The following is a 144179-nucleotide window of genomic DNA, read 5'->3' on the forward strand; positions in this document are numbered from 1 at the left end:
CAATGTTTTGGATTTAGGCTAGCTATACAATAGATGCAAGAAAGGGTCCTTACAAATAACATAAAAGTGACAAGGCATAAACTGTCTTCTTTAGCTGGTGATAAGAGTGGCAACAAATATACTTACAGTTTTACATCCTGAATTTCCTCAAAATATACTTTCTTAGTTCTGCAAATCCAAATACATCAGCCATATCATAGGTTCTCAATCTTGATTACACATTTCAAAATTGTACTGTAATTTCAAATATAAGTGCAATTACATCCTCCTTACTGCACTCAAAATAAAAAAGCATTAAATTCCATAGCATCTTTTTGATAATTGCAATTGAAAGACTTCATATTTTTCCCACATTATGATTTCAAACATTCAATGACAGAAACAGAAACACATCTGCAGATGTCAATACGCTTCTCCCTCTCTTCTTCAATCCAATGTACTTCATGTTGAATTGTCACAAAAAAATCCAGTCCATAATCATGAAATTTCATAGAATTGAAAAGAAGTACCAAAATCTATTCATTCCAGATCAAATGGAAAACTTGTTGTAATGCACATTCATTCACAATATGATTCCAAATTCCAATTTTAACTAGACACGCCATTTTCTTTCAAAAGTTACGTTGAGCGCGTGACTAAGTTCAAATTTATCTGGGCTGAGTTATGTGCACAGTAATAATGTTGTTGTTGTGTAATGATGAATCTGCGCTTGTGTATTTAGTTTGGTATACGGTATACATTCAGTTATTTTATTTCTTGTTGTTTATTTTATTAATATAATTAAGCACTAGGTAGAATATAAAAATGAGCATATAATTAAAAGGTTACTGCATTTGTATGGGAAAATATGAACTTGTTTTGTCGGATGGATATACTGCACTCTCATGGTCGTGCAGTATTTACATCCAAAGAACTTGTTCATATTTTCCCATACAAATGCAGTAACCTATAAATCCAACATGGCTGTCACAAGTATGATTTTAAAATTTATTATTGCTATTCTTCCTGAATGGATGGTCATAAGATCAGAGGATTTATATTAAATTTTTATTTTAAAATCTACATAGTCGTATACAGTGGAATTGGTGCTAATCTGATCTCCAACATGACCATCATGACGACCATCTTGAGCATGTTTTTGGGGGCACATTACAGTTTCTTATTTGAATAGGGTTCGATAGGTAAAGAATAATAACTTCTCAGGCTAATTCCTCACATGCTGTACTGAACGTTCAAAAAAAACCTTCTATATCATAGGTATTGTTAAAAAATCTTTTAGGTCCCTTTCTTTGGGAATATGATTGAAGGATTTAATTTGGGTTTTATACAGTATACAGTTTGGCCTCAGTTCAGATATGCAATTATCAAAATCTGCTTGGTCATTTTCACTTCCTGTTCTTAAGAGGTAAACTGTAAAACTAATGGAGCCAATAACTTTGTTTTTCTATTTTGCATACATGTATTGTGTAACTCATTTATGACAGTTTCAGAAGCTGGTATTGTTTTTGAGCACACATGACCAGTAATTTTGGTTATATCTCTGCTTAGATCATTTACAATTAATTTCCATAAGTATAATGTCCAAAGAAATTTCAGCCACAGTATATGAGAGTAGTGCTGAGCTATGTCAACATTTTCTCCACTGTGCATGCTGCAAATGCAAACAACTTCACTGTAAACCTGTCATTCTCTCAGAAATTCATAATATATGTAGACTGCCCCTCATTGTTATTTCTTTAGAAAGGAAAGTCATATCAACATCCGCTTTTCACTAGAAAACTTCTTATGATGTTGTGTTTGTCCTAATTGATCTTTGTTTGCTCCAAAAGAAAATAGTGCAGATCCAAGACAGCTAATTTAAAAATTTCGTTACTGCTGAAGAATATCAAAGATGGTTTAAACACTTAGCCACTGAAACAAAAAAATGATCTTATCTTGTCCTGGCAGTTCTTTGGGGCCAGAAGAACACTGAGTTTCTTCAAGACACTCTTGTTTGCTGGTTGCATTCGTTTGTCATACATGATATGTTGTAACTTAAAACATAAAAAAGTCAACATAATGGAGGTATTTAGTCATATAATAATAACAATAATAATAATAATACAGTAGTCAAATTTTAAAGAGTCCCTTCTCATAATAGGTCATCACCACAATAGTATAGTTTTACTACTTTTCCCTGAAGAGAGACCGTCCCTTTTATAGAGTCTATTTTACAGTGGAGAAGGGCTGGCTTTTAAGAGGGAAACCAACGTAATAAAGTAACAGTGACTTCGTTTACAAATTGTGATGAACTTAGTTTCACAAAACCATTCTGCCCTAAAAAGTTATGGATACTTGCAAAAACTAGTGCAGCTTAGGCCATACCAAGTGATATAAATGATGAAAATGTGAGGATATGTACATGGTTGTCCAATCCTTTATTTTCTTCTTGTTACCTTGATAAGTATGCTTTGCAAAAATACTTTTTTGAATGTATTTTCCTTTTCTACAGGTGAAATGTTTTACATTTTATGAAATGGTCTTAGACTTTATGATACTGGATGGATTTGAATTTCTGGGCAATCTTACTGCAGCAGTGGCAAGTACGGTACTTCGCAAAACAGATTTGTTCCAAATCAGATTAAAGAAGCTGTGAGTAATAGATTTTTGTGTTACTACAATATACATGAAAAGACAAAAACATTTATGGTAGCTATTGTCATTTTTCAAATGTAGCTTTTATTACTAATAATGATAACAAACTGAATGATCTTACTAAATTTAGTAACAAACTACATATTGATTGGCCCTTCTGGTCAATTTTATACATCCATGGATGCAACTCAAAGTTAGATAAATCATAAGACCCTATTGTAGTTATCTCCCAAGGATATTGTTGCACTGATGGTAAATACACGAAACTATAGTAGAAAATGTTTTTTGAAGGAAATCACCACAATAATTCCTCCATTAATGTTTCAAATATGAACTCTTTAGTGACATACACATACAAGTAAGGAGAAAATTTCACAAATTGCTTAGAGCTGTCTCTTTAGGACAAAAAGGGACATACATATTAATACTTTGAGTTATACTCATCCATACTGACATAAATTAGTATTACTTCATCCCTCCATACCATCTTCCTAACTTATTCCTTCATCACTAACTACAATACTCTCAACCTGGAAGCATTACAAATTTTCATTAGTTTTTCTCATGTTTTTCAGAGTCTCTCCACATCTGTCTTAGCAGGGTTGTTTGCCAAGAAAGCAATTCTGAGGGTAAGATTTAAATTCTTAAACTTTATTCTATAGTATTCCTCTAGGTGGAACAATTTTAGACTCTTGAATTATAAAACATTATTTGACAAGTCTTTTTCCTCAGTTGTTCTTACACAAGCTCAACAGAGTGATCCACCTGATATCCATATACAGGTCTGTACATCACTTCATACCCAGACTCATGTCAGTATTACATCTTTTAGATTCTGTTATTGGTCAGCATCTCCTTTCAGCATGATAGGAAAATGACATATGCCAAGCTAGTCAGGCATAGCAAACAAGAAGTTCACCCACACACTTTTAGAACTACCAATTGGATGTGACTCTTTTCTTTGAAATAATTTTTTAAGATTGGGGGGGGGGGGAATATGTTGGATTGGTTAATCATGATTGGTTAGTAAGAGAGAATTATAATTAATACATCCTGGTTATTTTTGGCATTGACTGGATATACTTTGATGTTTTCTCGACCTAAGTTGTTGGCATTATTGTGGAGGAATAAGATTAGTAGCTTGAACACCATTATGTCTTGATATATGTACATATATTAATGGAATAGCCACTGACAGAAAAAAAAACAAGTATGTACACATATTAATGGAATAGCCACTGACAGAAAAAGACAGGTATGTACACATATTAATGGAATAGCCACTGACAGAAAAAGACAGGTATGTACATGTATTAATGGAACAGCCACTGAAGAAAAAGACAGGTATGTACATGTATTAATAGAATAGCCACTGACAGAAAAAGACAGGTACATTGATATCTGACAGACTTAATGGATGACTGTTAATATATAGTAGGAAGGAATGTATATTATAATGTCTGAGAACAGAAGTTAGATGGTGTCATTTGAGGACACTTTTGATCATCTGACACCTTAAAGTTAGTTGTATCATTTTGTTTCTAAAATTAAATATGTTCACAAGAATTATATTCCTTTTCAGTATGCTGATGGCCTTATATCCCAGTTCTACTCTATTTCTGACACAGTCAGTCCACTAATGGCCTGGGGCCAATAGGACCTGACTCAGAACTGAAAGAGTTGTATGTTTATTTCAAGGTAATTAGTACTAGATACAAGTGATCAGCAACAGAAACACCAACTGTCACAATCATGATCAGAAAAAAGATGAGTTTATTGGGGATTATAATAATCTAGCTCCAGTACAGTGCACCATCATTATGATATAATTATAGTTTTATTCTAGGTTAAATGTGGAAGTGGTTAAATTAATTTTGACTGACAAGAATGATGTAGCCAAACAAAGAATGTCATAACTTGGGACATTACATTTAATGCAATTTTAAATTATGTCTCAAGTACTGTTTTAACAATACAGGTTGTGTGCATTGATATTGGGAGAATTGATATTTTAAAGTATATCAGTAATATTTATTTATTATCTTATATTATTAGCATTTTAAGATTTAATTTAAAACGTCACTGCAACATAAGACACAGAAGTGTTACATAGTTATATCAAAGAGTGATGCAAAATTGTTACAGCCATGTAGTCATTAAAATCAAACTCATGCTCATCTGAAGTACAATTTATTAAACTGATTGAATAATATCTTATATTACTCATTGCATGAAGCCTGTGGTCTATATTATTCAATTATTTTTGTATATTGCAAGCTTGATTACCACCCATCTAAAAATCATATATTACCACCCATCTATGAGTTATCTATTACCACTCATTTAAAAGTTATCTATTACCACTCATCTAAGAGTTATCTATTACCACCCATTTACAAATTGTTTGCTCACTGAATCCTTTAGACAATTTGTATATGATGGAACTCTGGGCCCCGAGTGGTCTAAAGTGCTCTCCATTACGGATCATTGCCATCTCACCTCTGTCTGCATGGGTTTGAGTCTCGGATTCAGCCAATGTGGGAATGTGAGAAAGCTTGCCTGTAGCTTATCATGGGTCGGTGGTTCTTTCTGGGGTTTTCCCGGGTTCTTCCTCCACCATTAATACTGGCCGCCATGCATAGCCTATCGTGTGCTGAAAAATCGCCTTAAACCCTACAACAACAACAACAACATGATGGAACTCAGAAAAATCTAATTTCTGATGGCTCAGATTTTTTTTTGTAGCTTTCAATTTAAGGATTTAAATTCAAGATTGCACAGAAGGGAAAGTTTTACCCCTTAGCTGAGTAAGTCATTTTAGCAAGGCTTGGTATTCAATTGATTGATGTTTCACTTATCAAAACCTTGCAGTATTTATACCTACCAGCCTTAGTAACATTGATGCATAATGTAATTTTGCCACTAATTCTCATTAAGGACATGATACTGGGTTTTGTCTGTGACATTTTCAGCTTTACGAGCTCCAGATGCACCACAGTGGAGGCATTGGGTGAAGACTTAGTTACCTGGTGAAGCAGTGAATTGAACGCAGCTGAAGATTTAAGTAGTATCTCATCAACCTCATAAATGAGAGTATGTACACTGAGAATATTTATGGTTTATAGTATGATGTATATCTTTCATGGATTAAGAAATTTTCTCATAGTAATATTTAGAGATTTATGATGAATTATAAGTGTCATTTGATTTAAATTTATTGCAAGCACAAAATACACAGGTTTTTAAATGCATACTTTAAAGTTGCATTTCTGGACCACTATTCTTATCCTAAAGTACAAAATATTTTTTTTCCATCAATTCTAACCACTGGTCATGCTGTTGGCATCGAAAGCATCACATCAAACATGGATCAGTAATTGATAGAGTTATAGCTAAAAAAAAATTAAATCAGTCAGAACAGCTTTTCATTTCAGTGAGGAAAAATACTCTGACATTTATGTGTATGGTTTTGAATTTGAACATATTGAGGCCATGGTAGAATTTCTCAAATGAAAGCGTGCATTCAACTGGTGTCGGATAGGAAATCCCACTCAAGGATCAGAATGTATGGGTAGAAACAATTAGGCATTGCTAAGCTCCCATCCACCAATTCTGATTCAAAAAGTTGTATTACCCTATCCACCAGCAACACATATGATGGATTATTTTGCTCACATTTCTCACTAGGACTTAATGCTGGGGAAGAAAGATGTTATCATCCTAATGGATATAGCCATGGAAATTCAGAGAATTTTTTAAAAGTGTATATGTCCTTAGAAATAAAAAGTTAAGTTAACAGTAAAAGAGTTTTTAAAAACAAGAAGTATTTTTTTATAGGCTGGCATAACTGTCTTTCAGTAATAATAACACAAGAAAATGTGCAGATGTTCATGACCTAAAAAGCATAATGTCATCAGCAATGCTCCTGAGTGGACTCATGTGAGATTGATGCATCCCTTATGTCTTTTTCACATGGGCAGACTGTGTCTCACATATATGGGAATGAAAAAAACTGCAAATATCTAATACGATGATACATGTGTTGCAGTTGCATACATTGCCATGAAACCAGGTTATGCACACCATAATGATCACTTATAGGTCGAGTCAGATTGCAAACAACAAAGGTATTTGAGATCTGCCATAGAATAATGCACTTGCAGATTAGGGTCTATATTGTTTGTTCTGCTGATTACTCCTAGCAAACTGCACAGACAGATTTGGATATATAGTAATTCTCACATCCATCTGACATCTGTCTGGCACTCATATTAATGAACTTTTCATCTTGTAGCTTAATGCAGTGTATGAAACAATCTCATTAGTAAACTTGTCCAACAGTTTTTTAATCGATTGCCACGAAACTTGGTCAATATTATGTTCATTGCCAGAATATGCAAATATAAAAAGAATTGATCCTACATTTTTGTTAGAGTTATTGCCCTTTTTGCCTTGTACTTCAGTGCAGTCAATGGTGCAATCTCATTGGCACAGTAAGTAACAGTGAGTCACACAGGTTTTGATGGATTGCCCTGAAAATTTCGAAATAGTATGATCATCTTCTGAAGATGTACATGTAAGCAAATCACCTGAAGATGTACATGTAAGCAAATTAACTAAAAATGTACAGGTAAGCAAATCACATAAGATGTACATGTAAGCAATGAGTCACATGAAGATGTACATGTAAGTAAGTCACATGAAGATGTATATCTAAGCAAATCACAGAAAGATGTACATGTAAGTCACATGAAGATGTATATCTAAGCATTTCACAGAAAGATGTACATGTAAGCAAATCACAGGAAGATGTACATGAAAGCAAATCACATAAGATGTACAAGCAATCAAATCACATGAAGATGTACATGCAAGCAGATCACTCAAAGATGTAAATGTAAGCAATTCACACAAAGATGTACATGTAAGCCAATCACACAAAGATGTACATGTAAGCAAATCACAGGAAGATATATGTGTAAGCAAATCACAGAAAGGTGTACATGCAAGCAAATCACATGAAGATGTACATGCAAGCAAATCACACAAAGATGTACATGTAATCAAATCACATGAAGATATAACTATAAGCAAATGACATGAACAAGTATATCTAAGCTAACCACACAAAGATGTACATGTAAGCAAATTACATAAAGATGTACATGTAAGCAAATCACAAAATGGTGTACATGTAGGCAAATCACACAAAGACATACATGTAAGCAAATCACACAAAGATGTACATGAAAGCAAATCACACAAAGATGTACATGTAAGCAAATCACACAAAGATGTACATGAAAGCAAAGCACAAAACGATGTATATGGAAGCAAATCACATGAAGATGTACATGCAAGCAAATCACATGAAGATGTACATGCAAGCAAAGCACAAAAAGATGTACATGTAAGCAAATCACATGTAGATGTACATGCAAGCAAATCACACAAAGATGTACATGTAAGCAATTCACATGAAGATGTACATGTAAGCAAATCACATGAAGATGTACATGTGAGCAAATCACACAAAGATGTACATGCAAGCAAATCACATGAATATGTACATGCAAGCACATCACATGAAGATGTACATGTAAGCAAATCACATGAAGATGTACATGTAAGCAAATCACATGAAGATGTACATGCAAGCAAATCACACAAAGATGTACATGTAAGCATATCACACAAAGATGTACACGTAACCAAATCACATGAAGATGTACATGCAAGCAAATCACATGAAGATGTACATGTAAGCAAATCACATGAAGATGTACATGCAAGCAAATCACACAAAGATGTACATGTAAGCAATTCACATGAAGATGTACATGTAAGCAAATCACATGAAGATGTACATGTGAGCAAATCACACAAAGATGTACATGCAAGCAAATCACATGAATATGTACATGCAAGCACATCACATGAAGATGTACATGTAAGCAAATCACATGAAGATGTACATGTAACCAAATCACATGAAGATGTACATGCAAGCAAATCACACAAAGATGTACATGCAAGCAAATCACACAAAGATGTACATGTAAGCATATCACACAAAGATGTACATGTAACCAAATCACATGAAGATGTACATGTAAGCAAATCACATGAAGATGTACATGTGAGCAAATCACACAAAGATGTACATGCAAGCAAATCACATGAATATGTACATGCAAGCACATCACATGAAGATGTACATGTAACCAAATCACATGAAGATGTACATGCAAGCAAATCACACAAAGATGTACATGTAAGCATATCACACAAAGATGTACATGTAACCAAATCACATGAAGATGTACATGCAAGCAAATCACACAAAAATGTACATGCAACCAAATCTCACAAAGATGTACATGTTAGCAAATCACATCAAGATGTACATGCAAGCAAATCACACAAAGATGTACATGAAAGCAAATCACACAAAGATGACATGAAAGCAAATCACATGAAGATGTACATGTGAGCAAAGCACAAAAAGATGTATATGTAAGCAAATCACATGAAGATGTACATGCAAGCAAATCACACAAAGATGTACATGTAAGCAATTCACATGAAGATGTACATGTAAGCAAATCACATGAAGATGTACATGTGAGCAAATCACACAAAGATGTACATGCAAGCAAATCACATGAAGATGTACATGTAAGCAAATCACATGAAGATGTACATGTACGCAAATCAGATGAAGATATACGTCAAAGCAAATCACACAAAGATGTACATGTGAACAAAGCACAAAAAGATGTATATGGAAGCAAATCACATGAAGATGTACATGCAAGCAAATCACATGAAGATGTACATGCAAGCAAATCATAAAAAGATGTATATGTAAGCAAATCACATGAAGATGTACATGCAAGCAAATCACATGAAGATGTACATGCAAGCAAATCACACAAAGATGTACATGTAAGCAATTCACATGAAGATGTACATGTAAGCAAATCACATGAAGATGTACATGTGAGCAAATCACACAAAGATGTACATGCAAGCAAATCACATGAAGATGTACATGTAAGCAAATCACATGAAGATGTACATGTAAGCAAATCACACAAAGATGTACATGTAAGCAATTCACATGAAGATGTACATGTAAGAAAATCACATGAAGATGTACATGTGAGCAAATCACACAAAGATGTACATGCAAGCAAATCACATGAATATGTACATGCAAGCAAATCACATGAAGATGTAAATGTAAGCAAATCAGATGAAGATATACGTGTAAGCAAATCACATGAAGATGTACACGCAAGCGAATCACATGAAGATGTACATGTAAGCAAATCACACAAAGATGTAACTGTAAGCAATTCACACAAAGATGTACATGTAAGCAAGTCACATGAAGATGTATATCTAAGCAAATCACACAAAGATGTACATGTAAGCAAATCACATGAAGATGTACATGTAAGCAAATCTGATGAAGATATACGTGAAAGCATATCACAAAAAGATGTACATGTAAGCAAATCACATACAGATGTACATGTAAGCAAATCACACAAAGATGTACATGAAAGCAAATCACACAAAGATGTACATGTAAGCAAATCACACAAAGATGTACATGCAAGCAAATCACACAAAGATGTACATGAAAGCAAACCACATGAAGATGTACATGTAAACAAATCACATGAAGATGTATGATGATACAAGGAAATCACACAAAGATGTACATGTAAGCAAATCATATGAAGATGTACATGCAAGCAAATCACACAAAGATGTACATGTAAGCAAATCACACAAAGATGTACATGAAAGCAAATCACATGAAGATGTACATGTAAGCAAATCACATGAAGATGTACATGCAAGCAAATCACACAGAGATGTACATGTAATCAAATCACATGAAGATATAACTATAAGCAAATGACATGAACAAGTATATCTAAGCTAACCACACAAAGATGTACATGTAAGCAAATTACATAAAGATGTACATGTAAGCAAATCACAAAATGATGTACATGTAGGCAAATCACACAAAGACATACATGTAAGCAAATCACACAAAGATGTACATGAAAGCAAATCACACAAAGATGTACATGTAAGCAAATCACACAAAGATGTACATGCAAGCAAATCACACAAAGATGTACATGAAAGCAAACCACATGAAGATGTACATGTAAACAAATCACATGAAGATGTATGATGATACAAGGAAATCACACAAAGATGTACATGTAAGCAAATCACATGAATATGTACATGCAAGCAAATCACACAAAGATGTACATGTAAGCAAATCACACAAAGATGTACATGAAAGCAAATCACATGAAGATGTACATGTAAGCAAATCACATGAAGATGTATATGCAAGCAAATCACACAAAGATGTACATGTAATCAAATCACATGAAGATATAACTATAAGCAAATGACATGAACAAGTATATCTAAGCTAACCACACAAAGATGTACATGTAAGCAAATTACATAAAGATGTACATGTAAGCAAATCACAAAATGATGTACATGTAGGCAAATCACACAAAGACATACATGTAAGCAAATCCCAGAATGATGTACATGAAAGCAAATTACATGAAGATGTACATGCAAGCAAGTCACATGAAGATGTACTTGTAAACAAATCACACCAAGATATTCATGTAGGCAAATCACATGACATACATGTAAGCAAATCACAGGAAGATGTACATGTAAGCAAATCACACAAAGATGTACATGTAGGCAAATCACACAACTACATACATGTAAGTAAATCATAGGATGATGTACATGAAAGGAAATTACATGAAGATCTATATGTAAGCAAATCACACAAAGATGTACATGTAAGCAAAGCACAGATAGATGTACATGAAAGCTCTTTAAATCTTGCTTTTTGTTGTATTGGTAATGTAGTATATGATGCAATTTTTTTACCACAACTAGTTATGAAGCTCCTACTGGATTGTCATGAAATTTGGCATATATTAAGGTCATCACCTGAAGATACAAACACTGACAAATAACTTTACTAGCAAAATTTATATTTGTGCTTGCGCTTTAATGCTGCATATGTTAATTCAACTCGTCCTGCCATTTGATTTGCACATGTTTATGGATCACTGTAAAAGCTGATGCTTCTAATAGGTCTATAAAGATGCAGATAATTGTAAGTCTTTGTTCTCCCTTGAATTTTTATAAGAGTTATTGCCCATTTTAACTTACAGCTGGATGCAAAGTAAGACAGAAATTTGTGAACTGGTGGAAACTATTTTGGATTGCTTTAAAGTATATTACATATTATGGTCATGATTGATAGGTTTCCATTTCACTATTCAATGTACTAGCACTAATTCCAGAAAAGTTATGTACTTTTGACTATAAACTCATATCCCATCATTTGGCTGGGGTAGCTGTGATTGTGTGTGATTTAAATTTTTAATGTAGCTTTTAACAAATTTCCAGTCATATTGCTATGATGTCTGTAGTGTGGCAGTGTCAGTTTAAAGTGATGTCTAGCACTGGGGCATTATGCCGCAGACATTTAGCATGATGTCCCACCCAGTCACATTATCCTGACACCAGGCCAACCAGTCCTAACCTCTTAATGCTGAGCACCTAGCTGGGATAGGAATATTCTTCTGAGCATATTCCTTGCAATTTCTTTAATTCATATTGCTTACAAGTTTTAGATTCATTAATAATTCTTAAGCTGACATGCCATATATAGGAAGGATTCTGAACCTGATGTTTTAACAGCAGGAATAATGAAGTTGCATGACTTACTGTAAAACTTGTAAAATTAACTACTTTTTCCAACAAAATTCAAATTTTAGGATCATTATGAAGTCTTTTGCAGAAATGTCTTCCAAAGATGTTGTGTATTTATAAAAACAATTGTCTCAAGGCTTCAACAGCTGTTTTATCTTCATCTACATTTAATGGCCCATCAGCATCCTTTTTCCCGTACTGAAAAATCTCTGTGCAAGGTTGTTTTCTGTCAAGATCAGTCAAATTTTATTGAGCAATATTTCTTAGGCAATTTGTGTGACTTGTTTCTCTTTTTAGTAATGGTGGCCATATTTGAAAGTGGATCATCATTATTTCAACAAATGTGAAAGGCTTTCAAGCTAGGACACTTTTTGTAATATATGGTTAAATTCTGTTAAACTGCTACTTAGAAGAAGTTTTTATAAGTTCTTTTTTTTGTTGATATTTTTTTGGTGAGACATTTTAACATTTGTTATTATGGCAACCATATTTGAAGGCTGATTAGAATCATGTATATAAACTTTGAGTTCATTCATGCCAAGATGCTTTCAAATTTGGTCATGTTCTGTTGAGTGGCTTATCAGATGTCATTTTAAGGGAATGATCTACTTATAGCCATAATAAACATATGTAATGACAAATCATTTGCAAAAATATGTATAATTTCAGATCAAAAACTGTCTGACTAATTTAAAGACTATTTTGCGGAAATCACTCTAACATGATGGCCCATCAAATTTGTTTAGTGGATGCCAATCAGTTTTTAAATATGTCCTCAATGGCTAAAACCATACAAGCCATTAAACAGCTTCTTCTTAAAAACCTCTTCACAATTTGACTAAATAAGCAAAAGTATCATGACAGGAAAACATTTTAATTTGTTCAAAACATGCCAATTCACCCTCAAATATGGCTGCAGCTAACAGATGTACAAAAAATATTTAAACTTATAACTTATCCTCAGAATCTGCTCAACAAAACTGAACCAAATTTGATACACATTATCTTGACTGCTTTAAATTTTATACAAATGACACTGATCTATCATATGACATAAACTATGACCACTGTTGCTTAAATAGAAAACATTTCAAATTATAAGCACAAAAACTGCTCAATAGAATTTTGCCACATTTTGCAGAAAGCATACAGGAATAAAGGATTTTTAAGTTTGTATAAATGGTGCTGATCCACTATTATTTAAGGCTTTCAGTAGTAAAATTTAAAAATAAAGACACAATTGCAAATGGACAACACGTGATGGAAGCCTGATGAAGGGAAAAGGTCATGCGAGCTGAAAATGGGAATAACGTTTAAAATGCTGATCAGAAAGACTTCTTTTTTTTACAGGATACAAAGTCATTCCCAGATATAAAAAAATGCCTTATGTTTAAGAGGTCAACTCCAAGAATTTTGGAGACAGTAAACAAACATATGCTGGACATATGAACAGACAAGCTGACTCCAGTATACAACCAAAATTTAATTTGCAGGAGGTATAAAAAAAACCTGCCTAATTGAGGTCTATAAAATAAAAGTTTTATAGTACATGTACATACAAAGAAGCTTTACATGGGTGCTTTACATAAAACAAAAATGCTGATGATCTTGAACTTATTGCTGTACATTGGACATGGTGTCTAAACCCACTCATCAGATGAAACCAAACACACAAACTTGTCACAGTCTATTTAAACAATAAGAAGAAAAATAACTTTGCATTTAAGGTCATTTTCTGAATGGTTGGCAGCATATGACTTATACTGATTTCTAAAGTAATTCTTATAAAAGAGAGAGAGAGAGCTTGTACATATTTCAATCTCACTCATCAAGTACATCCAAGTCCAGCTTCAACCTGCAGAATTACACGTTTATGATTTTAGGATTACTTGTAAAAGACAATAGAGAAACAAGATTTAAAAGTTCCTTTATTTCTTGTCTTTATGTTATAATTACATATGTAGTCATAAGATTCATATTTATTACAAATACACTGGTCCCTCATTACAAAGTGCCTCAAAATAGCATGTTCCCTCATACAACATGCCTTTATAGAAACAAATGGTTCACAGTAAGCAAAACAAATCAGCTTGCTGGAAGTTTGTGCCCGAATTGCACAGAATCATGCCGTTAGTGGCCCACTTGTTGTACACTGTTATTTCGAGCAGTAAATGTTTGCCAAAAGTGTGGCTAGAAAATCTTCTATTCCTTTTGACACATGTTATTTGCCAACAGTGTGCTACAACCAAACGTTAACTTGAGCAGTGAAAAAAGTAAATACCGCCACCATCCAAATGAAATTACACCAAAATGTGTTCCAAAAATATGTCACAAACTTAATTTAGCTTCATTTGTGTTTATCTCATTCAAAAGCTTGTCTCTGAATTTTCTTTTCATAGCTCATTTAGCATGGTCCAAGAGAAATAATAAAATATAAAAAAGCAAGGATTGTATATTAAAAGTTTTCACATTGATGAGATAACTTATTCCTTAAAAGGGTTGAAAGGTTTATGATGATAAATGTTTTGTAATCTTGTCCATGATTTCCTTCCTATCAGAAACTTATGTGACACAATGTAATTTCAATAACCTTATCAGTCTTCAGTGATTTTAATGATTTTGTTCATTGAAAAAAACAGCCTGGAAATGCATGACATAATTTTCTTCCAAGAAACAAATATAATTATGCATAATAAATTTTCACCATCATCTTCAGTTTATTGTTCAAGATTTTTGTTAACATCAACAATATGTACATCAAGAAATATTTTTAAAACATCAAATCAATGAAGTACACTAAAGTTAGAATAACTGTACAAAATAAACCTCTGCTGGAAAAATTTATGTTGCAATATATATTATTTAGAACCTCTTAACTGTTGGCAGAATTATTGCTTCATTGAATTTTGAATCGATTTAAAAATATTTTGATGTTATTCAATACTGCCCCAATACATATATTCTTGAAATTATTGTTGTACAAATTATATAAAATCACATTCATTAGACTCATCTTATGGCAACTTAAAGTAGACTTTCTTTCTGTCATTCAATTGTCCCAATCTGCAGTATGAAGTGTGCCAAAGAATTCATTAGGTTAGGCCCAGCCCCATATTTATTTTCTGTTGGCAATTTTGCCAAAATTTAACAAAGGAGAATGACTTGATTGAGGCTCATATAGCACAAATGATGGTGGAGCCAATTTGACCAAATGATTGATATGCAAGTGACCATTACAAAAGGGTATGAATGCCATGAGATGATGCTAGGTAAGTTGCCTTGATTCCAGACTGAACATCACAGTTATGCTTTGTACTGCAACAAAAAGCCCAGATCTCAATCAAATGCACAGGTATATTTTTTATATGATGACATAATAAATATGCATACACCGAATGGCTGTTAGAGTAATGATCATTTATTTTTGTAGTTGTTTGTTTTTGCTACTCATCAATGATATCAGTGGCAAACTGGTAGTCATGGATCTTAATTTTGGGATGACTGTGTTTTTGGTTTTGAACCTACCCCCATAACATAATTTATATGGCCCCACCTATCTTAAAGTGTAATAATGAGATACCCTGAACTGTGTATATGAGGGATCATTGTACTGGACTTCATAAGTAAGCATCATTTATAAGGTGTCCAAAAGTGTGGTTTTGACTGCATATGAAAAGTACCAAGTTAACAAATACTGAATTGGTTTTGTATAATTATCTAACAATTATGTGAAGAAATTGTCCATAAATTTGACTTGGACAAAACAACATTAAAGGACAAAAAAAGAGAGTTCATTATATGCATGTATTCAGATTAAGATATTTTTGCAAATTGGGCCAGGATGTATTTCACGATACTTGAAGTACGTAACTTTCAAATAATATTCCCCACTACCCCACTATAATGCCATGTGTTATTACATTAGGCAGAATACTGATGGAATGCTAACAAAAATCTCCTTAAACCTACTAATAAAAATGTCACAAATATACTTAAATCATAAGTGTTCATACTAAAATATGTATTTCATGGAATGAAAATGTTCATAATATTTATGATACAAACATGCTTGTAAACAAAAATAAAATGCAATCAAAATGTACAATAAATTTTGAAAGAACATACATTTTACAAAACAATGATATATACAAAAATATTTTACAAAACTATGTACGATTCATTTTACGTCTTATCAAATAACTGGCATTGTTATTTTGACAAAAATATTATTTCAACAAAATTCTGCCTGTAAGATATAGATGGTTATATCTTAGATCATTAGTGTGATACATACGCACACACTGTAATTGCAATTGCTGCTACTCATCTTTGTGATTTCCATATTTTTTTACACCAATTAAATTTTGTTTATTTGTTAATATTTTTTTTAGAACAGGATTCACAGCTATTTAATCTTGCAGATTAATTCCGCTAGCAAATTCTTAAAAAGAGGATGTAACCAAAAATAAGGTAGGATCGACAACTGCACATTGTATTTATATGTCTATGCTGAACTGCAAAATCTGTGTAACGTATGTAGTTTGCCCCTTTTCATGACAAAATTTGATCCCTGAACTGAACACTGAACTGAACTAGTGTAAGTTTAGCAATGCAATAGAAACTTATTCATTTGTACACAGAAATGTAGGGCTTTTTACAAGTTCATAAAACTTTGACTTTGCACATATCATTATAGAAATGCAAGAGATACACAACATCTAAATACTAATATAAGCAATAATGTTTCCATGAGAACAAAATATAAAACCCTAAATTTAAATGAAACAATTTCTTTTTGTTTCCTGATTTTAAGGTCTTGAGCATTTAAAATAAATGACTAAAGGAATCTGCTGAGCAATTCAAATTCAGGTTATAGAAACAAATGAACCAATTCCCAGAAGCTTCTGGGCCTATATTTCACATTGACCTTGCATCTTTTTTAAAACTCCTGTTCATTTCTCTGGTTCAATTTTATGTTGTAAAAGTTCCAGGGCTTTTTCACATGGTCCCATTATTTGCTGTAAAGAAAATATAATTGACTATTAGAACTCAATAATTTCAACCAAATTATGAAACTGCATCTGTGTTTACTTGTTTTAACAAGTGCCAATCATAATATTCCTTTTCAGGTTTTAAGAATGAACAAAAAATAGTAGTCTGAGTACCTGGAAATGCATGTACATTTAGTTCAGCTAAACATTTCAACACCTGAGATTTTACTCAAGCTATATTGGACAGTTGTTACTGATAGAATCATGATAAAAATTAGATGGAAATCTATGTACAGTCCAGTATGTGTGTGTGTGTGTGTGTGTGTGTGTGATTAGGATTTATAATGTAGCTTTTAACAATTTTCAGTCATATCGCTATAATGTGTGCATTGTGGCAGTTTATAGTGATGTCTAGCACTGGGGCATCCATACACCACTTATATATTTAACTCGATCTTAAGTTATCCAAAGGTTTGCAAGCTAATCAATTAGTTCATCCTACCATAATCTATTAATCTGGGTATCAAAAATATGATTAAATTATACTACATACATTACTTATTATATTCATAATTAATAGCTAATCATTCAGCATAATTATGTGGTAATAACCTCTGCATAAGATATCTGTATGTTTCAGGCAATACAAGTCAATTAGGTACATTCTTTGGTATGTTGTCCAACACAATTGTTCAGGAATGAGTATGGACTTGTACTACGTTTCTGACCTTGACCTTAAAGATATGACAAACTGTGATACCCGACATATCTTAGAATGACAGGTATGTTTTATTTTCATCCCTCTATTTTGAAAAGCTGTCGAGTTACAGGGAAGAAATTAAAAAATTAAAAAATGTGTAACTTTGACCTTGACCTTGAAGACACACAAATATGGTATGCAAGTCACTTTTCAGTGACGACATATAAGTGTACTACACATGATCAGTTTATCTCAAACAATATAAAAATTACGGTTTGGATAAGAAACTGAAAGCTGGACATATGGATATAAAAAACAAATGGATAGGTGGAGTGGGGACAAAATAGGTACCCCAATTTTATAAAATGGACAGGCTTCTCTATCAAAAAACTGTACCAATAATTTTGACAATAAATGTTACTCAAGACAGGGGAAACATACTTAAAATTAAAGTAAAAAAACTGAATCTATGACCATAACAATCTTATGATATACCAATAAATACCCTAGACTTGGAAAGTTATATTTAAAAATAATTCTCTGATCAACCAAAAGCCTATAATTTAAAGCAAGGAAAACAAATACAAACACAAATTTAAGAATATAAAACATTAGCTCCTCTTGCCAAACTTGGCATTATGGTACCATATATATACTACATAAGTTTGTATAAATGGTGCCATCTGCAAACAACATAGATTCTGGTCTGCCATCGTAATAGAACTAGCCAGACTGGGTCAATGTTATTTGTTCTACTGATTATTCCTAACATAATGCATAGACCCACATCTGCTGGGACATTATGCTATGACATTTATGAGTCTATAGAGTTCGTCTTTGGGTCAGTTTAATAAGTCAGTATATATGGTAACTAAATATGGTACGACTGTGATAGGGAAATTTCAGAATTGAGTAATCAAAGAACATGTTTTTACATTATTTTTAATACTACTACTACTACTACTACTAATACTTTATTTAGTAATTTAGGCCACCAACCCATATTACAAAGTATAATACAGGTATGTGCGCCATGGTTTAAAGAAATTAAATATGGTGTTCATCATGAGTATAGATACATAATTTCCAATAATCAGTGCATTATTTTATAAAAAATGTTACTACCTCCAAGTATATTATTCACCATTCGTTTGAGTGATCAAAGATTGTCTAAGATGAAAAACTGAATTGATGTAGCAAGAAAGATTCCTTATATTCATTAATATATTGCTATAACTCATTAGGGATACAAATTTTCCTACTGACGGAAAGAGATAATAAACTTCATTGAAGTATTTCTGTCTTATATGGTCATAATCTGGGCAAGCACAAACAAAATGGAATTCATCTTCTGCCAAATAAACATCATTTTTCTGGCATAGTTCACAATACCTATTATTTCTCTCAATCCTGCTATGCCTACCTGTCTCTATTTTCAGTGTATGTGCTGAGCACCTAAATTTAGCAAGTAATTTCCTAAGAAAATACAATAATCCACATGAGAGGTATTTTTCCTGTCCTAATTCGGTTTTATACATTCTATAATACTTGGGTTCCAAGGGTTGTCATCGCCTGGGGCGGATGTGGGAGATAAGCATCCACTTCCCTTGGAAATCCTCCAGTGGCTTGCGTCTGATAGAGCCTCTGACAACCATATCCAACTCCAGGCCTTCACAAGTGGCGGAACCTGTTTAAACTGACTGGATAAGGAATGACAGCCGAGTTTCTGGCGCCTCAAAACCAGACACTTCAGGCAGATGGGGCTCGTTAACCTTGGGTGGTCACCTATCTAAGAGAATGAAAACTCCGATTTCAAACCTTCGCTGCCTTGCAACTATACCCTCTCATCGGAAAGGCCAAGGGAGTAAACCCCAACATTAATTCCGGAGACGGAGTCCCTAAGGCAACTTGGCATTGGTTTCAGTGTCATCTTGGCAACTCCTGCGATGCAGCTGGTGCCATGATGTATCAGCTTGTCCTTTCCCTTGGATCCATCAGCTGCATGGAGAGGGGAGGGTCACCTGCATGGGCAACAGGTGATTCCCCATATCACCCTGCCCAGGCTTGTGCCCTGGAGAGGACACTCCAGCTTCATTCCACAGTGTTGACACAACACGGGAAGCAGCAGTTTACCGGTTATAAGTTACCGCTCGATTGGCGTAGAGCCAGACACCAGGGGTGGCTTCTGACGGTGGGAGAGACCAACATGTTTCACTGGACAGCTACCGCCTGCCTCAAACTGGGCAGCCCCCAGCCAATAAGGTGCCATCCCGCCAGTTCGCCTGCCTTGCTGGGTGCGTAAGGCTTAAGGTATGCGAGTACCTGACAAGCGGACTACAACTACTGCACCAAGAAATAACAAAATAAAAATAAAAAACAAGACTTCAATCCTCAAGCTAGGTACCTGGAATGTCCAGACCATGCTGACTGGGCTTTCAGATGATCTCCAGACAATCGGTGATGTTCGAAAGACTTTAGTCATCAACGACGAACTTGCAAGGCTCCAAGTCGACATCGCCTCACTACAGGAGACACGACTACCAGATTCCAGGTCCCTCAGAGAAAAGAACTACACGTTCTTCTGGCAAGGAAAGAGCGCTGATGAAGCCACAGAGTTTGGTGTTGGATTCGCTGTCAGGAACACTCTGCTGGGGATGATAGAACCCTGCCAACAAGGAAATGGAAGACTGCTATCCCTCTGCCTCCACACCACAAACGGGCCTGTCAACCTGATCAGCATCTATGCTTCCACACTAAGATCCTCCACAGATACCAAGGATGAGTTTTACGATGAGTTAAACTCGTTCATCGACAAAATTATCAAGGAAGATAACTTGATTTTGGTGGGCGACTTCAATGCTAGGGTGGGTGCCGACTATGACTCTTGGCCCTCCTGTCTTGGCAAGTTTGGCATTGGGAAGATGAATGAGAATGGGCAGCACCTTCTAGAGATGTGCTCGTACCATGACCTCAGCATCACCAATTCATTCTTTCAGACAAAGCCACAGCACAAAGTGTCTTGGAGGTATCCCCGGTCTAAACACTGGCACCAGCTGGACTTGATCATTACAAGACGGGCAGCCATGAAGGGTCTGCTTCTTACCCGTACCTTCCAAAGTGCTGACTGTGACACCGACCACTGCAAAATGAAGCTTCAGCCGAAGAAGATCCACTGCTCTAGGCAAGAGGGTCAACCATGCATTGATGTGAGCATGACATCATATCCAGACAAGGCTGAGGAATTCACCTAGGCTCTTTCCAAGACGTTTGATTCAGAACCCCCCAACGGCAATGCCAAAGAAAGATGGGATCACATCAGAGAGACTGTATACAGCACAGACACACAGATCTTTGGTAAGAAGCAATCAAAGAACAATGACTGGTTTGAGGCTAACTCATACTCATGCCAGCCATAGAAGAGCATCACAGTGCTCACCTGCAATACAAGTGATCCCCCTGCCAGAAGAGACTACAGGCATACAGGTCTACTAGAAGCAAAGTGCAGAAATTAGCATGGCAGTGTGCCAATGAATACTGGCTTCAGCTCTGTCAGAGTATCCAGTTGGCAGCATAAATTGGAAACATCAGAGGCATGTACGATGGCATAAAGAAAGCAATGGGTCCCATGAAGAAACTGACAGCACCACTGAAGTCTGCCACAGGTGATACCATCCACAACAAGGGCAAGCAGATGGAGCGTTGGGTGGAATACTACTCTGAACTGTACTCCAAAGAGAACCACGTGACCAATGATGTCCTCAATGCCATTGAAAACCTCCCTCTTATGGTCGAACTGGACAAGAAACCTACTGTAGATGAACTAAAGAAGGCCTTAGAGAAACTGTCGCTAGGTATAGCCCCAGGGAAGGATGGCATCACAGCAGAACTCATCAAGTGTGGATGTAGCGTGCTTCTCACACACCTGCACGACCTCCTCTGCCAGTGCTGGGATGAGGGTGCAGGACATGAGAAACGCCAACATCATAATCCTGTACAAGAACAAGGGCAACAGAAGTGACTGCAACAACTACAGGGGCATATCACTTCTCAGCATCGTGGGTAAAGTTTTCGCACGTGTCATCCTGAACAGACTGCAGACGCTTGCTGACAGAGTTTACCCATAGTCGCAGTGTGGGTTCCATGCAGACAAGTCCACAATCGACATGATCTTCTCTGTCAGGCAACTGCAGGAAAAATGCAGAGAACAACACAGACCCCTCTTCCTGGCCTTTATAGACCTCACCAAGGCATTCGATCTGGTCAGCAGATGGACTCTTCACAATCTTGGCGAACATTGGTTGCCCTCCAAAGCTGCTAAGCATGATCTAGTCCTTCCACGATGACATGAAAGGCACAGTGTAGTACGATGGCTCAACATCTGACCCCTTTGACATCTGCAGTGGAGTTAAACAGGGCTGTGTCCTTGCCCCCATGCTCTTCGACATCTTCTTCACAGTCCTGCTCAAGCATGCCTTTGGGATGTCCACAGAAGGGATTTACCTGCACACACGATCAGACAGCAGACTGTTCAACCTGGCACGACTGAGGGCAAAGAGCAAAGTGCGTGAAGTAACCATCAGGGACATGCTCTTCACAGACGATGCTGCTATAGCCACCCACACAGAAGCTGAGCTTCAGCACCTGATGGCCCGCTTTGCAAAAGCATGCGATGAGTTTGGGTTAACCATAAGCCTAAAGAAAACAAATGTGATGGTTCAGGACACGGACCCTTCAAGCATCATCATCAACAACTACGAACTTGAGGTGGTGAGTCAGTTCATGCACCTCGGCTCTACCATCAAAAACAACCTCTCGCTCGATGCTGAGCTCAACAAGTGGATCGGAAAGGCATCAACAACTCTCTCCAGGTTGTCGCAGAGAGTATGGAACAACAGCATGCTGACCATGAACACTAAGATCACCGTGTACCGTGCATGCATGCTAAGCACTCTCATGTACACCAGTGAAATCTAGACTCTGTACGCCTCACAAGAGAAAAGACTGAGCGCCTTTCACATGCGATGCCTCCGACGCATACTCGGGATCACCTGGAGTGATCGAGTAACAAACCACAAGGTGCTCGAGCATGCCAAGATTCTTAGCATGGTCACACTCCTCCACCAATGTCGCATCAGATGGCTGGGCCATGTACGTCAGATGGATGACGGACGGATCCCCAAAGACATTCTTTATTCAGAACTCACCTCTGGCAAAAGGTCGATCAGACAGCCACATCTCCGCTTCAAGAATATCTGTAAGCATGATATGAAAGCCCTTGATATCGATGTCAACACCTGGGAAGAGCTCGCTCTAGACAGATCAAGCTGGCAACATGCTCTGATCACTGGTCTGAAAGCCGGAGAGGACAAGCAACGCTTGCTAGCTGATGAAAGACGATCACAGAGAAAGAAGAAGCAGTCCAACCAACACCAGACGCAACCTTCAAGTGCAGCAGGGACTGCCACTCCCGCATTGGACTACTTAGCCAAAGTAGATGCTGCACAACCACCAACCGGGACATATCTTATGGGCGCAGTTCCATTGTCTCTCGAGACTAACGGATGCCAACAACAATAATACCCCCATTTATGTGAGTTGTTAATATCACTTTGCCAGTTTTGTAGTGATGAATCCTAATTTTTTGAAAAAATAATGTGAAAAATTGTTTTTCATCTCTAACATCTTGATTTAGCCAAACATACCCAAAACCAAAATGAAATAACATGTCTCTAACATTGGTAGCCCAGGTGACATGGTTAGTTTCATGTAATCAAATAAACATTAAGTAACATTGGTGTGGATATCGAGTTGAAGGCATTCTTATGACCTTCAACCAGTATTTAATGCAATGTAAAAATTACAAAGTGGGTATCTTCCACAGTCCCTTAACACAATCACATTATTGGTAGGTTTAGGAACACCTAAATACTGTTTGCAAAAATTGTATTGCACAATTTCAATATCTCTACTAAATCCATATCCCCAAATATTTTACCCATAGCAAGGAATTGATTTTATTACCAAATCAAACATTTTTTAATGTAACCTCTACACTAAAGCAGCCGGATCATTTTTGATAATTCAAAATCTTTTAAGTTGCTTTCTGTGTCTGAGCTGCTAGTATCTGCTTTGCTTTCATCCAAACCAATTTTGGGGTTAAAAATAAACCCATGTATTTATAATAAGGCACACATTTAATATGACTTTCTTTGAAAAACAATATCTCCTTTTGTTTGTGATATCCCCCATTTCTGAAAACAAATGATTTTACTTTTATTGAGTTGACCATCATACCAGTTTTATCATGGAAATGTTCAATAACATTATTTGGTTCTGAAGTAGCTTTACTGTACCAGTGCAATTAGCGACATCATCAGTGTAAAGTATTGCAAAAATATCTATACCACCCAAATCAAGATTAAAATTTGGTGTAAAATATTCATACCCCAATTGTTAGTATTCTGTCTGTAACCATCACCAATTTCATGAAAAATTAGAACACATTTTTATTTAATAAAATATGGAAAAGAGGAACTGATATTTTTTACAAGATATGAAATGTTAAAGTATTGTAGAATATTTGTACCAAATCATGACAGATCCAAAATATTTAAACTTTTTACCAACTGCTACTGAAGAAATTCACCTTTTAGTATGAAGTTTATCAAATATCCTTGTAGCCCGCTAGAATTTTTCATTAAGGAAGAAAATTCTCTACAGTTACAAATTTTACTTACCGCTTGTAGGTAATAATTTCTTCATCTAAAAGTAGTTGTAACCAAACAATAATTTGTCACATATAATAAAAGTAATGATGGATATATTGTGCAATATCAAGGTTACTGTAGCTCAGTGCTAACTAAAGACATATCATATAACTGTTGCTTTACATGCTGATCATTTTTAACATTACTTTTTGTCAAATGTTCTGTGAAAAATAATTTAAAAACATAACTACTTTCCGTAACTAGTATCTTTAAAAGTGATCAATTAACTATCGAAAATAGGTCACTATGCCCTTTAATGTATGACATAGCCCAACCCAAAGCTGCACTTACAATGCATGTTTAATGGCAATAGGTTAAAAGATATTAAAGTTTGACATTGTCTTTTTTCAGTAATGGTCAAAATTATGTGCAAGATATAACAGTGATTCAGTTCTGAGTATGAAATATTTTCATTTTCATAATGGAAATTTGCTAACAATAGGGAAAAGTTGCTGGATATAGTGATAAATACAATTTTTAAAATCCTGAATGTCACAGTAACTTAGATTTCAATCATGACATTTACCTCCCAAACATTGCAAGCTTGATGTCAACTAGTGCAGTAGTATTGGAGATACAACATGGACAAAAATAATTGCTAGGAAAGTTGGGAACACTCCAGTTTTGGCATCAAACTCATGTTCATTCTAAGATGTACCTTCAGTGGAATTATGGTGCCATATTGATATGTTAAAAGCTTAGATATACTTTCTACCAACTTTTAAACATTATAGAAAATAGAGAACAGCAATCCAGTTTTGGTGCATTACATAAGTTCAACTAAAGATGACATAAAGAGTTTTATATCACTTTGATACAGCTTGGTCTGTAAGGATGGACACAACTTTAAGAAATTTAATAAATACTGGAAGGTAGGTAACATGAGCCTAGTTTGGGTGCTTAACATATGACAATTCTAAGATGCACATATGGTGTAAATTTGGTAACAAAAGAAATCTATTGAAATCACAGCCTAGAAACGATTTTCAATAAGTTTCTAATTAATCCTGAAAGCAGGTCTCAGTGACCCATTTATGGTGTTCAATACATGTGTATCCCAAGATGTACCAACATTGTAAGTTTTATGACAATAGTTATAATATTATAGGAATCACAGACCTGAGAGAAAGGATGGACACAATCTTGTGAAATTTTGAATAAATCCTGGATAGAAGATAACACTTTTTAAGTGTTTTAACATGTTACCTGCTGATCCTACGAAGCAACTTCATGTAAATGGGGTGGCAATAATGTAAAAACATATCAGAACTAAGGACTGGACAAAATAGTTACCATATTTTAAATAATTCAAAGAAAGTAGATCACAGTAATCCATTTTGGTGCATGACACTTACTCATCTGAAGATCCACTCACAGTGAAAGTTAGATATCAATAGTTAGGAAATATAAATAATATAGTCTGGACAAGGAAGATGGATGGTTGTACACACAATGATGCACAAAGTGAATCTTGTACATTGCCTGCTTCTTGAAGCAGGACAATAAATAACAAAATAAACATGCAAAATATCAAATTAAATGTTTTGATTCTGATTCAGTAATATAAGTTATCATAAATCACCACTTTTAAATTTGAAGAATTTACTGGAAGAATCAGAAACACAGTCAAAGATTATGTTTTCATTTTGACCAGATCATGGTATGTCTCAAGTGTGTTAAGTGTTGAAGAAAGATCCTCAAGCAATATGATCCAAAAATTTTATAGCAGAAATAAATTTATGAAAACTTTATAGCAGAAATAAAATTTATGAAAACTTTATAGCAGAAATAAATTTATGAAAACTTTATAGCAGAAATAAAATTTATGAAAATATAAGGATTGACGCTTTCATTCTGTATATCATTATTCATGGCTGAAATTAAATTTGCAGAATGCAACCATTTAACAAACCTTGTTCTAAAAATTGGTAACATATAAAACATAAAGTAAAACAAAATGCCTCTTACAGTATATTGTTTTACATTCTCAAATTATAAAAAGAGTGTAATTCTGATAGGAAATAAGGAAATATTACTGGAAGAATCAGAAACATAGTCAAAGATTATGTTTATGAGAAGAGTTTAAAAGAAATTGGATGAACTGAGTCAAGTAAATTTAATAAATATTCCATGAACATAATCAGATTATTAACTTAAGTCATTTACACCACTGAAGGACATATCAGGGGTTCATACACAATGTATAATGATGGAGATAATGGTCTAACAAATTAAGTAGTGATTAAGGAAAGCTTTCCTTTCAATTGCAAGCAATGGGCTAACTTTTCTCATTTTTGTCAATTTGTCTACATTATCTAGCCAGAATTAGGATCCTATTGCCACATCAATGGTTACTGACCTTTGTTGACACAAGAAGGGAAAATCCTAACTTACTTCTATTTACTAATTTGTAGAAAAATTAAAGTTCAAAAACAAATATTTCCAAGTTATGAGATATCGTTTTAAGAAAGCACTAAAATATTGACATGTTTAAATTTTGAACCTATTAAAATCTGAATGCATACATTATGACCAGCTTGTTCTGTAGACAGTAGAAGTCTTCTTGTCCATATTCTTTTTACATGTTTCTTTTTGTGATGGACAACTTTTTTGGTGGTGGACAACTTTTTAGCAATTTTGTTGCCTCAGAGTGAGATAGAAAAAATAAAATGCAATAAAAATGTATGACCTTACATAATTATAACTTATCCAGACTTAAGTAACCAGATTTAAAATCCAGTACTGCAAAACAAAATTGCCAAATGTTATATCTGAGGAAAAAAATACCATTTTAAAAGGCATTGGTCATCAGCACTGTACTGCTGGATTAACTACTGGAAGAACATAGCTTACCTCATTTCTTCAAGTCCCTAGCTATACTGATGGTGAGGACTTCAAAGTCAATGTAAAATAATACAATGTCAGACATTTTCATGAATTGCTCAATCTCCATGGTATAGCATTGGGGCTAGTTCTATGAGATAAAGCATTGGGGCTAGTTCTGTGGGATATAGCACTGGGGCTAGTTCTATGGGATATTGCATTGGGGCTAGTTCTATGAGATATAGCATTGGGGCTAGTTCTATGAGATATAGCATTGGGGCTAGTTCTGTGAGATATAGCACTGGGGCTAGTTCTGTGAGATATAGCATTGGGGCTAGTTCTATGGGATATAGCATTGAAGCTAGTTCAATGGCAGCTCTTCATCAGTATGAACTAACTAAATAAATAATACTTTATTCTACAACCAAGTTTCTACTCGATTCAAGCATTTTCAGATGTAACAGAGCTAGGAACCAAACATCCTAATGCTTTTTAAAAAATTACCATGCATTGTACATTAAGATGATATTATTCGAAAATTGGGACTTAACTATTGCACAATAAAGTGTGTACCTGGGTAAAGTTTCATCAACATATTTTAAAAAGTGACAGCCTAGATAAGGAATCAAGCAAACAATTTACACTATCCACTGGGTGACCTTCACCTTGAGCCTGGGTGACAGTGTGACTAAATATACAAATGCAGTTAAGATAAACAAATATCTAAAGTTTCATTAGAATATCTCCAATGGTTTAAAGTTATACTTGTATCAATTATGAACAGAATTCATAGGTTTATATTTTCCCTTTCTATGACCTTGATCTTCAGATAGGGCATTGCTACATGGTGGCGCTCTACAGTTTCGTATTTTGCATAGGGTTAGGGTTTTAAAGAAAAAGAATTTCCCCGGCTTTCCTCACTGGTTATACTGGCTATTTAAAAAAGACCTTGTATATCTTAGGTATAATTCAAAGAACCTTTAATTCCCTTTATTTTGGTATATGATTGATGAGTGTAATATGGGTTATAGAGTATACAGCTTGGCCTTACTCCAGATGTGCACCTTTCAAAAAAGTGCTAGCTCCACTTGGTCATTTTCACTTTCTGAACTTCAGAGGTAAATTGTACAAAAAAAGATCTGATAACTTTTTTTACATTTTATATATTTGGTAATTCATTCATTGCACTTTCAGAAGCTGGTATTGTCTAGTCTGGCAAAATTCATTTTCCCTATTTTAATAGCTGCTATGGATAGTGTATTTTAGACTAATTCAGGCTGATTTTTTTTAGCACAAGGGAGCATTCATTTTAGTTAGCAGTGTGTATAAATCATGTACAATTTCCAAAACTACAATATCTAAAGAAATATCAACCACATTTCATTAATGTAGCATAGAGGTATGCCACCATTCTCTCCATTGTGCATGTTTTAAATGCAAACAACTTCACCTTACATACGTCACTCTCTCAAAAGTACATAATAACTGGTGAGTGCCCCCTATGTGACATGCTGTCTAGTTATGACATAACTAAAGGTATTAAAACCTAGTCCCCACCATCAGTACAGCTAGGAACTTTTAGAAATAGGAACTTGTATAGCTAGGGACTTGAAGAGCTGAGGAAACCTCAGCTACTACTGAAATTAAAAAAAAACATACAAATTTAAAAACTGAAGTTTACAAGTAATATATTTTCCAGAATTTCTCAAAACAGTGTCAGGTTTTATTGAAGTCTGTTAGAATGTCAGAAGTGGGAACTCAGTTAGGACCAAGTATGGTATAAGTCTAAACAGAAATTTTTTCCATAGATTACATAATGTGAATTCATGTACCTATTTTCATTGGAATCAGCTTTTGCAGTTTTATGAAAGTGACTTTATGGAGAAGGATCAGTACTTTATCTTTAAATTCAGTGAATGCAGAAACCCCAAGATCCACAAAATGGTCTCCATAAATATGTGGATTCCATGCAAATTTGTGAATTCACAGTAATGATTACATTTCTTTTCATTGCTCCCTTATGCCATATGAAGTCACTTATATGTTAAGTTCAAATGCAAACTACACAGATCCAGATCTGCTGATGCTTAACGTACCTGCAGATCTTGATGTACACAGTTTGTTAGGAGTAACCAGTAGAACAAACAATACCGACCCTAATCTACTGGTGCATTATGGAATTGCATATAGGGTTCATGTTGTTTACAGTTGGATATAACTTAGAATTGAGTAAATACAGTGTATGTCAGTAGCTTTTATAATAATGGCTGATTTTCTTCTTTATATTTCTGACTTTAATTAATAAAGCTTGCAGCAATAAATATCTGAATGGTGCTATCAGTTTCAAATAAGGTCAACCAAAATTCATGAAAGCAGATTTCACTCAAAAACAAGCTGATTTTTGTAAACTGGTTGCACCAATGTGACCATAATAGTTAACTCAAGATTCAATACAACAATTATGATATGCATTCAATTTGTTTGGGAAATATGGTGCACTAATTGCATAAATATGCACTATAATGTGTGAATATTATACACATTGATAATTTATATAGACAGTAAAGTTAGGAAATGATTAATTAACATATTTAATAAATATGCAAATGCTCATTATCTGCTGCTAGGACTACATCTATATTTGGAGGGAAAGATTAAAGTCTGATGGAAGTAAAATGGAAAGAAGAATGACATCAATATATGCAACATGTATAGCATAAGCGCATATAACAAATGTAAATATATATATCAGAGAAGAAAAAAGTAATGGAATAAATCAATCCAGTAGATTTTTTTCTAAGGAGTTTAAACTATGTAGCCAGTACAATATGTTGGAAATAAAAGAAAGAAATTGACTGGTCAAGTTTTATTGCAATACTTGATAATACAGTATTATTAAAATAACTCTAATGACTTAGCGGCCTGTTTTTTGGCAATTAAGGCAATTACAGTGTTTGTTAGTCTATTTTCTATATCTTTGATTGGCTATAGTTTAAAAGTTAACTAAGTTATGGTCAAACATATTTTAGTATAATTAGTTTGGCATGTAGAATTAGCATGTTTATAATATAATATTAATAGAAATTCTAATTTCTAATGCATACATTAAAAGCATCCAAAATTGGTTTAAATACCTTCAGTGGCTCTGACTAACATTTTTGCATACTATTTTCCTTTTTAAACTTATACAAAATGTATGCTTACAACTAAATTTGTCCTTGTTAAAATGAATGCCTCTATTGTCCAAGGCAGCCCATGAAATAAAAGAATTCACTTAACAATTTGCTTTACCCAAGTCAAAAATGTTCCAGAATCAAAATTAAAAAACAGTGGCATAAGAAACACTAATCATGTCATTGACTTTATTCATACAAATATTTCCACCAAATTTACTTTCTCAATGTTAGCTGTTTAGTGCTTTCTGCACAAAAATTGTGCTATGTGGATCTTAACCACAATGTTTTTCAGTAAAAAACTTTTTAATACTTTTATTTAAAAAATCAATGGAAAAGCTGTTTAAGTAGCATGGAAATCTATCCAGGTTGTCAATTTCATGTGTCTGTCAAGTGCTTCTAAGCAATCATACCAATTAGGTTTTCACAAAAATTGTAAAAACAGCAAATTTAAAACTGTATATTAACAAGTTCAAGAAATTGATGCAATTTCATCAAATCAAATCATGTTTTTTCCATAACAACAAAACCTACCACACTAAATTTGTCTATCTTATTAAGAAGCTTACCAAGCAAGGCAGACAGGATCAACTCAAAATGACGTCACAGCAAGGACATGGGTGGGGGCTGAGGTCATGGTATTGACAAAAAGACCCAAATGTGACTGACAGTGTATTTAACTATTTTGTGAATCAACTTGGTTGTATTGTTCAATATTCCTTCATTACTATTTCATAAATCATAATGCTTAAACTTACACGGCTTGGAAACTTTAAACAGTTTCTGTTGAGATTATACAGATTTTACCTGTTTCTTTTTTGGCAAATGCATGCAAGTTTATTTTATTCAAATATCAAGTTGCCACATTGTCCAAGAAAATTCTGGCAACTATTTTGAGCCATTAAATGATGCTGGATGCAAATCTGTCACAAATTTTCTTTCATTATCCCTAAGGATTGAAATGTTCCTTGACCACATACATGACTTCCAAAGGCAATATATCCAGTAACTTGTTATAATATTAAACAGCAAGGAAATAAATGTAGAAAATGGTAAATAAAGTTATATAATTTAATAAGTAATGACAACAGTTCAATATTATAGCAAAATATCCCTGTATGTGTGAAAAAAAACTCAAAATATTAATTTATTAACTTCCCCCAAGTAAAAAATATGTCAGGTCTTTCACAACAATGTAAATAATGACACTTCAAAAACAATACTACTCTTAAATTCAAACTGAATGTGGTTTTGTTTAAATTTATTTTCTGGATAATTTATATAAATTGTATTGTCTAAGAGTAATAAAAACAGATTGCTGAAGATGAAAATTAATGCAAATATTTTAAACCAAAACAAAATGTGAATAATTCTTCTTGTTATACTTTATGATTAAATTTTTGACATGGATATCCAACAGCAGTATATCAGTAACATGGATACAGAATAAACTTGCCTATGGGACTGATCCAGTGCAACCCCGCTATAACGCGATCTGCTATAACGCAAATTCGGATATAACACGGTCTTGGCATGGCTCCCAAAATTTCGTATATTCATTCACACATGAAAAAATATTTTTGGTTCAAAGTACATGAAATAGTGTATATAAAATTTATTATCATTATGGGGAGGAGAACACATATGAATTCCAATTTAATTTTATGATCGTGGCATGGTTCCTGAAATTTGAAATACATTTATGTGTATTTTTCTTGTACTGGGAAAGATTTTTTTTGTAAGTACAAGAAATAGTGTGTAAAACATTTATCATTTTGGGGAAGAGTTCGCATATGAATTTTAATATAATATGATCGTGGCATAGCTTCTGAAATTTAACAATATCAGCAGGTTCTTGAAGTGTTTTGCCAAGATAAACATTATCGGAAATGTTACTTATTACTGGTCCATGAGTAAAGTCAGTAAGTCATCTTTGTGATTGTCGTGAATTAATTCTGTATACAATCATTGCTCAAACAATAGCCAACATGTGTTTCTTCTTTAACTGCGTACACAACCAAGCAGCAGACAATGCGGTGGTTGATAAAAGATTCTCACAATTTAATAAACATAAAAAAATGGAGCCTCCAACATCTTTGCTGGGCTTGGTGGTGTTATTAGACGCAATCAGTTGACCAGTAAATAATGTCCACTTTATTAGCTGGAAATTGAAAGGGTATGAAATTGACCATTGCAGGCCTACTTTACTCAGTTCTTGGGTTTTACATGGATATGGTGTTTGTTTATGAACTCGTCATTAATTTCCTATTTTTTATTCTAAAAAAACTACTGTTATGGAAAAGCAAGTTCACAAATGCAAGTAGCCCTCTGCACTTCATGCAATGATTAGTATAGTAGTTTTCACACGTTTCTTTTGATATTCACAAAATCTGAAGTAAAAGTTATATGCAAGTTGAAAGCATGTATTGACTGTTAATTATTCTTGATGTAGTCGTTCAAACGAATAGGCATACAAGCGTTAATTATTTGAAATTTGTAATAAATGTACACGGAAATGCATATGAGAAATTTTAGCAGTATGAAATTTGTACAGACACCATTCATAGACCTAGGAACGTGATGGACCATACACATGCTTCGTCTTTCTTAACCTAATTTTGCTGTTAATTTTTCCCATTGAATTCAGACACATAATGATGTGTGACAAAATTATTGAATACTTTAAATATGTAGGCAATTTTGGCAATGGAATTACATATATTATTGATTAATTGCAAGCCCAGATGGTACAATATCAGACGCCAAGTAAATGGTGTTGATACTCTGTTCAAGCTGTATATATTAGATGCTGAATTCAGACAAAATGATCTGGGAAAAAATTATTGAATATTGTAAATCTGTGTGCAATTTTTCAGTGGAATTACATGCATTATAGACGAACTGCATGCCACGACAGCACAATAGTAAACGGTGTTGATACCCTATTCATCATGCACAGCAGACATGAATACACGTATATGTGCCAATGAGTTGTTCTCTGAAAAAAGTAAAATACTGTAAAACCCTGCATTAATTTTTTTTACTCCAATTATCATGTTATAGCGGGTTTCCACTGTATAATATCCTGAATATAGTAGAGATATGAGAGTAAAGGTGGGGTGTGAATCAGACATCTTACCAAATTATCTCTGAAGAGTTTGAATATTTCAGAAAGTAGCTCTGGTCCAATGTTTAGATGAATCATTTCTGCTCGTGCATCATCTGTATATAATTTACATAGAATTTATTTTTGATCAATATTACGTTAGAAGAAAGTAAGTTTCTTGTTGATGAGTGTAAATGAGAAAGTTACCTGAAGCTGTAATTTTTTCTGTTGACTACATGTTATTCTTCATCTCTGTTATGCAACTACACCTTAACCTGTTTACACACAAGCAATGACAAAATGTTTACTATTTACAGCCGGGTTTAATTTATATAAAACATTAAATATAAAACATTGGTTCCTTTATATAAAGGCAGTGTTGCATCCTGTGTTTTGTAAAAGATGAGAGCATCCTTCCTTCTCCATTTCCAAAAATAATGATGTTGTAAGCTTTTAGAGTTAATCAGAAATCCTTTTCTCTGCTTGTGTTTAAATTATTGCTGCACTCTCTGGTTTTGGAAAAAGAGTTCCATAATTCACCTCATGTCTAGTCATAAATACACATTGATCTGAAGTGGATAATAACTTCTTAATTAACTATGCCAATACTGAATTGTAGAACCCTTCTAGGCAAAAGCTACAGCCTGTATGTACAAAACTTCTATGGTATTACATTTACTTTTCACAGAATAATAATTATTATCACTAAATTTGGCTTTGATTTAACATTAATTTGTTTAAAGGATTTGCAAATACATAATAAAATGAGCTAGTTTTGTGCAATCATGTGCACTAGATGCTGGATGCAACAATACAGAAGTTGAATACAAATTTAAAGTGAAATTTAGAATTAGGATTAATAAATTATCTATTATCAGCAGGTGTCCTTTATATGGAGGCATTTGCTTTGACAGGTCTCACTGTAGTTGCATATTCTCTCAAGTACTTGACTAAGAAAGCCTCGTTAATTAAATGATATGACAATATTTGACCAAAATATTGTCAAACATTATCATAGGGCTGCAAATAAAATTGAACAGCAAAATCTATGATCACTGAAAAACAAAAAGGCAAAACTAGTATCTCATTAACACAACAATAAAACAAATGCAATACAGTAAGCATTAAATTCAATGACTGCAATGCAATTACCATAGTATCTCATGAACTTGAACATGAAAGCCTAAAATACCCAGCATTCCAAAAACATATTTTAAACCAATAAAATTATAATTCTGTTAAACATTTCTCACTTGAAATACAGATCTTTCACGCCATTTTGGCAAGTCTGTTAGTGTTCAAGCTATCAAGATTCTACTGTAGTTGCAAAAATCAAAAACAGCATAATAAAAAAAATACTATACACTGGGTCAATTTCAACACACAAAAAATGCAAATAGGCATATGTACTGCTTCCAAAAGACAGTTCTAGATTTACATATTTAATAAGGAACCAAATTCAACTAAACAAAGTAATCTTCATTTTATATAAATATGAAAAATACAAAAGACAAAATTGAATGAAGAGAATCAAAAGTTTCTGAAAGAGATAACAAGAATTCTAAGTTATAAATATAGTTATGTTAATTTAATGAGTTTCTCGCTAATTTGTATAAATTTAAATTTATAAAGTTTTCTGTCTGCTGATGCTTCCTGGAGGGAAAGCAGTACACATGCTAATTATGCAAGTGAGACTTTGTTTATTTCACTGTTCAACAGAGTACCCGCTGTCACTCCTAAGCTCACCTTGTTCATATTGAATTTCCTTATGATCTCATTCAAATGCATCTCAACATGATAATAGGACAGATCCTGAATTAAATCATCTAGAAAAAAGAGGAGAGAATGAAAGAAACAGAAGCAAGAGGAAGAGAAAGAACAGCACAAATTTTATGCTTTCCACCCCTATTTTTAAAAAAATGTCCTATTTTAAAAAAAATGTATCCATAAAAGAATCAACCAATTTCATTCATAAATTTATAGTGGTATTAAAGGTTTATATATTTGATTTTTACAGGTAAAATCTTTGACACTTTCATTTGGAAGTTTCTTTTCTAGAAATAATGGACTACTAGATTTGAAATACACACCTACTGATAGGGTACACCATGTATATATATGGGAAAATTTCTACAGCAAAATTATTTAAATTTGTAATTTTAAAACAAACAAGATGGTTAATTTTTGCAACTGTCGATTTTCAGGTACATTAATGTATTCCACTGCAGCTCTTTCATAACAATAATATTTATAACCTAGTTTCAAATGTTGAAAAATTACACCATGTCATAGAATGATACAATATCTAAATCAGTAAAGATCAATTGTTGCATGTTTTAGCTAAAATCCATCTCATTTATAAGACAATTAATACTCGTAGTTCTGTTACTTGTTGTTTGGAGATGGGATCAGGTACATGTATATATTTGGAACTCCTGGTCAATACTCTGAAAATTCGTTAATACCTTTTTAATTATTCTTTTAACTACTCTTTGACAATTGGTTGATACACTCTTAACTACTGGATCATAATGTGTGAACTAATGGCTGATACCATTCGGCAATTAGTACATAGTACAGTCAATTTTTTCATGACAGCAAATAAGTCCACTTCCAGCCATTTTTATGTTGTAATGAATCTATTGCTATAAATCTAATGCCTCCCATTTAGAAGAGTTGCCTTGTGGTCGATTTTATCCATGTACATGAGAAGAATCAGAAATCAGAAGGAAAAAAAACAACTGATGCTTTGTGTTTACCTGATTTATAGTCCTCGAGCATATCTAGTACAGATGATTATCTGAGCTATAACGCAACTGTCAGTAAGTTCAAACATATATAAAGACAGTAATGTTTAATACAGGGAAATTGCTGAATATTTTGTTCTTAAGGTCTAATTTCATCTTGCCAGTGCAGTGGGATATGAAAATAGCATTTTTCCCATTTGTTCATGTGCCTGTGTGATCATTTGTTAATTAATTTTTTTATCCATTTCCTTTATCACATGCATAATATCTTTCAGTGTTTCATCTACTATCATATAAATTGGTATGTGGATGCATCTAAAAAGGCATAGCATGTCCATATCAGAGACAGGTCAAGGTAATCTAATTTTTATCACTTTGTGACTCCTGTTTTTTAAGGTATCTGTTCACTACATGCTGTATATTTTGGACTCTTTCTCACTTCTTTAATGAGCTTGTGATAAGAAGGATGTTGGTTTGATTCCTGCCATCTTATCAGGCAGGATTGACTATGGTGGTGTAAACCTGTAAACTACATTTCCAGCCCAGTTAACACTTGTAAAAATTAGCATGTATATGCATCTCAAGGTGATTAACATAAAGCCAGGTCACTGTATTTTCTTTGTTAATTTTCAGCTATTTGTACATTAAATTTGATAATTGTGACCACATTTTACTTACACTTGAGTTGTAATTCTAGCACTTATGTGACTTTGGTATGTTCAGCTGTTCTTTTTAACACCTTTAATATTTTGGACCCTATCTCACCCTACATGAAAACTAGTTATCTTAATAAATGGATGCATCTCCAGACCTGCCAACCCTAACATTACCTATTCAGTACAATATTAACAATAACAGTAACTATTCAGTAAAGCAATCAACACTCAGAAAAGATGCATTTATTAAATTCTGAAGTGGGATCTGATACTGATGCAGTGAAGTCAAACACAATGTTCAACTATAAGATTTGTAAAGTATGCTAACACCTTAATTACAGTTTCAGAAATAGTAGCTCACACAAAAACCTCACTCACCATGATGGTCAAATTAATACCTACAAATCACCACAGCAAATTCGCAGACAATTGCCAATGGTTCCTTTAGTGTGGAAGGGCTTATCATCATTACTGATTGACATCTGAACAGCCAATAATGAAAGCCACCCATGGAAAGACTTGAGACATCAAGAGTAATTTACAACCAGATACCATTTTGAAGAATCAGTCATCTTTATTACGATTATTTATTTGGATAATAAAAAATTATTTAAATTTTTTTTATATTCAGTACATGTTATATTTAGACAAGGTTGATTGACTTATTTTGCAGTAATTTTATATTTGCTTTAAAACATGAAACTACTCACTGACCGTAATGGAACTAAAATTCTCAAGTGTGATGTGGAGTAAAACTTTAAGAAATAATAAAAAGAATTATCACAATACTGCATACTGTACCATAATTTGCTAGCTCCATGAAGAGGGTGACAATGCTTTCTACTACTTCCACATTGTCCCTGTGCAGCTCATAGGTTTTCTTGATGACTGGTATACCTGGTATGTGGGTTCCTTTTGGTCCTTCATTTGTCAAAACACGATAGGCACTCTCCTCTAAAACAGATTTATTATATGCCTTGTACTTTTTAACTATCTTAAAAGTATGCTCTTTATCAAAATCAATTAAAAGAAAATTAAATTTATTTTTAATTGCATGAAGGTGAACGAATCCAAATTGAGCCTAATGATGATGCATGATGCATATCAAGACTTCTGACAAGATCAACCAATCAAATGCAAGATTACTTCATTATTTCATATGGCTCTTGCTCAGTCACAATCATTTAAGATTTTACCAAGTTTTATCAAATCCATTAAAACATACAGTCTCTAGTGTGATACATGTAAGAAATTCAACCAAACAGATGCATGACAACCTCATTTGCATGCATTGGTCTCACTAATAATAAAACCTATTAAATACCTTGATGGCATTTACTTTGAAATCATCATCAGCTAAATTAAATAAGCCAGGTGATTTCAAAGAACAGGCTTATGTAATATGGTATGATCACAACCTATGCAAACTATTTGCAAACCATTAAATCATGTTTAGGGCTGTTCCAATAAAATATACATCAAACCTAGGGAAGGCACTATTAGTGTGAAATAGTCACCCATATATTCAATTTAGAATTTTGTATTGTTTTCATATGAACACTCTGGGTAATCTGAGAACACTGGCATATATTTTTTTTAAAGTACCTTCCCTGGGTACCATGTATGTTTACATGGAATAGCTCTTATCTACTTTGTATTATAATAAAAATAAAACTAATTTCAACAGACACAGGCATAACTGAAATGCAGTCTTTTGCTCATAATCAGGTGCATCCATCATCTTGATGATATAAACCCATTTACCCATTCTGGTAGAAATTGGATGAGAAATATAGTATCAAGATCTATCAAGATATCAGTTAAACAGGTGCAAGGTATCTCATGAATATGCACAGATCACACTAATTATAGAACCTGTTTACAACAATGATAATATATATATATATATATATATATATATATATATATATATATATATATATATATATATATATATATATAAGAATAGTTTCTAATTTTGACTAAAAATGGATCAGAAATTTGTCCTCCAGAGTGGTGAAAATGTCAGCCTATTAGATGCAAGATTACTAATTAATATTTGTGTGTCACCATTATCATTGTGTCCAAGATTGTGATAATATAAGCATATGTTCCAAGTTTTATCATATTCAGAAGGGTAGCAAGGTCAGTCAATCACCTTTATGTAATCAATATACTTGTATCTCACTCATTATAGAACTATTCCAATATTTTTTATGATATAGGCCTATATTTCAGAGATAATCAAAACTGGACCAGAAATATGCCTTTCAGAGTGGTAACAGCTCAGTTGTTCAGATGCAAAATCATATTATTAATATGTGTGTATCTCACTCTTTTTCTTGACCCTATCCAAGATCTTGATGATATAAACATATAGTTCAAGCTTGATTAAAACTAGACCAGAAATATGGCCTGTACAGTGGTAACAAATTCAGCCAATCAAACAAAAGATCACTTTCATTTCTGTATGCATCTATCAGAAATACAGAACTATGGCCTTCTGAATAGTGCTATGGAGAGCCAATCAGATGCAAGCTCACATAATCAATATGCAAGGATCTCACTTATTACTGAATTCATCAGAGCTTTGATAATTTAAGCCCAATTCAGATACATAGACTCCAGAGTGATCAACAGTTGAAGGACAGAAGATGGATGCAGAGTCACATCCTAAATTTGCTTGACCTCATGGCCTTTTGAGTTGAAAACTGAAAACATCTTTAGATTGCATGCACAAAATCTTGGCATCAATAAAATGATTTACCAGTATTGTAAAATATCACAAAATAAATTTCCTTCTCAGAATATATCTTCACTGGAAATTTATATTAGGTATTTAAATTTACACTGGTACATGTAAGCAAATTTAGAACCTATAACATCTGCAGGAAATAAAGCTGAACCTTGTCAACAAACATTAAGGGTACAATGTATTTTGTCTCTAAAGATCCTACCATCAGCATCTACCAGGCTGGCAAGGGCTAAGCAAGAATTCTTCACTACTTTAGCATTCTTGGAATGGTTCTTTACAGCTTCTATCAAAAGACCAACACAGTCAAGATCACCTATTACTTGCAGGTTCTCATCTGAAAAAGACAAAAGTATCTACTTGTATCTAAAGCATACTCCATTCAATAAATGGAAAAAGATCAGGCATGGAGATCATAATCACAAAACTTTTCAGACTAAATTTGAGCTTTAGAATTTCTGTTAACCAATCACAAAAGACATTACATTTAAAACATCCTTTTTGACTTGCTGTTGCTGCAAACTCCTGTTCAAGAGTTCTGTGAACTTCAGACATGATCTAGGTCTATACTGATCACTTAAAATTAGAAAAATGTTGGACAAAATTTATAGACCCTGGTCTACCATAGTCATCACATTCTGCATACGGTGGCAGCATTTCAAGGGTATATGCTGCTGAGTTGCTGTTACCTTATGTGCTAATACACATGTAAATATCAAAGCTATACAATAATCCATCACTATAATACTGTTCAAGGAAGACATACAAGATGATGCTTTATACTGGGTTACACTTTGACATTGGACTTGAAGGATTTTACAAATGTTTGCTGTTTGCTTTGTTTTGTGAGCCTTTTATGAGAGCTGGTCCACCTGTACTGCACAGACCCAAATCTGCTATTGCATAATGCACTTTTGCAGATCCGGGCTTTAGCATGTGCTAGAAGTAGTCAGTAAAACAAACAGCATACACCCTGATCTGCTGACACATGTGATAAACTATTAAGGTCTATTGTGGTTGCAGTTGGACCCTCATTTATCAATGACTATACTAGGTGATATACATTACTTACAACACCTATGTGGATTACAGTATAACAGACAATGTAATGTACAATCATTGCTTAAATTGCATATGTGTTCAGAAACATTATGTATTTATGTCAAAATTCATTGAACTTATTTAATTTATATTAACAATATCATTACATCAAACTTGCAATCAATCATCATTTCGTATGATGATAGATTAATTATGACAATATCTGGAAAAGGGGGGAGGGGCAAAAACATAGTGAAAAATAGGGCTAATACTTTTAATTATCAATAATGCTGTTGAAAAATTTCCAATAATTAATTTCACTCATGTCTTGGCTTTTGAGAACACCATTGTAAAGATTCATGTGTGTATGTGCATATGCAATGCATTACGCTACATATTTGGCTCACATGTGTGCATATCTGGGTCAAACTTGGGTACATTTGGGCAGTATTGGGGAATAATTGGCTGTAATTAAATACATTTGAGCATATTTGGGTAAATTGTCCACTCCATCTTTCCTAAGTATTCTACATCCTGCTATCATAAACTGACAAATAGAAGACAGCATATCCATGCTTATACTAACACATTTACAACTCTAAATCTTTTACTTACAGACTTTGACATACAATGAGGCAAATTTTGAAATAGCTCCCCATTAATTTAAAATTTTTTGGCAAAAGTTGCCAGATATTAAATGAAAATGCTAACCTTCCTATTATTTTCCAACAAATTACTGATTATCCTGCTTCATCTGAGAGACTATAAGAACTTCCTTGCTGTGCTGGATTTCAATTGGGTCACTAGTAAGTGGGTGATCTAAGGCACACACCTTTGCAGATTACTCACACATCTCACCTCTGTCTGCATGAGTTTGAGTTTAAACTCACCTCTGTCTGCATGAGTTTGAATCTAAGCTCACCTCTCTCTGCATGTGTTTGAGTCTAAGCTCACCTCTGTCTGCAAGAGTTTGAATCTAAGCTCACCTCTGTCTATATGAGTTTTAATCTAAGCCCACCTCTCTTAGTATGAGTTTCAGTCTAAGCTCACCTCTGGCTGCATGAGTTCAGTCTAAGCTCGACCAACAAGCATATGTCAGAAAGCTTGGCAATAGCTTCCCATTGGTCAGTGTTTTCTACTTGGGGATTTTCTGGGTTCTTTCTTGACCCAATATGCTGCTATGTAGAGCCTATCATGTGCTGAAAAACATTGTTTAACGACACAAAACACAAAATTTAATATGTGCATATAGTTCAGTAAAAAGTAATACAGCTGCAGTTCTCTTCTTTTCAGACACCACCTTTTCAATGAAAAGATGACCTTATAAAAGGATGGCATCTCATAAAGGGACAAAATGGTAAAATATTTACTACTCTTTCTTTTGGGGGTGGAGGCATGTTATAGCACATCAATAATTTCTAGGTGATATCATGCCAAATCAAGTAAAGTGTCTCATTAAAGGACCCATGATGGCAGCCAGTCAAAGCTGATCCAATGGTGGGAATCAAACCTCCATCTTTCTGAACAAAAGTTCAATGCCTTATTCATTGAGCCAACATGGCTCCATATCAGAAGCTGATAATCTGCTTGTGTTGCAGTGTCATGAAGTACCAAACCAAACTTCTGTGAAATTAATAATTTTTATATGCAATAATATTCAAAAAGTAACATATTCATCCACTTTTTTCTCTGACCGTTCTGATAGCCTACAGGTTAAAGCATCCACCTCAGATGTAAGAATGTTGTGGGTTTGAACCTGGCTGAGTCATAACAAGGACTAATAAATATGTTACTAGCTGCTGCCTTGCTAGGTGCACTGCATTAAGAAGTTAGTGTTAGGACTGGTCAGCCTGGTGTCAGGATAATGTGACTGGGTGGGACATGATGCTACATGTCTGCAGACATGATACTCCAGTCCAACACATCACTATAAAACTGTCACACTGCAGACATTGTAGCGATATGACTGAAAAATTGTTAAAGCTAATTTTAAAACATCCAACATGCATGCATGCAAGCACACACACATACACACACACTTCTACTGCAGTGTCACGAAACACCAAACCAGACTAACGTGAAATAAATAATTTTATATGCAATAATTTTTGTAGTCTTGTGAAAAGTCACACATTCATCCACTCTTATCTTTGCAAAAAGAACTCTGGTTTGTAAGACTCTTCATAGATGGTTTATGGTTCTTGTGATGTGAAATTTGTGATCTATTAAAATTAGTATTCCACGAATAAAAGTGAATTATCTGTACCATATCAACTCATTTATTAGAAAGATCCAACACCAAAATGTATAGACCCAGATTTCCTATAATGGGCCAGCAGATCTGGGTCTATGCAGTGTGTTAGGAGTAATCAGTAGAACAAACAAAAAGATCCTGATCTACTGGCACATTATGCAATGGCAGATCAAGGTCTATGTTGTTTACACTTGGTCTTGATTTATAACAATAACAATAATAATAATAATATTATTAATGAGGACTTTGTATAGCGCCTAATCTTTAGAAGCTCTAAGAGCTTTACACCATTAGACAACACCTATAAAATAAAAAACATATATAATGATATGATTACAAAAACAAACACCCTGAAATTAGAAAACATAAAAAACATGCTGAAAATATTTAAGGTAGGAAACATTATTAGGTCTTTAAATTATAAGAGAGTATATATACTGTGTGACCCAGCTATAGCATGCTCTGTTATAACATGAATTCGGATATAACATGGTTGTGGTGTGGCTCCTGAAATTTCATATACATGTATTTTTCTTGTACATGAAAAAATCTTTCTTAAAAGTATGAAAAAATTGTAAAAAGTTTATTATCATTTTGGGGTAGAGATCGCATATGAATAATACAAGACAATTGTTGTGGGGTTCCTGAAATTTTATATGCATTTTCTCATACATGAAAAGTTGTTTCTTCTTCTTAAAAGTACAAAAAATAACACAAAAAATTTATTCTGGGATCGCGTATGTCTTCGCCAATGTCGCAAACTTGGATTTTTTTCCTTATTGGCAGAAAAATATACTATCTGGCGATTTTTTAAAATTGCCGATATTGTTGGCTCTTTGAACTTGTATATACAACCATTAGTTTGGAGTGGAGAAATTCAGAGGCCCCATGAAAGGAAGCCTCAAACTGGATATAAAATGCACTGAAATTTATCTATTATTACATAAACAAACTTTTTGTCCATGTTGACAAACCATCTAAACAATGCATTGTTATATCATAATCTGCTTAACTTGACATCTAGCATGAGTACTGTATGTTGTGAGATATCCGTTTTTTTGTCGCTGTCATTTCTGGCAATGGAGATCAACCGGATGAAGCATTCTCTCGTAATCTATTTTTTGTCGGATTTTTGGTCACTCACTAGTAATAAATATATTTACAAAGACTGACATTTGTATGTGGATGGTAAGTAAAATTCCTCTTCGTTTCACTCAGAATTAAAATCTATCAGAACACTCACATTTCTGTAATAATCCCTGTCATCAGACCAGAACACCTGCGAATATCATCCGTTGACCCTTTGTTAAATTTCTGATGCATGCATGGAAGGCAGCATCATGCTGCTACCATAAATCTATAAAAATAATAATAAAAAAAACCCCCAAAACACACATCTTACTTATTGGTTTATTCAATACGCAGGGAGGAACAGTAACTAGAATAGTCCAAACAATGGCCAATTCCTTTTTAAAAATGTACCCAGATAAAATAATTGGCTGAAATTTCAAAGGAAACAGATTACCTTTGAAGCACCGATTGTTATGACAATGTACTCAGCAAATGGAAAGAAAACAGTCTCAATCATGCATTACAATTATTTAATGTTGCTGCCACAATAAGAAATGAGCATTTGTTTGGTTCTCTAAAGCTGTCCTTTAATGATGACTTCAAAAATGCAAGCACCCTTCATCAAAGAAAGTCAACTAGTCTTCAATAAAAACATAGAACTTTTCTTCAAAGGAAGTCAGTACCAAGCTTAAATAAAAGTAATGGAATCTGATTGATTTTTGCATTTTCCAACATGACTGGAACATGTTAACTGTGCCGTGAAAGTTTCCTTTTTGCAGGGAAAAAGTTTATGCTTATGAACACTACAAATGGTGGCTTAAAATGCAAACTAACTTTTACCGACTTGGGACGTTACTGAAAAGTAAATGTGCTTCATCATTCATTATATGATTGTGCTATGTTTTTCCACTGACTTCAGACCAATATGACCTGTGACAAAATTATTGAATATTTTAAATCTGTGTGTGCATATTTTCGATGGAATCACTTGTATTGTGGATTCAATGTATTTGATGAGATTTGCGGGTAAGTACACCGTGCTGATACTCTATTCATGCTATACATTAGACATGTATATATAAACAGTATTCACATATATGTACCAATTCTTGATTCTCTAAATAAAGTAAACTATTACATAACTATGCCTTCTCTGTTTTCACTACGTGTGAATTTCTCACTTAATATGTATCGATTCAAGATGGTAAATGTGCTGATGAAGCACGTATTTTACTGCCCACATTTATTACCTAACACCCCCTGCAATTTTTTGTGGGTACATGCATCATTTTCTTCAGCTGGCTGACCTGGTTGCTTATAAAATAGTTCAGTCTATAACATGGTGGGGGTTCTATGGCTCCCAACTACTGTGTTACAGCGGGGTCACACTGTACAGTCTTTTATTGTTGGGCAAGGTGGTCTCTGATCAAAGGAATGGCCTTGGGCTGTCTTGCTAAAGCTAGATTATATTTTTATTATATATCCACATGATCGTAAGATGCGATGTATATTAATGCTTAACTATGCTGGTACATTCGGCTGCTAACATCAGCTTAGGAGATCAAAATTCTTGAATTGTGATTCATTTTCATAAAGCAATATTAATTGGCTATATAAAAGTTTGGGGCTTGTGTTGTTGTGTAAAGATATTTATCCTGAAGTTGCTGACATCCACTATTATAACATACTTTTCATGATGTAGAAATGATGTAAGGGAGTAACATTTCTCAACAAAGAATATTTCAGCAACAAGTCAAATTTTTACAAGGGCTGTTTGAGTACAACTTACCTGGGACCTGAAGAAGGCACTTTCAATGTGGATTAGTCACCAATAGATGGAATTTAATATTTAAAAAAATTTCATATGAAGTCTTTGAGTAATCAGAGTATCCTGATATATTTAAAGGAAAGAAGACTATAACAAAAAATTTGGGTACCATGTATGTTTAAATGGAACAGCCCTTAAGATAAAGATAAAATTCAGGCAAAGAGGAGAAGTATGAAAGACTATTCTAGTTAAAAACATTGGTAATGTCTACACCTGAATGCAAGTCATATCTGGAAGGGAAAATTTAATAGTGCTGTCCATTTATGGTATACTAGATAATTCAATATGTTCTCAAGGCAAGATCTGGCAAATGCTTCTAATTCTTGAACCAAAATAGCCATGAAGATCCTTACCATACAGTGAGAGTGCAAGCAGTGCTGCACAAGCTGCCTCCACAACCTCAGGAGACTGCATGTGGACTTTTAGTACTGTACATACATCTATCACCCCCTTCTCCACGGTCGCAATCCTTGCATTATTTTCTGAAGAAAAAAAACACATTACTTCCAGCATGGATAATGCCAATCAAAAATGAAAATTCAGATTATTTATTTATAGTCTTGCTTGTAACACATAGGTGAGTAGATTCTTACATGTGAATCATCGCAAGTACAAACTCAACTGTGAAGCAAAAGTAAGTACAGTCTTGTCTGTGAAGCAAAGGTGAGTACAGTCTCATATGAGTACATTCTTACCTGTGAATCATCAGCAAGTACAAACTCAACTATGAGGCAAAAGTAAGTACAGCCTTGTCTGTGAAGCATAGGTGAGTACAGTCTCACCTGTGAAGTACAGTCTCTCTTGATAAGCACAGGCAAATACAGTTACGCCTATAAAGCACAAGCAAGTACTCATTTGCATGTGAAGCACTGTTGAATACAGTCTTGCTTGTGAAGTATACGTGAGTACAGTCTTACATGTGATGCATAAACAAGTAGAGTCTAAACTGTGAAGCATAGGCAAGTTGAGTGTTGACTGTGAAGCACAAATTAGTACAATCTTGATTGTGAAGCACAAGCAAGTACAGTTTTGATTGTGAAGCATAGGTGAGACACAAGTACCACTTTTCTGATGGCATTGTCATTAATTGATGTTGGAATATATATCAGTATTAAGAATTTGCATTAAGCTCAGTTACTATGACACTGTCACATACAAATTAATGAAACTTGATGGATGTATTCTTTGTGGAGAGTAGTGCTCATCACACTCGAGGTAAGTTCAAATTGAGCTCCTTTTCATGCTCCAGTGAATTTGCTAGGTATCAGGAATACGCAAAAGGGCATAAAATGGGTATCTGGAATGTGCCTTGGTGGAGCTGGTGAAACAGGGCATAAAGGGGGTATCTGGAATGTGCTTTGGTGGAGCTGGTGAGACAGGGCATAGAGGTCACATGAACATATTACACATGAACCATTATATATTTACAGCATTTAATGTTAGCTGAAAGTCCTGGTGCTTCAAAATTCAAACTTTTATGAAAAATATGTTTCCAATAACAATTGCATTATGCCTCCTACCAAAAAATGAAACAATAAAAAGGAGCCATCCAAAACACTTCACTGACTGTTAGTCTCCACAGAGCATGCTGACATGTGCATCCAAAACATACCATTGACTGTGAGTCTCCACAGAGCATTCAGACATGTGCATCCAAAACATACCATTGACTGTGAGTCCCCACAGAGCATTCAGACATGTGCATCCAAAACATACCATTGACTGTGAGTCCCCACAGAGCATTCAGACATATGTATCCAAAACATACCATTCACTAACTGTGAGTCCCCACTGAGCATTCAGACATGTGTATCCAAAACATACTGTTACAAATTTTACATGAATACAAATATACTAGTTTCATGTCCAGATGGGTAGTTTGAGACTATGTCAAGTATGATGTTTTGCCAAAGAATATTTTGTATCTTTTTATTGTAAAAGAAATGGTCACCCATTTGGCCTGTTAATTCTATTTATTTGAATCGGTTTGTATTGGGATATTAATGTTACCCCTATGAATATTTTAAAATTATTATAGTAAGTTCAATTTGATCAATATTATTATTTAATACAAATTGTTGAGACTGTTGGTTATAATTATATGTACATTCTGTTATATTAATTTATTTATTGACAAGGAAGAGAATATGTGAAGTCTATTATATTGATTTGTTTATTGACATGTTAAGACTAAAATAAATCCTCTACTTTTCTCATTCAGATTTTATGTTGTTTATATACTTAGATAAATAATTTCCTCACATATAGGGGCCCCGAGTGGCCGAGTGGTCTAAAGCGCTCACCATTCCAGATCACTGCCATCTCACCTCTGTCTGCGTGGGTTCGAGTCCAAGGCTCGGCTAGCGCGGGTACGTGGGAAAGCTGCCAGTAGCTTCTCGTGGATCGGTGGTTCTTCCCTGGGTTTTCCAGGGCTCTTCCTCCACTATTAATACTGGCCGCCATGTATAGCCTATCTTGTGCTGAAAAATGGCGTTAAACCCTAGAACAACAAAAAAAAAATCCTCACATATAAGTAGCTAGTATAAGAAGCCATTATTTCTACAGGGATTTCGTCTGTTATCAGATGACTTTCTTTGTACTACCAGCACATTATACTATTGCAACCAAATCAAGGTCTCAGTTTAAGGATTGCCGAAGTTTCAAAACAGGAAGAAATTCTCTAACTATAAGTGAGCTTGCACTGGGAAATTAAACCGGGGGTAAGCACGTTACAATACCATTGACTGTGAGTCCCCACAGAACATTCAGATATATGCATCCAAAATATACCATTGACTATGAGTCCCCACAGAACATGCAGACTTGTGCATCCAAAACATACCATTGACTGTGAGTCCCCATAAAATATGCAGACATGTGCATCCAAAACATACCATTGACTGTGAGTCCCCACAGAGCATGCAGACATGTGCAACAGAGTTGTGCATTGTTCTGATGTGTCCTTATTGCTGCCAGTAAATCTTGTACACCTTTCATCACACCTATGATAGCTGCTGCTGAACCTGAAATTTGAAAGTGAAAATACAGTGTGACCCCACTATAGCACACTCCATTATAACGCAAATTCGGATATAACGTGGTCGTGGCATGGCTCCCAAAATTTCATATACATGTATTTTCTTGTGCACAAAAAATTCTTAAAAAGTACGAGAAACATAAGAAGTTGCTTATCATTTTGGGGAAGAGATCGCGTATGAATAATACAAGACGATCGTGCCTTGGCTCCTGAAATTTTGTATGTATTTTTCTCGTACACGAAAAAGAATTTTTCTTATACACAAAAAAGTATTTTTTATTCTTCTTAAAAGTAAGAAGAAGAAAAAATGCATAAAACGTTTATTCTGGGATTGCGTAGGTCTTCGCCAATGTCGCAGACTTGGATTGTTTTTTCTTATTGGCTGCAAAACATACCATGTGGTGTTTTTTATTTGCTGGCGACATTGTTGGCTGTTTAAACTTTTATATACAACCATTGGTTTGGAATGCAGAAATTCAGATGCCCCATGAAAGGAAGCTGCAAACTGGATATAAAATGCACTGAAATTTATCTATTGTTACATAAACAAATTCTTTGTCCATACTGACAAACCATCTAAACAGTGCATTGTTATATCATAATCTTGCATGAGTTCTGTATGTTGTGAAATATCCACTTTTTTGTTGTTGATATTTCTGGTAATGGAGATCAACCAGACGAGGCATTTTCTATATCTATCTTTCATCGGAAATTCAGCCACTGGCTAGTAATTAATATATTTACAAAGATTGACATTTGTATGTGGATGGTAATTAAAATTCCTCTTTGTTTCACTCTGAATTAAATCCTTCAGAATGCTCACGTTTTCTGTAATAATCCCTGTCATCAGAACACCTGCATCTCTATCGTCTGTTGACCCTTTGTTAATTTTCAGATGCATGCGTGGAAGGCATCACGCTGCTACCACAAATGTAAAAAAAAAAAAAGTACATCTTACTTATTGGTTTATTCAGTAGGCATGGAGGGACAGTAACTAGAAAAGTCTAAATGATGGCCAATTCCTTTTTAAAAATGTACCCAGATTAAATAGTTTGCTGAAATTTCAAAGGAAACAGATTACCTTTGAAGCACTGACTGTTATGAAAATGTACTCAGCAAATGGAAAAAGTACCAGTCTCAATCATGCAATACAATTATTTGATGTTGCCGCCACAATAAGAAATGAGCATTCGTTTGGGTCTCTAAAGCTGTCCTTTAGCGGTGACTTCAATAGCACATGCACCCTTTATCAAAGAAAGCCAACTACAATCTTTCAATAACAGCAAAGAACTTTTCTTCAAAGGAAGTCAGTACCAAACTTAAATAAATGTAATGGAATCTGATCGATGTTTGCATTGTTCAACGTGACTGGAACACGTTAACTGTGCTGTGAAAGTTTCCTTTTTGTAGAGAAAAAGTAACGGCGGCTTAAAACGCAAACTAACTTTTACCGACTTGGAACGTACTTTAAAGTAAATGTGCTTCATCATTCGTTACATGATTGTGCTATGTTTTACCACTGAATTCAGACCAATATGACCTGTTACAAAATTAATGAATATTTTAAAGCTGTGTGTGCATATTTTCGATGGAATCACTTGTATTGTGGATTCAATGTATATGATGAGGTTCGCAGGTGAGTACACTGTGTTGATACTCTATTCATGCTATACATTAGACATTTATCTATAAACAGGATTCACATATATGTACTAATTCATGGTTCTCTAAATAAAGTAAACTGTTATATTATGTCTTCTCTGTTTTCACTACAGGTGTATTTCTCATTTAATATGCATCTATTCAAAATGGTAACTGTGACGACGAAGCACATATTTTACCGCCCGCATTTATTACCCACACACACACCCACAATTATTTTTTTTAGGGGGGATACATTTTCTTCAGCTAACTTACTTGGTTGCATATAACACGGTTTGGTATATAATGTGGTCAGGTTTTATGGCTCCCAACTACCGTGTTATAGCGGGGTGACACTATATCTAAAATATAAAGGATTCTTCTGCTTATGTTGTTTTGGTAGCAAATTTGTTAAATACAGTAATTCATGTAATATGGAAAGCCTTTTGGTAGCAAATTCAATATTTCACTTATTTACTGCCTGAAATTTTTATGCTTAATTATTAATTATAATTTAAAAACAGTGTTAAGAAAAACAACCTAGTTTAAACAGAACATACAGTCAAAATCTGCCCTAATGGTTAACCGGTATCAATGATCTATTACGAGTCCCACATAAATTTTCTTTATAAAAGTCATGTATTCAGTGGTCATCTGCTTTTCACAGACAATGGCCACATGCATCCAGATTTAAAACTGGTTTCTTATTATTTGCTGCAATCACTTCAGAACACTGACCATGCAAATTTAGCTATTGTATTTCCAAGAAATGCATTGTTGCAGTAAAGATATGCTATGTGAATTGATGCATGAACATAGTCATTATCTCATTTCTCCTTATATGCACTGTATAGTGAAATGTAGCACTCTATGTGCACTCACTGTACAGTGAAAGGTAACACTCTATATGCACACGATGTACAGTGAAATGCAGCACTCTATATGCACTGTACAGTGAAATATAGCAAAACATGTACAAATTAGTCATATACAGTCAACATCAGTCCTTACTGTTTGAGGCCATTGCCATTAAAAGAGTTGCTGCTATCTGTTGTACTTCAATACTTTGTCTGTGTGTCTGTAAAGAAGAAAGAAAACTGTGCTTAAAACAATGTACGAATCCGCAGAATAAGTATATTATGCTCCCATTGTATCAATAAATGATGTTAAAATTATGGAGTTAATATATTCACCACAACTGTGAACATCAACTTAGAATTAAGTGTATGTTGTTTGTTTTGGATTTTTAATGTAGCTTTAAAAAAAATTCAGTCATATTGCTATGATGTCTGCAGTGCAGCTGTTTATAGTGATGTCTAGCACTGGGGCAACATGCCACAGACATGTAGCATCGTGTCCCACCCAGTCAAATTATCCTGACACAAGGCCAACCAGTCCTAACACTAACCTCTTAATACTGAATGCCTAGTGAGGCAGCTGTTAGTACCATTTTCATAAGTCTTTGGTATGACTTGGCTGGGGTTTCAAACCTGAGACCTTCTGCATCTGAGGCAGACACTCTAACCACTAAGCCAATGGAGCAGGTTAGAATTAAGTAACATAGGCTTGAAATAAACTTGGGACTCTACTTAATGTTGCTTCAGGAGAAATGGAGCTGATTTTCAAACTATCAAATGCTGTGTTATTCAAGCATTTAAGCTGGCAGGGTGGTGTCTTAATTCTATGATGTTATCAATCTCAACATCCCACACCACACCACAAAGATGTAATGGACATGGTTGACAATGTTATTAAATCCAATAACAAAACATGCATCAATGTACCTCATAAAAATCCAACATTTACAAGAATATTTTTATATTTGCTGCAGAACTAGTTTTGTTAGGAAAAAGATTAATTATTTACAATAACAACACATAAGATCCATGACTGGTTTCACTTTATTGCCTCTTCAGACCACAGAAGTAAGATTTATCCAGCTGTTTCAGAATACATGTACATGTGATTTTCTGAGGGAAAAAATGTTACAAACCATAAGATAGCACAAATATAATGCAACATATCTGCACTGGCAACTATCAAAAGTAACTGGTACACTTCCTGCCAATAATTAACTTAGTTTGCCCCTACCCTTGGATCTATTATTATAAAAATAGGAAACCTATTAGTCACAAAAACATTAAAGATATCTCATTTTTTGGCACAACATTTGATCAGTATTTTTCATACTTTTTAAGTCTTCTGTGAAGTTGGATTGTTAATTTCTATTCAAAATTTAAAAGAGCTAAGAATTCACTGCTTTCTATTGATTTTGACACCATATTTAAGGGAACCAACAAATGGAGAGTTCTCCTTATACGATACATAGTTTCCATGCGACAAAAATATGCAGTGAAAATGAAATATATGCAATGCTTGTTTGCAGGAAGCTCAATTAATAATGTGAAAATGAAATAGGTCTGATTGTGTTAATTTATGTTTCTGTAAAAGTAATATCTATAAAAAATAATATCCAGCTCATATAGCTATGAAATTCCTATCTGTTGAATACTGAAAATATCGGTCTTGTATGGCTACAATAAAAAAATCTTTCAAACTCACTTCATGGAGTACTTTGATGTAGAACTAAGACAGAAAGATGTATAGCTGGAGTTGATTGTATCATGAAATTTTAATTACAAAATCTAAATGTATCCATATGATGCGTGTATACACAAAAAACAAAAAATTGCATGACAGCTCTTGATATATAGATCCCTCCAAATAAATGTAACCAATAAACATAATAAGTTAAAAGATAAAAATGCTGTTAAAATTTTGTAAAATGTATATTATATAGAAAGCAAAGGTAAGAAATATAAAATCCTTAACATATAGTGTACATTTTTCCTTTAATATAAACTGCATTAAAAAATATGGTCAAAGGTTGACTCTGGTGGTACAAAAACATACAGTTTCTTAACCAAATTCATTTAAGAAAAAAATTAATGGTAAAGTTTTAAGTCCAACAGAAGCAATAATTTGTTTAAATTTATTTCGAAAAAGAAAAAAAAATCAATGTGACCTAGGATTTATTAATATAATGTTGCAAACCAATTTAGTTTAAATCCATGAGGTCCTTCACAAGTTGTGAAAGGAAGTGAAATTTTCTATAGAATGGACATGACTGGACACAGCATGATTGGAGGCATAGTATTGTAACAAAATAGGCATATTTCACAGTGTCACAAAAATGGAAATAAAATAAGACTGTTCATAGAAAGACAGACTGATAATACTGTTTAATGTTCTTTGTTACATAATTAGCTACAACTGTCAGTTAGAACCAAAGGTTATAAAAGACAGTTATAGGGAAGCTAATTTGATCCATTTTGGATGGTAATCAAAGGAGAACTGCAGATTCTGACCAAATCATGCCATGTCAAATCCACTGGAAAGTATACAGACCCTGATCTGCCATCATATAATGCATGGCAGATCTAGCTCTATGGCTCTATATTGTTTATTCCACAGATTACACCTAACAAAATGCACAGACCATGATTTGTCAGCACATCATGCCATGGCTGATCTGGATCTATGTTGTTTCTTCCACAGATTACACCTAACAAACTGCAGAGACCTAGATTTGCCAGCACATCATGCCATGGCATATCTGGGTCTATGTTGTTTCTTCCACAGATTACACCTAACAAACTGGACAGACCTAGATTTGCCAGCATAATATGCCATGCAGATACATTATGCAGATATGTGGCTATAAAGTTTGCAGTTTGATGTGACTTAGAGTATATGCCGGGACAGATGGTACACTGCATTAAAAATCCAAATAAAATTTCTGGCCAAGCCTGACTTGGAATTTTAGGTTTATACACTTTACACACTCAAGAAATTTTGTCAAAGGGTAAATAATACTATCAAGTACTTGTTCCTCATGCAAAATGATTAAACAGCCATGTCACAGCATGGTTTCAATGCATGCAATGTTATTCATTTGCATAATGAAATAGATGATTCACATCAGGCAAAATATTTGCTCAGAAATGAGACTTAGAAATTGCTTAAATAAAATTGGCCTCATATTTTAAACTTCATTAAATTGGCAATTTCGTAAGAAAACAAGGCACACTTTAAAAAGAGGTTTAGAGTAAGACAAGTACTTTCCCAAGTCACTTGTCTATGGGACAGATATTTTCAAATATTAAAATGGGATTCTGCATTCAAATGCGATCGGAGGCTCAGTCTGAAACACAGCCTTACCTCCATGGCATCTGTTACTGCCAATATAACATCAGAGCCAAATAACACATCATCCGGTTCCGCTTAAATAAAAAATGATAAATTTACATTAAACAGTATTAAAAAGATGTCTATGATAAATCATGTTTCTCTAAGAATACATATCAAATCACAATATGATTAAGACTGACTTCCACAACTTAATCCTAAACTCCATATCTTCCAAATATTAATTTTTTTTTTGGTTTTCCTTGTCTTTATATGATAAATGACAAGTACTCTCCCATGATATTATTACAATTACCTCCCTTTATCAGTGAAAGTTGTCAATCATATACTGGATGCTCTGTAGTTTAAGCCAGAGTGAAATATTAGTGAGAATGCTCATATTGTAGAGAGGTGAGGGAGGGCTTAAGTGTAATATCAGTGGGTAAGCATATTCTCCAAAAAATGTAACTTATGAAAAACATTTCATTTCTCTGCTGAATGCATCACCTGATCATGATATGAGAATAGATAAAATGAAGAAGAAATATATAAGCATCCAACCCCTATACATGTCACCCTGAGATTACATTATGGTACAGGTCCTAAAATGATGGAATGAACTGCATTCCTAATGAGAGGAAGCACTGCCAAAGAATAACTATTGTCAAATGATTTCCATGAAGTCTTGGATAAAGAGAAATCATCTCCAACCATGGCTGTGAAGGTGGTTCTAAATTGCCATATGGCTCTCTCCCTGATTCTGCCAAAATACCAGGGACTAATATTCAGCCTGAATGGGGAGTCCTGAGCTGGTAAAACATATCCTTGAATGTGAACCACAGGAATTTATGGTAAGACCTGTGAATGGCAATGAGAAGACACATATCTTGCATGTCTAGCTTGACTATGACGCATCCCTTCAGAACAGTGCTGAGAATCAATCTTGATGTTTCCATTCTAAACAAAGGTGCTCAAATGAATCAGTAGAGAGAAGCTCAGATCCATGTCTGGACAAAACTTGCCAATGAACTAAGTAAATTCTGTAGTAAAATCTCACTGAGTTTGCATCGTGAACAAACACCACTCTTTTTGTTAAGGGAATATCTTTTTCTTGCTGCAGGACATTGGCTTTGTGTGAGTCTCTTGGTCATCTATAGGTGGCTTTTAACTATGGGCAGGGGTACTGAATGTAATGTAGGGGCTATCCATGATGATTATAAAACACATGTTGTCAGGAGCAGAGTCTCTTAGATTCTGTGGCAAACTGTTGGTGTCTGTATATTTCTTCAGGCACATATGCATTTTTATTATTATTATTATTATTATTATTATTATTATAGAGGCAAGGTGAAGGTGAAATCAGTGCAGCTTTAAAAATATGTAAGCTAATTTATTTTGTGTGCAGTGATTGCACCTCTTAAAAGTGAAGCAATAACTTCAGAATCATAATTCTGAAATCTTTTTATTTATGTAGTTTGTTTTGCCTTATTTCTTACACAGAAATAATGCTTGCATGCATTTATAATGTAGATTTTATTGATGACTGATCAGCAGAGGGTTAAACACTGGACTGAGAAACTATTAATTAGGCAGTTCACCTGAAATGCACATAAAATTGTAGAGGTAATACATGTATGGCTGGATTTTCATGGACATGTATCATATAGACAAAAATATAGGTAAGTAATGCCTGTTTTACTCTTTCTCCTACCTGTAAAGTTAGATAAAATATTTCTTTTGCTTCATTGCAGTACATCATCATATGAGCTACCATGAACCTCGTTACTGGGGAAAGCATTGTATTCTTCTCCAGATTAATGAATTTAATATGCATTATGATACAAAATTATTATTTACTTTCTCAAAATATGTTGTAAATATGGCAGCTTCCATATCTGATGCTGGAATGGCATCATCTGTTTAAATGGAACAGAGACTAACACCAGGATGCCACCTGTTAAATTTGGTTAAATTATGTTTAACAGTTTAGGAGAAGATAAAAGTGTTGACACATTATGGATAAAGGACCATACCATGCAGTCTCAGTGGACCTTATGGCCAGATAAAGTAAAACAAAGCATCAGTTTAAATGTACACCACAATGAAAACTGTAAAAGGACAGATGGTCTCATGCTTAAGGAAACTAAGAAAACTGTTTCATCAAAGTATTGTCTCAACTGTTAAAACATTATGAACATGTATGTGTGATTTGGATTTTTAATGTAGCTTTAATAATTTTTTGGTCATATTGCAATGATGTGTGAAGTGTGGCAGTATACAGTGATGTCTAGCACTGGGGCATCATGCTTGAGACATGTTGCATGATGACCCACCCAGTCACATTATCCTGACACCAGACCCACCAGTCCTAAAACTAACCTCTTAACGCTCAGCACCTAGCAAGGCAACTGTCAGTATCATTTTTATAAGTGTTTGGTATGATTTGGTTGGGGTTCGAACCCATGACCTCATGCATCAGAGGCTATAGTGGTCATTAAAACATTATGACATATTCCATAATACTGCAGACTCATTTACTTTTGTCAGTATAAATTTTTTTGTTGTGCAGAAAATGACACTGTATTTGGTACTGAAATGTAATAGTCTGTCGCGATAGCCTCAAAAAGAGAAAGGAGTCCTTTATTTTCTTAGTGGATTATTTATTTGATTATATGGTTTGTAGTAACCACAAAAATTCAACAAGCCAGACAATCCTTTATAATCCAAGAACACTGGTAACACATAAATAAATCTTGAAATCTTTATGTACTGTAACATTTTCTCTTTTTGTGAATATTTCTTTGGGGCATAATCAACAATGAATCAGCCTGAATTACTTACCATAATATATTAAGTTGTTCAAAACAGTGCATCCTGCAACCTGGATTTCCTTGCTGGTCAGGTTATTTTTCATTGCCATGGCAATGAGTCTCTTGCCCTTGGGGTAAATGTGTAATCCTTCCTCTTGTTTAGAGAGCTCTACAAGATAATCCAGAGCCTCCTGTACACAGGATTCAAAATCCACCATTGATGCCAGATATTCAACTACCTTCAAAATACCCTGGTCCCGTGGCATGGTAGCTGAAATATTACAAGAAAACAGGTTGCTTTAATCTCATAAAATAATTTATACTCTACCATATATACTTGCTTGTAAGTCATGTCCAACAGCAAACAATATAGAACCTGATGTCATTACATAGTGCACCTGTATATTGGGGTCTATGTTATTTATTGTACTATTTATTTATTATGTGATTGTAGATCTGTGTCTCTGAAGTTTGTAACTTGATATGACTATTAAGTGAGTATAGATGGTAAGATCTTCACTATCCAATATGACATTTCTTTCACTAATTATTATTATTTGTTACTATATCATCTTGATCAAAATAGTAACGTTCCCTTTACATTTAAACATTTTTATTCAGTCATCAAGGAAGCATTAGCTATTCTCTACTTTAAAACATTTAATTCCTGTTGACTATTATGAAATTTTTAGCATCTAGTAACTATAAAACTAATGACCTAAAATAATGGCATTCTGATCATATAACAACATTAAAAAATAACATTACTGCCACAAAAGTGACATGAGATATACAAAGATTAATTATGAAAATCTGAATTTTGTATCTTTTACAACCTGATTAAGTTGTATCTGTTAAGAGTTTAATTATTTCTAGTCTTCCAGCTATCAGATATTTAAAAAAAAAATGTATAATGAACAATTTACTCTTGAAAAATATAATAAAAATACAGTCCAACTTGTTTCTTTGATTTATAAAATGTAAAAGATCTGATTAATTGATTATTCTTAAATAAACTTTACTTTATTTTAGTTAAGGACATGAATATTAATGAATTCTCAGAAGTCAATTATAAGTAAACATGAATATCATCAAGTGAGGTGTAAATGATCTTGCTTGGAAAAAAGACTTGAGAGCAGTGAACATATCATTACAATATTATATATATATATATATATATATATATATATATATATATATATATATATATATATATATATATATAAGGTATATATATATATATATAAGGTTCTTCTTAATTCAGTTTGATTTTCACCTTTCATATGTGATTGGGTATCTTAGCTGAATTAAAAATATGCACATGTGATTTGGTGTCTTAGTTCAACTAAAAATATGGGAATGTGACTGGGAAACTTAGCTAAATAGGAATAAATAGATGCCTTCAGCAAATTACACACATCAGAAACAAATTTTATTATATATAATACCATAAAAATTTTGTATCACATTAATATCCATGACCAGATGATTAGTACCGTATGTACTCATTCATAAGTCAAACTGCAGACAGCACAGACCCAGATCTATTGTCACATAGAGCGCTTGCAGATCTGGGTCTATGAAGTTGTTTGTTAGAGATAATAAAGAAAACAAACAATGCAGACCCTGATCCACTGGTGTATTATGTGATGGCATTATGTTGCTTGCAGTTGGATTTGACTTACAAGTGAGTATATATGATTTGAGAAATTACTGCATTTTTTCCCTTTACTTTAAAGGAAAATAAACTTAAATTTGTATTTGTGACTAGAACGAATATACCAAGTTAATTCATATATATATAAATATATATATATATATATCTCACAAGAGTGAAAAATATGCAACATTGATTGGTCTCAATGTCCTTTCATTTATAAAAAAAATACTTTTTCACAAAATTACTGAACCTACGCATATGAGGGCCTTTTGTGGATGCCAGCTGGATTCTCTTTCTCTTTTCAAGCTGTGTATAGTCACTCAGCTCCACACAGGACTTGATGTATGGAACCCTCAACAAATCTCTGAGAAAAAAAATTATGGTAAGTAAAAGAGACCAATAAATAGAGCCAATAAAGTGCTTAAAGGTACAAAGTATAAGTAGCAGTGAATCCAACCTCATTAAAGTATTTCCTTACTCTTCCATTTGTTTCTACCCCTCTATTAATTTTAAAAATGAAAAACATCAATGATATAAAAATACACAGAAAACTTTCATTCATCAATTTACTGATTTGGACCTGTCACCAGGGGGTCTCTAATACTGTCATCTTGATGTCATATTCAGGTGTTATGGTAGCTAAACTGGTAGCATGTCAGACCCATAATTTAAATGACATGTCCAGCTTCTGTATCCTCGAATGATATAGCTAATAAAGTTTAGAAAGTGTCATTAAAAACATGCAAACTCTAATTACACTGCATGCCGTCATTTTCTTCTTTAAAGAAAAATTGCATACAAATATACATACTGTGCTGATGGTCGTGTGTCATGGTTCTTTTTCAACATTGACCTCAGTAAAGATATAATATCATCAGAGTAGTCCTGAAAAATATGAAGGAATCACAATTTTATGCATTTTCCTCATTTTATGAAGAACAGACAACATGTTTTAGCCCTGCATAAAAATATTATACTCAACTAGAATGCACCCTCAGTATTAAAAAAATATTATATGTTCTAGAAGTAACAGTATCAAGGACTGGCACAAAGAATGTCACATATCAGGGAACACAACATCATGTCTACCTTATGTTATTGTGTCTTCTTCATACTATTGTACCTCATGGAATTGTATCTCACCCTAACATGATAGTGTTTTATTTGATCTGACATAATAAATAATTTGTCTGTGTATGGAGGAGATATGAAGAAAAATAATTTGTCCATAGCATGTCACTTTCCACTTTACTACATACTCATTACTGCATATTCAATAATAAACAATATTTGCACGAGTCATTACACTTAAAATTAATCTAGTTTCAACATATTTCTAGATATAGTCATTAAATGTTTGATAATGATATGATTATCATGAAACAGTGTACTAATGAAAAAATATTTGAATATGTGTGTGTCATCAACTTGAGTGTAATGTCACAATGTGTATAACAATATTTGTTATGTAATGTAGATTTATTTGTTAATAGTCATAGTCATTTACAGACCTATTCCAAAAATCCATAAATTTGTTCGTGAGGTACTAACTGCATTCATTATCAAAATGAATGCTCAATCCAATAATCCAATAATCCTTACATTTACTTTTTGTCCTCTGTTCAATACTGATGGTATTTTTATATCTTGCATAATTAATTTTTTGCAGCAAAACTACTGATTGCAGCATGCAGATATAATTTAGTAACCTAACTCATATTTGACTTTAATGATGTGAGCATGTATAGTCTAGTGACCAAATTTGTATTTGACTCTATTGATGTCAGTATGTGGATATAGTCTAGTCACCAAATTTGTATTTGACTACTGATGTCAGTACATATATGTGGATACAGTCTAGTGACCTAACTCATATTTGACTCTATTGATGTGACTATGTCGATATAGTCTAGTGACCAAATTTATATTTGACTCTAATAATGTCAGCATGTGGATATAGTTTAGTGACCTAACTTGTATTTGACTCCATTGATGTCAGTATGTGGATATAGTCTAGTGACCAAATTTATATTTGACTCTACTGATGTCAGTATGTGGATATAGTCTAGTGACCTAATTTGTATTTGGTTCTATTGATGTCAGTATGTGGATGTAGTCTAGTGACCTAACTTGTATTTGGCTCTATTGATGTCAGTATGTGGATGTAGTCTAGTGACCTAATTTGTATTTGACTCTAATGATGTTAGCATACATAGTGTAGTGACCAAATTTGTATTTGACTCTATTGATGTCAGTATGTGGATAGAGTCTAGTGACCAAATTTGTATTTGACTCTATTGATGTCAGTATGTGGATATAGTCTAGTGACTTAATTTGTAATTGACTCTATTTATGTCAGTATGTCCATATAGTCTAGTGACCAAACTTGTATTTGACTCTATTTATGTGAATATGTGGATATAGTCTAGTGACCTAACTTGTAATTGACTCTACTGATGTCAGCATGTACTTATTATACCAAGTTCAGTGACACAATCTATGTTATGCTTGAACATAAATCTCAGCAAAATAAATGCAGTGTTTTCAGAGCTACACTAAAAGTTAATCAATGAGTTCAAATGTATATTAAATTAAGTTTTATTTTCTACATTATCTGAGAAATATATGGTATACATTACCTGAGAAATATAATTTATAGTGTATGTAATATTTGAAAAATTATTGTATTCACAAACTTCATAAAAAATAACTGGATAAAATTGGAATATATAATTCAGTCATATGTACATAACTAAAGAATCCAGCAAACAAGCTTTTAAAAAGAGCTAATTTATTTCTAATCTTATCAGCTAGAAATAAGTTAAATGTAAAACACTTTGCTCCATTTTGTAATGAACAAACTCCCACAGTTCTGTTAGTAGACTTGTTGACTTCCAATTCTTAACTCACACTGGCAAGTCAAACTATTCCTTAAGAGAAATTCTACTGAACCACTGACCATTCAAATGTGCAGCTTGTGTGTATCAAAATGAAAATGCTTACTGACCAATCAAATATCCAGCTGGTGTGTATCAAAATGAATTTTTTTTGTCGACCAAGCATAATTTTGTTTGTTCCTTCTTGTGACACAGTAAACACTGTAAGGTTAAATTGCTCAGAGGCAAATAAAATGTCCTGTCCTAGGATGCACCAAATTAGATAATATGGGCTGGTCCATCTGTGAAAATTGAAAATGCACCCTACTGGTCATGAACCAAATCAAAGGCATTAACAACTGAGACACTGGAATTCATGTATATATATAAGTTACAGCATTTGTATGGGAAAATACGAACAATTTTTTTTGTAGTAATAATGCACAACCTTGAGAGTGCAGTTTTAATCCTCCCAAAAATGAGTGCATAATTACAAATGCACTAACCTTTTTATTATATACTCATTTTGTTATTCTACCTATGGTTTAACTATAAAAAATATACTACAAGAAACAAAATAATTGAATTTATGATGTATTCCCCAAAAAATACACACCCATAGATTCATCGATAAACAACAACATTAATGAACACACAGCACTGCCCAGCAACCTTTGAACTTTGTTGACCACTTGACTTTAGTTTAAAAAAGAACTGTCATTTTGGTCTACTTAAAATTGAAATTTAGAGTCATACTATGAATGAATGCACATTGCAACAAGTTTTGCAGCTGGTCTGGAATGGATGGATTTTGGTTTTATTTTTGTGTTGATCCTACTCATTTCTTCTGGTTATGGACTGGATTTGTTGGCTGCATCAATTCTGCACAAAGTACATGTTATTTGAGCAGGGACAGATGCGTCTTGACTCAGCAGCATGTATTATTCTCTTCTGTCACTGAATATTTAATCATAATGTGGGAACAAATATTAACTCTTTCAATTTAAACTATCAGAAAGACACTATGGAATATCACTTTCATTTCATTTTGAGTGCAGTAAGAAGAATGTGATTTAAGTTGGAAATGTAATCAAAATTACAGTAGAATTTCATGGTGTATAATCAAGTTTTAGAATGTGAAATCAAGTTTTAGAACCCATGACATAGCTCATGTAATTTGGATTTGCAGAACAAAGAAATTACATTTTGTGGAAATTCAAGATGCAAAATTGAAAGTATATTTTTTGCCATTCATATTACCAGCATATTACTCCTAAGACATATTTATGTAGGGATCTCAGCAATGTTATGACCTGTATGGCATCTATCACTAGCCTAAACCCAAAATAATGTATCAAAAAAGTTAATGTGGAAAATTGGAAAGCAGCTTGTGTAAGACAGTCCACTCAGCCAGTGAAAATGAAAATTCTTTTTCACCTTGGCTTATTGACTCTACAGCCCTTACTTTTAGACCAAATCTGTCAGATGCATTTTTTTCTCTCAGATTTAGTACTTTGGCTTATTATATGCTCATTTCTTTTCTCTGTTAACTTTACATTATCAGAATCATTCAATATTTTACAATATTGCACACCTTCATATTGCACCCATGCGCAGGACATGTGTGCCCAATAATGTATTAGGAACTACTTTGTAAACAAATCATGTACATTCACATATTAGGTGCAATACATTTTGGTTGATTAAATTTGTTTCTGAATGAACTAAAGCAGATGTTTCGTGGACTGCAATACACCAAATGCTTTGCTACATTTTCCATGTTAACTTTTTGATACACTGTTTAAGATTTTGCAATAGACACCAGATTTCATAAAATTGCTTCGTACCTACAAATAACATGCAAGCTATAAAGGCATAAACTGTCTCCTTTAGCTGGTAATAAGAATGGCAAAAAAAAAATACTTACAGTTTTACATCCAGAATTTCCACAAAATGTACTTTCTTAGTTCTGCAAATCCAAATTACATGAGCCATGTCAGGAGTTCTCAAGCTTGATTACACATTTCGAAATTGTACTGTAATTTCGACTATATTCCAAGTGCAATTACATCTTCCTTACTGCATTCAAAATGAAATAAACATTACATCCAATAGCATCTTTTTGATAATTGCAATCAAAACACTTCATATTTTTACCACATTATGATTTCAAATAGTCAATGACAGAACAAACACTTGGAGATGTAAACACATTTCTCTCCTCGCTGCTTCAATCCGATGTATCCAGTCCAAAATCACGAACTTTCATAGAATCGAAATAAAATACCAAAATCTATTCATTCCAGATCAAATGGAAAAGTTGTTGCAATGTGCATTCATTCACAATTGGCTGCAAATTTCAATTTTAACTAGACATGCCATTTTCTTTTGAAAGTTACGTCGAGCTCGCGCCTAAGTTCAAATTTATCTGGGCGGAGTTATGTGCACATTAATAATGTTGTTGTTGTGTAATGATGAATCTGCACTTGTGTATTTAGTTTGGAATATGGCATACATTCATTTACGTTGTTTCTTGGAGTGTATTTTGTTTATATAATTAAGCCTTAGGTAGAATAAGAAAATGAGCATATAATAAAAGGGTTACTGCATTTGTATGGGAAAATATGAATTCGTTTTGTCAGATGGATATACTGCACTCCCAAGGTCATGCAGTATTCCATCCAGAACACTCATTCATATTTTCCCATAATGCAGTAACCTACAATTAAAAAATGGTACATCTCTGGTATATATGCAATAGCCCTTGGCCTTAATATGCCTATCTATGCTATTTCTTATGTACCCCAGAGAGCACTGGTCATAGTCTGGATCATTCCATTTACAAATAGTTATTCCTAAATAACTTTTTAAATGATCAGAATGTTATTTTCAATATTGCATCTCTCATGTTTGCTGTAGACATTGTGATTATCATGTTTATTCATTTCCTTGTTTGAAACTCATCCACATCATTCACTTTATCATCTCAACTTTAAATCGACAAAACAACTTCTTTAGTTCATCCACAAACAAATCTAATAAAACTAGAACCTAAAGTGTCTACTACATGAATATACATCTTTAGTTTACCAAGTATTTCCTAATACTCTATACTCTTCTTAGACATGTGTCGTGCTGTATTAAGGTGTTTTCAGCATTGCAAAATACTGAACGATTCTGAGAATGTAAAGCTAATGGAGACAAATATGAGCTTATAATGAACATAAATATTTAAGAATCCTATGTTAATAAGAAGGAATCTTTTTCAGTTACCTTACTGAAAAGTTTTGAAGCTTCTCAGGTAGAGTCAAATGCACTATATATGTATGTATGTATGTATGTACGTATATATGTATGTATGTATGTATGCATGCATGCATGCATGCATGTATATGTGTGTGTGTGTGTGTGTGTCTCTTTGTGTGTTGGCTTTTCTCCATGATTATATCTTATGTACATCTGTGTTGTGTAGTTGACCTTGATCAGTAACAGAGTTTAGGGCTTACCTGATTAATGTCTTGTTATTTTGTAAACAAAATATTACATAGGTAATATTTGTCTATGATTTTAGATTAAGAGCATTGTTAATTGGAGGTTAAAATATTACCAAAAGAAGAGTTCAATATAATGTTTTTTTCCAGAAATTAAGAATATGCTAGAACCAAGCTGTTTATAAATTTGATGCGAAAATGACCCTCATCCTGGCTCTGTTATTGTGTCTTAGCATTTTACATAAATGCTGTTTACTTCCAAATTAATCATTCCTATTTTAACATCCAAAGCTGAATAAGTCTCATTGTTCTGTTCAGTTTGTTTTAGAGGATGTATTATAAATCACTATTTTTGGATTATTGTGAATTTGATCAAGGATAATTTGGACTATATCATTGGATTCCTCAAGACTGTTGGCACATTAGATCATTCAATGATACTGGCACATAAGCACCACTTGAATTCATTCAGAATACTTTATACTTTTGGACTTGTGATACAAGTTTTAGACTATTTGAATTTAATTCACAATACTGGAAGTTCCTTTTAAATGTTCACTTTTTATTATAGGGAAATAAATTATTTGTTGAACTTTACAAAAGTTGTTTTTTTAAAGCTCTTTTCTGGTACAAAAATATAGTTTACAAACACTGTGGGTGTGGTTGTCTTTGCATGTGTTTTTGTGTGTGTGTATGTGTGTGTGTGTATGTGTGTTAAAGAAAATGCCAGGTCACAAACTCAATAAGCATTGTAGCTGTAACACTTGCCAACAGATAAAAAAAGCTGATTTTAGATGCCTTCATTGTGTAAATCTACCTGAATTCATTATTTGTCATGACAAATTAGAGTAAAAGATCAGATTTTTTCCAAAACCACACTGACTGTCTACCTGTATTGCAAGTTAATCACAGCATTATCTGTACTTCAAAGGAGAATTCAAACCACCTGCTAATCATTTCAACCACACTATGAACTTCTGAATTGCTTTAGAATTGTTTAATCTTTAATCTCAATTCATAACTCCAATAAAATTCTTGCTGAAAGTCTCCATGATGTTTGGTTATCATGATCTAATCCCCTCAATATAGTGCTGCTGTACGGTGCAGGGTTGTAAAAGAGTAGACTGCAACACTGAAACAACCTCATTCACTTTTAGCAATTTCTTGACTAGTGATGAGTGATTTCTTTGTCCCTAGCTCTTTTGCTTGATTTGCCATCACATCTACAAGTCTGATTACACTGGTCAACAGTGAAATCATTACTGACTTGAAAAGGCCCTAATCTGTAGTATTTTGGTGTGCCGAACACGAATATAACCGTGAAAAATTTGTATTGGCTCTCGTTTTGAAGATATTCATATACCTCATTTTCTATGTTTCACTGTGTAAATTTCTCCAGTAGGACTGCAGCAACATCCGGAATAATGATGTAACATTGCATAATGCCATCATGCTCACATCATCCACAGTTGATTGCATCATTTTCTGATGCAATGCAATACTAATGCCATGCGGCTGCTGAAGTAAGTTGACGTCAGCAGTGTACTATACATGTGTAGGCCTATTATACTAATGCCAGGCGGCTGCTGAAGCTGACGTAAGCAGTGTACTATATAAAGCCCAATCAGATAGGTTCAGCATTTAAAATATTTTAGACATTGTGCAAGACAGTTCAAGCTACTGTTACATAAAACTTATTATTTTATCCATTTACGTACAATAAAGAACAGTAATGCCTCGAAAGTGTGTTAATACCGCGGACAATTTTTGCTATATTTGTGGGGAAGTGACATTTGCCAACCAGAAGAAAAGTATCAATTCTCAAGTAAAGAAGGCATATCATCTTTACTTCGGATGCAAGGTTGGTGACCAAGACAAGCCTTGGGCTCCGCATATATGCTGTGCTACATGTACAACACAGCTTTCACAGTGGTTGAATTGCAAAAGGTCATCAATGCCGTTTGCAGTCCCAATGGTGTGGAGAGAGCCAAGCAACCACCTAAATGACTGTTACTTCTGCTTGGTTCCTCCTCTTTCCGGCGGAATAACGAAGCGAAAGAAGTCGAGAATAGTCTACCCAAACATTCCGTCTGCATTGAGACCAGTTCCACATGGTGAGGGACTTCCTATTCCAGAACCTCCAGCAGAATATTCTCTTGATTCATCTGACGAAGACAAAGGTGAGTCGACCTGTTCTTCTCCTGGTCCATCAGCATGCAGTGATCCAGATTTTCACTGTGGTGCATCATCAACCCCACACAGAATAACACAGGAAGAACTAAATGACCTGATTCGTGATTTGGACTTATCAAAGAACAAGGCAGAATTGCTAGGATCAAGACTCCAACAATGGAATCTTCTAGGAGAAGATGTCACAATTACTGCATATCGAAAGCGCCACCAGCAATTGGAGCCTTTCTTCAGAAAGGAAAGTAATCTGATATTCTGTTCCGATATTGAGTGCCTCATGAATGCTTTAAAAATTACTCATGACCCACAAGAATGGAGACTATTTGTGGACTCTTCGAAACTGAGTCTCAAGGCTGTGCTTTTGCACAATGGAAACATTCTTCCATCTATTCCAGTAGCGTATGCTGTCCACATGAAAGAGACATACGATAACTTAAGGCAGCTACTGAATTCCATTGAGTATAACAAGTACAGCTGGCACCTCTGTGGTGATTTGAAGGTAGTTGCCCTTTTAATGGGACTGCAGCAAGGATATACAAAATACATGTGTTTCTTATGCGAGTGGGATAGCCGAGCAAGGGAAATGCACTACATGAGGAAGGAATGGACTCACAGGCAGAATGTAGCCATTGGAGAGAAGAATATCCAACACCCAGCTCTGGTTGAGGCTCAGAAAATCTTGCTACCACCCCTTCACATCAAACTAGGTTTGATGAAGAACTTCGTGAAAGCCATTGACCGGACATTGCCAGCATTCCGATACCTGCATGAAAAATTCCCTCGACTCAGCGAAGCAAAGATTAAAGAGGGAGTTTTTGTGGGTCCTCAGATTCGAGAGCTTTTCAAAGATGACCGGTTCAACAACTTGCTGGAAGGTGACGCGAAACAAGCATGGAATGCTTTTCGCCTAGTTTCTACAAACTTCCTCGGAAATGTTAGGGCAGAAAACTATAAGGAACTAGTAGAAGACATGTTGATGAAGTATAAGAAACTTGGCTGCAATATGTCTCTAAAGATTCACTTCCTTCATTCCCATTTGGATTTCTTTCCTAGCAACTGTGGTATTGTTAGTGATGAACACGGCGAACGTTTTCATCAAGATATCGCAACAATGGAACAAAGATACCAGGGAAAATGGTCCACTACAATGCTGGCTGACTACTGCTGGACACTCCTCAGAGATGCTCCTGAACAGCTGTACAAGAGACAGGCGAAGAAATCTAAGATGTAGTCAATGACTTGATTTTTTATAGGTAGGCTATTACAGTTGACCTTTTACTATTGGAATGCATTTCGTTATGTAAACATTAATTTCTTGCAGATTACAAAAAAACTAGAGCCAATTTTGCAATTTGACTGTCATATTCGTGTTCAGCACATAAAAATTGATAAGAATTGACTAATTTTATTTCAGTAATATGACTTTTGTAAAAATTTGTTGTCCAGTGTTATTTTCAGTATTTAGCATTTTGACAAAACAAATTACAGCATGTATTCTGTCATTTTTTATTTTATAATGCCTTTTATAAATATTTAAAAAAATCCTATAAAATTAACAAACAAAATCTATTCATGAAATTTAAATTACCAATAGTACCAGCATAATTAGATCAGTGTATACAAAAATGGTGTAAATCTGTGCTCCAATTTATTTTACCTGTAACTCTTTGCAAGATTTCCAAAAAAGCCTTTAAACAGTGAGGTTGGGCTTTTTCTTTTGTTTTTGAGAGGTATAATTAGTGCACATAAACAATTAAAAGTAAAAACCTTTTCAATGTCTTCAAAGACTTCCTCAAGCACCAATGGTTCTTCTTTTATTTCCTGAAGTTTAGATATTGCCAGGTTACTGTCATAGCATCTGGTGGTGACAAGCTCAAAGAGAACACACCCCAAGGACCAAATATCACCCTTCTCATTGTAACATGTCTTTTCATCATGACATTCAGGTGGCATGTAATTCAAAGAACCTAAAGTAGAAAGATTTTATCACTTAAACAAATAAATATGTGTGTCAGTATGTATATTTTCAGAGGTTACATTCAAACAGCTGTTACATGTAAGTAATATGTTCAAATACATAAAATGAACTTCTCCAGACTGTTAGATAGTGATAGGTCAATTCTTTGATAATAACTTCTCTAGAGAGTTTCTAGACAACTCTTGCACAGCCTCTGATCAACTCTTCTATACTAAACTTATGCTGACTGTTAGATAGCCTCTGATAAGTTCTTGTACCAATTTTACAGCAAAAGTAGAAAGGTTCTCTTTTAAAATGTCAAAATGGGAATTTTTTTTTTCAGTGTATGTATGTATGTATGTATGTATTTCTATATGCATTTATGTATGGATACATGCATGTATGCATGGGTGGGTTAATAAATGAATACATAAATTATCAGATATGTTCATGAATGGATTGGTATGGCAAATGACAACTGTATAATTTGTTTCATTGTAAACATTAAGTAGTAACTCACTGATTGAAGCTCTGGTACATGTCAAGGCATCTCCTACAACAGTGGCCACACTGAAATCTCCCAGACAAAGTGTCCCATCATCCTTCAGAAAAATGTTGGAAGGGCGAATATCCCTGTAGACAGAAACAAAATTGTAATATGTTAAAAAAATTTATCAATGAAATATTTTAATGGTGAAGATAAGTCCAATAAATATTACCGACAATTCATAATCTGCAGGACTGACCACTCACTTTTTATTCACAGCAGCGTATGATGAATTATAGATTAAGTCTATGTAAAACAGTGAAATTAATGAAACCAGTACTGAGGCAGAATGCTGAAACTGTTATTTCAGTATACTGGTACAATGTCTGACCCAAAAATAAAAAAGTTTTCAATGATACGGACTATGGTAGGTTTACAAAAGTATTTAACTATGTTCAAAATAGTTAGGATGCTATAAAATGTAAAGATGTCATCAATTAAACTTCAGTCTTACACATTATGTTTTCATCATATGTGATAATGTGATAAACAGAGTCATTTTTACTTGCTCATTTAATATAAAATTTATAATAATTGTTACATAATTGGAACATAAAGTTTGCATTTTGCATACCAAATATTGTAAAACAGATAAACCATTCACTATGAATTCATATATATATATATATATGAATTCATATATATATATATATATATATATATATATATATATATATATATATATATATATATATATATATATTTCTGAGAATCAATTTTCCACTTTTACCAGATATATTTTAGCAGAAACATAAATTCATGGATGGGAAAGGGAGTCTTTGTCTTTACTGTAATGATCCTACCATGTATCGGAATCACGATGATTTGTTGTCAGATTTGGAATGATGATGATATAAAAAACTGAAGGTCAGCAATGCAGTACAAACTGGAGATATCCTTCAAGTTAAGCAAGTGCATTTTTTAATTAACTGTGAAATACAATATTAATACAGAGTACGGTGTTTTATAGTATCTGTTCTATATAAACAGGTTTAAATAATAATAATCCAGGAATTGTTTTAAGATGGGCAGCTGCCACATTCATGCCAATTTCAAAGAACCTAGTTTACTTAATAAAAATGCGGATCATATTTTCATGCCCTACCTTCAGTTCTTAATTAAGCACTCCTATATTCAAATTATGATTCCCTTTTAAAAAATGAACAGAGAAGCACAACCGATTTTCATTTCTAGAAAAGACCCTGACAATCACTAACATGCATATTAGATATAAATAGAAATGGTGTATAGGCAATGCTGAATAGAGAAAAACAACTGAAGACTTTGTGATACTTGGCTAAGCATATGTCTTCATAGTCGTTTGCATAAAAGTAGTACATGCATAACAATAAAAAAATCATGATTACAATAACATTATTACTTTACCAATGTATAATATCTTGCCGAGTCACTAAAAGCAAGAAATCTATTAAAACTGGCAGGATGTGAATAAATATTAAGTAACCTGCATCATGCATTTGTTATGAAAATAGAAATCACGGAGGTTTTTCTCATTAACTTACCGATGTATGATGTTCTTTTTGTGTACAAAAATTAATGCCTCAAGTATTTCTCCAAGCCATTTTTTAATTTTCTGAAAGATATGATCAAAAATTAGTTTGGTAAGCATGTTCAAAAGGACCACACATTATTGGTATCTTTAAATATGACATTTACATCTGACATAATGATTCAAACCTCTCTGTTGTAATTCTCTTAGTATAATTTAAACCAGTAAACAGATTTGTTGATTTACTTTAGAGTACTACTAATGGTTTATTATGGCAAGCAATTCACATATCTTTCTGAAAAGTTAATGATTTATTTTATTAGATGGATGATTAATTACTGTGACAAATATATACAACTCTCCCTTGTTATAACATGGTAAATGGGATCCAAACATGTGCCAATTGCATTATGTACAGAAATGCTGCATAACACAAATTATATCCCAAAATCTGATTGCATTTATGTTTTTGCAAAGGGGTTGTGGTCATGGAAAAAGAAAGCACCAAACCAACATGATAATAATAAATAAAATATTTATTTACCACATAAAAGTAATTTTGATCTCAAACTAATCAAACATTTCATGTATATATAGGTAATAATATTATACTGAAGCATGGAGTTGTGTTTTTAAATCTATAGTCATGTATTTCAAAGGTCAATCTCTCATGGTAATTATTAAACATGAGTCCCAAGTGGGCTTTAGATCATCCCCTGTCTCGTTTGTTGGTTGACCATCAGGCTCAATGAAGTCAATCCTGCGCTGCTCTTTAATTACTGATGGGTCCTCATGTGGCTGATGAGTCTGATACGAGATGCGCATATCCTGGAGCAGTGTGTACACTGGAGGCATGGGTTGGTTCTTGATGTTAAGGACTTCCTGTGGCCCCTGGAATCAGCAACTTTCGTTCTGCAGACATCCTCGAAGATTTTGCTCCCATTACTAACAGCTGCATGCCAGCCAGGTCTATCCTTGGCACAGGACTTGAGGTTTGTCACAGATATCGAGCAGCATCTCAGGCTGTCTTTGATGGAGTCTTTGAATCTTTTCTTTGGGCTACCAATTTTTCTGTGTCCAATAAATAGAGCTCCATACAAAATCTGACGTGGCATTCGAGACTCCTCCAAACGGATGATATGACCCATCCACCGTTGTTGGGCTCTCATGATCATTGCTTTGATACTGGTCAAGCCTGCTCTATCCAGCATGTCTAGGTTTGTCACTCTATCTTGCCATATGATGCCCATAATCTAATGCAGGACTCTCATGTGGAAGCACTCAAGTTGCTTGATGTGCTTCTTGTATGTTGTCCAGGTTTCACATCCATATAGGAGACTTATTAACACAACTGCTTTATATACCTTTATCTTGGTGGACAGTTCGATATTACTGTGACTCAACATGTGAGAGTGGAGACATCCTAATGATTGACTGGTGCTGCTGATGCATGCTGTTATCTATTGTATTCAATAAAAATTACCTAAATACTATTGTTGTTTTTGGTTGTTTTTGCTCGTGTGAGCAAGATGCCACTCACGTGAGAAAAATCTTCCTCACCTGAGCAAGATGTTGCTCACGTGAGCAGATCTTGCTCATAAGCATGCCATTTTCACATGAGCAGACTTGCTCAAGTGAGCAAGATCTTGCTCTTGTTAACAATCCCTGCACATGTGAGTTTCTTATTAGAATCTATTTGCTCACATGACTTATATCTAATTTGCATGTTAAATTGCACATGAGACTAACATGAGTTAGATCTCACGTGAGAATCTCATGTGCAGAAGGGTAGGCAGTTTTGGTGTGGGTTGTCAAGCAATCCATCGGAAGATATGATGCTTCCAAGGTACTTGAAGTGGTCAATAGCTTTCAGATTGGTGTCTTCGATAGACAAAATAGGGGGGCGATCTATGGTGCCTGGGACAGGTTGGTGAAGTACCTGTCTTGATAGTGTCTAATATGTGCTTAAAAGCCAAGAGTAATCTCTCTGTAGAAGTTTTTAACATATTTCACTGAACATGTGGTTAAAATAACTGTTACAGTTTCTGTTTTAAAATAATTTCATCCGTATGTGATGACAGTTCAGCATTCATTTGTCCGATATTAAAAACATTTTATGTCAGGTTGGTTTTCATTAAAGTTGTTCAAATTATGTTCTGCAATTTTTAAATAAAGTTGTATAAATGTTTCTCTGATGGACGATTGAAATAATGTACACAATTTAAAATACCTTCAAGACAGAATACTTTCTTTTATATTTGGTAAAATTCTGTTTAGTAATGTTTGAGTGAATATGTGTGTGTGATTTGGATTTTTAATGTAGCTTTAACAATTTTTCAGTCATATCGTTATGATGTCTGTGGTGTGGCAGTTTATTATTTAAGTGAAGTCTAGCACTGAGGCATTATGCTGCTAACATGTAGCATGAAGTCCCATCCAGTCACATTATCCTGACACCAGGCCAAACAGTCCTAACACTAACCTCAATGCTGAAAACCCAGCGAGGCAATTGTTAGTACCATTTTTATAAGTCTTTGGCATGACTCGGCCAGGGTTCTAACCAGTAATGTTCGAGAAAGAAGTTAAAAGTTTTGTCTATTTTTAGTAACAGCAACCATATCTGTAGATATTCTGTTGATATGCAAATTTGAAAACCCTTTATTGAGTAGAATTTTGTGATGATGTTGTTTAAAGGTTTTTCTCTTCTTTGGAATAGTAGCCAATTTTGATGTAGGATCTGCATACCAACCCTATATCTGGTAAGAATGATTTTCAAATTTGGAAGAATTATGCTTGGTACTTTCTTGAGAAAATTTTGTTGAAAATTTTAATATTTTTTAGTGGTGGTGGCTTTTGGTGGCACATCAAGCTCGTTGGACAAATCTGAAACTTTTCATGCCAAAGTGCGTTTTGTTAACTCTGATGAAACAAGCAGTTCTTGAGAAGATGTTGTTTAAAGTTTTTTTTTTATAAATATAGTAACAGTGACCATATTAAATGGTTGGTTTACATACTTGAACAAATATCTTTATCAGGTTATACTTAGTGGTTTCTGAGAAGAAGTCATTTAAAAGTTAGTCTAATTTTAGTAACAGTGGCCATCTTTTATAGCAGATCATGAACATCTGCATACATATGAAATCTCTACATGACAGAATATAAATTTGTCCAGTAGCGTGGAGAAAAAGATTAAAGCAAGTTGAGGGATGATGCACAATGCATGCCAGATGCAGGACTGTACCATATGATCATTTAGCTTAATAGCCAGGTGAACTAGAAATGGAGCACCAGTTTTCATATAATAACATTAACAGCTGAAAATAGTGCATAAAGTTTTCATATATATTTCATACAGCTAGGAATGCAGTACTACATTGTTTTCATATAAATATGATACAGCTAGAAATGAAGCAAACTATTTTCATATGCACCTGATACAGTTAGCAATGAAGTATACTGTTTTCCTTTATACCTCATACAGCTTGAAATGGAGTATATTGTTTTCATATAAATATGTCAGTGCACATTTCTACTCGAGTTCTGACAAAGGACAGTGAAATCCATCTTGTTTTGAAAATAACACAGAACAACGTCATTATTTCTATCTGTTTATCCCGTACAGAAAAATCTCACCAGTTCACATGAGCTGCTCATAAGCTGCACATGAGAACCTTGTTAGAAATGTATGCAAATTGGGTAGATTTTGCAGGCTCATGTGTGCAGTTTGGTAGATCTTGTGAGCCAAGGAAAAACTAACCTGATTCTCACGTGAGCAGATTTTGCTCACGTGAGAATCTAAATTTTCACATGAGAAAGTAGAACTTAGAAAACATTCTTTTCCATTACATACAACCATGTTTGAAAATAAGGCAGAGTTCTAATTTCTCACATGAGTTATCACATGAGAAACTTGAACTTTGATTCTGATTAAACACTTATTTCAAATTTATTCAAGGTTGGATTTTCTCATGTGAGTTATCACATGAGCAATTTGGACTTAAATATTTTGTGTAAATGTTGAATGTCAAGCATCCCCATTATTGTCAAATAGACATCATTTCTATTTTGCACTTGTTCATGTTGCTTTGTTGTATTTTTTAAATTTTAAAACATCTTCAACTTATTTTCTCACAGTGAGTTTTAATCTTATTTTGACCCAACAGGCTCCTTGTATTTGAACATATTAAGGTTCATTTCACTGTTCATAAAACGAAACAATTCAGAATTAAGGTCTCGTATAACCAGACTACCCATTAAACTTTAACAGCTGTCAAAGAATAGAGTTAATAACTTGCATACTGATCGTGGTTAATGTTTAATAAAGTAATCCGTAAAAAGGTGAAATGTTTCTCTCCCCAAAATACACAGTTTACAAATATAAAAAGGAAATAAAACTTTTGCCCTAAAATGAATCCTATGTTCCATAAACATATGATGCAACTCCTTTATTCACAAACTTCTTAAACCCCACTATAAAATTGTAAAACAAATACATAGCCACATATCTGGGAAAAAAATAAACACTGATGCACAGTCCTTTTGGCCTAATAAACTCTCAAGTCATTTTCCAGAAAAATTGGAGAATTACATAAACTACGTCATTTTCTTGCATGCCTAACATTCGCACAAAAAGTTAATACAATCTTATACTTACTGAATTGTGTAATTCGGCTTAGGGGTCATCCATTTAGTACGTACGCAAAAATCTGGCAAAGCTTGACCCCCCCCACGCATGTATACTTTTTTTACGCCCCCCCCCCCCGCATACATACGCTTGACTTCCCCCTCCCCATATTCTATAAAACGGCCTATATGTTTAATCCACACAGAAACCATAAAGGATTAATAATATTAACGTGTTTAATAAAATATTGTCCACCAACGTTGAATGTCTGGCATCAAAGAAATATGCGGGGTAACATTAAACATTTGTCTAGTGTCCGCCAAAATTCAAACTCCAACTGAACAGTCGAACAGGTTACGTATTAGACAAATTATTATGGAGGTTTCACCCCAACCCCGTTTCCTATGCATATGTACATTATCAGGAAAAGAAAAAAACATGTACTGTACATAAAATTTAATAAATCTGTAAGAAACTGCCTAATCCAGTCGTGTTTGGTTGTGTAGCTGTTTCGCACTGTTTTACACGTGTATATTCTTGGCAATGGAAAATTTTGCTTATTTGCAGCAATTTAAATGTTCTGATCATGTCATTTCAAAGTTTATAAAAGAAATTTCCTATTGAAATAATCACAAAACAAATCACTGACGTTTCCGTTAACTTTTCTGTGACCCAGGTTATCAGAGTACACGGTGGAAGAATTGGCTTGTTAGAACCATTAGAGTGTCCTATGGGGCATGGCTCGGCACAAGCTACTGTAAAAACATCAAAATTAACTTGGTCTATATTAAATAACTTATTAATGATATGAAATCACTTATAGCTCAGTTTTTATGAAACATCAGATAATAAAACAGCATTTATTTGATATATAAAATATAACATTAAGAAATACCCGAGTACATGTGTACAAAGGAGTGTAAAACCAGAAGGGGTCGCATCCTTGCTTACAATTTAAATGTCAGTCATACAGTAGTATAAAATAATAAAAGTATTATTTTTATACTAAATGTATGACTGACTTTTATACTGTAATCAACGATACAAGCCCCTATGCGTACAACGTGTTTGCTAATAATTTACCCTTTATGGCGTCTCAGATAAACTCAACAGATGCTGGATGTTGACCTACAGTGTACATGTAGAATAGCACTTTTAAACCGAACAGACAGAAATTTACGCGTGGGCCATGTTCTCTTAGCAAGGGCCACGCTGTTTATGAAGAAAGTTATTTAATATTCTCCTGCAACACGTTTGCTCTTAAAACATTCTGACAGCAAGAGTGTAGACATTATTAAAATATAGAAATTTCCAACACCAACATCTAAAGATGTTAATTGCCAGTACGAAACAGAAGACGTCGACGTGCTGTTAGGGAAGATTCAAGGATTATGAAAGACCGGTTCTTTGCTGAGAAAGAGGTAAGTTACTTTTTCTCATTTCTTTTTACAATTTTCGCATATAGAACGATCAAAGTGGATAGCCTGAATCATCGACATTATAAGCATAAGCATAAATTCGCATGGTCGTTTAAAACTGAGCCAAGGGTTTGTTTCAGATTTTACTTAAAGATCAACCTCCCTGTTTCTAAAAATGATATCTACACCACACTATCATCGAATATTTAAGACTTCCACAATTCAACTGTGCAACCATGTCTGGCTCTTACCCCCACCCCCAATAATAATGCGGGCGCCTCAGTGAGGAGCACTTGCGTTACCGATTGAAACAATATGTAGAAACATAAATGTTCTTCGTATTATTTTATTGCTGATTGGGTGGATCAAGATAAGCATACACGATTGAGAACCAAATGCAGTAGCTTAATTCATGATTTTATTCCTAAAAGACATTTGCCCTGTCTGTCAAATATTTTGATTGGTAAATTTAAAATAGAGATTTAATTGGATAAGGATTACAGCTTTTCTTAATGCTTATATACACTTATAGACTAGGACTCTTTTGCCAACCAAATCATTTTCTCATTTCAGTGCATTCTTTCTGTTCTGCATTGATTAAAAAAAAGATCAATTATACTAATTTTTATGTTTTTACAGATTAAATTTCATGAAGGTCACAAAATTTAATGAACACAACAAAGTTAGCAATCATTTGAAAGAAGTGCAAAACACTGACAGCAACAGGAAGAAGTCAGACAAAACTGCATTGCCATGCTAGAGGAAATTCCAACTCCAGTAAAGGGTATGTATAAGACGCTTCAAATCTTTTGATGTAATACACATGACAACATATGCATTTCAGACTCTAAAATTTGACCCCCAATACATTTTTTTTTTAAAATATAAAAATTGGAAACCAGATTTTGAATTTCTTTATATATTGCAAATGTACATATTTTGGAAAAATGTATCCTAAAAGTTTTGGAGAAATCTTCCAGAGCACTGTTCCAGAAGTAGAGATGTCAATTTTTTGGAAATTTCTAATGTGTACCCATCATTCCTAACGACTGGTAACCAGAGTATACAATCAAAAGGAAATTGTATTAAATGTGAAGCTGAACTGCTTTGTTGTAGGTTCACATGTTCCAACCCCAAAAAGAGCTGTAAGCATAATTATTACTAATATAAGTGGCAAAAATCATAATCTGAGAACAACAAGTATAAATTACATGCCATTATTACAGAAAACTGTATGAAAAATGTATATGCAGTTATAATTTTTGCCACAAATCAGCTGAACTCGTGTGGATTAGTAGTATGGATGAGAATAGACACAAAAGAAATTGATAAATTATTTGTGCATAACAGTCATTTCGACTAGTGTACATGTCTACAGTAACTTTCGCGAATCGTCATAAAGTCCATAAATGTTGATTGTTGTATTATCCTCAACCTGCCATGGTTCATCCCATAACGACGATCCAGTGCAACATGATTTTAAGTTTAACAAAATCTCTTTTCTCTAACATTTTTCAGTTACATAACATCCACCAGTTGCATTGATACATCCCGGGTTATTTTTGTTGTTGTTTTTTCTTCTTTTTCTAAAAATGATATCTGGTGCCATTTATTTTCTATTTAAGCTGGACTGCTATGTGTGTAGTATCATAATAGAATGAATCTAGGGCAAATGGTTTCACATTCAAGAACCTGTCTGTTTTCTTGGAACTGTTTGATGTAAAATTCATGCAGAAGTTATAAATGCATTAATTTTTATTTGATTTTTTCAAAACTGTTATTAAGTAGCAAACTTTTTTTATCTTTATATTTCAGTCTGTATTGTTGTCCATTACATTCATTTTTTGTCCTAACATGGTGGTATAAGAAGTGCATGTTACAACAGCCATGTTAAACCAGACATTCATATTGTGCTTAATTTTATTTGACCCAGATAATGTGACCAGGATCTGAAAACAAGAGTGTTTTAAGTCATGAGAAAAATGGCACATGAACCATGGACAGGCATGAAGTTAGGATGGTCAGGCTTGAAATATCAGCGTTGATTCTTAAATAGGTCACTTAGAAAGGATTGTATTATTATACAGACCACGTATGACAACTAAATTGTAAGCAACCATATGAGCCCCTGTGAACACTTTTTTTTAACAGGTACCCAATTGTTCGTTTTATTACCCAGGTTATTATCTATGGGAGAATACCCAGGTACACATTGGCATCTTTATCCTGAAGTAGTCAAATCTGGAATATGCAACATGACTTGCAGGTATCTCATCAACAGTGCAGTTTATATGTTTGCTACTGAACTATGGTAATTCTGTTGGTAGAGCTATTTGACTCATAGTCCAAAGGATGAATTTTCAGACTGGGTTGGCTGCATAAGTGTGTCCTTGGGAAAACAGTTGGCTCCTACTTTCACAGTGTGATAAAGTGCCATCTAATCCAAACTACAATTATGTATTTTGTCTTTACCTTGTAAAACGAATCTTTAAAAATCAACCTTACATAATGTCTCAAATGCTGTGATCAGAAGAAAAAAAACTTCTACCAACTTTTTCATCTCCATTTCAGGTTTCATTTTTCAGCAGTTCAAAACTCAGCCTGCTAACTTAAATTCAGTGGTCAACAGAAAGTGCATTGATTCAAAGAGAACAATCTCCAAGTGAAAATATTGTTGCAGACTGGCAAATAATGAAAATCAGAAGCAGGAATGTCAATTACACATTTTGTTTGCTTCGAATTTTCTGGAACAGTGAAGAATGGTCTTCATGTGAAGCAAATTTCCAGCAGTATCTTTCCATATGACCTTAAAGTGTTTAGAATAAATGTGATGTATTAATATAATAGGTACATACATACATACATACATACATACTCTAGTTGTCTTACCTTATTAAAAGATCACTAATCGAACTCAAATTATATGCTTATGATTACTAGATTTGAATATTGATCTTACTCTGTTTAATTCTTGTATTCAATAAAAACTAAATACTATAGTTGTTTTTTGTTGTTTTTGCTCATGTGAGCAGATGCTGCTCACGTGAGCAAAATCTTGCTCACATGAGTGAGGTGTGGCTCACGTGAGTAGATCTTGCTCACGTGAGCGAGGTGTGGCTCATGTGAGCAAGGTGTGGCTCACGTGAGCAAGATATTGCTCTTGTTAACAATTCCTGCACATGTGATTTTCTTATTAGAATCTATTTGCTCACGTGAGTTCTACCTAATTTGCATGTTAAATTGCACATGAGACTAACCTGAGTTAGATCTCACGTGAGAATCTCATGTGCAGAAGGGTAGGCAGTTTTGGTGTTGGATGTTCTTCAAAGATAATGCAAATCCCACAGTGGACATATGCAACAAAGACATTTACATCTCGTATCATCTGCATGATGTAACTGGGATTTTTCAGAAAGTTACATCAACAGACAATGTCATTCAATGAGATGCTAAACTGGATTGACATCAATGGTTGGCTTGCCCCCAGTGGCAAAATGGAGCATACACTAATGTAGGATGTGTCCTGTGTGTCACATGTACTAATGTGTAGGTAAATATATTTTGGCTGTGTACTATTTGTTTTATTAATAGTCCTTACCATAACCTAGTTCTCTTGGATGTTATTTTCTTGGGCACATTATACAAACAAACAAAATTAAAATACTGTTGTTTTCTGTATGGTGATGGAATAAAGCAAGCTGATTTGTAATCCGTAATCTTCATGGACAAATTGGAAAGTTTCGACCTGCTTATTCTTTTGGCAAATGTTTACTGTGACTAAAGATATTAACTAATGCAAGTTCCAAAATACTGATTTATGATCTGTATGTTATGGATGCCCATCTCAGTGGGATGATCTCCTACATTGGCTTGGCTCTGAGCACAAATTCAGGTTTTTTAGAGCTTGCTAATTGTATTCATTAATGAATACAATATGGCTTATAGTGGTTGAATCAGAAACAAAATATAGAATGTAGGAATGAGTTTTGATGATGCTCAACTTGATAAAATTGCTGCCTGAAACTTCCAGTCAAATGAATACTGGATAATAGTCATCCAATATTTAAGATGGAGTCCAATGGCACAACCATGGCATATCTGAAAATGACTTATAATGGAGGGTGAAATATTGAAGAAGAGTTGTAATAATAGGATAATGACTTTATAGGTTAAGATAACCTGACTAATTTGCATTCTCTGACGGATATGTACTATTACCATAAGGACATGTCTTGGCATTAAAGTGAGAGACTTGTGAAGAAATAAGTTCTGACCAGACTTTTTTTTTTACCTAGGGGCATTCATGTATAAATTTGGAAATGTCAAAAGCAAAAGCAATTGAGCAATTTAAAAGAATTCAGTTATTAGTTTCTATGGAAACAGAAATATAGACAAGCATTTAATGATCTTCACCTGAACTAATTTTTATAGTGGTGGACATTATGTAACTTAGTTAAATCTGGATTCAAATGATCATGAATTGCTTGAATCAATCAATTTCATGTCAAATTCAAATCTGGACTGTGCACAATCTTTTGGTGATGAATTGAATCTCTCGTACAGAAATTTCTCACGGATTCCATATGGAATACTTCAGGAATCCGTATGGAAGAGATATGGACTGAAAAACTTATGGAATCAGACAATTTATTCCATATCAATTCCATAAGTACTTCACAGCAAGTGAAAATTCCATGCAGAATAAAGTTGCAACTTTAATCCATATTAAACACCTTTTTCCATATGGAAAGCAGGCTCATGTATTATAGCATCATGGAAAATACCCTCTGAAGAATTAATAACCTAAACTATCTGATTCAAATAGAAATATTGTGGGAGTTAGAGTACATGTACAGGTCAGTGTAGCTGATGTGGAGGGATGAATATAAACTCATATAAATTTGAAAAAACACAAGCATGTCAGTTTTCTGTAATTTATTTCCACAGATTTTTAAAAACAGACAAAGACATGACCCAAAAAGTAGAGAAAATGTAAACATCATCAGAAAATTAAAATCTGGTAGTACAAGCATAGATGAATCTTTGGACTTAGAAAATGTTGTGCAAGGTGGATTTTGGGCTTGATCTGATGTTTACTCTAAAAAATAATTTGTTTGGCTTCCTATTAAAATATGCTCTACAAAAGTCATACCCTAGTGAAAATGTGACTGAAATTTCAGCAAAATCACAGTGAACATTTTTTGACATTCACTCAAATGTCCTTTTTCACTACAATTATGGTATCTGAGGAGACTTTACCAAAATTTCTGAAAATATTACTGAAAGTTTGTCATTGAAATTTCACTGACTCTGCCAACATTTCTGAAAATATCAGTAGGAATTTGTGATTGAAATTTCACTAAGAGTTTGTCAAAAGTTCTAAAAATATAGTGATATTTTGTGATTGTAATATCAGTGACATTTCAATAAAAAATATCAATAAGATATAAAATTTATTTTTTGCTTCTTGTACAATTTGACTGATTTTCAGCAGCATTTATATATCCTTTTTCTGATAGCTGTTATTTTATTGTTTATTTTGGGCACAATAACTTCTTTCCACATCTTTCCTTGTTATATTTCTTTTTGGGGGCCCCGAGTGGCCAAGTGGTCTAAAGCGCTCTTCGTTACGGATCACTGCCATCTCACCTCTGTCTGCGGCGGTTCGAGTCTAGGATTCAGCCAATGTGGGTATGTGAGAAAGCTTGCCAGTAGCTTCTCGTGGGTCGGTGGTTCTTTCCGGGGTTTTCTCGGGTTCTTCCTCCACCATTAATACTGGCCGCCATGTATAGCCTATCGTGTGCTGAAAAATGGTGTTAAACCCCACAACAACAACAACAACAACAATATTTCTTTTTGAAATTTTGCTGTTGTTATTGTTGTATTTTCATTTAACTTAAGCTGGATTTAACTGCCCTCAAACAAGTTTTCTGGTTTTCCATTTTAAATCAGAATTTTGCTTTTCTCCTGACCTGAATCTGATTTTCCTCAATACGGACCCTTTGTTTTAAATATTGTCTCAGAAACTTTTTTTTTTAAAAATGCTCTATCTGGTCCCATTTCACAACAAGCTTTCGAATAAGTATTTGTTCCATTTATTATTTAAAAGAAGATCACTGTAAAGAGCTTTCTGATTGGTCAAAATTTTGTACTTGCCCAATGAATCGTTGCATAATGGAAACTGATGGGAATGAGCATGCTTGCTAACCATGGCGATTCGAATTTTCGAGTGGGATACGAGATTGAATAACCATTTGAAACATGTGTGGCAATGAGAATAGCTTGAATGCAAAGTCGATGGGAATGTAATTGGTCAATCTGTACGAAAACCGAATGCCATGACTAGCATTTTGCTTTTTGTGCCATAAAGAGCTTTACAGTAGCAGCTAACATGCTAAATAGGACAAGGAATTGAACCAGGATGATTTTGAGGTTATTTAACTCAAAACTGATTAACTTCCAGAATGAATTTAAGGAGGGACAACGCATAGGTCACTGGTGGGAATTGTTACCAAATACCCATGTCTATCAAAGATAGTGATATCTTTGCGTAATGTTCTTGGCCCACACGTATAATCATCTCTGAATATCATGAGGCATTATTGTGTATATTATCAAAATATTCTAGGTGTGTTAGAATTCAGTGTAAAATAAAAGTAAATATATCATGATAACGTTTGCCACGGCTGCTTATGGAACAAGGACTAATTCAAGAGACCACAGCAGCATCATAGTTTGTACATTATTCAAAAATCAAGTATGCAGTACAAGTGACATAAGGCAAGTTCCTAGCATTTCTTCTTTTTATAATCAAATGGATGCTTTTATGTAATTTTGCATTATTTTCACAGATGAATTTTTCAATGCAGATTAATATTTGATATTTTATATATGTTTATGTGTTCACAGTTGCCTGTGCATATGTTCCACTGGCTTGATACTTTGATTTGTAAAATCATTTATTTAGTGTCAAGCCAGATTCTTCACATCATGTATATATTGTACATAACAGATAGAATGCCTCAAGGTAGATTAGTTCTGTAACTATCTCAGTTACCTTCTCTAAATAAAGTCATTATTATTATTATTATTATTAACTCCCATATCTCTTGCCTTGGATGTCATATAATTACAACATCTGTATATTTGTTTTCATGCACACTTAATATCACCTTGGTTAATAAAGTCATGTTTAATTCATATCCATTATTAATTTGAAACCTTCTAAAATGTCTGAAAAACTACTGAAACTTCAGTAAAATACTATATAATGATCAAAAGTTTAGTGAAGTCTAACAAATATTTCAGTGAAATTTTAGTGAGATCTCACCATATTTTCAGTGAAAGTTTTGGTCAAAATATTTGTGAAATCTCACCAAACTTTTTAGTAAAATGAAAAAGACTTAAGTGATGCCATCATGGATTAGGTTTTGTATGCAATGAAAGAAAATGAGGACAAGAAAAACCCAAGTCTTACTTGATAATGTCTGTCAAAATAATCCATTTTATAAAAAAATTGTGAATATTTATCATTGATTGCAAATAATGTCTAAGAATCATTAGGCAGTTTAATAGAAATCTGAAGCAGATTTTTTTATGGTTTAGGCAGAAGCACTTAAAAAACCCGTCTGAAATCTGCTTTAAGTATGCTTGGAAAATTTTGTACAGGATGGACTAATACCAAATGCCATATGAAATATTTACAAATTCCTATGGACTATTCACAAATTCCATATGGACTATTGCCAAATTCCACATGGATTAATCAGTAATTCCATATGGATTATTGCCAAATTCCATATGGAATTTTAATTTTGTTCCATATGGACAACCTACAGATCTCATGGACTAATTTGCATATTTCGTGGGATTTTCCATAAGGAGTATGTACAGAATCCATAACATTTCCATATGGATACACTAAAATCCATAAGAGTGGTTCAGCTATAGAATAAAAATGTCCATATGGATATTTCTGTAAAAGTACGTATGGATTCCATATCAAATCCATGTGGAAAATTTTGTACGGGATACCAAATCTTTGATATAGAGGTTGACTAGAATTGTATTTCTGGTATATTAATACATGGAGTGCTCTACCAGCTGCAAAGTTGTAGATTGGATTTTTCACCAAGCAACTGTACATACCTTTGCCCTGATAAAATAATAAATATAGTTGTCCTATCTCTCTCTCTCTCTCCATAAGTTTGTTTGTCAATATCTTTAAATCCCTTCCTGAGTATGGTACATTTAAAAAAAAACACCAAACCTCTTCAGGAATGGCCTCCTTGTTTGCCCGACTCTTCTGAATCAGATGCCCAAGATCTCCATTGGGAAAATAGTCCATCAGAATACAGATGTACATCGAGGAGTCCTGGGAAAAAGAATTAAACTGTGCTGAGTATACCTCATATAACATGAACCAGTAACAAAAAAGGATTCCTGAAAAAGATAATTAAGCATTAAAATATGGAATTAACCTCAATTAATTTCTGCAGTAAAACTTGAATAGTTTCTTGGAAAATTGTTGCAAATGAATCAGTACTATCAAGTAAAATGAATGTGCTCTTGACTGCTAATATATTGCCACTGAATACAATAGCATCAATAACTTGATGTTCCCTCCTTGCTATAATTAAACTAACTTTTACTGCTACTTGTTGCCACACATTTTACAAGCTGTCAAATCAACCAGTACCATCATGTTAATTAATGCTGACCTAGTACTAATGAATTCAACAGAATAAATAATTACATATTCCCTTCTTGCTAAAATTTTATTATTCTTTACCACTGCTTGTTTGCAGACATTTAGAAGCTGTAAAATAGCAGAGACAACATAATGGCAAGTCACAGTGCTGACAGATGAAATACATGAGATTGGACACTGGACACAGTAACAAAAAGGGAAGAGAAAACATGACTATGTTCAAGGCATTTTATTCAAGAGGTGGGACAAATTAGCTTTAATATCTCTAGTATCCCTTACAATGCATTGACTAAAAGTATATCTGTATGAGGTATTTTTTACTTTTAACTTTGTTTATTTCCATTTAATAAAAGAAATAAATAGAAAGCACTCTGGAAACTTGTCATGTGTTCCACAGAATGTTCCACCCAGATTTATTTATTATTCTAAAATCAGAAGCCAATTAATTTAATTACATCACTTAAGTGTATGCTTAAAAAAAAATCATTAAAAATTCCAAAACTTATTTATAATCATAAAAATAGATTCAAGAAAAGTAAAATTTTCATGAACATTGCAAAAACTACAATACTGGCATCTTGCATCAAGTCCTAGCTGTAATTGTGAAGTTATCTCCCTTTATTACCTTCTGCTCCCATTTTCTTCTCATATTTCAGGTCTCACTGGATAGTTTCGTATTTTGACACCCCCCAATTTTTAAGGTAGAAGGCATGAACCTAATTATCACAAGCCTAGCATTTATAAATTCACACAGAAGCTAAATCTGTAATGTGGTTGAGATTTACTTTGAGTTAGGCTTGGAAATGGGTTGGCTTGTTGGTGAGACTGCCTGTCACAGTTAGACGAGCATTGGAGATCAAATGCGTAACTTGGGCTGCAAATGAGCAGCCAACTTGTCTTACATATTTACATGTGTCTGCTACAGAGGTAAATATCTAAAAATCTAGATGGTTGAGGGGTGATGAAAAGTATGCTAATTTGTTATAGTACTAGTGAACTTGATTCATGCATAAGGCACATACTGGTTCTTTTAGCTGCCTTGTCACAGGAAAATATTCAAAGCAGCTCTTTCCTCTCAAAAATGAATGTAAAAAGAGGGGTTGGTGGCAGAGTTGGTTCAGTATAAAAGTCACCAGTTGCATTAGGAATTAACCTGATTGCCGCAGTCAAAATTTCACATGTATGCTTTCTACAAAAATCATTAGTTTGTTTTTATTTGTATCTTCAGTGTAAAATTATTCTTATTTTTCTGCAATAGGTCATTGTCAGATGAAAATTCACCAGAGAAACTGTCCAGTGAGACCTCAGAATAACGTTCCATAACATTTTTAAAACAATTAAAAAATAAAACAACATTTTTAAAAAAATAATAAAACAACAAAATCAAGGAAATCTAAAAAACTAAAGTTTGTGAAGTGTAATCAGATTAGTCTACATGATTACACACAAATTATTAAATTTCAAGGTTCTGCATTAAGATGCATTTTGCTGCAGACCAAGAAAGTACAACAACTCTTACAACGTCAGGTTGGCAGAGTGATTTATTGACATGCATATCTTCATATAATGACTATAACATGTATGAAGTTGTTTGGTGATCCTTTAAAATCTGTGTGACTAGTTGTGTTCACAAAATTCCATCAATCACAGTAATTAGTTAATATGCACATATTCAAATGATGACCATATGATTACCAAGGTTTCATCCATCAAAACGTCTCAGACCAGTTAAGTTGTGTTGACAAGATTCTACTGTGCAATACATACAGCTGCAATACAAAGGCAATAACTCTATCTAATATACCAGAAGCATTTTGATTTGTTAGTTACGTGCGTTTCAGATAATTACTATAAGATCTACCAAATTTTTTGACAACCTATTGCAAACTGTGCAACTCACTGTGTTAATGATGGCAATAAGATCTAAAAAATTTCTTGCTGACCCGTTTAAAACTTTAAAACTAAATTTAATGTGTTCAAACGATTTTGCCATCACTGCTTTCAGCTGCAAGTCAATCAGAGCAACAATGTTCAACAAAAGTGTAGGTGGAAAGTGATTTATCAATACGAACATCTTCTGATGATGACCATAATATTTACCAAATATTATTGGACATCTTATTGATGTCATAAATCTGATGTAAGTAAACATAAACTATAATGAAGTCATGTTCAATATATAGTCAACATCCTTGACCTGGTCTTATCATGATACATTTACAGCCTACATGTTGCTTTAAAAAAACACCCCGTGCCCTAGAGGAAGTTGCACATGCCTGCTAATGTGAGTATCTTCTACCTTAAGCAAGCAAATTATGAATCAAAGAATTTAGATTTTTATATTTCAACAGCTTTCAGCAATATTTCATAAATATTTCAACCATGTGTACAACTGTCAAATAATAATCAATACTGACCTACAGCTCAAAGTTCTAACTTAAGCCCATGCTACCAGGTTTTGAAGCAAAGTGCGACAATGTCTGTAACTAAATATGGGACTTGCAAAGAAATGCTGGTTTAATCCAAACACTATCTTAATCAAATATACTGGCTTAACCCATACACTATTTTAATGAGATATATTATTCACTAATTAAAACTTTAAATTTTCTCACATTTTTCTCCCAGTGCACAAAAAAATCCCTGTATCCAGAAACATATGGATGGTAGAGATTTTGAAGAGATTCTGCCTGGAAATAAAAATAGTAAATAAACATAAATTACTGCTCAAAGTGATATTATACAAATTTCAGATCTGAATCAAACCCATTTGAAATTTAGTACATTAAAACCCATCTAAAAACGTCACCCCTTCTGCCCAAAAAATGATCTCCAAACAGGTGGTCTCTCTTGACAGGTTATAACATTATATCATCAATAAATCTGTGTATTAAGTACTGTTCTCTCCTGGCAGTGGTGTTTTCAAGGCAGGTTTTACTGTTCTACATTGGCTACTTTCTGGCTGGGTTTAAGAAAAACTGCATTTAGGGTCTATCCATGACCTCTGGCATTTTGCAAGTATTTTCAGCTCCTCTGTGGAGAAGGTATGAAAAAAGGAAGTTGCTTCAAGGATTCTAGAATATCTGTAAAATTCTCAAAGAACACACCATTAATCCCTGTAATGCGTCCCCATGATGCAATAATTTTCTCCAGGATGCTCCCCCTTTTCATATTCTGGTCAGTCATGGCCCAGTTTATTCAATAAATAGGTAAGATGCTAGTGTAATTAATTAAACAGGTAATACTTATCATTGCAATTAGCTTGTGAAAGGGAATGACCCTCAGAATGCTAGGTGTTTACTCATGTTAGTTTCTTTGGTATGTTCATGGGAATGGAGATGTTATTTCACATGCAGAGAAAATAAACATCATTGTAAATAATCATGCTTGGGATTAAAACTAATTGTTGACAATTTTGTTGTGGTTTATTTTAGTGCACTTGTACTGGTCAAAAATTATTTTTGAATTTACATATATTATGTTTAAACTTAACATTCTATTTACTGAAAAATATTTTTGTTTCAGTGTGATATTATAAATGGCTAAGAATTAAATCATTATCTTTGTTAAAACAATGATCATGAGATTTTTCATTTTCCTTTATATCCTTCTGAAAATGAGGTGAAATGAGTCCAGTGCTCCCCATCCTGAAATTCTGTTGAGATCCTTGCTTGTATCAGCCTTTGATCTTTTAATATTTTTTACAGCAGGATTAATTTCATGCTGCACATAAAACATTATTATAACATGCAATAATCATTCCACTAACATTGCTCCAAGCAGTTTGTAATTCATTAATTGTACAGGTACTTTTGGGGAATTCAGCAGGACTTTCTTTACTATACAGAATCAGGGTTGTACTTTAAACATACTGTTCTGTATAAAGCATGTAAAATCTACTAACTGATGATTTATTTTCTCTCTTCATATTGAATTTTTAATTATTTATCATTAAGCATAAACACACAATTGCAGTTTCTGTTCTGTGTTGCTTGCCTTGAAGTGTCTGTGAAAGGTAGATGGCTTCCATTTACTTGGCATGACATAGCCAAACAAAGTTTGATAATGCCATTAGAAAAATAAACCAAGTTTTGAGTTATATTTATCCCATACTACTATCCTATCCAGTTTATTAACAGTTCTACTGTCAGAGATAACTGGAGGGGTAAACAATTTGACAAAAAGAAACTACAGGGGTGAAATTAACAACCTGAAATAAAGATAAATAATTCAGCTTGGTAATAATCTCTGCAAGTCAGACAATTTTGCGGGTCACTGATTATGAATTATGATAGGCATGCAAGTTTGGTGTGGCAAAATTTGGACTTTTCAATCGACTCTGATGCCACCCATCATAATGAGATCAAATATCATGAATGGAGTGACATCTGAGACTCAGACTATTCTACAAAGAAAATCTCAATGCAGCTAGTGGGAGCTAACTCTTCCTTTATGTATATACATGTGATGAAAACACAAGCTAGTCAATTGGAGCATCTTCTGCCTTCTAAGTCAAGTTAAGAAAGAAACTGATGTGATTTGCCACCTTTGAACATTTGCTCACATGATGCAATGTGGTGGCAGAAAGAAGACAAATTATAACATTTTTGGCCTTTTAAAGTGCATCATATGTGGTATTCTCCACTGGAGGTATATAACCAAACCCATTAAATGTAATGTGTATTCCTACAACTACATCTTAAGTTTTTTGTCAACTTCATGGAATGGACATGTGCATGCCTGACAGTGATGCAGGAACAACTCATTCTAATTAAATGATATATTTCTGTACCTCTACTTAAGACAACTGTGAGATTTTTCTGTTAATTCTTCTCAGAAATTTTCAGACTGAATGTGGCATTGCTAGCAAAAAGCTAAAGTTGACGATATAACTTATGTAAGACACATGATTCATCGGTTGATTTACTGATAACCATTATCATGGCAACAATTTCTCTAAAGTACATTATTTACCTCTAAAAACATGATTCTTAACAGAACATTGATGAGTAACATTTAATTTAAAGAAACACCATTTTAAGTTTAAAAGTCTCAATATAGTTTCTTAGTCAATGTAGATCCTAAAAAAGCACCTTCTGTATATAACAAGGCAGTACATCCAGTTGCATTACTGAGCTTTCATAATGTACATAATATAAAATAGTACAAAACAAAATCACAATGATCCCAAAATGTTTAACCTAACTTGCCAGATATATTCAAGAGCTAAGCATATCTTGCAAACAAAAATGGAATTGACTCCTAAGAGGTAAAATTCATACAGCAAATAAATTAATTACAATCTATAGCTGTCACTGCAAGCCTAATGAACATACAATAGGAAAGGCTTGTTTTAAATCAATTCAATTAAAAGCATTGTTTTGTTACTTTATACAAAGTACACTGAATTATATATTTAAGTTAACCACATAAAATTTATATTCATTCATCACTTCTGTTACCATAGTTGCATTTGATTGTATTTGCAGAATTTGTAATCCATTCATACCTCTTTAAAGGCCTTATTAGCAGCACTTTCATCAAAGCATTCAACCTGAAATTGAATGAGCATGTATTGAGAAATAAAGCTTGCATACCATATGTCAACGTTATATTCCATATACATTTCTTTGCATGCTTAACAACCAGATGACCCCTTGTCAGAATGCTCATGCATTAAATCAATTGCTGATACACTTCATGTGAATATATTTCTTCCAATTAGCCTACACCATTGCACATGTGATCAGTGACAATGATGTATCATGGAGTAACATCAACATTACATTGACAAAACAAGTTTGTAGTAAACAAAGCACATACAGAAACATAATTTATCAATCCTAAGCAGCCATGGCTTGTCTTATTTCATCATAATTTTGTTTTTGGGAGATTTCTTCTCAGAATTTAAAGGAGTCAAATTCAGAAAAATCATGGTGACATTTATACAGACTGATTGATCCATTTAGACATACATAGTTACCAGGGAATGCAGTTTTCCAAAAATGTATGCTAGGGTGCTCTAAGGATTCAAAAAGTTTATATGAAAATAATACAAAGTCTAAAGAGACTACACCACATGAAAAGTGTCATCCTTGGGTCCCAATATTTACAAGAAGAATCTTAAAAGAATTACTTACTTGTATGGAAGAAAAGCATTACATTTAGGTTGCTAATTATATTTTAAAAAATTATAATGACAATATGAGCATGCAGAACATCAATCACTTCAAGTCTATCTTGCATTCTTCATAATCCATTTCTTTAAAAGTGCGAATAATTGTGGACAGCAAACATTTAGTTTGAGTACAAAGGTTTTATTTTCAGTTTATTATCATTTTTACTACTTTATACAAACTAAGATTATTAAATATGCACAATAATTTAAATCCCAGGATTCAGTTACAGGATACAAGAAATAGATACTGCTAAAGTGAAAAATGGTTTAATTACCAACTGATAGAAAAGATTAATACTTGGATATATATAAGAAAACATGCTGATCATGCTGACTTAACTATAAAATATACAGCAAAAGTATTTTTTTTCATGTAAACATGAACAAATTGTAATAAGACAGAGTCATATTTGGACATTGGTGATGACAGATCCCTGTAAAACTTTATAATGAAATACACCATTATAAACAGTTGTCCATTGTCAGTCACAATGCTATCACAGATGCCTATTATGGTGGTGAGATGATCTGCCCCATCAGATTATAGTCTGAATATACCTCCCCATCTGTTTGTACCCACCTGCCAATTTAAAAAATGAAAAGCACAAATGAGATAAAAGATGAACAGGACTTATTTCTTTTATTGATTTATAATTTCAAACCTGATTATGCCCAGGGAAGACCTAACACTGCTATCATCTGTGCATTTTATTCCAAATGGAACTTTTCAGTGTAAAAGACTAACTGCTTGCCAGTCATTTCCACTTCCTGGACAAGTCCATTTTCAGCAAAGGGGTGTATGCATGACTATGCATGCACATACATAGAAGGAAAATACTATGTTATCTGCTTCTGATATTTACAATGTTGAATCAAGTGAAGGAAAATAATGACAACTACAAATTTGCTTTTAAGGTGGATATAACAAGAGGTGTAATTTCTATGGTCATGTGCACAAAGGGATATATATCTAAACTCTCAACATTATGTTAATTTATGGAATTATCCAGCAGTTACTGAATAGGATGAACTACACCACTCTTTTTGTCAGCGGAAAATAAACTAGCTCATAGCGTACTCAATGTGGTGCCGTGTTACTATGGAAGGTCCATTAAGCAAGAATGGCACAGAGGATGCCAGTATATTTGGGTCACTTTGGTCACTCAGGTTAAAAATCATAAAACACTGAATGAACTGACTAAGTTCTGTGCACTTTTTATCACATGATAGATTTAAGTTATTGAAATCATGGGGGGGGGGGTACAAACAAATGGGGAGGTATATTCAGACTATAGTTTGTAACATTATTTAGTTGTATTTATAAGTACAATTGTACTTTTGAATTTAGTTGGGAATAAACAGTCGTGTTGTACAGAACCCCTAAATGTGTGTGTGTCTGTCTGTCTCTCGTTTTGTTTGTTTCTCTCTCTCTCTCTCTCTCTCTCTCTCTCTATATATATATATATATATATATATATATACACACACACACACACACACATACACACATATTATATAGCAATCATATGAGACCTTTTTCAGAACGAATGTTTGACGATCCAATTTTCGCTCTACTATGTGAACCATCGCCTGAGCACCCTTTCCGAGACATTCTTTAAGCTGAAATGAAATATATCGTGATATAATAAGTAAAACTATTGAAACAAATGAGCAACACTTGTTAAATATGCACGCAATTGCAAAATAACACAATAAGTCACACAGATTGGATAGTTTCGTACAGTATAGTCCTCCATGCTTGACAACACGAAGCTCACTCAATGCGCATGCGTTTTGTTCTATGACGTTTATCAAATAAAGAAAGAAAGGGCAAAAATGAAACGGAACGATGATATTACGCGTCCAATATCAGCTACCATTAGGTACTAGGTTACTATGCATATATAAATACTCATACACAAAAGCACAATTCAAAATATTGCTATTTTAATATAGTTAAACGTTTGTTATAGAATTAAATAGTGTTCAAGATAACACGATAAAAGGGATTCATATGAATGTGCAGTTATAAGCCATTCACGGCAGAACGAGATATAAATTATGAGATATTCTAAATGATTATTTTGTAACTCATGTGACAATGTTCTGCTTCATTCATTATACTTTATGTCCCTCATTACACACACACACACACACACACACACACACACATATATATATATATATATATATATATATATATATATATATATATATATATATATATATATATATATATATATGTATGTGTGTGTGTGTGTGTGTGTATGATGTATATTATTACAGTAAAAAAATAATGATTGATCCGATAAAATCTGTACAGATGGTAAAAAAAAAAAAAAAAACAAAGCACCTACACTAACTACATGGAATTCAAACGCTTGGAATTGCTTAATAGATTACCAGCATGACATTAGCTTGAAAAAAATTCAGCTGTCGAAATAGTGCATAATAATATATACTCTGATATAAAATGGAACCTCAAAGGGATTTATTTAATGCGAAGGTCGATAAGGATTGGTTAGTCATTTCTGAGACAGTGATACGAATACCTTTGAATGGCGATTACTTCATAATATTCCGCTGCTCGTCGATCAATATTCCTTGCAAAATTATTAGAAAACTGCTCCATGAAATCCATCCAGTAAAATCAGATGAAGGCAAATAAGAGGTCATTCAATTAAAACCAAATTCGAATGTCGCACGCTATGACGTAACACCGAAAGCACTGAATATTGGAGAAATTATAAATGTGCTTCCTCTTGTATAGCCAGTGATTAGACCCGATCACTGCTTTTTCTGACCAAATTTGGTGCTCGTCTTGTCGCTACATAAATTCAGAGTTCTACTGCAACAATCGACGGTATCCTTTACAAAGAAATATGTCTGAATGATTAAATCGACAACACGAATGGCAAACTATCCATATCGCTGTAATTAATTAAATAATATATATTTTTATTGGTTACTTCAGTATTTCAGATGAACTGACCACCCCTACCCTCGAACGTTGAATTGGACCAAAAAGGAAAAATGAAACAAAGTCTGTTTTATTGGTTGAATTTACATCCTTGATATCTATATAAAAAGTAAAGGAAAGAACGACTGCAGCTGGTGACAACGAAGAAAGCCTTGATATTGAATGTTTGAAAAACAATTCAAAAATTGAAATAACTACAAGCAATGACAAGCAAATGCCGCGCTTGTGTATTCGTATTCACAATCCCGTTACTTTTCCTGGGAACCTGAGCGTATTCGCGGACCTTTTACATGTAAATATTGATGCATCACTCGAATGTTAATGAAACAGATATCTTTTGTCTTTGTTTTCACTTGTTAAAATGTTTTTTTTTTTTAAAAATCTCCACAGGGTGGCTTTGTTTCAGAGGATGATAATGGCTATTACTAGCAGCAAAGGAGAAAAATACTATTTAGAGATTGGATATCAGCGTAGCATATGCATTTAATGATTACAGGGATATATCTGAGAGGACCAAACGAGCTCATTTAAGATTTAAACACTGAGACAGAGGACATATAAAACTTAGGACACTGGACAAAGTCACAAAATTAAATAAAACAATTAAAATGACATAGTCCTCAGGAAGAGCCGTATACTTTCTTTTCGTTATCCTGTTAAATTAAATAATAAAGCTACTAAATGGTTTTTACAAAAACGTATTACTGAGTAAATACGCAGGTTTTCAGGAACAATAATTCGAAAAATATTAGACAAGAGAGAAGCCAGTTGACAATACATTAACAGCTATTCCACAGAAGTGTACTGAAAAAGCTAACAACATATCAGATATACCGATTAAGAAAAAGATGAAAATCGTTTTATGCGCATAATTTGTATTTATAGATACCCAATAACATATCAGATGTAGTACGTGACCCGAAAATCGCAAGGAAAAGAGTAATTGTTTAAATATAAATTATTCGCTGCACACATTTCACAGCAATATTTTTCAAGCACCAAAACCAGGCTAAATCACAACTTTTGTTAATTTTCACAGTGATAATGCAAAATTCTCTTGTGACATTTTAAAATGATTTTTATGTTAAAACTACCCGTTTGATTACTTATAAGTAGTAAATGGGGATACCCTACGTACAATGGGAATTAGCATTACAAACCACCCTGGGACACTCTACGTACAATGGGAATTTAACATGGCGAAAAATCGTGGGTCAGATTACGTACAATGGGAATTAACATGGGAATAAATCGTGGGTTACTTTACGTACAAGGGAAATTTAACATGGCGAAAAATCGTGGGTCACTCTACGTACAAGGGGAATTTAACATGGGGAATAGAGTTTGGGCTTGTTTAGGGACAAGGAGAATTGAATATGGGATTTTTTTTTTTTTTTTTTAAATTTTTAAAAAAGGGGTAGGCAATGGAAAGGCTATCTCTTTTCGAGAAATATGGCTGGCCCTGAAAAGGGCCTTTGGGTTTATGTTAATATTAATATTAACATAGATGGCATCTGTCACATCTTCTTCTTCTTCTTCTTAAACTCCTTCTAACTGCCGGTCCATACACAAGTACCCTCTTGAGACATCCTTGTCTTTCTATGTAAACTCTCCTCATCCATTGACTAGTATCTGTCCTATCAACAACAGTCCACTTGGACCTGACATACATGAGCATGTCCGTCCTAAACATCATGGAAGACACAAGGGTGGATGACTCAACTGTGGTCCACATCTTGAAGCGACGAGAATAGGTGAATCAATGCAGTGAACTGCGCTTATTTATAGGTACAGGAAGGATTGAAACGGATTGAATTCATTCACCAATCCGAACACGCGTTACAAAATTCAGTCAGCTCGCATCCAATCCGAAGAGAGCAGTCTGTGACGTCACGTGGTCTATATAGATTCGTTAGCGCTTGTGTGCAGTCAATCTATGCGACAGTGATTCAACATGACGGAAACTCAGAAAACGATCCATTGGGGTGCACCAGCAGGGGAGACTGCCCAAGGGAACCCGGACTTACTTTCAGAAGAGGTACATTGGGATTTTGTGGATTTTCTTACCTCGCAAGAATTTGTTCCGGAACCTTCGTTACCTTCTTCATTACCGCAAGTGGAGAATTTTAGACAGAGACAGAAAGAAGAATTGGAGAAATTTATGCAACGACAAAAGGAAGCGGAACAAGCTTTTCTCCTACAGCAACAGCAACAGCAACAAGAAGAGGTAAGAAAAAAACAACAGCAACAACAGCAAGAAGAAGTAGCAGCAAAGAAACAAGAGGGTGAAAATCAAACGGCTACGGTACTGTTGGACATTTTAGCGGAGTTAAGAAGTCTGAAACAAATGTATCAGACTTCTTTATCACGACCGAAGAGAATACGACCTTCCCGAGCTAAACACGCCAACCCTGTGACTAAGCCTGTCGTACCACCCTTAGTGATTTCAACCCAATCATCAGAAGTAGGCCTTGGCCGTGGCAAAGGCTTAAGGCAGTTAAAGTTGATTGGTTAAACTCACCCCTACACCAAAATAAAAAGGCCCTTTTCAGGGCCACCCACATTTCTCGAAAAGAAATACAATTTCAATTTGCCAATAACTCAAAAATAAACCCCACCCATTTTAGCCTTATAGTACGTGTCTGTGTATGAGTGCGTGAGTGTAGCTTCTTATTTTAAAATCAAAACTCAAAGACACTTACCTTATATCATTCATGTATTCTTTTATCCATTTTTTACAATCCAATTCACAATTCACCACAGAACACTTTAAAAAGTTCGTAGACTTCTTCTTTCTCATTATTTAGTCTCTCTGTTTTTTGAATTTCTTCACCGTTTTTTCCTCATTTTCTTCCCTTCTTCTTTTCTTCTCCTGTTTCTTTGCCTCTTTTAAATAGAATTGTCTTCTTTCTTCCTCTTCTTCCTCTGAAGAATCCCTCTCTTCTTTCGAAGAATCCCTCTCTTCTTCCGAAGAATCCCTCTCTTCTTCTGAAGAATCCTTCTTTTCTTTTGACTCCTCTTGTTTCTTTTTTGGGCAATCTGGAGACCAATGTCCTTTTTCTTTACAATAATAACAGGTATCTTGACTTTTGTCTTTTTTAGCCCCTGTTTTTTTTCTTTTTTGACGGTCTGGACAGTCTGAAGACCAATGCCCTTTCTTCTGACAGATATAGCAAGTATCTTGACTTTTATCTCGAAAGGAAGGAGAGTAGTCCGTCGGCTGGTCTGAAGAGAATTTTCTAATGACCCCTCGCAAAGCTCTCACGAAACGTTCCATCTGGGTAGTCTCTTCCATCGTTCTCCTCGGTTTGAGAGTGAAATGAATAGTGAAAGGACAAGACACACCCATTTTATATACGCTGGTTTGCCATGACTATAAATTAGTCTATGGTGTTTGAACTTGAGTCATTTGACGTTTTGCACTCAAGATGAAACGATCCTATTCATTCGAGAAGAAAGAAGAAGAAGAAGAAAGTAAGAGGCAGAAACGTGATCTATCGCCTCGTACCAGGGCTGAAATCTTGGCACAAATTCATGCCAGTGATTTTGAAGAGGACATGAGTGAACCAGAATCCGAACCCTCTAAACCAAGTTCACCACCCTTAGTCAACCCTGAAAAATACTATTCCATTCGAGAGACGGAAAAGCGCTCCTCTAGAAAATTTAGAACCACGGCTTACACCTACACGGTGAAGTTTAAAGATTTCAAGACCGAGGTACCCTTGGAGAAAGCAGAAGGGTTTATCACCGAGATGTGGGATTCTTTGCTCACCGCACTCAAGCGACAATGTCAACCCAAAGAAGACGATCGCTTGACACTATCCATAGATCACGACGGTTTGAAATCCCCTGTTTGGATCGAGTTTAGCAGACCCGCAGAACTAACCCCTTCCAAAATCATGGACAAGATTCAACACGTACAACAATCTAATGACCAGTTTGACATCACCGATGGTAAAGCCACACCGAAAATGGCTCACGTCTCTCTTCCTCAAGGGACAGGACGCAAAAATATGTTATTGGTGGACGACCTTCGCAACACCAAAACAAGTCTCGTCCGAATTAACAACCCTCAAGACCAGATGTGTTTAGCTCGAGCCATCGTGGTGGGACGAACCTATGCCAACAAGAACGACACGGTAGAATGGAAAAGAACCTGGAACACTATTCAACGTTCCTATCGAGCCAAACAACGAAACGAAGCAGAACTCCTGTTACAACAAGCCGGACTGTCCAAAGACACACCCTGTGGCATTCCTGAGATGCAAAAATTGCAAGATGCCCTAGCTCCACGCTACACCTTGAAAGTGCACCCTCAAGAAATGCGCGGGCCTCTGTTGTTTCGAGGCCAAGATTTTAAGGACGGAAAATACATTCATGTCTATCATCACGATGACCATTTCGATACCATTACCAGTATCACTGGATTCCTGGGATACGGTTATTATTGTGAGAAATGTGACTATGGTTATAACAATCGAGAGCAACACAAGCATTGTGGAATGAAATGCCCAGGATGTTTGGCCTCTCCACCCTGTCTGAGCGAAGGACCAGTGCCTTGTTCCACTTGTTTGCGCACGTTTGTCAGTCCTACCTGTTACCAGCAACATCTGAAGACGCAAGGTTCACAGCAGAAATGTGCTTGTCAACTCTTGAGATTGTGCCCTACGTGTAGACAAGGCATACGTACCAATAGTACCAAGGCACACGTATGTTCAGGAAAAAAAAATGTCACATTTGTCATCACATCGTGGACTTGGAACACCAATGCTACGTGCAAAAATACCAACCCCCACCAGAGAAAGAGGACGGTCACAAGAAGAAAGGCAATTTCATCTTTTTCGATTTCGAATGCATGCAAGAGACCGGCATTCACATTCCTAATTTCTGCGTGGCTCATCGAGCGTGCGAGAAGTGCATTCAAGAACCTATCTTCAGTCATTGCCCTCACTGCAGCAAGATTCCTGGAGGACGTGAAAAAATCTTTCGGGGACCAAACACGTTAGCCGATTTTGCACAATGGGTCTTAGACCCCATCGACAAGACGTGGAGCCAAGAGGACATCGAACGTTACGGAGATTGTCATCGTCATGCCACGGTGATGGCTCACAATTTCTCCGGATACGATGGACAGTTTCTTCTCAGATACTATACGGAACAAGGCACCGAACGTCCTAAAGTGACTTTGAACGGAGCCAAAATCATTTTCATGCAAGTGGGACAAGTACAGTTTAAAGATTCGATGAGTTACTTGGCCATGCCTTTGAGCCGAATGCCTAAAACGTTTGGAATGACAGAAATGGCTAAAGGGTACTTTCCACACTTTTTCAATACGGAAGCCAATCAACATGCCGTTCTACCCCATTTGCCTGAGGCTCACTATTACGACCCCGACAACATGCGTACCGAACAACGAGAAGATTTCTACGCTTGGTACCAGGATCACGCCTCGGACCCCTTCGACTTTCAGGAAGAAATGTTAAAGCATTGTCGTTCCGACGTGGACATTTTACGACGTTGCTGTGGAAAATTTCGAGAACTGTTCATGGAACACGGAGGGGTCGATCCTTTGAAAGAAGCTTGCACCATTGCCAAAGGGTGTTCCTTAGTGTACCGCCAACGATTCATGCCTGAAAACACCGTGGCTGTCATCAGTCCTTAAACGACCCACTTTGTCAAACGTCAATACTTGGTCAAAGCCCTACGCTGGTTACATTACTTGTGCGACAAGGAAGACAAATGGATCAGCATGCCCGCAACGGAGGAGGCGAAAAGACCATCGGAACGTATTCGGTCGATGGCTGGGACTTAGAAAACCCCAAGATCGTGTACGAGTTTAACGGTTGCTTATTTCACGGATGTCCCGTCTGCTACCCTGACCGTGACACTAAAAATCAGTTTTTACAACGGACCATGGAAGACCTGTACCAGGACACTTGTCAGCGACGCCTAAAGTTAGAACAGGAAGGATACCAAGTGGTGGAAATGTGGGAACACGAGTACGATCACCGTATGAAAACCGATCCCGAGTTTAAACGCCTCGTGGAAAGTTACCCGAGGGATAGTTTGTACGGAGGAAGGACCAATGCCACCTGTTTGCTGTACCAAGCCGACGAAGAGAAAGGAGAAGAAATCAAATACTTGGACGTGTGTTCGTTGTATCCCTACGTGTGCAAATATTGTCGCTTTCCTGTAGGGCACCCGCAATTGCTGACGGAACACATCGACCTGAAAAACATTCGACAATACGAAGGCTTGATCAAGTGCAAAGTTTTGCCTCCCACGAACCTATACCATCCCGTCTTACCTCACCATTGTCAAGGCAAACTGATGTTTCCCTTGTGCCGTACTTGTGCCGAAACGTGCAACCAGGACCAACCTTGCCATCACAGCCAGGAAGAACGTGCCTTGACGGGAACCTGGGTCAGCGTGGAATTGTTCAAAGCTCTGGACATGGGATACCAACTGTTAGAAGTGTACGAAATTTGCCACTTTCCCAAGACACAACAGTACCACAAGGGTGACCCTACTCAGAAAGGCATTTTCGCCGACTACGTGGATGCCTTTTTGAAACGGAAACAAGAAGCCAGCGGCTATCCTTCCTGGTGTCACACTCCCGAAGACCAAATACAATTCAAAGAGAAATACTACGAACAAGAAGGCATCTCTTTAGACCACATCGAAAAAAACGAAGGCAGGCGATCGTTTGCCAAAGTGATGTTAAATTGCTTGTGGGGTAAAATGGCACAACGACCGTGTTTACCCAAGACGGAATATTTGACAGAACCTTCCCGCTACTTCCAGATGATTCACGACAAAACCAAATACATGAAACACGTGGACGTCGTTCGAGAGGATTTGATCTTGGTCAATTACGAAGAAGATCTGGACTTTGTACAAGACGACCCTTTTGGAAATGTCATCATTGCGGCTTACGTGACAGCTCATGCTCGCTTAAAATTGTACGAAGCTTTAGAACTGTTAGAAGAACGCGTCCTGTACTTTGACACGGACAGTTGCATTTACATCCATCACCCGATTCAACAGCACCCTGACATCGAAGGAGACCGTTTAGGAGCCTGGACAGACGAGCATCCCGACGACAAGATTCTAAGTTTCGTCAGTGGTGGTCCCAAAAATTACGGCTACGAATACCGGGACAAACAAGGAGAAGTGCACACGACGTGCAAAGTGAAAGGACTGACTCTGAATCATCGTACCAGTCGAGTGGTCAACTTTGGGGTATTGAAAGAAGCCTTGCAATCGGGAGAGGATGGAAACTTTAAAGTGACCACTTATCAACCGAACAAGATTGTACGTTTACCCACTCACCACATCGTCAGTCGGCCCCTGGAAAAAATCTATCAAATCGTGTACCAGAAGCGAGTGAGACTTCCCAATCACTTTACGTTGCCGTACGGTCACATCGATATTGGTCAGCATATAAAAAGGGACAACGTCCAAGACCAATAGTTCATTGTTCATTGAAGTAACTTACCATGTCGTTGACGAAGAAGAAACCAGATTGGTTAGGAGTCAAATGTTGGACATCACCGAGACCAGGGTTTTGAGGCTTGGACACAAGAGGTGGCCCAGTATGCACGAGAGTTATTCAAGGAAAAAAGTTACTTTTCAACCTGTGTTAGTGACGGTGCCAGAAGAACCCGTCACCCAGGACAGGACTGTCGTGGACAGGCCTGAAAGACCCTTTCGGGAGGACACTTGTGTGACCTTACCCCCTACTATAGAACTGGTTAGAACTTTACCCAAAACATGTGGTTGTTGTACAGACACTTGTTTTTTATTCCACGTTTATGTGCCTTTTATTCTTGTACTTAAGCCTTTGGCTTTTATGTATTTTTGTCTTTCGTATTCATGTTTGAAAAAAACATTCAATAAACGTGTTCTGAAAAAGTATATAAACTCTTGTCTTGTTTGTTTTTTCGTGTCACAAGTGACATTCCTCACACCATGGCTACCTCTACTGTCTCTGCTCCTTCTTCCTCTACTGTCAAAGTCATCGACGAACACTTAGATCGTGCCAGTTGGGAGGCTTTGTATCTTCGCCATCCCTTTAACATGCTCATTGCTGGACCTAGCGGTTCTGGCAAAACCGAATTCGTCAAACGTTTGATCGAACATAAACATCATTTGATCGATCGGCCCCCTCAACGGATCGTGTGGTGTTACAAAGAGTGGCAATCGGCGTACAGCCTCTTGCGAGAAAGTCAAGGCGATTCCATCGTGTTTGTGGAAGGCATTCCTAAAGAAGACGACGGCATCGTCTCTGACTCCCGTCAAACCCATTTGGTCATTTTCGACGACATGTTAGGAGAAGACGAAGAAGAAATTAAACTGTGGTTCACGCGCAAAGGGCATCACCGTAATGCCAGTGTCGTTTACATCACCCAAAATTTGTTTCAACAAAGTAAAGCCCATCGCACCATCAGTCTCAATGCGCATTACGTGGTCTTGTTTAAAAGACCTCGAGATAAATCGCAAGTGCAAGTCTTAGCCAAACAGTTAGGAACGCCTTGGCTGACTCAGGCGTACGACGATGCCACTCAAACGCCACACGCCTATTTACTCGTCGATTTGAAACCTACGACTCCCGAGGATTTGCGATTTTGTACCCACTTGTTTCACCACTGGTGCCAAGACGGAGGGCCTGTCCTGTACACGTCTCCGTCCTCGACTTCATTTCACTCCCCATAAAAAAATCTATAAAAACCTCAGACCCTTTTTCGTCTGTCTCACACAGTGTAAACATGACGTCCCTTCAGTCGCATCTTCCCGTCAAATTGATTCGTGCCTTGTATGGCATCAGTCGAGAAAAAAATCCACAAACACGAGCTCGTGTCTTAGAAGCTAGTCTCAAAGAAGTCTTACGATGGTTCACGGTGACGGCACGTCAATTACTCCAAGGAATCATTCAGATTCCTCATCAAACCAAACGCTTTTTTGATCGAAACAAAGTCGCTTTGGTCCAACTGGCCGATCCCCGCATCGACACTCAAACCAAAAAACAAATCATTTTGAAACCTGGAGGGAGCGGTACTCTAGGAGGGGTCATCATTCGCTCACTCTTAAGATGGGATCCTAATGCCCCCAAAGTTATACCCAAGACAAAAGTCCAACGAAGCCCCAAGAAAAAAAAGACCAGGTCCCCAAGGAGAACTTCTCCAGTGGCAGGACCCTCCTCTGACCAGACACCACCACCACCCCGGAAAAAGAAAAGAAGCCCCCAGAAAAAGAGAAGTCCACAGAAAACTAGTCGCAAGAGAGGCACTTCGGCCAGGACGCAACCTTACACTCGCAAACCACGACCTGCCACGGCGGTGACTGCGTCTCCGGCAGCTTCACGTTTGTCCACTTCTCCGTTAATGACACCCAGAACTGAAGAGTACTTGGAGACGTTGATCACACCAAGAACTTCTCCGTTGATGACCCCCAAAAGAACTTCCCCAGTGGCAGGACCTTCCAATTTAGTGGCAGTGGCTGCTGCTCACAAAGTACCTTCTCCCAAAATCAAAGTTCAAGAAAGATCGGGCATGTTACAAAGTTTACTGGATTTGTCCAAGCAAGAACTGGCTCGATTTAGTCCGTTACGTACCCCTGCACGACGTGTCATGCCTGTCCTCAAACTAATACGACGTAAAGACAATCAGTGGCGACGCGTTCCAGTATAAAAAAGGCCTGTGACCAAGTCGGGTATCAGTGTTTTTTGGTGCTCCTGAAGACTCAAACATGTCACCCTCCAGAAAACCCCAAGGAAAGAAAAGGAAAGGACTGCCACCACGTTTAGCCAAACATGGGGACATGTTATCTGTCCTGTCCAAAGCTTCTCCACCCCTACGAAAAAAATTCATTCAAACAGCCTCCAAAGAGGTCATCGATACCGTGTGCGAATGTTGTTTGAACGTTTTGAAAGGCACGATCCCTTTGTCCAAACACCAGAAACAATGCTTAGGCAAACATCGTCACGTTCTTCGCCAAATGGTTCAAAAGAAAATTCCCATTCGTCAAAAAAAGAAGATGTTAGTGCAACGTGGAGGTATTTTACCTCTCTTGTTAGGCCCCATACTGAAAGGAGTCTTGGGAACCATGTTGGGAGGACTGGTGGGAGCAAGATAAAAAGGTCCTCGGAAGTTCCAAGATCTCAGAATCGACCCCTGACAACCCCATGGAAGGACGAAAACTAGCTTTAGTACCTTACAAACGATGGATGGAATACCATCGGTGGCAAGAACAACGCACCCCGCATTTACCTCCCAATCCCCATTTGAGCGAGATGTCCCAGTTACAACACGAATTGCAGTCCTTGATGGATCGCCAAGATTTGTCCGAAACAGAAAAATCGCAAAAGTACGGTCAACTCTTGCAACGACTGCAACTCTTTCACCAGAAAGCTTTAGACGAAACAGCTCTACCCACTCTGAAAGATTTTAAGACCTTGATGAAAAGTCCAGCACCATCACCAGTACCAGTACCAGTACCAGTACCACCAGTACCCGTGACCAAGACAGAAAAAGGAGAAGAAGAGGAAGGGTTTCAAACTCCACCAGAAAAAGTACGCAAGTTAACAACACCACCTACCTCCAGAATTGGATGGATGAAAAAGATGATGGCCACCCCTTCTTCCTCACAAGAGAAAAAGAAAGTGAAGACAGAAGTGAAGACAGAAGTGAAACAAGAACCGATATCCCCCGCTCAGACATCCTTCTCCTCTTCGACACCTATTGCTGGCCGCACACGCAAAGCATTGCAATCCAAGAAAATACCCCAAGAGAAAAAGAGTAGCATCCTCCAAGAGTGGGTGTCTTATTAACACACCAACCAACACAAAAAAATGGAAAAAGTCTTAGCCATCATTTACTACGATCCCTCCCATCCTGCAGGTTACGCAGGAGTTCAAAAATTGTATCATGCTGCCAAAACGCGACTGAAAAGTCTCCGTTTACCTCAAGTGCAACGATGGTTACAAGAACAAGCTACCTACACTTTACACAAACCCATTCGACGCAAGTTTGCCAGAAGTCGCACCCGAGTGGAAGGCATCGATCATCAATGGCAAGCCGATTTAGCCGATGTCTCTCATTTGACCAGCTACAATCGTGGCTACAAATATTTGTTTTGTGTCATCGACGTCTTTTCCAAATTTGCCTGGGTCGTGCCCTTGACTTCCAAATCGAGCAGCGAGTTAGTGCGAGCCCTGCAACGAGTGTTGAAACAAAGCGGTCGTCACCCTCTTCGATGGCAAACGGACAAAGGCACCGAATTTCTGAACCAAGCTTTCCAAAAAGAATTACCACCGAGAATCCCGAAACCAAAGCCAGCATCGTGGAACGTTTTCAACGCACTTTGAAAGAACGCATGTGGAAATATTTTACGCATCACCACACTCTGAAGTACATCGACATCTTACCGCACCTGGTGCAAGCGTACAACCAATCTTACCATCGAAGCATTGAACGTGCCCCGCAAGACGTGACTCCCGACAACGAAGTGTTGGTGTTTGAGCGCCTGTTTGGTACGTCCCCGACGAGGGCTGTCCCCGAGAAAAGTGGAATGTTGGCCGTAGGAGATTGGGTGCGCATTGGCAAAACCAAACGCACTTTCGACAAAGGTTACTTACCTAACTGGACGACCGAATTGTTTCGCGTCACTGGACGAGTGCATGGCCGTCATCCTGCCGTCTATAAATTGGAAGACATGAACGGAGAAGTGCTCAAAGGAACGTTTTATTTGCCCGAGTTACAACGTGTCACCAAAATTGAAGACGACGTGTACGACATCGAAAGCATTCTCGAACGCAGAACCCGTAAAGTGGGCAAACGACGTGTCAAAGAAGTCAAAGTACGTTGGAAAGGATATCCACCCAGTTTTGATTCTTGGATCGACGCTTCGCAAGTCATCGACTATAAAAAGAAGTGACCATCATGCCCTTTCACACAGCAGACGCAGCTACGTCGACCACTCCTCCTTCACCTAGTTCTTCTGTGCAAGATTTACAAAAACAACCCTTGTGGGTGTGGTGTGGAGAACGTGTGCCTAAAACGCAAATCGTCTTTTTCTGCCAAATCTTCGTGGTGTATTGTGTCATCGGGGCAGCCATCGCCAATTTGAGTTTGCAACAAGGAGACAAACAATTGTGGACCATTTTATTGAGCAGTTGCATCGGTTACCTGCTTCCTAATCCCTCCCTGAAATTCACCTCGAACGGGAACCCCGGGAACCTTGTGTCCAGTGCCAGTGTCAGTCACCACTTCAATCACAACCAGAACCCCATTTTAGACGGAGACACGCCTCTGACGTCCAGTAATATTCCCTCGGACAGCCACAGAACTCTGGAATTATGAGTCACCAAAACCAATTTTACTTAACTTTACCCAGTGACAGTTCCATGGAGGTGTTTCCCAAGAACACGTTGTGCTGTTACACGGCCAAATTACCTCAGGCCATCCAGTTAGATCACGAAGCCCATTGGGAAGTGGCTTTAGTAGAAATGATTCACCCGACCCAAGTCCTCACTGTCCTTCCCAATCAAAATTTTTTTGATGTGGAAGTTCATGACGAGCAAATGCAACAGTGGATGGATAGCAATGTCAAATATGACAAGAAAACCCGTACACAAAAGTACACCACCTATCACTTGTTCATTCCCCCAGGCTATTATTTTAGTGGTCAACATTTGGTCAGCACCATAACCTCCAGGTTTAATGTCGTGTTTCTGAAAGCTTTGGAGCATGTCAACAAAAATGTCACCATGGAGTACCACAAAACAGCTCGTCGCTTCTTGATGAAATTTGAACGGAGTAAAATCCTGTCCATTTTATTTTGTCCTGAATTGTATGACATGTTGGGCGGAGACATGGACATGAGAAAGACCATGATCAAGAAAAACGAATTACCCATCGTTTACGACAACGAGTCTTTTAGCAAGTTATTTCGTGCCCCGGTAGAACTGAACCAAGGACTGAATTTGATGTTCGTGTATTCCGATGTGGTGGAGTACAACGTGGTGGGACACACCTCCGTACCGTTACTGCGTGTCATTCCTTTCAAAGTGGATTCTGCCACGAACACTGACGAGGAAGGTGGAAACACTTACCACGTCCACCGCGAATTTGTCCATCCTCACTATTTGCCGGTCAGTAAGTCGTATTTGGACACGGTCAACATTGCTATAAAAGGAGATCTGGGACAAAATATTCCATTCACCAAAGGAAAAGTCACGGTGAAACTCCATTTTCGAAAACGGTTCTCTCACGACTCTTAAGTCATGTATCCAGTGTATCGAGGGGTTGCTCGACAGCGAGGACACGGCTTAGGAGATATATTAAAATCGGCCTTTCGTTCGGTGGCCCCGGTGTTGAAACCGATGGTGACACGCGGATTGCACGCCTTGAAAGATGCGGCACTGACGCAAGGCAAAGAATTTCTCCAAAATGTCATCATCGACAAACAAAACCCTAAAGAAGCCTTCATGAGGGCAGGCAAAAATGTCTTGCTGCAAACGGGCAAAGACATTTTAGGCCAACGAGAAACACCTATAAATGCCCTGCACGCTACCGAGTCAGGCATTCAGCAAGGACAAGGCAGAAAGAGACGACGAAGAAAACACCCTTTCACCAGACTTCAAGCGAGAAAGGCCAAGAAAAGAAGAACCGTTCGAGACTTAGACGTTTTCGATTATTGAGAAAAGAGACAAAAAAATGATGCACCGAGAATCTTGCTCCAAGACGGAACTGGATCTGTTTGCCATGCCCCCCACGATGATGACGATGCAAGAATCCCAGTGGGTGGAATTTCACCCCGTCTCCTCACTGACCGATTCCGCTCCCATCGAGTTTGAAATCAAAGGACAGCCCGAAGATTACATCGATCTGAATAGCAGTTACTTGTACCTGAAAGTCAAAATTCAAGATAAGACTGGAGGTGCTATAGACGATGAAGCAGTAGCTCCCGTCAACAATTTCATGCATTCCTTGTTCAGTGGAGTGGACTTGTACTTGAATAACAAACTGGTCAGTAGCAGCATGGATACTTACCCTTATCGTGCCTACCTGGAAAATCTCTTGACGTACGGAATAGATGCCAAGAACACTCATCTCAATGCCTGTGTGGTATGGGAAGCTGACGAACCTACCAAGTTTGAAATATTGGAAACTGATGAAAAGAAAGACAACAATGATGGATTTCTAGAACGAAGAAAGAGAATCACGGGAGCCGACACAAGTTTAGAACTGAAGATTCGTTTGCATTTGGACATGTGGTTGCAAGAAAAGTATTTGCTGAACGGGGTGGATGTCCGCCTGAGACTGAATCGTAGCAGTGCCGCTTTCCATTTGATGGCTGATAGTGACGGTTACAAAACCAAAATCCTAGAAGCCAGACTCTACGTACGCCGTGTGGAAGTGTTACCTAAAGTGGGAAACGACATCAGTCAGACGTTGAGCAGAACGACTGCCAAATATCCCATACGACGCGTGGAAGTGAAAACCTTCACCATTCCCAAGGGACAGCGATCATCTGTTCCAAGGACAGTTACCCAAACGTTTGATCGTTGGTATCGTCGAGAATACAGCCTTCAACGGAGCTGCCGAAAAAAATCCTTTCTACTTTCAACACTTTGGCGTGTCCAAAATCGAAGTCAGTCGCGATGGCAAGACCTTGTGTACCCGACCTTTCGAACCTGAATTTAAGAAGAAGAATTACTTGAGATCGTACTTGTCTTTGTACGAAGCCACCGGACAGTTAGGAACCAATACCAGTCACGGTATTACGTACGAGGATTATGCAGGAGGCTACGCTTTGTGGGCTTTCGATTTCACTCCAGACCAAGGCAGCGACGAGGGACATTTCCACCCTATAAAATCCGGCCAGATTCGTGTGGAAATTCAGTTTAAAGACCGAGACCCTGATGAAACGGTGAACGTCATCCTGTATGCAGAATTCGATAATACCATAGAAATCAACAGTTTGAGAGAAGTCATCCTAGATTACTAGAAACCATGGAAGACTGTTATCCCTCTTTACCTAGTGGAGAAACTTTTAGTGTTGCATTGTTGTTAAAAAATGCTAGAGTTGTTGTTTAGTGTTAAGTGATTTTTGAATAAAAAATGTTGTGTTTTGAAAAAAATGCCTTTGTCTTTTGTTTAGCTATAAGAATGTTGGATTGATGCTCTTTCATTTCTTACTATCCCTCTCATGACACTCACTAAACGTTGCGACTCAAAAACCGTGTGGGGGATGTTTTCCTTCACGTCCGCGCTTTGACTTTAAGAACCGGGTTGTTTCCAGTCTAACCATCCATTGTCGACTCATCCTCCTAAGAAGATGTGCTCCAAACTAGCTAAACTCAACGAAGCCTACGTAAATTTGCATAGGGTCAGACACAGTCTGATACCGAAGCCAGAAGAAATAGAGAATGTGAGAATGTTAAAAATCACTGAAGACCTGATAGAAGAGCTCTTCAGAGACGAAATGAACAGGGAAAAAGAAGAATGGACAGAGAAGTACAGACTTCAGAGACAGCAGCAACAACAACAACAAGAGCAGCAGCAGCAACCTGAAGCTGACAGAGGCTTTGTCGATTGTCGTATCGACACCAAAGAGTTCTTCTTCTCTTTCCGAAGAAGCAGACCTATCGCCAGAAAGTCTATCTTCAGAGGACATCGCATTCTTAGAAACTAAAAAGAATGCCATAGCAAAACAAAAAAAAAACAAAAAAAAAACAGCCCTTTTCGGGGCTACCCAATACTCTAGAAAAGAAATAACAATCGATTTGCCAATGTGTGTAGGTAGAGTAGTGTGAAAATAAACACTAACTCTTTTTTAAAAAAATGTGAGGGTATGTGTTTGTGTGTTTGTGTTTGTAAGTGGTTAAGTAAGTTGGTATGGATAGTAGATTAAAATGATGTCTTTTTTTTTGGTGTTTGAGGTGTAAATTTGGGCTTAGATTGGATTGCTTTGCGTATGTGGATAGTCTATTGAAGTGATTTATAAAAAATTTTAAAATAGTGATGGGTAGCATAAAAAAGTGAGTGAGTGTTTCTTTTAGGTCCGCGCGTTGTTGTTTTTTTTGGTTATGATCTAGGTAAGATCAATTTTATGTTTTTAGGGGCATGTTTTCCATCACGTCCGCGCTTTCAATATAAATTGAAACTCGTTCGGCAGTCCAGCTACCCTTGTTGATTGATCAACACCAAAAATGAACACGAGACTGGAGAAACTGTTGGAACTTCATGTGCATCTGGAATATGCCAGGCGCATATTAAATGAACTGGCCGCGGAAGCCATTGTGGAGGAGGGAAGGATAAGAGAGGAGGAGGAAAGAAGAAACAAAGAAGAGGAGGAGAGAAGATATAAAGAAGAAGAGGAAAGAAGATACAAAGAGGAGGAGAGAAGATACAAAGAAGAGGAGGAGGAGGAAAAGGAGAGAAGAAGAAGAAATTTCAGAATCCCAGAGAGCGAAAATTGGGATTCTGAAGCGACATATCCTGCCTCTGCTCTCTCCCCCAAAAAGGTAAAAAGTAACTGGGGGACAAGATGTGTATGCGGCGCCAGGCCTGGAAGGTGCCACCATTAACCAGGTGTCCATGAAGTTCCCAAAAAAAACCAGCCCTTTTCAGGGCTACCCAATACTCTAGAAAAGAAATAACCGTCAATTTGCCAATGTGTAGGTAGAGTAGTGTGAATATAAACACTAACTCTTTTTTAAGATAGTGTGAGGGTATGTGTTTGTGTGTTGGTGCTTGTAAGAGCTAAGGTATGTTTGTGGGAATAGTAGATTATGGGTTTCTTTATTGTTTCTTAGCGTAGGTGAAGAGTATAGTTAGGGTTCTGTAAGCGCTCACGTACGATTGTGTGGATAGTAGATTATGGATTTTGTTTATTGTTTCTTAGCGTATGTGTTTGTGTGTTTGTGTTTGTGTGTTTGTGTTTGTACCCGCTCACGTACGATTGTGTGAATAGTAGATTATGGATTTGTTTATTGTTTCTTAGAGTATGTGGAGAGTATAGTTTGGGTTTTGTAAGCGCTCACGTACGATTGTGAGGATAGTAGATTATGGATTTTGTTTATTGTTTCTTAGCGTATGTGGAGAGTATAGTTTGGGTTTTTATTATATGAAATGAGAAAGTATAGTTTGGGTTTTATTATATGAAATGAAAAAGTAAGGGATGTTTTCCTTCACGTCCGCGCGTTGTTTGGTCATGATCTAGGTAAGATCAATTTTACGTTTTAGGGGGATGTTTTCCTTCACGTACGCGCTTTAAGTATAAGAACCCACAGTATTCGTCGTTCAAACCATTCTGCAAAGAATAAAAAAAGAAGATGGCTTCTAACCAAATGGACAAAATACAAACATTACAAGACGTTTTAGACAACTTAGGAATGATGGAGCAGATGTTGATAAGACTGGTTGAAGACCATTAATCCTATAGTCCCCATCGTGTAAAGATGGAAATTAATAACTTAAAAAAGGTAAAGGACAAGATTAGTGGTGTCATGAAAGAGATAAAGGAGGAGAAGGAGGATGAAGAGGAAAGAATAAGAATAAGCAAATGGAACGAAAATATTGAAAAAGAAGAAGAAAATGAGAAGAGGAAGAAAGAAGAGGAGGAAGAGAAGAAGAAAGAAGAGCAGGAGAAAAAGAAAGAGAAGAAGAGAAAGAGTGTTGGAGATAAAATAAGAACTTGGTGGAGAAAAAGAAGAAATTAGAAGCAGAAGAAGAAGAAAACCCAAAGGTCCTTTTCAGGGCCAGCCATATTTCTCGAAAAGAGATAGCCTTTCCATTGCCTACCCCTTTTTTAAAAAATTTTAAAAAAAAAAACAAAAAAATCCCATATTCAATTCCCCTTGTCCCTAAACAAGCCCAAACTCTATTCCCCATGTTAAATTCCCCTTGTACGTAGAGTGACCCACGATTTTTCGCCATGTTAAATTTCCCTTGTACGTAAAGTAACCCACGATTTATTCCCATGTTAATTCCCATTGTACGTAATCTGACCCACGATTTTTCGCCATGTTAAATTCCCATTGTACGTAGAGTGTCCCAGGGTGGTTTGTAATGCTAATTCCCATTGTACGTAGGGTATCCCCATTTACTACTCTTATATTTACGTTGAAACTGACTATAAGCCTAATCATTTGGTTATTTTTGCAGAATCACTTAACTGCTATAAAATAAAATATTGTTTTAATACTTATTCTGCTTATTCGGAATCTAAATGAAAACAGGCAGCAGGCTTAAAATACATTGCTCACAATTATTTTGCCTGAAATTGACACAGTTTTTTGAGAAACAAATGCTAACGATATAGCATTTACTGGAAGCAACATTTTGTTATAGTTATTTGCTTCTGATGGATTGGTACAACACACAACCGGCGGCTACATGCGCTCTGGACGTATCAGGTTACATTTACATATTACGGACATTTACCATAACACAATTTAGTTAATTCTGTAGAAGACAATACTAAATTCTGCATTAAAATACTGCATGAAAAACTGGTGATTTCGAACTAAATGTTAAAGGATAGATTTGATTACTTGTTGAAGCATTGATAGTAATTAATATGATTGTAGCTTAGTAGTAATATGGGATACTCTGGAGACAATGGGACTTTAATGTTAAAATAGGGGGGTTGTACCCTGGCCACAAGGGGAATTTAACATGGGGAAATTTAACAGGGATGGGACTATAGAGCGACAAGGGAAATTTAACATGGGGACTTTAAGAAGGATGGGACTATAGAGCGACAAGGGAAAGAGAGCGTCTGACGTCACGGTAGGGGAGATTGGTAACACTGTAGCAGCTAGTGGCAGGTGACGTTACAGGACTGAGCAAAGAGCGGAGTGTACAGAGAGAATACATACAAGACGTACATTGTATAATGCATACAGACAACATTTTTTTCAAAAAAAAATTGTTTGGGAGTTAGGCAAGAAAGCAAATTTCTTTTCGAGAGATAGGAGGGGCCCTGAAAAGGCCCTTGGGTTTATGTTAAAACTTATTTCATGTTAACGTAGAGAGTAATGCTTAGGTCTTCTTCTTTTCCTGAAACTTTGTCTTTAAACAACCTTGCCTCTCCACGTAGATTCTTTTCTTCCAAAGGCTTGTATCTGTCATCCAGACAATAGTCCGACCGGAACAGCATTGAAGAGACTAGAGTAGAGGATTCCACGTTGGTCCACATCTTGGTGACGAGAACAGGTGAAGGAATGCAGCGAACTGCGGTTATTTATAGGCGAAGGGAGGATCGACACGGATTAAGTTCATTGACCAATCCAAACACGCGTTACAAAATTCAGTCACCCCACGTCCAATCCGAAGAGACCAGTCTGTGACGTCACATTCCCTATAATAGAGTCGCTAGCGTCTGTGCGCAGTCAATCCATGCGACAGTTTTCAAACATGACGGAAACTCAGAAGACGATGAATTGGGGTGCACCGGCCATGGCAACGAAACGCGATGGAATAGCATCGACTACCCAAGTGAACCCAGACTTACTTCCAGAAAAGGTGAATTTAAATTGGAATTTTGTGGATTTTCTTACCTCGCAAGAATTGGTTCTGGAACCAGTACCTTCGCCACTTTCTCCTTCTTTACCACACGTGTAGAATTGTTAACACAGACAGAAAGATGAATTGGAGAAATTTATACAACAGCAAAAGGAAGCAGAACAAGCTTTTCTCCTACAGCAGCAAGAAGAAGAGGTAAGAAGGAAACAAAAAGAAGAAGCAGCAAAGAAACAAGGATGTGAAAATCAAACGGTCACGATACTGTTAGACATTTTAGCGGAGTTAAGACGTCTGAAACAAATGTATCAGACTTCTTTATTACGACCGAAGAGAAAAAGGCCTTCCCGAGCTAAACAACCCAATCCTGTGACTACGCCTGCCATACCACCCTTAGTGATTTCTACCAAATCATCATCGACAGTACTCAATCCAGAAGTAGGCCTTGGCCGTGGCAAAGGCTTAAGACAGATAAAGTTGATTGTTTGAATCAATAAATTACCCAAAGGCCCTTTTCAGGGCCACCCATTTCTCTCTAAAAGAGATAGTATTTCAATTGCCAACATCAATTAAAACTCAAAAAGCCCTTTTTTACCCTTATGGTACGTGTGAATGTATGAGTGCGTGAGTGTCGATTCTTATTTTAAAAATCAAAACCAAGAGACACTTAAGTTTTATGACAGGTCTATTCTGGTGCAAATTTTTTACAATCCAATTCACAACATAGCACTTAAAAAAGTTCATATGCTTCTTCTGTGTCTGTTTTCACTCTCTCTGTTTCTTTAATGTCTTCACTTTCACAGCTTTTTCCTCCTCTTCATCCTCATTTTCTTCCCTACTTTTCTTCTCCTGCTTCTGTTTCTTCACGTGTCTGGGTTCTTCCTGTTCTTCCTCTCCAGATTCCCTCTCTTCTTGCTCCTCTTGTTTCTTAGGGCATTCTGAAGACCAACGTCCTTTTGTCTCTTCTAGCCCCTGTTTTGCTTTTTTGACTATCTGGACACTCTGAAGACCAATGTCCTTTATTCTTACAGATATAGCAAGTATCTTGACTTTTATCTCGAAAGGAAGGAGAGTAGTCCGTCGGCTTGTCTGAAGCAAATTTTCTAATGACCCTCGCAAAACTCTGATGAAAAGTTCGATCTGTGTAGTCTCTCCCATCGTTTTGCTCAGTTTGAGAGTGAAATGAATAGTGGAAGGACAAGACACACACCCTTTATACATACGCTGGTCTGCCATGGATATAAAGTGACCCATGGTGTTTTTCACATGTAGTCATTTTACTTTTTTCAGTCAAGATGAAACGATCGAATCCATTCGAGAAGAAAGAAGAAAGGAAGAGGCAGAAACGTGATCTATCGCCCCGTACCATAGCTGAAGTCTTGGCACAAATTCAAGCCTGTGATTTTGAAGATGACATGAGTGAACCAGAATCCAGACCCAGAGAGTCTGGATCTAACCAAAGTTCACCACCCTTAGTCAACCCTGAAAATTACTATCATATTCAAGAGACGGAAAAGCGCTAATCTAGAAAATTTAGAACAACAGCTTATACTTACAGGGTGAAGTTTAAAGATTTCAAGTCCGACGTACCGTTGGAGAAAGCAGAAGGGTTCATCACTGAGGTGTGGTTTTCTTTGCTCACCACACTAAAGCAACAATGTCAAGCCAAAGAAGACGATCGTTTGAGACTTTCCATACAACATAAATCCCCTGTTAGGATCGAGTTTAGCAGCCCCACAGAATTGATCCCTTCCAAAGTCATGGACAAGATTCAACACGTGCAACAATCCAATGACCAGTTTGACAACACCGATGGAAAAGCCACACTGCCCATGACCCACGTCTCTCCTCCTCAAGGGACAGGACGCAAAAAGGTGTTATTGGTGAACGAGCTTCGCAGCATTAAGCGTAGCCCCTTCCAAATTAAGAACCCTCAAGACCAGATGTGTTTAGCCCGTGCCATCGTGGTGAGACGAACGAATGCCAACAAGAACGACACTGTAGAATGGAAAAGAGCCTGGAAAACTATTTGAAAATCGGACCGAGCCAAACAACGAAGTGAAGCAGAACTCCTGTTACAACAAGCCGGCCTGTCCAAAGACACACCCTGTGGCATTCCTGAGATGCAAAAATTGCAAGATGTCCTAGCTCCACATTACACCTTGAAAGTGCACCCTCAAGAAGTGCGCGGACCTCTGTTGTTTCGAGGCCAAGGCTTTAAGGACGGAAAATACGTTCGTGGCTATCATCACGATGAACATTTCAATACCATTACCAGTATTACCGCATTCCTGGGATACGGTTATTACTGTGAGAAATGTGACTATGGCTATAACAATCGAGAGCAACACAAACATTGTGGATCGAAATGCTCAGGATGTTTGGCCTCTCAACCCCGTCTGGACGAAGGACAAAAAAGAGTGCATTGTCCTGCTTGTCTGTGCACGTTTGTCAGCCCATCCTGTTACCAAGAACATCTAAAGACGCAAGGTTCACAGCAGAAATGTGCTTGTCAACTGCTGAGATTATGCCCTACGTGTGGACAAGGCATACGTACCAATTGTGCCAAAGCCCACGTATGTCCAGGAAAGAAACGATGTCACATTTGTCAACAAATCGTGGACTTGGAACATCAATGCTACATGCAAAAATATTATCCCCAACAAGAGGAAAATGAGGACCTCAAGAAGAAAGGCAATTTCATCTTTTTAGATTTCGAATGCATGCAAGAGACTGGCATTCACATTCCTAATTTCTGCTTGGCTCATCGAGCGTGCGAGAAGTTCATCCAAGAACCTATCTTTAGTCATTGCCCTCACTGCAGCTAGATTCCTGGAGGACGTGAAAAAATCTTTCGAGGACGGAACACGCTAGCCGATTTCGCTCAATGTATCTTAGACCCCATCAACGAAACTTGGAGCCAAGCGAACATCGAACGATACGGAGATTGTCATCGCCATGCCACAGTCATGGCCCACAGTTTCACTGGATACGATGGACAGTTTCTTCTCAGATACTATACGGAACTTGGTACCGAACGTCCTAAAGTGACTTTGAATGGAGCCAAAATCATTTTCATGCAAGTGGGACAAGTACAGTTTAAAGATTCAATGAGTTACTTGGCCATGCCTTTGAGTCGAATGCCTAAAACATTTGGAATGACAGAAATGGCTAAAGGGTACTTTCCTCACTTTTTCAATACGGAAGCCAATCATCATGCTGTTCTGCCCCATTTGCCTGAGGCTAAAGACTACGACCCCGACAACATGCGTACCGAACAACGAGAAGCTTTCTACGCTTGGTACCAGGCCCATGCCTCGGACCCTTTCGACTTTCAGGAAGAAATGTTTAAAGTATTGTCGTACCGACGTAGACATTTTACGGCGTTGCTGTTGAAATTTTCGAGAACTGTTCATGGAACACGGAGGGGTCGATCCATTGAAAGAAGCTTGCACCATTGCCAAATCGTGTTCCTTAGTGTACCGACAACGATTCATGCCTGAAAACACCGTGGCTGTCATCAGCCTTCAAACGACCAACTTTGTTAAACGTCAATACTCGGTCAAAGCCCTACGTTGGTTACATTACTTGTGCGAAAAGGAAGACAAATGGATTCAGCATGCCCGCAACGCAGGGGGTGAAAAGACCATCGGAGCTTATTTGGTAGATGGTTGGGACTTAGAAAACCCCAAGATCGTGTACGAGTTTAACGGTTGCTTATTTCACGGATGTCCCATCTGCTACCCTGAACGTGACACTAAAATCAGTTTTTACAACGAACCATGGAAGACTTGTACCAGGACACTTGCTAGCGACGCCTGAAGTTAGAACAGCAAGGATCCCGAGTTTAAACGTATCATAGAAAGTTACCAGTGGGTGGACCCCCTGAATCCGAGGGATAGTTTGTACGGAGGAAGGACCAATGCCACCTGTTTGCTGTACCACGCTAACGAAGAGAATGGAGAAGAAATCAAATACTTGGATGTGTGTTCGCTGTATCCGTACGTGTGCAAATATTGTCACTTTCCTACAAATCACCCGCAATTACTAACGGAACACACCGACCTAAACCACATTCGACAATACGAAGGCTTGATCAAGTGTAAAGTCTTGCCTCCCACCGACTTTTACCATCCCGTGTTACCTTACCATTGTCAAGGCAAACTGATGTTTCCCTTGTTCCGTACTTGTGCCGAAACGTGCAACCACCATGATCAGCCTTGTCAGCACACCCAGGAAGAACGTGCCTTGGCGGGGACGTGGGTTAGCATGGAATTGTTCAAAGGTCTGGACATGGGATACCAACTGTTAGAAGTGTACGAAATTTGCCTTTCCCAAGACACAACAATACCACAAGGGTGACCCCACTCAGAAAGGCATTTTCGCAGACTACGTGAATGCCTTTTTGAAACTGAAACAAGAAGCCAGTGGCTATCCTTCCTGGTGTCACACTCCCTAAGACCGAAAGACATTCAAAGAGAAATACTGGGAACAAGAAGGGATCCCTTTAGATCACATCGAGAAAAACGAAGGCAGGCGAACGTTTGCCAAAGTGATGTTAAATTGTTTGTGGGGCAAAATGGCACAACGACCGTGTTTACCCAAGAAGGAATATTTGACAGAACCTTCCCGCTACTTCCAGATGATTCAAGACAAAAATAAATACATGAAACACGTGGACATCGTTCGTGAGGATTTGATTTTAGTCAATTACGAAGAAGATCTGGACTTTGTACAAGCCGACGCATTTGGAAATGTCACCAGTGCGGCTTACGTAACAGCCCATGCTCGCTTAAAATTGTACGAAGTTTTAGAACTGTTAGGGGATTGCGTCCTGGACTTTGACATGGACAGTTGCATCTACATTGATCGACCGGGTCAACATCACCCTAACATCGAAGGAGACCGTTTAGGAGCCTGGACAGACGAACACCCTGACGACAAGATTCTAAGTTTCGCGAGTGACGGTCCAAAAAATTACGGCTACCAATACCGGGACAAACAAGGAGAAGTGAACACGGATTGCAAAGTGAAAGGATTGATTCTGAATTATCGTACCAGTCGAGTGGTCAACTTTGGGGTATTGAAAGAAGCCTTGCAATCTGGAGAGGATGAAAACTTTAAAGTGACCACCCGTGAATCGGATAAGATTGTACTTTTACCCACTCACCAAATCGTCAGTCGACCCTTGGAAAAAGTCTATCAAATCGTGTTCCAGAAGCGAGTGAGACTTCCCAATCACTTTACGTTGCCGTATGGTCACGTCGATATTGGTCAGCATATAAAAGGGGGCAATGGCAAGATCGATAGTTTATTGTGACTACCAAGACCAAGTGAAGAAGATGAATCCTTTGAAAGAGACATCATTCAAGTTTGGGGATTGTAAAAAAAATTACCTTCCCATAGTGTGACTAATATTGGATGGATAAGACCCATGCATTGCGACGGAAAATGTCCGGAAGGAAACTGCAAGTGTCCATGCGGTTACCATTGTAATTGCGTAACGGAGTTTGCAGACGTGTGCGATGCTGAGCCTTGCGACGTGAACTATGCTGTACGCTGTGACCTCAGTAATGCAGTAAAGCATCATGGGAACTTTGTTCTCACTACAACTACCCCTGTCATGGAAAGTCATGCTGTGCGTGTCAAACCTGATGGATGCGAAAGCGATGCTGCTCCTTATCGTGGACACTTTACTGGGTTTCATGGTAAATGTGGATGTCAACCTTCACGTCCTCCACCCTACGGATGTCATACAGCCCTGAGCAGACTCCTGTCGATGTCACCTTACCCTCATCAAGAACCTGTGAAAGACGAATATTCGTTCCCTGTGCGTTTGTCTGAATACTGCAACTTTGAAAATCGTTTTCAATCATTCAAAGGAAAATGGCCTAGGTATCTAGGAGGACCAACCCCTGAAGAATAATCAGAGCCGGATTTTTCTACTTGGGCGAAGGGGATAAAGCCAAGTGCTTCAGTTGCGGTCTGTCTCTTCACCACTGGGAACCACAAGATTCGGCCTACCTGGAACATTCTCGATGGTCACCGAATTGTCATTACTTACCCTTAGTAGGATCAAGGCATTGAACTCAAACCATGTCAGTGCAAACATGACACTTATTACATTAAAGAGAGTTTAGTATGGCCTGATCATGGATCCTTTACAAGAGAACATTCATGGCTTGCCTGTGGAATTGAGAGAACGCATTTACTGAGAATTGGTCAAAATACAAGTCAACCGTAAAGAACAATGGCATCCGTTACGTCACCGGTGTTTGAAGCACTGGTACCTGAATGATATAAGAGGACTGATTCAGTTGAAAGTGTTTTATTTGACAGACCTTCATAAACTATCCCGTCGTTCAAAGGATTGTTTTGTTACTGATGATTCTATTTGCTACCAGGTAGACTTACTGCAACACATTTCAGAGGAAGAAGAGTTAAATGAATACCAACATCTTTTACAGAATGTCACCTTAGTGAATGAGGACACTTCTAAACGAACTGTGATGTGCAAGTTAGTGACTGAACGGTTTAGATTTCCTACTGGAGTAAAACCAGACAGTACACTTATTGTCTCCGACAAAACAAAAGGTTTTTTTAGTATGACCTGATCATGGATACTTTACAAGAGAACATTCGTGGCTTACCTGTGGAATTGAAAGAACGCATTTACCGAGAACTGGTCAAAATACAAGTCAAACGTAAAGAACAATTGCATCCGTTACGTCACCGGTGTTTAAACCACTGGTACCTGAAAGCAATACAAGGACTGATTCAGTTGAAAGTGTTCCATTGGTCAGACATTCATCAACTACCCCTTGGTTTTAAAAAGGATTGGCTTGTTATTGATGATTCTATGTACTACGTTGTAAACTTACTGCATTGAATTCCAGAGGAAGAGTTAGTGGATTACCAAAATCTTTTACACAACGTAAGCTTAATGAAAGAGGAAAATTCTGAACGAAATGTGATGTGCAAATTAGTGACTAAACAATTTAGTTTCGACACTGAAGTAAAATCATATCTGTGTAGACAGTACATTTCTTCTGTCACACAAAAGAGGATTTAGTATAACCTATTCATGGATACTTTACAAGGGAACATTCGTGGTTTGCCTGTGGAGTTGAGAGAACGCATTTACCAAGAACTGGTCAAAATACATGTCAAACGTAAAGAACAATTGCATCCGTTACGTCACCGGTGTTTGAACTACTGGTACCTGAATGGTATAAGAGAACAGATTCGTAAGAAATTGTTTTACGCTTCAATACTTCCAGCTCGCAAATGATCCACATGTTCATGATTTTGGATACTTCGAGATTCACCTACTGCAAAGAAATGAGGAAGAAGAGTTGAAGGATTACAAAATTCTTTTACGTGGAATCTGCTTAGTGGAAGAGGAAACGTCTGAACGATCTCTGAACTGTATGTTACAGTTTGGAAGATTTAAATTTCCAACTGGAGAACGAAGATCTCTGGGTAGAAAGTACATCTATTGCTTGCGAAAAAAGAGAGTATAAAAACAGGCTGCCATGCCACGATTTTTATCACAAGTGATTCAACAAATTCCGTGGAAGGAACTCAATGACAAAATTCAAACCGTGGATCATTACCATCAATTATTACAAGAACTGTTTCCGTTGAATTTCGGTCGACAAGTGGTGTGTGTCTTAGTGACTTGTTTTCTGGGATTTCGTTTACCAGCCGATTCCTTGTGAACTGTTTACGAACAGTACTTACCACCCGAATGGCCTTAAATATTCACGAGACACTCAAAGCCTTCCGCTTTCATCTGGATACTTCTCGACCTCTACGGGAAAAAAAGATTCGTCAACTTTTAGTTTCCGAAGACGTGTATGACGATGTGTGTATAGCTTGTGACTTACACCCCCATTGGACAGATGTACGTGACTGGAAAAAATGGGGTTTTGAGGCTTGGACACAATAAGTGGCCCAGTATGCACGAGAGTTGTGATCCTTCCTTTCAACGTCAAAAGAAAAAAGTCACTATTCAACCTGTGTTAGTGACAATACCAGAAGCACCCGTCACCCAGGACAGGACTGTCATGGACATTCCTGAAAGACCCTTTCGGAAGGACACTTGTGTGACATTACCCCCTGTAGAACTTATCAGAACATTACCCAAAACATGTTGTACAGAGACTTGTTTCTATTCCACTTTGGTCGTTTTCATGTGCATTTTATCATTGTACGTAAGCCTTTGGCTTTTATGTATTTTTGTATTTCGTGTTCATTTTTAAAACATCAATAAACGTGTCCTGAAAAAAGTATATAAACTCTTGTCTTATCTGTTTTCGTGTCACAAGTGACATTCCTTACACTATGGCTACCTCTGCTGTCTCTGCTCCCTCTTCCTCCACTTTCAAAGTCATCGACGAACACTTAGATCGTGCCAGTTGGGAGGCTTTGTATGTTCGCCATCCCTTTAACATGCTCATTGCTGGACCTAGCGGTTCAGGCAAAACCGAATTCGTTAAGCGTTTGATCGAACATAAACATCATTTGATCGATCGTCCACCTCAACGCATCGTGTGGTGTTACAAAGAGTGGCAATCGGCGTACAGCCTCTTGCGAGAAAGTCAAAGCGATTCCATCGTGTTTGTGGAAGGCATTCCTATAGAAGAAGATGAAATCGTGTCTGACTCCCGTCAAACCCATTTGGTCATTTTCGACATGTTAGGAGAAGACGAAAAAGAAATTAAACTTTGGTTTACGAGCAAAGGGCATCATCGTAATGCCAGTGTCATTTACATCACTCAAAATTTGTTTCAACAAAGTAAAGCCCATCGCACCATCAGTCTCAATGCTCATTACGTGGTATTGTTTAAAGCCCTCGGGATAAATCGCAAGTGCAAGTCTTAGCCAAACAGTTAGGAACGCCTTGGCTGACTCAGGCGTACGACGATGCCACTCAAACTCCACACGCCTATTTACTCGTCGATTTGAAACCTACTACCCACGATTATTTGTGCTTTCGCACCCATTTGTTTCACCACTGGTGTCAAGACGGAGGGCCTGTCCTGTACTCGTCTCCGTCCTCGACTTACCCCCCCCCCAAAAAAAAATCTATAAAAACCTTAGACACTTTTCGTCTGTCTGACACAGCGTCAACAAGACGTTCCTTCAGTCTCATCTTCCCGTCAAATTGATTCGTGCCTTGTATGGCATCAGTTGCGAGAAAAATCCACAAATACGTACTCGTATCTTAGAAGACAGTCTCAAAGAAGTCTTACGATGGTTCACGGTGACAGCACGTCAATTACTGCAAGGCATCATTCAGATTCCTCATCAAACCAAACGCTTTTTTGATAGAAACAAAGTAGCTTTGACCCATCTGGACGATCCCCGCATCGACACTCAAACCCAAAAGCAAATCACTTTGAAACCTGGAAGTAGCGGTACTCTACGAGGTGTCATCATTCGCTCCCTCTTAAGATGTGATCTTAATGCTCCCAAAATTCTCCCCAAGAGTAAAGCCAACCGATGCCCCAAGAAGAAAAAGAGCAACGGTGTTAAGACCAGGTCACATCCCCACAAAAAGAAAAGTCTCCAGAAAAAGAAACAGAGAAGTCCTCCGAAAAGAAAAGCCCCCATAAAACTAGTCGCAAGAGAGGTACTTCAGCCAGGACGCAACCTTACATTCACAAAGCACGACCTGCAACGACGGTGACCGCGTCTCCGGTAGCCTCAGGTTCATCCACTTCTCCGTTGATGACACCATGGAAGCCCGTGTCTCCAAGAACTTCTCCAGTGGCGGGACCCTCCTCTTTAGTGGCAGTGGCAGCTACTCACAAAGTACCTGCTCCCAAAATCAAAGTCCAAGAGAGATCGGGCATGTTACAGAATTTACTGGATTTGTCCAAGCAAGAACTGACTCGATTTAGTTCGTTGAGAACCCCTGCACGACGTGTGTTGCCTGTCCTCAAGTTGATACGACGTAAAGACAATCAGTGGCGACGCATTCCAGTATAAAAGGCCTGCTACAAAGTAGAGCTATCAGTGAACTCCCAAAAGATGTCACCTCAAAGAAGTGCACACCGTCAGTATCGTCAAAAAGGAAAGAGACAGAGACAGTCTCGTCATCCAACAAAGCACTTAGCCAAGCATCGACGTTACCCTAAGAAAAGACACAGTCGTTCAAAGAAAAAGAGGAGTCACCAAAGGGGAGGATTCCTTGGCGATTTTGGAAAACACATTGTCATCTTTATGACAAAGCGATAGTCGAAAAGAAGTTAAAAGGACGTGTGCTTAGACATTGACGTTAGTGTAGTTTTGGTGAATGTCCCTGAACCAACAAGCAAAGATGTCACCCTCTAGAAAACATACCTCTTCTAAACCTCAAGGAAAGAAAAGGAAAGGACTGCCTCCTCGTTTAGTCAAACATGGGGACATGTTATCTGTCCTGTCCAAAGCTTATCCACCCATGCGAAAAAAAACTTATTCAAACAGCTTCCAAAGAGGTCATCGATACCGTGTGCGAATGTTGTTTGAACGTTTTGAAAGGCACGATCCCTTTGTCCAAGCACCAGAAACAATGCTTAGGCAAACATCGTCACATTCTTCGCCAAATGGTTCAAAAGAAAATCCTCATTCGTCAAAAGAAGATGATGTTGGTCCAACGTGGAAGAATTTTACCCCTCTTGTTAGGACCTTTGCTGAAAGGAGTCTTGGGAACCATGTTAGGAGGACTCGTGGGAGCAAGATAAAAAGGACCTCTGAAGTCCCAAGATCTCAGATATAACCCTTGACATCGAATGCAAGGAAGAAAACTAGCTTTAGTGCCATACAAACGATGGCTGCAATACCATCGTTGGCAAGACCAACGAACCCGGCATTTACCTCCCAATCCCAATTTGAGCGAGATGCCCCAGTTACAACACCAATTGCAGTCGTTGATGGATCGCCAAGACTTGTCTGAAGCAGAAAAATCGCAAAATACGGGCAACTCTTGCAACGACTGCAACTCTTTCACCAAAAAGCTTTAGACGAAACAGCTCTACCCACACTGAAAGATTTTAAGACCTTGATTACAAGTCCATTCCCCACGCCACCAACACCACCACTACTACCATCCCCAGGGGTTACCAGAGACGCTACCCCACGAAGGCCTGAGGAAGAAGATATACGAGAAGTTTTTCAAACACCGTCAGCAGCTCCCATTTCTAGTAAGATTGCAGCATCTTTGTTGACCCCTTCCCCCACGCCCCAACGAGAAGAAATGAAATCTTGGGCTAAAAAGATGATGTCCACTCCTCCTTCGACAGAAGTGAAAAAGAAAGAAGGGAAACCAGAAGTGATAAAAGAAAAGAAGACCAAAGCCATTCCATTACCACCTCCACCACTTGCTTCGACTTCTACTCCTGTTGCCTATCGGACACGTAAATCCGTTTCCAAGCCACCCTTTCGCCCCATTCCAAGTAGCATCAGCGAAGAGTGGGTCACTTATTAACAAACAAAATGGAAAAGCCATCATTTACTACGATCCATCCCATCCCGCAGGTTACGGAGGAGTTCAAAAATTGTATCGTGCTGCCAAAACTGGACTGAAAAGTCTCCGTTTACCTCAAGTGCAACGATGGTTACAAGAACAAGCTACCTACACTTTACACAAACCCATTCGACGCAAGTTTTCCAGAAGTCGCACTCAAGTGGAAGGCATCGATCATCAATGGCAAGCCGATTTAGCCGATGTCTCTCATTTGGCCAGCTACAATCGCGACTACAAATATTTGTTTTGTGTCATTGACGTCTTTTCCAAATTTGCCTGGGTCGTGCCATTGACTTCCAAATCGAGCAACGAGTTAGTGCGAGCCCTGCAACGAGTGTTGAAACAAAGTGGTCGTCACCTTCTTCGATGACAAACGGACAAAGGTACCGAATTTCTGAACCAAGCTTTCCAAAAAGAATTAATGAAACGTGACATTTACTTTTTATCACTGAGAGTCCTGAAACTAAAGCCAGCATCGTGGAACGTTTAAAACGAACCTTGAAAGAACGCATTTGGAAATATTTTACGCATCACCACACACTGAAGTACACCGACATCTTTTTACCCCACCTGGTGCAAGCGTACAACCAATCTTACCATCGAAACATTGAACGTGCCCCACAAGAGGTGACTCCCGACACCGAAGTGCTGGTTTATGATCGCCTGTTTGGTACGTCCACGACGGGGGCTGTCCCCAAGAAAAGTGAAGTGTTGACTGTAGGAGATTGGGTGCGCATTGGCAAAACCACTTTCGACAAAGGTTACTTACCTAACTGGACCACCGAATTGATTCGTGTCACTGGACGAGTCTATAAATTGGAAGACATGAACGGAGAAGTGTTAAAAGGAAGGTTTTATTTGCCAGAGTTACAAAGTGTCACCAAAAAAGAAGACGACGTGTACGACATCGAAAGCATTCTCGAACGGAGAGCCCGTAAAGTGGGCAAACGACTGCGACCACTACTTCACCCAGTTCTTCTCTGCATGTGTTGAGATGAACGTGTGCCCAAAACGCAAATCATCTTTTTCTGCCAAATCTTTGTGGTGTATTGTGTCATCGGTGCAGCCATTGCCAATTTGAGTTTGCAAGAAGCAGACAAACAATTGTGGACCATTTTATTGAGCAGTTGCATCGGTTACCTGCTTCACAATCCCTCCCTGAAATTCTGCTCGAAAGGAAACAACGGGAACCTTGTGTCCAGTGCCAGTGCCAGTCACCACTCCAACAACAATAACAACCCCATTTTGGGTGGAGACACTCCTCTGACTTCCAGTAACCTCTCGGACAACCACAGAACTCTGGAATTAGGAACAATAACAACCAATTTTACTTACCCTTACCCAGTGACAGTTCCATGGAGGTGTTTCCCAATAACACTTTGTGCTGTTACACGGCCAAATTACCTCAGACCATCCAATTAGATCATGAAGCCCATTGGGAAGTGGAAATCATTCACCCAACACAAATCAAAAACATCACCTAAAAGCAAAACACTTTCCAGGTGGAAATCCTGAATGCCCAAGTGCAAGAAGAAATCAATAAAATCGGGTTTTTAGGGGACACAAGACGAGCCTTCAGTATCTACACCTTAAAAATCCATGCAGGGTTTTATTTTAGTGGTGAACATTTGGTGGACACTATTGCAGATAGAGTCGACTTAGCCTTTGGCAAAGCCCTGAACAGAGCCAAAAAAGTGTCAAAATTGAGGACCATAAAGTGGCTCATCGCCTCACGATCAATTTTCAAGATACGGACAAATTGTCCCTCAGGTTTAATGGTAGTTTGTTTGAAATTTTGGGTGGACATGCACCAATGGTAACAAACAATATGAGCCCCAAGATCAACAGTAATATGGATTTTTACAGAGCTTTTGGAAACCTGGTAGAACTGAACCAAGGACTGAATTTGATCTTTGTGTATTCCGATGCAGTGGAGTACAACGTGGTAGGACACACCTCTGTACCGTTACTGAGTGTCATACCTTTCAAAGTGGATAATGACCAGGAAGGTGCAAACACCTATCACGTACACCGTGAATTTGTACATCCTCACTATTTACCCGTCAGTAAGTCGTATTTGGACACTATCAACATTACTATCAAAGGAGATCTGGGACAAAATGTTCCATTCGCCAAAGGGAAGTCACGGTGAAACTCCATTTTCGAAAACGGTTCTCTAACGAATTGTAAGTCATGTATCCAGTGTACAGAGGTGTTGCTCGACAGCGAGGACACGGTTTAGGAGATATGTTAAAATTCACCTTTCGTTCAGTGGCCCCCGTGTTGAAACAGATGGTGACACGCGGATTGCACGCCTTGAAAGATGCGGCATTTATAACAGGTTCAGAATTTCTCCAAAATGTCGTCATCGACAAACAAAACTCTTAAGAAGCCTTCTTAAGAGGAGGCAAAACTATCTTCCTGCAAACAGGCAAAGACCTTTTGGGTCGACGAGAAACTCCTATAAATGACCTGCACGCTGCCGAGTCAGGCATTCCTACTTCCCTGACGCCACAGCAAGAACAAGGCGGAAAAAGACGAAGAAGAAAACACTCTTTGAGAAGACTTTACACTTCTAAGGCTAGAAATACAAAGAAAAAAAGAAGTGACCATCATGACCTTTCACACAGACTCAGCTACTGCGACCACTCCTTCACCCAGTTCTTCTCTGCAAGATTTACAGAAACAACCATTGTGGGTGTGATGTGGAGAATGTCTGCCTAAAACGCAAATCGTCTTCTTCTGCCAAATCTTTGTGGTGTATTGTGTCATCGGTACAGCCATTGCCAGTTTGAATTTGCAGCAAGGAGACAAACAAAATTGGACCATTTTATTCAGCAGTTGCATCGGTTACCTTCCTCCCAATCCCTCCCTGAAATTCTCCTCGAACGGGAACAATGGGAACCTTGTGTCCAGTGTCAGTGCCAGTTATCACTCCAGCAACAACAACAACCCCATTTTGGGTGGAGACATTCCTCTGACTTCCAGTAACCCATCGGACAGCCACATAACTCTGGAATTATGAGTCACCCTAACCAATTTTACTTAACCTTACCCAGTGACAGTTCTATGGAGGTGTTTCCCAACAACACTTTGTGCTGTTACACGGCCAAATTACCTCAGGCCATCCAATTAGATCACGAAGTCCATTGGGAAGTGGCTTTAGTGGAAATCATTCAACCGACCCAAGTCATTAATGTCCTTCCCAATCAAATTTTTTTCAGTGGAAGTTCATGACAAGCAAATGCAACAGTACTTGAATACCCATGTAAAATATTATAAGAAAACACATAACTCAGAAACTCAAAAGTCGACCTATCACTTGATCATTACCCCAGGCTATTATTTTAGTGGACAACATTTGGTGAGCACCATTGCTTCTAGGTTTAATGTCGTGTTTCTTAAAGCTTTGGAGAGTGTCAAGAAAAGTGTCGCCTTTGAGTACCATAAAGTAGATCGTCGCTTCCTAATGAAACTTCCTGAGGGGAACAAAGTGTTGTCCTTTTTATTTTGTCCTGAACTGTTTGACATGTTGGGCGGGGACATGGAGATAAGGATGAAAATGATCAAGAAAAACAAATTATCAGTCATTTCTGAAAACGATTATTTTGCCAAGTTTTTTCGTTCCCCGGTAGAACTGAACCAAGGACTGAATTTGATCTTTGTGTACTCCGATGTGGTGGAGTATAACTTGGTGGGACACACCTCTGTACCTTTACTGCGTGTTATTCCTTTCAAAGTGGATTCTGCCACGAACGCTGACGAAGAAGGTGGAAACACTTATCACGTTCACTGTTAATTTGTACATCCTCACTATTTTCCCGTCAGCAAGTCTTATTTTCACACTGTCAACATTGCTATAAAAGGAGATCTTGGATAAAATATTGCATTCAGCAAAGGGAAAGTCACGGTGAAACTCCATTTTCGAAAACGGTTCTCTAACGACTCGTAATCATATATCCAGTGTACCGAGGCGTTGATCAACAGCACGGATAAGGTTTAGGAGATATGTTGAAATCAGCCTTTCGTTCGGTAGCCCCCGTGTTGAAACCGGTGGTGACACGCGGATTGCACGCCTTGAAAGATGCGGCATTGACACATGGTAAAGAATTTCTCCAAAATGTCATCATCGACAAACAAAACCCTAAAGAAGCCTTCTTGAGAGCAGGCAAAAATGTCTTGTTGCAAACGGGCAAAGACATTTTAGGCCGACGAGAAACACCTATAAATGCCCTGCACGCTGCCGAGTCAAGTATTCCTGCTTCCCTGACGCCACAGCAAGAACAAGGTAGAAAGATACGACGAAGAAAACAGCCTTTCACAAGACTTCACACTTCTAAAGCTTGAAAGACAAAGAAAAGAAGAACCGTTCGAGACTTAGACATTTTTGGTTAAGAAACAGAAAAAATGATGCACCGAGAGTCTTGCGCCAGTTCCAAGTCGGAACTGGATGCTTGCCATTCCATCCACCATGATGAGAATGCAAGAATCTCAGTGAATGAAATTTCATCCCGTCTCCTCTTTGACGGATTCAGCTCCCATTGAGTTTCAAATCAAAGGACAACCCGAAGATTACATCGATCTGAACAGCAGTTACTTGTATTTGAAAGTCAAAGTTCTAGATAAGACTGGAGGTACTATAGACGGTGACGAGAAAGTAGCTCCCGTCAACAATTTCATGCATTACTTATTCAGCGGAGTGGATTTGTACTTGAATAACAAACTAGTCAGTAGCAGTGTGGATACTTACTCTTATCGTGCCTACCTGGAAAATCTCTTGACGTACGGAATAGACGCCAAGACTACTCATCTCAATGCCTGTGTGGTATAGGAACCTGACGATGCCGGCGAGATTGACGAAACCGAAATTGATACAAAGAAAGAACACAATGAGGGATTTGTAGAACTAAGAGACAAAATTATAGAGGGAAGAGTTTAGAACTGATGGATCGTTTGCATTTGGAAAAGTGGTTGCAAGATAAGTATTTGCTGAACGGGGTGGATGTTCGCTTGAGACTGAATCGCAGCAGTACCGCTTTCCATTTAATGGCTGATAGTGCCGATTACAAAACCATCATCCAAGAAGCCACTTTGATCAGAACGACCGCCAAGTATCCAATACGACGCGTGGAAGTGAAAACGTTCACCATTCCTATGGGTCAGCGATCCATGATCGAAGATCATCTGTTCCAAGGACAGGTTCCCAAACGTTTGATTATTGGTATCGTCGAGAATACAGCCTTCAATGGAGCCTTCACTAAACATCCTTTCCACTTTCATCACTTTGGCGTGTCCAAGATTGAAGTCAGTCGCTATGGCAAGACCTTGTGTACCCGACCTTTCGAACCTGACATTGACAAGAAGAATTACTTGAGATCGTACGAAGCCGCTGGACATTTAGGGACCAACACCAGTCATGGCATTACGTACGAGGATTATGCAGGAGGCAACGCTTTGTGGGCTTTTGATTTCACTCCAGACTAAGGCAGCGACGAGGGATATTTCCACCCTTTAAAATCCGGCCAGATTCGAGTGGAAATTCAGTTTGCAAACCGAGATCCTGATGAAAAGGTGAACGTCATCCCGTATGCCGAATTTAACAATACGATAGAAATCAACAGTTTGAGAGAAGTCATTCTAGACTATTAGAAGCCATGGAAGACTTTAATGAATGTTTATATAGTAAAGATTGTTTGGACATGGAATGTGAAGAGTCTGGTGAAGAGCCCGTGGAAGGAGAATCTCAAGACAAAGACGAAGAAGGCATAATGATGAAGTCGAGATAGTTAAAACAAGAAGCAGAATTAGTTGGCTGTTTTGGTATAGCCCTGACAGAAAAAATTAAGGAATTGATCAAGAAAGATTGCTATGGAAGTCACAACGATCATCCCATTAAAATTCAACACGATACATGTCTGATGCTGAGTCAAGAAGAAAAATTGAACAAATATCTGGAAAAAGCTTGGACTCTCATCTCGGAAGAAGACGTGTTGCAACAGTGGTATAAAGACTTGCGTGAACATTCTTGTTCTCCATTAACAACTCAAGAGATCCATCGCATAGAAGATTACTTGGATCAGACTTGGGAGACGAAGCGAAGAAACGGTTACTTGTCAGACCTTTTCATGAACAAATTTAGGATACAATTGATCATTTTTCATTACCTGTGAAACAAAATGTTTGTTAGTTATATTGAACGATTATTGTTAAAAATGTTTGTGAATGGTTAGTGGTGAGTTATTGGAATAAAAATGTAGTGTTTGAAAAAAAATGTCTTTGGCAATTGTTTTTGCCATGAGTATCATGAACCATGCACTTTGACTTCTCTCTATTCCTCACAAGACACTAATTTAGCGTTCCGACTCGAAAACCGTGAAGGGATATTTTCCTTCGCGTCCGCGCTTTGACCATAAAAACGGGGTAATCTTCAGTCTGACCATCCATTGTCGACTTATCCTCCTACGAAGATGTGCTCAAGATTAGCCAAGTTGAACGAAGCCTGCGTGAATTTGCATCGTGTCTGTCAATGTCTGATGCCGAAGCCTGAAGAGATAGAGAATGCTAGAATGTTACAAGTCACTGAAGACCTGTTAGTAGAGCTCTTCAGAGAAGAAATTAACAAGGAGAAAGAAGAATGGACAGAGAAGTACAGACTTCAAAAACAGCAGAGACAGCAGCAACAGCATCAGCAGCAGGAACATGACAGAGGTTTTGCCGAATGTCGTGTCAATACCAAAGAGTTCTCCTTCTCTTTCCGAAGAAGCACCATATCCTGTGAGAAAGCCTGTCGTCAGAGGAAGCCGCAATCTTAGACCCTAAAAGATTGCCATAGCCTGAAAGTGAAGACTGGGATAGTGAAGCGAATCAACCTGCCTCAGCACTTCCAAGAACAATAATAAATTGGGAAGGAGATTGGAGTAGACTTTGTGTCTGTGGTGCCAGACCTGGAAGGTGCCACCATTAACCAGGTTCCTCTGGAGTTCCATAAAAACAGCCCTTTTCAGGGCTAACCAAAACTCTAGAAAAGAAACAGTAATCAATTTGCCAATGTGTGAATGTGGAGTAGCGTAAATATAAAGACTCACTAATTTATTGGCATGACTATTATGTGTGTGTGTGTTTGTGTTTTTAAGCGCTCAAGTACGTTAGTGTGGATGGTGTAAGCACCCAAGTACGTTAGTGTGGATGGTAGATTATTGGTTTTTGTAAGTGCTAAAGTACGTTTGTTTGAATAATAAATTATGGTTATGTTTTTGCTGCTTCCCGTGTGTGGATAGTATATTATGATTGTGTTTATGCTGCTTCCGTGTGTGAATATTATAATTTGGGTTTGTTTTTAGCTGCTTCCAGTGTGTGGATAGTATCATCTGGGTTTGATTTTGCTCCTTCGCATGTGTGGATAGTATATTTGGGTTTGATTTTAGCTACTTCCCGTGTGTGGATAGTAGATATGGGTTTGATTTTAGCTACTTCCCCTCTGTGAATAGTATATTTGGGTTTGTTTATATGGCTCATCATCTCTGTGTGAATAGTATATAATATGAGATGACAAAAGTAGGGGATATTTTCCTTCACGTCCGTGCTTTCCAGATAAAAACTCAAAGGGTTCGTCGTTCGCGCCATTCTACGGAAGAACCCAAGCAAATGAGTATAGAACTATTTAATGAGCTAAAAGAGAGTTGGTACCGGATGACAGATGCAGCCTATATGGTGGAAAGGCTAGAGAAGGAGTGGATGTATAAAGTTACGAAGGACTTTGTCAAAAGCGAAGTGACGAGTCTAAAACTTGCCAGGGATCTGATTGAGGGTATGATTGAAGAAGAGGTTAAAAAGTTAAGAGGCTTGATACAACTTGACTATGTGAAAGTGGGTAAATTGAAAGAGTCCCTTGATTATGCTACTGACGTCAGGTGTTTTTTAACAGATATCTTGGAGTGGACTGAGTGGTCGTATATGAAATGGGGTTTAAACCAACTGATGAAAGCAGAGGAAATGATGATGAAAGTGACGAGAGAACAAGTCAAGAAGATCAATGACACTTGGACTGAAGAGAGAAAAGAAAGAGAAAAAATAAAGGAAACAAAAAAGAGTTTGAAAGGATAAACAACAACTGGATGAAGATACAGGCCAAGTTCAGAGCATTGGGCCATCCTGACTGGATGCCGGAAAATGATGAGAAGAAGAAGAAGAAGAAGAAAGGATTATTAGGAAAAGTCAGGAACTGGATGAAGAACTGGAGAAAATAAAAGAAGAAAAACCCAAAGACCCTTTTCAGGGCCCCTCCTATCTCTCGAAAAGAAATTTACTTTCTTGCCTAACTCCCAAACAATTTTTTTTAAAATTTTGTCTATGTATAATGTAAGTTTTGTCTGTATTCTCTCTGTACACTCCGCTCTTTGCTCAGTCCTGTGACGTCACCTGCCCCTAGTTGCTACAGTGTTACCAATCTCCCCTACCGTGACGTCAGACGCCCTCTTTCCCTTGTCGCTCTGTAGTCCCATCCCTGTTAAATTCCCCATGTTAAATTTCCCTTGTCGCTCAATAGTCCCATCCCTGTTAAATTTCCCCATGTTAAATTCTCCTTGTCGCCAGGGTACAACCCCCCATCTTAACATTAAAGTTCCATTGTCGCCAGGGTATCTCATATTACTACTTAGCTTGAAAGAAATTCGCACATTTTAACAGTTGTTTCTTAGACGTATGAAGTCTCTGTCTCCCGTCTGCTAGTCTTTCTAATTTTTGCGCTGGATTCAAAATGATGTTAGGCTTTAATCTTTAACGTCTATCACTCTGGGAAAGCAACAAAATATCACGCTTTAGCCTTTGTCTGTTTTATGCTTTGCTGTTTCCGAGTGATTTGATTTTACTTTTAAAACAAACCATGCCATAAACAACAAGTCCAACGACTAATCGATATAGCAATTTAATCATGGTTAGAGTATGCCATTGATATTTATGTCATATAATATGTTGGCAATAGCTTCAATATGAAGAAAATTGGAGTCCAGATACGCGCCGATGAATTTTATTCATAATGTTTTGCGAATTCCTGGAAAAGTTCATACAACTGCTAGTTGCCAGAAAAGTTGATTTAAAGATAGACGTCAGCTTTGCAAATCCCTGATGAAGTCAATTGGAATTAAATGCCGAACTTTTGTGAAGAATGATGACAACACATTAAAGAATCGCATTAAGCTCGGTTAGATCAACGATAAATCTTTCTATTCTTTATAGCAGTGACTTGATTGTTAGGCTAAACGTTTCTAAATATTGTATACCCCTTAAATTTATTATCATAAATCTACCATTTTTGGGCCACTGAAATAGTGAAACCCAAACAGGATTTGTCGAACACTCATTAAACAAAATGCAAATAAAAACAAAACAACCCCAACACAAACAACCACCACAACCACCACCAACAACGAGGACGTTATAAAATAAAAACGAAACGATACTAATTGTACCTAAACGTAGGCGGCGATTTACATTTTCGCATTTTGTACAGGTTTGATTTTTAAAGAAAAATAATTTTCCACTTCTTCCCCACTGGTTATTTTAAAAGAGACCTTATATATCCCAGAACCTTTAATTCCCTTTATTTTATGATTGATAGGTGTAATATGGGTGGGTTAATTCCCTTTATTTAGTGATTGATGGGTGTAATATGGGTGGGTTAATTCCATTTATTTTGTGATTGATGGGTGTAATATGGGCGGGTTAATTACATTCATTGCATAAATGATGGATGTAATATGGGTGGGTTATAGCATAAACAGCTTGGCCATGCTTCAGATGTGTTCCTTAATAAAATCCCTTTTAGCTCCCCTTAGTCATTTCTACTTCCTGGATTTCAGAAGTAAATTTAGAAAAGAGCCAATAACTTGTTTACATGTAATATATTTGACGATTCATTTACAGCCGTTTCAGGAGCTTGTAATGTCTAGTTTGACAAAATTAGTTTTCACTAGACTTTAGACTAATTCAGGCTAATATATCGATCCTATGAGAGCAATCATTTTGGTTGACGGTGTGCTTAGATAATTTCCACAATTACAATACCCAAAGAAATTTGAGACACAATACATGAAAGTGCCATAGAGGTATATATGGGCAGACTTCACCACCAACATTGCATTAATCAAATGATGTAGATGCAAACAACTTCCCCTTACACCTGTCACACTCTCAGAAGTTCATAATATCGGAAGAGTACCCCATAAACAAATTGCAGCAGCAGGGATGGTGAACAGATCACTTGTTTTGAAGTTCATTTACGAAAAATAAAAGCTCATATGAAAAAATGAAAATATAAGGTCAATAACGTCAAATCGAAGCTTCTAACCAAAACCGAGAGTTTCTCTAATTGGGTTAGTTTATTTTGTTACTCTATCTTTATCGTTCGTGTTTTTCTAAATTTGTGTATGTTTTGATTACCCACCGTGACAATTATTTTTGGTCACACCCTCTCTGCTGCTGTATTGTGTGAGTAATTAAATCATTATTACATCAATAATGGAATCTCGCACTGCTAGATTAGCTCGTGAGCGACTAGAGTCAATTATGAAATATATCCCTCTTCGTGATTCTGTCTAGCAGCAACTACAAGCGCGTTAGGAGTCTCAAGTGGAATTTACAAAAGGTACAGAACAGTTATTTAAACAAATTGTTGAACCAACAACGAAACGTGTAACAGCAACTAAGGCGGCTCAAAAAGCTCATGCCATATACATCATTGACGGAAAGAATATTGAATCATGCCCGGAAAACTTTGATGTTGCCACGACGATACTTGGCCTCTCAAGATACGGCGATGATTACTCGAGATCAGCTGGTCCATCAATGATGTTCGCAAAGGATAGAACTGATCATCCAGAAAACAGAAATGTAACACTAAATGCAGCTGGAACTCAAGTTGCATCAATGAATGAAAATTTCAACTAAGGATCATATACACACATCGAACAATGTTGAACGGCGATGAAGATTTCATATGTGTGATTCCACTATCGCATATATTTGGATACTGTAGAAATGTTAGAAGGTTATATTTGAAGCTAAACACACCGTGCTACTTTGTCAGAAAAGCCACCGACAATGATACAATATGGCTTGATGCTGCCTTTTGTGATGGTAAAGTAATACTAACACAACTGTCGTTGTGGATGCCAGTAATGACTCCATCACTTGCTGACGAACAATGGTTCCTTTCTTTCATGGATCAAGGTGGTAAATAAATATCATGTTTGACTTGACCACATTCAGTATTCAAAGAAATGCTGCCGGGTTATTCACATGGCAGATAGTATCACAGGATTGAGTGTCAGCACCACGACATATATTAATGACATTTCAGGAAAATGCTAGAGTAGATTCACAGGAACGAAATCCAATGGTGTTTGATACACATGGAGTTTTTAACGTTGCTTTGAGGATAAATGGACATCAAGACTTTCTAAATAAATGTTGCTGCATTTTGAGAATTATCATGGTGCACGTGGTTATCATCTGTTGGTGACATTTATGGGGTGTGATCACAATGTTGATTCTGGTTTGCAGATATCTTAGCGGGATTTCAGAACATTATATCCGATCTATTACTTTTCACTGGAACATTTGGATTTATTCAGACAATCAGTTGTTGATATACACTTCGGATCTCGTACAGCTCGACTGTCCGCTGCTGGTTATAGAGCAATCGCTGTTATATTCAGTGATAAAACAATGTTACTTGAAGGTGTTAGTGAACGAATGAGAGTTATCTATGCCCAGTAGAAAGCATATAATTAAATTGCTCATAATATTATAATGTCATATCATCATGTTAGTGTCAGTTTGACTCCTGGTCAGATTAAAAAACTACATACAATCAGTATCAAAAAGGAACCTTGGAATACAAATATCACTAAAAAAAAGATCAGATCACAGGTGGTCAAAATAAGCTATCATTGTCAGAACGTCAACTCAGACATTTCAATTGCGTCAAACAATCAAAGACTGACGTTAGACTTAATCTTTATGCGGGTGCGATTAAAGGCGCAGTCAAGATGGGTGATATATTTCAACTTCTTGCAGCAATACTAGCATTAATAGCCGCTGCGGCTCCAGCTGTTGCAAAAGCAGCAGCACTTGGTGCTGTTGGAACGGCTGCTGGAATGGAATTAAAAAAGCAACAGGAAAAGGAATAAAAACTTCTAATACAGGGAAAGGGTCTAAGATTACCACGAACTCATAATTGGTGCGGAAAAGGTCTGAAACTTCCAGGAACACTTCGCTGATCCTTCCTATGTCAAATGTTGATTTGCTCAATGCTGCTTTAAAAAATTCAGGTATTTTTACGCGTGATCAATTACCGAAACAACCAAAAAAATGTTGAAACCGGTATAATTAATCTTGATACAAGTTCCGGTCCTGGTACTCATTGGGTTGCATACGCGATTGATCCACGTCGAAATGTTTATTTTGATTCGTATGGGTTGGTTCGACCAAAAGAATTTTTAAATTCCGTAAAAACAATAAACACTCCAGCCTCTTATTCAACATTACCAACATAGACAATAACAGATCCGCCAATATGCGGGAGTGAAGTAATTGATGTACTCGACGCTGTGTCATCATCAACAATACCACCCCATAAAGTCGTGCACTAGTGTACAATACAAGTGTTTAAACAAAAGAGTGTTTTAAAGGTGATCATGAATATATACAATCAGGTTAAAAATAATGTTCACCCACAAAATAAGCAACCTCACGCTATATCATCATCATTATCACTAGCAGCACTATCATCATTGTTGTCATCACCATACCATTATATCAATTTAGATAATTCATTTCCTTCTTCTTCTTTCTTTTCTTCTTCTTGTTCATGTAGGAAGAAGAATAAATATATTAATTAATTAAGTATTGCCATGGTAGCTTATAACTTTTCAGTACTGACTAATTTTAAGATCAACCAATAACAGCGTTATCTCCAAAAATGTATAAGCCTGTCAGTTTCACAGACTTCCACATATCAAGAAACTCGGTGTATATGTTGCTTTATTTCTAATATGTTGGTCACTTCTTGATCAAAGTACATAAAGGAAGAAGTACTTTAGGTATGACATTGTTTTTGGCTATATTTTAAATGTATTATCAGTAAACGGTAATAATATATGGCTATATGTATATTAGAAATAACAGTGAAGAAACTATGACCATTAAAATATTAAATTAAAATAAATAATTTAAAATAAAATTAAAATAAAAATTAAATTAAATTAAAATAAAGTTTTTGAAATGCACATTAACATGGAAGTTTATAAAAGCATATGATCAAAATTTACACGAACCTTGTGCATGCAACATTCGTGCAACAAGTTTTAGCAATTTGCATAATAGTTCAATTATTCTTTTGTAGTTTCTATTTCTGTCACATTTCATTTTTTTTATAAACCAAAAATTTTAGTCTTTTATCATCCAATATATAAATCCTTGAACCGAAATAATTTCTTTGCATTTTATATGAATATCAAGTTTGAATGAATTATTAATGTCAGGTAGTTTTATAATTCCATTCCAGTTTTCCAGCTGTATATTATTTCTGGTACGTCTACATTTGTAATAAAAACGAAGATGGAACTTTGATAGTGATATATGGTTTTGTAAAGTTCCTTAAAAAAATTTGAAAACAGAAAATATTTTACAAGAATCCTAAAGACATGATACTGAGATAATTCAGACAGAAGAAAAGAAAATGATTCCATTGCTGTCTTTCTTTCTGTATATGTTTCAACACTATAATGACTTCCATATTTGTAAAGTGGCATGTGATGAGCCCTTAGAAAGACAGACTGTCCACATCTTCAACTAGATCAAACAAATCAACATGGAACGTGTATCAACAATTAGCATCTCTTGATACTTTAAGTTTGGGTCTATATGCAGTGTTACAACTCTTTGGTGTTAAACTAAGGAACAGAAGCAAGCGAAACCATTAAGTTTAAGAAAAGTTAACGTTGTGCACCATCAACAGATTTATTATGTCAAGTATTTTCTTCTTCTTCTTCTTCTTATTATTATTATTATTATTATTATTATTATTGGTGAACATGATATTTGTGCTGCTGTTGTCTTTAATTTATTCTCTTGGTATTGTTTTATTGTGGTGCTGTACATCTACGAGCTGTTCTCCGTCTTTTTTTGACATGGCTGGTGGCGTCACCAGTTATGTCAGAAAAAAGACGGAGAACAACATGTTGGTCTAGGTGGTGCTAAATAGTGATGGTGATGGTAATGTTTTGTTATTAAAGAATAACTTCAGCAGGGATCTATACATTTTCTCACAGATTTTATTCAATAAAATATGTATATATGTCACCAGTATCACATGTGAAGGCGCGCACTGAGAAAATATATTATGAAAAGGAGAGCGATAGATGTATTGCAATCAATATGTAAGGTATGTACAGCATGTATGACTTAGAACGAGATGAGAATAATGATAGCGTACGACATGGAATTAATATTACGTATAAATATGAATGACAATATCATACTTCGTAATGCTACTAATAGAAATTTATTCAAAGTGGAAAGACTTAGTTTTTTAAAGGACAAATAATGTCAATACAGTTTATAGTATATCGATACTACGCTCTATGCCAAATTATAGCTTTCTTCTTCCTAAGCCCGAAATGTAATTGTATAAAAAATAGTTTGGCCTTCGTGGGTCCAATCATTTGGAACTGTCTACCTATAGATGTTAAAAAAGCATCATTAGAACATTTCTTTCGTCACAGGTCTTTGAAATGGATGCAATCCAGATGTCGGTAACCGGTTATGGTCAACTTTCTGGTATATTTGTATCTGTATGTATTATATAAAATGCCCCTGGGCGTTCACCCGCGCGCGCGTGTGTGTGTGTGTGAAAAAGCTTTCAATGATGCATGTTGGTGTGCACAATGCTCTCTGTGCTGTCAGCTCTTAATTGTTACTGTGTATATCAATCATTATACCTTTTCTGTATGATGTTTGTTTCTCAACTGTATTTTATATATTTGCCTCTACATATGCAGATAATAAAGTGTCACAAGTGAGATTAATTTATGTACTAATTGTTTTACCATCATCACATAAAGACTATTATTATCATTATTATTATTATTATTATTATTATTATTATTATCATTATTAATTATTATCATTATTGTTATTATTATTACAAAATGCAAAGAGAAATTAACATTGAACGAAAGGTGGTAAACAAAGAAAAACGCATGAAATTAATGTTTAAAAACCAGGCGTGGAGAATATATATATATATTTATATGATGTGTTTGTGCACATGTAGAAGAGGGGTGCAAGTTATTGTCAGAAAGAAAGTGAATGAGAACGATGTTTTGTATTATTAACTTGTTTGATGAGACTGTAAAATGAAATATACATGCACCAGCCTACTCTTTCCGACATCGATAGAGTCAAGAGGAAGATAGAGAGTGAAAGGACAGAATACCCTAGGTCAGTCGTGCAAATATTACAAAGTCATAGTATATGGGTACATAATTAAAACAAAGACAAACGTTGTGTTTGATGCTGGCCACTTTCGTGACTTTGTATTGAACATAAATGATATTTAGTGAACCAAATATTTGCTATGTATTTACAGCATAACATAACTATGTGGACAAAGTCTATAGCGTAAACGTGCTAAGAAATTGAACAATGAGACATAGCATATAATACAGACATTTTTTGAGGCTGCAACCGTCATAAACAGAAATAAGCAAATAGAGCTTGCTGTATTTCTGGCAGCCACAATAAGGAGGGCGGGGCCAAGAACAAAAATGTCCAGCATCAAAGAAAAGATAAATGTTGATCAAAATTAAACCGATGAATTCTGTATTGCTGGGGTAGTAGAGCACCCTCATACTCCCCGGTAGTTAAGATATATCCAGCATGTATGGAGGATTGGGAAGAAACTTTAAAACGGAGGCGCGTACTTCCTGAATGCTCTGTTGGTCTTCCGGAGCTGTTAGAGTACCCTCGTACGCTCCTGGCGGTCGAAAAGGCAGGTAGACACAAATTATCCGGGTCGAGTGAATGATATCCCAGCAAAGCACGGTCGATGCCTATGGTTCTAAGTCTGTGAAACCCACGAGACCTGAAAGAGGAATTAGCACATGGCGGAATGGCGATCTTAGAAAAGGTGATTAAAGGGTTACAAAGCTGAGACCTTTTTGCCTAATCTTTTGCATTTCTTAAGTGCATCTGAAAGGGCCATATTGATTATTTAAACTGATAGAGAGAACACGATCAAATTGTCAGATGTGCACTCTTTATATAGCGCCCAAGCCAGCTTACCCAGTTTATGTTATGCCCTGACCAAGATATTTAACTTAAGCCAAGAGTACAAATTTGCGAATGAAATGCATGATTTTTGTGTCATTAGAGGATGGTTTGTTTATGGTTTCAACTAAGGTCTGCTTGTCAGTGTGGAAATATATACATTTATTGGATAAGTGTTCTCCCTAGACCACAACTGCCAGAACGATGGGGTAGAATTCTAGAAGCGTTATATTTTGATATGCCCATGTCTGATCCCAGATGCCATAGAAATAGTGTGTGACCCGGATGACACTGTATCCGACTGAGGCAGAAGCATCTGTGTACAAGTGCAACGTGTCGGAGGTCAGCCAAATGTCAGGTAATAATAAGGATCTACCGTTAAAACTGGTTAAAAAGTTTTGCCAGGCCCTTAAATCTTCCTTTACCTCTTTTGTTAATCTAATGTGGTTTTGCGATGCCAGTTGTCAAGTTGATGAGTCGCCTAAGAAAAGCTTGTCCCGGCAAAACAACTGCGCAAGAAAAGTTAAGAGTACATATGATGGATTGCATCTCCTTGAGAGTAATTTTATTTCAAGCAAGATATAAATGTACAAGTTTATTACATTTTTCTAGTCTGTCCGTGGGAAGGCGAACCTCCATTCTCACGGAATCCAA

At 36.4% G+C, this 144179-nt stretch overlaps 1 protein-coding gene across 3 annotated transcripts; it reads right to left on the bottom strand.

Annotated features, from left to right (window-relative positions):
- Nucleotides 1-13899: 13899 nt before the first annotated feature.
- Nucleotides 13900-94952, bottom strand: LOC149769880 (serine/threonine kinase-like domain-containing protein STKLD1). Of its 3 annotated transcripts, XR_016419030.1 has the most exons (20): nt 94918-94952; nt 94709-94795; nt 92507-92551; nt 89613-89687; nt 86557-86661; nt 72259-72329; nt 70709-70821; nt 69999-70198; nt 60486-60559; nt 59929-60038; nt 58046-58285; nt 55238-55299; nt 52028-52094; nt 49233-49361; nt 46692-46820; nt 40350-40481; nt 38194-38346; nt 35736-35815; nt 34023-34105; nt 13900-17447 (listed from the first exon to the last, which is right to left on the bottom strand). XR_016419030.1 is itself a non-coding variant. In XM_089949697.1 (19 exons), the coding sequence occupies exons 1-19, from the start codon at nt 94930-94932 to the stop codon at nt 17382-17384; spliced, it is 1956 nt and encodes a 651-aa protein (XP_089805823.1). In that variant the 5' UTR covers nt 94933-94952; the 3' UTR covers nt 14341-17381. The 3 variants fall into 3 exon arrangements, 2 of the variants coding, with proteins under 2 accessions (XP_089805823.1, XP_089805824.1); XM_089949697.1 differs by lacking the exon at nt 35736-35815 and having other exon boundaries at nt 14341-17447; XM_089949698.1 differs by lacking the exon at nt 34023-34105 and having other exon boundaries at nt 14341-17447.
- Between the last annotated feature and the right edge of the window lie 49227 nt (nt 94953-144179).

This window comes from Sinohyriopsis cumingii, unplaced genomic scaffold (assembly GCF_028554795.1).
Source record: "Sinohyriopsis cumingii isolate HCF-2022 unplaced genomic scaffold, ASM2855479v2 utg003091l, whole genome shotgun sequence".
Lineage (NCBI taxonomy): Eukaryota > Metazoa > Mollusca > Bivalvia > Unionida > Unionidae > Sinohyriopsis > Sinohyriopsis cumingii.

Coding starts and splice junctions, on each gene's coding strand:
- LOC149769880 (XM_089949697.1), bottom strand. Junction 49,362..52,027: donor AATGGCAATGGCCTCAAACA/GTAAGGACTGAT, acceptor TTCAAATTTCAG/GTTCAGCAGCAGCTATCATA. Junction 38,347..40,349: donor CAGCCTGGTAGATGCTGATG/GTAGGATCTTTA, acceptor AATCTGTTTTAG/AGGAGAGTGCCTATCGTGTT.